This window comes from Lissotriton helveticus, chromosome 12, assembly GCF_964261635.1.
Source record: "Lissotriton helveticus chromosome 12, aLisHel1.1, whole genome shotgun sequence".
In the NCBI taxonomy this organism is placed as follows: domain Eukaryota; kingdom Metazoa; phylum Chordata; class Amphibia; order Caudata; family Salamandridae; genus Lissotriton; species Lissotriton helveticus.
Window position 1 is genome coordinate 218,214,126 of NC_136073.1, and position 144,179 is coordinate 218,358,304.

The window sequence follows — 144,179 nt, forward strand, 5'->3', positions numbered from 1 at the left end:
GTGTGCCGTTCAGATTTTATAAAAAAGTAGAGAAAAGTCTCCTCATTATCTGTCTATATAAATTGCAATTTATATGTATCCAAATTCCAAATCTTGGCCAAGTTCAATACAATTCCAAAAGCGTCGCATTAAATGACCTTAATCAAAAGATTAGCAACAAACGACCTTACCAAGCAAAAGTCTCCAGATTCCAACTGCCAAGTTCTGAATCGACCAAATGGTCTCAGCACAGCGGACACCAGAAGAGATCTCAGCCGAGGACTGGCACCACCTGGAGGGTCAGAGCAGGAAGAGAGGAAAAACGCCGTGGGTGCCAAGACGTGGGTCTCCTCTGGCAGTGATCGTCCGTAGCGCGATTCCAATCCTCCGTTTTGACCACTCCTTCGGGCATCCGAGTCACCGATGAGCCCCACATTGGGCCAATCTGTAGTGATGGGCCTCAGCCAGGCCTACTAGTGCTAGGAGTTCGCCCTTCTCTGCACGCAAGTCCTCAGACCAGTAAATAGAAGTTGGCATGGAAACTGAAATGTCAAAAGAGATATTTATTAAACCTCATGAGGTGGAACTACATTCACACAACACCCTTCAGTAGTGTATGAAGTAGCACAAGGAGTAGAAGAACCATGGGCCTTTTATACCCACACAGGGGCTCAAAAGAAGGCAGTACAAGCACACATAGGAGAGTTACATACATAGATGGTCATACAGAAATGCACAGTCAACAGTAAAGGAGGAGCTAGCAGTTGCTGACTTTGGTAAAAACAACCTGAAAGTTACAGACTAAAAACAGATGCATGGGCAGCTAGAAGCTCAACTGAGCATGTGCAGAGTAGCAGAGGCTAAGTATAGCCAGTCCTTTGAGCAGAGTACAAGGGTAAACAACAGAGAAGAAGGAAAGAGCATGTGGTGAGCACATGGCAGACAAAATGGCTGCCAGAAACAAGATGGCTAAATGCTAATATCGAACGCTGCCAATTTCCACACAACATGAAGAAACAGGACGAAGTTACCTGATCTGAGTAGCTTCTCTAGTCCAGGCTTTTGCTTTGCTTGCTGGATCTTGCAGTTCTGTTTATTCCATTATAAAATCACGATTACAAGGCCTAGAATACAAAGTCAAAACCTGAACTGGATAACCTACTTCATGGACCCTTGAAATCTGAGAGCTGTTTAATGCATGTACTACCTAGGACCACCAACACTTTATGTGAGGCGTATATTCAATAGCCAAGCGGACAGAGTGGGCAAGAACTTAGCTGCTAAGCGCTCAGGTCCTTGCATGGACAGCTAGTCTGGGACAGGTTTTCCTTTTCATTCTGAAGCTGGTAGTACTGGTTTTAAAAAGAGTAAATAATGCTACAGATCGCACAATGCATAGAAAAAACCTGGAGTGAGCTGCTAGTCGTGTGTGAACAACTTGGCAGGACTGTAAGTGAGAGTCAAGAGACAATACACACCTTTAGAAGGTCAGAAGCAGGCATTTGGTTTGACCTCATTTGAGGGACTGGAATAATTATCAGCACTCTTACCGATTTACACAACAAATAAAACAATAGAAAAAGGAACCTGGCCTACTGTGATATTTACACAAATGGAAAATAGAATTGGGAACCACTGCAAAAATTTCAATCAAATCAGGGGAATTATAAGCGCTACTCACCCGTGAGGGTCTCAAGGCTCTGGGGGGGTAAGCAGCTCCGTTCAGTCAAAGACCTAGGTCTTCAGCATCTTCTTGAAGATGTTTAGGGAGGGGCGCGTCTGGTGATAAGCGGGAGCTCGTTCCAGGTCTTGGCTGCGACGTTGGAGAAGGTTCTTCCACCTGTTCTGGCTCTGCGGATACGTGGGATTTCGGCGAGGGCGAGGTCGGCGGATCAGAGGTTTCTTTTGGGTACGTGGAGGGAGATTCTTTCGTTGAGGTATTGGGGTCCGGTGTTGTGGGTGCATTTGTAGGCGTGGGTGAGTATCTTGAATGTGACTCTCTTCTCAACGGGGAGCCAGTGGAGGTTTTGTAGGTGTTGGGTGGTGTGCTTGTGTCGAAGCATGTCGAGGATGAGTCTAGCTGCGCTGTTTTGTATGATCTGAAGTTTGCAGATAAGAGGATTGGTCCAGTCTGCCAGTGATGAGAGCATGGGTGACGGCTTTCCTTGATTCGTGGGTGATCCACTTGAAGGCCTTTCGGAGGTTTCGGAGGGTGTTGAAGCAGCTGAAGGCGATGCCGTTGACCTGTTGGGTAATGGAGAGGGAGGAGTCGAGTATGATGCCGAGGTTTTGGGCATGGTTTGTGGGTGTGTGTAGGGCTGCCGAGGGTGGTGAGCCACCTGGTGTTGTCCAAAGCCGAGGGGGAGGGTCCAAGGACGAGGACTTCAGTCTTCTCCTAGTTGAGCTTCAGGCAGTTTCTGCTCATCCAGTATAGGATGCCCTTCAGTCCTTCAGTAGTATACTATGCTGGGTCCATGCTTTCTGGTGATGGGGCCATGTAGATGTTGAGCAGTGTGGGGCTGAGCGATGATCCTTGGGGCCCTGCGCAGTTGATTTCCGTTGGTTCGGAGAGGAAGGGAAGTTGTCTGACTCTTTGGGTTCTGCCGGTGAGGAACGAGCAGATCCAGTCGAGGGTGGTTCCTTGTATGCCGGCATCATGGAATCTGACGGTGAGTGTGCGGTGGTATACGGTGTTGAATGCTGCAGAGAATTCGAGTAGGATCAGGGCTGCGATGTGTCCTTGGTCAAGGAGGGTACGGATGTCGTCTGTGGCTGCGAGTAGGGTGGTTTCAGTGCTGTGGTTGCTGGGGAATCCGGATTGAAAGAGGTCCAGGATGGGAGTTTGCTTCTAGACATTTATGATGTTGGCAGATCATTATATTTCACAAAATTAAGAATTTCAGAAATATAACAAGTTACAAGTGCTATTTAAAGTTTCGCACATAATGGGTTACGTTACACACTGACTCCGTGAAAACATAGAAATAACACAGGTAAGCCAACGGAAAACTTGGCAGTACATCCGTCAGTTGGATCTGGGTTACATATAATGTAGTTACTCCCATTAATGGCACTTTTGTGTAATTTCCTGTTGCGTCAGGATACTAAAGACCCAGTCCTGCCTAGTAGCACGCATCAGGCGTGAGTCTAACGCATTTCAGTGTGGTGATCCGCATCACCGCACTGAAATGCATTGTAATGCATTACATGCATAGCGCCTGGGCTGTCAAAGCCGTTAGCGCTGCCAACTAAATGCCTGCCTGCATACATATTACTATGCTAAACTATAGCTGCTGATGTGGCTGGCTGCGGGCCCTGGCGAGCTCGCGCTGCTCCCGCAGGTTTGCCGGCTACAGTTGCTGATTCATTGTATCAATTGAATAAGATTCCTGCCTTGCTGTCCCCAGTATTTCATAGGCAGCGCAGTTCCTCCTAATTGTCGCAAGACTTTACTTTAAAATTATGTGCGTCACAGCCCTCTTTCTAATTGCATGAGTGTGACGTTTCATTCAGGACTGGATTCTGGGAGGAGAAGGGCCTGGCGTCGCAGTAACCCTCGTGAGCGCAGATAATCATATATTTCTGTACAGTAAAGGTCCACGTACCGGCGTGCACCTCCGAAGTCACCCCCTGCCCGAGTCGCTGACTTCCGTTAGATCGCACCAACCTGATTTGATAAATTCTTGCCCAAAGAGGAAAGCCAGGCGGCCGGCATCACGTGAAATGCAGCTGCTCTCGAGCTGGCGCCACTGAATTTCAAGTAAGTGTGTGCCTAACCCTGCTAGGAGTCAGTGAGGGGCATAAAAAAACAGTTGCTGGCGGTAATCGATTTGCAAATCTGTGTGCCCGACTTGCCTTCTGACTTCCTCCACCACCCACACACGAGTCACACCACACTTGCAGTCACACACAAACTTGCACATAGCGGCCAGTCAGTGACACGCACACACAACATGCAAGGCACTACACCTTTCTCAGACGGCTGATGTAACATGATTTCTCTGGCCTAAACAATCACTTGACACTGTTTACTAATGGCACTACACATGTTCTATCACCTTTCACATAATTGCCCACTGGCTCGACGAGGCTGCCGACAGAGCATGCTGTGACTAAATATGCGCTTCACAGGGCCTGAGGCTGCCTTGACAAAAATGCCAGGGGTGCGTGCTACTGCTCCAGTCTGCCCCCCTTAGTTTTCACTTGACTTCACCCTGGCGTGCCAACAGCTCAACTGAGCTCTACTTGGGTGATGATAGGAAATTAAATTCTGGGCTTTCAGCGCTCCCAAGAGGATGGTAGGTGTCTCTTGAAGATGGTGCCCGTGTTTGTGAGGCAGCTGGTACCCGGATGTATATGTGTGGTACATGAATGCTAGCTAAACTAAAGTGCGTCAAAAATACACCAGTTCTTGGAGCATGTGGATGGAAAATAAAGCAGGTTGTTTATTTTGTATATTTGCTAATTTGTGCTGAGCGGCCTCAAGTTGAACGGGCCATTCCTTGAAGAACTTCGAAACAACTGAGTAAATGTTGAGAGAGACTCGTTTATAAAATTATAAACATTACAGCGCACTAGCTGTTGGCTATGCCTGAGACTTCTCTGTGCCTCAGCCTGAGGCTTAATGTGTTTCAGGTGCTGTACAGTAGTTTAAAGATGTTTTTGTTGCTCAAATTTAATTTAATTTATGCTTGATTTTGCTCGCGAAAAAGTGTCGCTCATTGTCATTGAAATGTCACTCATAATCACACTGAAATTATGAAAATGTCATACATAGCAATATGAAACCTTGGCAGCTATGAAGACCATTTTTAAAACCTGGATAATAAATAAATGTGTCCAGAGTTTCTAGTACATATCTAGAATTTGATTCAGCCTCCAGTGGAAAATCTGTTTGCTCCAATGTAATCTGTCTGAAGTTTAAACATCCCTTTCCTCTTCATACCCAGCGTTAAAGAATAGCAGTATTTTTTGTCTGTGTTAATCTCCGAATTTTCAAAAGTGAAAAGTGTATTTACTTATCCCTAGTTTAGCCAACCCCAACACGCCACACTAAACATGGCGCCAGAGACGAGTCATCCTGCTAGGGGGGGGGCTGCGTAATGACGTCATAGCGTGCGTCTGTGTGTTTTGTTTTTGCTGGCCTGGGCAGGGCAGACAGAACAGCGGAGGCAGGCTGAGGAAGCGAAGGGGCATTTGCAGGAGGAGACTGGGCCTTGTGTATCTGCGTTCCTCAGTCCCTTAGCAATAATCAAAGGAGCGACATAGAGCCTGCTGGTCTGTAGAGGGCCCGCCATGCCCTCCGAGAAGAGTTTCAAGCAGAGGCGCTCCTTGGGTAGGTCGAGCCCCCACCCTCCGTTCTCCTCAAGAGTTTGTTTGTCAATGTCATGGAGCTTGTCCTGAGTCAGCCCTATAAGGGTTGGAGTTAGTAGGTGGTGTTATTATATAATGGTTAACCAGTCTATTTTAATTTGTATACTCCGTTTCCCAGGGTACTCGGTTAGTGTCCTTCATTTCTGTGAGTGTTTTTTTATGGTGGATCCCTTGTCCGCCTGCGAACCTCTGACCAATTCTTATTGGCAGCGGAAAGCCTTGCAGAATATAGTCCCGCCCACGTTACCATCAAAATAATCATGCAGACTCCTTCGATTACTTTCAGTGGACACCCTGTCCAAACTCCCCTGAAGATACAGCTCTTTGTCACACTATTGGACAGACTGCGTTTTCGTTCTAGAACAAAGGGTGATTTAATCGCCATCTGAAATAACGCTCTTATGGACAGCTAGCTGACTGTATGCGAGACGGTGTGTTTGGGAGTATGATATGGTAGGAAAGAAAATGGATGAGGTAATTGCCAAGAAGCAGCCGGGATGACGTCACTGCAGATTCTGGGTGGAGGAGGGCTTCACTCTAATCCCTTTTTTTTCTCGGTGGACGCCTGTTTTTTTTTCTATCCTAATGTCTTTATTGATTTCGCTTAAAACATTCCAGGATCCCTTGAGCTGCACACGCTGCTTTTTCCCGTTTCGTAATGACAGGATGTGACTGCGACCGACCCATATAAACAGACACCAGCAGTCAGTGGCATTGCCCACCAGGTCTTCCGATGTCAGCGCGAACTCAGTTAGGAAATTGGGAGGGCTTTTTTGGTCGCCCTCGGAGAATCTTGCATAGGAGGGCAGATAGTAGCCAGCCATTTAGTTATTTTATTTTAGACTGATAGTGCTTGGTGAGGTCTAAGAGTAGCCTCCAGAAAAGGCAATAAAGGCTTGTATAGGATGCATTACGAACTTCTTTGTTCAGTTATTCTAACCAGTTAACTGTCCCTATTTTATCGATCTTTCAAAACCCGTGCCTTTCCCTGTGGCGATTCGAACTCTTGACTTGAAGGTTGCAGCTAAAGCATCTGCACTAGTGTGCAACCCACTTAGTCGTTCGACTGACTAAATTCTACCAACATGGGCAACACTGGGAGCAAGCACGCAAAGATAACAGTAGGTTGTTCAAGCCCTGCCACTGGCGCAGCTGCTAAGCAATACGTTTTTTGACTGAAAAGCTAACACAGCACGCCGTTTCTTCGCCGCAAGCTTGTTTGGAGCACCACAGAGCTGCATGGCTATTAAAATGTTCGTCAAAACACCATGAGGTGCATTGGCATATTTAATTGTGATTGGTAACGATTCTTTGTTGAAGAAACTTCAAGTTGTGTCACTCAAAACGGTCTTCTCCAAAATCAAAACAATGTACATTTCATAGGTACAAAACAGAGTAACGATGCACTAGAATACAGATAAGCATTGTAGGAGGTATGACCCAACCTCTCTGTGCAGCTTCACCTTGTTTTGTTACTGGAGAATGAAGGTCTAATTACGGATGCTGTAATACTATTGTATTCCATGCAGGCTGTTCTCTGACCCAACACCTGCACACATATGATTGCAGTGCTCTTTGTTCAATGACGTATTCTTTGATTTCGCTTCATAGCTGTTGAAAGTAGTTGGCAGACTCTACTGCTCCCTGCAGTGTAATATGGGCCATTTCTATCATGTTTGCATGCTACGTGAATGCATACTTTTGATATAGTCGTTACTGATTCTTTCCCCTTGTTTAGCACAGCCTCTTCGAGACTTTGCCTAAGATTGGTTTGGGGAAACTGACTAATCAGGGCCATTTCCACAGGGTTTTCTCATCAGCGCTGAGTCAGGCATGTACTTTTTCCTGTCAGAATTTGTTAATTTATGTTATTGGGATTTTGCTGCCGTATGATTTACCTAATCATTTGCGGGACTTCTTCTTTTTGGGTAATTCTATTAATTGGCTAGGTAAACTGCTCCGAGTTATTTTTTACTGGAGTTAATTTAGTAATCATATATACAGTTAATTAAAACCTTTACATGATGAGAGAAAATGCAAGTGACAAATATAAAAAAGCATCAAAGAGCTATCAAAGAGCTTTTTTTAAAACATGTTTTAAAAAGGCTGTATGCTGTGCCACCTTTCCGAGTGTACACACGAGTGCCAATGATCATTTCAACATTTTCCTTAATGGAACACTTAAGTGCAAGTGAAAGTTATATTTTCTTGTGTTTTAAAAAAAATTATTATTGTTTATTTTTGTATTACTCGTTTCAAAAACAATTTACCACCCACCATTGTACTGCAGCTGGTTTCCAGATACTAGACAAAGGGTTGTTCAACAAATGAATTCTCTTCTCATATGGTATCTTTCTTCTTCAGGCGGTCCAGCTGGCCACTGTGGCTTGCCTCACGGCCCGGAAATGGGAGGGCTCGGGTCACTTGCTCAGGTCACTGATGTAGGAGCAGCTGAGCTTGCATTGTTTTGTTGGGGGTGACCTAGTGGTTAATGCTCTGGGTTTTTTTGGGGGGGGAGGGATGAAGTCAGCCTGTTCCGTTCATCGCCAATAGCTCTGTTAATCACCGAGTGCTCCTCCTATCTGTGAGTTGTGAATTGTAAGATCTTAGAAACTACCCAAGTGTGGCTTCATGTCGCACTTCTGGTATTAGTTTCTGCCCAGGCTCCTAATTTTGAACGGGCAAATGCTGGATTCCCTTGTGTAGCTTATACATATCGGCCATCCTAGATGGCTCAAAGCATTTCACGCATCTCTGCTCGAAAAATGGCTGGATATTACCATTTGCTCTCGACAAAGCTTTGCAGTCAACGAGTGAAAATAAAATAATCTCTCTGCCCTTTATTTTTTTTTATGGCAGTTGTGTGAAAATGTAGCGAGACTTTGAGCTTCAGTACCTACCATAAAAACCGAATTTCAGTGAACCATTAAAGAAGGGGGAAGTATATTCTGGGTGATATATAGAGTATACGTTGTACTAGCTTTGAAGCAGTCTAACTCTCCCTGCCCATCGGGAGTCTGAGGAAGATGTTTATTTCGTCTGATCTGATAGCTGATCTTTCAAAATTCCACCCATCTGCATAACGTTGTGTACAATCGATCTGGTGGGTCATCAGTGGCCTTTGAAAGTTGAGTTTCCTAACCCCTTGTGGACTCTAGTTAATATTGTTATAAAGTTAGCCCCACGAGCTACAGGTTTTTTCATTGAGGGTAACTACATAACATCTCAAGTCCATTGTAATATGGTGTAGATCCATTAGATACTTTTTCTGCCATTAACATTGTTTTTTTTAAACATAATAATGACATATCTTTCTTGATTGTTGCAATATCCCCTCAATTGACCAGTTCTCGGGGAGCACATTCCAGATGAATAATTCTAGTTCAAGATGTCATTTTTTTCCCCTCGAATGGTAAGAAGTTATTGTGTAGTTGCCCTTTTGTAAACAGCCGAATGTTTATTTCCAGTAGACATCTGCCATTGAAACTTTCTATTTCGTTTTCTTTCAGTGGTCTGGTGGAAGTGATCTTCTGCCCAGTTAGCCCAGTACATTTGGCATTCTTCAGGCCTCATCGGCTTCATACATGCTATGATATTTTTATTATTTTCTGAATGGAGGCCCCAGGTTGGTTCAGGTGACATGCCTATAAAATTGATCGGTCTACAGCAAGCATCTTAATCAGTGCTCTCCGTGCTTCAGAGAGAGGGATAATGTTAGGAGTTCCTTTACATAAACCTTTTACTTTAAACAAACCTGATAGCCTGTGGCTTACTGCACTTCTGCATTTTTCCTCTTTTACAATATTTCACTTGGTTATGTCTTCACCTTCTCTGATAAGAGAACCCAGAAGACTTCGATATATCATGTTGGTGTGCTTCGGTATATACAGATGGCATTAATGTCTCTGAGTTGTAACTATTAAAAGGCCTGCCAGTTTCAAATTTTACCAATCTCTTCCGCTTAACGAATTTCTTAAATGACGCTGGGGTGTGCCTGTATTAACCCCATGATGCCTAAAGGCAGTGGATCGTTACCTGGACAATGACTGGTTTATGCAATCAACTCTTATGCATGTTTCACCACTTCCATTCAGACAATGTTTTTCCCATAGTTTTAATCATGCAAATTTTATGTTTGATGTGTCCTTAAGTTGTTCATATTTTGCAGCCGATCTGTTATATTTTACTCTTTGGGATTTTTAGCTATGCAGGCTTTTTCAATTACATATTTCTGCTCATTTTGGGTGTTTCACAGTGCAACGTGGCATCTTCTCCTTTTTCCACCGGTCATACCAGGCTGAGCACAGATAGGCACTGAGGTGACAGATGATCACTGGCTATATTGTTTGTTTCTTCCCTAAAATACAGATGTCTTAATATCTCAAACCCATTTATTTAGATTCCTTAATAACTTGAACTTGTTGATTTGTGAATTATTGGGTATCTCACATCTGTAGTTTTTGAGGGACTTGGCTAATTACGTTCATAGCTAACACTCTTTCTGAAATGGCCTTCTTTAATAGTGGCACATCTCTTTGTGCCACTATAGTAAAGTAAATGCTGTAATGTGACCCAGGACATCCTTTGGGTTTTCTTCTCCATTGATTTTTATCAGTGATTTGAAATGTCTGTCCTCTTTACCATACCCATAATGTTGATCAAAGCTGGAAGCTTTGATCTAGCTTATCCCAAGCCAACACAGTACCTCTATCATACATGCTATTTACATTTCTTTCCAAATGCTACAGCTCGGGTGTCTTCTGTAACACTGATTTACGGTTCTCTCAGTTAAGGCTTGGCCTTTGTCTAATGCGACACAATACAGTAAACTTCTTTTTGTAGCAGAAGTTACACACTCAGTTTGGAACATGCTGCATATTCTCATTGGCTGAACACTAATATAAATCTTTGAATATTTTCATTTTATCTACCTTTTTATTATTCGTTGGAGCAATCTAAATAGGCTCATGACACATTTTCATGTGGGCACCATTGATTAACTGGTTCATTCACATTTACTTGAACATCCATTTTTATTATCTTTGACTTTGTAGCTCATTGATTTATTACTCTTTACACTTTTTGTTTTGTCTCGTGGTTTGGTTGTTATTGTGGAAACAGAATGAAAGTATGAGTACATGGAGATAATCCCCCATCACTGTCTTCATTACTAGTGCTGGAAATTATCGTCACAGGTCCTCTTGCTTCCCTTCCTAGTGTGCATGCTCCATTTAAGTAACCAACTGGTCTATGTGTATGTGTGTGTATGTATGTATATGTATATATATATATATATATATATATATATATATATATATATAATTGGAATTCCTGAAGCTAGTTTAAGTTTACATCCAGTGTATTCCTCTTTTAGTGTTTTGTGCTGAAATTTACATTTTGTACCTCGCTATGTTTTTGGATTTACTACCCTATACAAGAAAGACTTATTTCGTCGACACTGACACATCCATCTCCACCTTTTTGAATTAACTAGTGTGCTTCATCCATGAAAATTATTTCATAGCTCAATTGTCAGTACTACACACAGCAACTCAATGCTCTAGGCTAGAAATGACACCTATTTATATTAAAAGGATGTCTCTAATAAGCATTGGAAAAACCAATAAGGCTGCCCGTGGCGAGTGCGCACTAGTTGTAATTTAAAAAAAAATATTTTGCAAAGCTATGTAATTTACAAACAATTGTCAAAAGTGTCGAAATAAAGGATTGGCTCAGCAAGTGAGACACACCAGCCTGTCCACTGAAGTGAACTCCTTGTCAATCTGCTCTGCACATGAGATCAGGAAACATTCTATCACTGTCAATGCAACAGAACCTATGGATGAAATGGGCTGATCCAATGCCTAACGTAGTATGCCATGGTGGGTGGAGGCGAAATGTTAACAGCACCTAAACAAACCAGTGGCTGCAGAAAGCTGTTTGACAAACCATATATGTGAATATAAATGAATTTGTATTAATTTGTTTGGAAAACATGGGGCTGGTGAGACAGTGAAAGCTGTCTGGGACATACTTTAAAATACACGTCTCATGCTTTGAATAAAAAAACAGCATTTTACAATTAAAGGTAATTGGCAAGATATATGCAAATAAGTAAAATAAAATACAAGGACATGGGCAACGATGAGGATTGTCTAACTAATGCTGGTAATATAACATTGTTAATGATGATGTTGGATTTTGCTTTTGAGTTGTGGGGCTAAAAGTGTAAATGAGATGCAGTCATATTTGTTACATATATCCAATTAGAAATAACCTCTGGCCTTTACAGTGTGCAACACCATCAACACTGCTTTTTGAGGGCCTTTAATTGTGCGGCTGTACAAAAGGGGGTGGTGATGGACGGAGCGTCTGAACCAATCAAACACTCACACCCATTCAAAAGATCTGGGTTTAATCCATCACCGTTCTTTAGCCCACTCTGCCACCCCAGTTCAGACATGGCTATATGCAAATCAGTCTGACCCTATGCCTCATGGGAACAGTCCAGCCCGAACTGCCAAGCCATGCCTTCCCTGGATTAAACCCAGATCTTTTGACTGGGTGTGAGTGTTTGATTGGTTCAGATGCTCCGTCCATTACCATCCCCTTTTGTACCGTTTAATTGTGCGGCTAGCATGAATGCTTCAGCCATTGGCTTCTAATTTGATTTTGATATTTTGGTGATTGAGGGCATATTTGTTAAATCTGAATTTGTTTGCAACCCCTAGCAATCACAATTTCATTATGCACAGCGTTTTTAATGCGTGACCGTGACTAATTATTGTCTTGTCTGCTATTACCATATACGTTTGCCACACAGTCTGCATTACCAGCGGAACTACATTCTCTGCAGGCAGACAAGGAGGGCACAGAAAACTACAATTCCAAGGTGCCATGGTAGTTGTGTGGCTACTCGCCCCAAACTGCCTCTTTTCAGCTGAGATGGCCCCATGAAGAGTGCAAGTATGTGCATTGCACCTGCCCTCAACATGTTAGTACTAAGTCGCATATTATGCCCAGTTCACCTTTTTACAGTAACTTCCTGAAATCTTAATATTTCTGATTGCAGTAGAGATCAGAATTATCCGGAATGGCAACCAGTTCTCAAGGATGCAGAAGAAGTTAGCCTCTCCAATTCTATCCTAGTACCATGCTAATTTAAAGTTTTCTTGCAAGTATTGTTTAGCGTGCTGCTTAATCATAACATTCAGATTTAAAAAAATCTGGGAGTTTGTAAGCCCCAGAGAAAGATGTCATACTCTAACTAAATTGGATTCTAGAAGATGATTATTCACATATATTTGGCAACTGGGCTTTGGCCGGCATACTTGTAGCAGGGGAAAGACCCGTTCAGTGACCTGTCACAAATTAACAAAATGTAATATTGCAGTGTCAGCAGCACTACGCGCTCAGCATATTCATGATTATTTTTAGGATGGAAACCACCACGCTATTATTTATAACAATGTTCACAGTCAATGCATACACTATTTTTGCAGTGCACTGTGATGTTGCAAGGATGGGTACACGGGACACAATAAATGGATCCGTTGCTGTCATTTTCAGTAAGTAGCAGTCTGTAGTTGCCCATATTGCTTTCTCACCCTCACTGAAAGTGACATACACTCTTGTAGCATAGAGACCATATGCTTTTAAAGAAAGTTTCATGTGCTTTTATTTGACCGGCCCTTCCACTAGGGTTGGTGGAGGTCTACATATCCCAGTGTTATGTTACTCACATTTTAGACCTGAACTCTCAAGTAGCATGTTTTGTAGGCCATGTATGAATACATTGGCTTTTGAGTTTGCACCCAATTATTAACTGAACCTAAGTCCCCTATTTTATCTAATATTTGCTGAAAGGTTATTCATTATAAATGTGTGCTCATCATTTTGATCAGTTAGTTAAGGAGCCCAACCACGTCTAAAGTAAGTTCAAAAGTGCATAATCTCGTCTCCCTCAAATGAGCATGGTGCCTCTCTCCATATATAGGTATATTATATATTTGTCTTATACTACGCACGGCAGTTAAAAATGCATAGACTACTGTATTTAGCCTAATCTCTAACTACATGCTGTCTGTGTGCATATAGAACATAAACAATATTGTATTTCTTGTTAGCTTTGAAATTGCAGACTCGTTTGGATTTTAAATTCGAATGTATTTGTTTGCAGTCTAGCTGAAGGTTACGGATGAAAGACCGAACCTTTCATAGCTTCTGGCCTGTATAAATCCAATGTTTTACTTATTCAGAATTGGGGTTTCTGTCACACCATACCATGTTAATGCTTCTATTTTTTTTGTCTACTTTCTTGACCAAACACGTTAATGAAGTAAATTCATAAGTGTTAAACTGTGTGGGATTTACAAAATGTGCAACAATTAAAGATGACCAAAAATAAGGACAACCTAATCATCAGTTCTGAGATCACACTGAGACTCACCTGCCAGTCAGACCCTCAAATTCAGGATCCGAATAAAATGATCAATACTATTCCAACGACTACCACTCTAGTTGCATACTTGATCAAAGCTAAACTATCAGTTCAGTGATTCTCAAAACAAATCTGTGAGGAAAGAAAGACATTGAGAGAACCAGAGACCTTCGAAACAAACCCCTGCTGAAAATGTTACCCTAATAAAGAAAGCCACGAAAGGCTACAGGAGAAACTGTTTAAAATACAGTTTTTGTGAAGCAGCCAAAAACCAACCCAAAAAAGATTTTTGATATGTCAGAAAAATCTCCAAAGCTTCAAAAATCACATTACCTGATATGTCAGATAACAACATTGAGAAGTTAACTATTCTCCAATAAAATCATACAGATTAGGCACAGGATTCACATGGATACTGCAGCCCTTGTTCAGTGACTGCCAAAACGTAAATACACAAATGTGAACATTTTGCATTTTTCTCTTCTAATTCTGTGAACAAAACCATAAAACAGACGAAACCTTCAAGTCATTCAAACAACCTGCTTACTTGACTAAAAGATAGCACAGTGCATACTCTCTCACTGCAGTCACATCATAAACCGCTCCCTTCCAACGGGTGTCTTCCCTTACAAACTCAAGACAGGCTAACTCGAGCCACTTTTAAAATAGACCTCTGCAGACATTGAAGGTTTAAACAACCTCAGACCCATGACTGCCCTTTCCTTCTTAGTCACAGCCTCAGAAATCTTGGTGAACGTGCAACTGAATCACCACATTTACATGAATAACCTTGTTAATACATACCAGTCTGGGTTCTGTAAAGGCAATAGCACTTACGGCAATCCTAAAAGTGGTAGATTATATGTTCAGGATCCTAAATGAAAGAAAATGTTGAATACTAGTGTTTCTGAGCAATCTTTGATATGGTTAGGCCGTTGATCCTCATTAACACCATGCAAATGGCAATGGATCTAGAAGGCAACACTCCCAAACAGTTTTCATTGTATTAAAAAAAAAATCACATTTGTTCCGGTTAGGCGAACAGGTGTCACGGCTCTTCCATAGGGATTGATTTTAGGATGGTCCTTTTCAAACTTTACAGTGAAGAAGTAAAACGACCAGGATTAGGCATGCACACATGGGCTGATGACATGCAACTTTGTTTAAAAATACCAGAAAAACAGGACCCCCAAGTCTTGACTAAAGAATCAGGGAACCCAGAAATGGGTGTCCAACCACATCTTCAAATTATTCTCCCTTAGTCCTGCTTTCATCACCCAACTCGGACAAAAAACAGTCTCAGAAGTAGGTTTCAAGCTTCTGTTTTCAAGGGATACCTACCGAATTATTAGAAGAGGCAAAATCCTCTGCTCTTGATTGAAGATAGGAAGTTCAACCTCCAAAATAATTTCAGCAGCCCTACAAATAAGGCATTTGCAGTCCTACAAATCAACTACTTGTACTGAAACAAAAATCTTGAATATTTATAAAATATCTAGGCACACTGTGGATCGAGTATAAAACGGCCAGACACACTGGACCCCCTCCCAACCCAAGCCAAATACTATGAAAGGTAACCCCAAACTCATGACTACCCACACAAATGATCACATCACCACTGTCCTTTGATCTTTAGGCCAGCTGCTAATTGAATGTTATGCCATCCTGAAAAAATACATTGCCTCTACAGCCATACTCCATAACATTCCCAATTATTTTCGCAGCCATAAAGACTCCTGATTCTCGGAGGACAAAAGAAACTGCAAGCAATGACCAGCTCACCCATGACACGCTTACGTAAAAAAAATTAAGCCGGCAAGCATAGTTTGATAGACAGATAGTTCCTAGTATGTTCAATGCTACCCAACAGACATTAAATTAAAACCATTGATAAAAGACGTCAAAAGCTTATGGATCGACTGGCACTCAAACCCTTTTGGCCACTGCCTCATTCGTTCCACAAATAACTGCAAAAACGGAATATCCTTCTGCAAATGCTTACGGAATACCGATTGTTTCAAGTGTCAGTTAATGTCAGATAATGTAAGAAACTTTCATGTTTGTAAAACGTGTCAAGAACAACTAATAGATACATTATTCTAGTTTGCACAAGGTATAACCATCTGTTGCACAAAAAAGGATCCGCATAAAACCGGAAAATCTGTAGAAAAGGTTAACATTTGTTCTCATTTAAAAATCCGGACATTAGTGTAATGTATTCGACTGAATATTAAATGTTTCTGAAAAAGCTATTTACCCCCTGTATCTGGAGGCAAAACTGTTACATTTTTGCATAAACTGCATTATGGTGTAATAGCACACTTGAAACCAGCAATGTAAATTAAGGAGTGCATATTTATGGTGCATGACTTTACCATGCATATTTAAAAGGAAAAAAAGGGGAGGGGGTTTAGGTTTAAAGTTGGGCGAGTTTTTAGGGATGGGTGAAAGATATTTATGGTTTAGGAATGAGTGAGGAGTATTAAGGGTTTTTACTTTGCAGGGATAGTAACGTTTTTCAAAGTTCTGGAAAGGGTTTTCAGGGTTGGGTAAGGGGTAGAAAGGGGATTTTTGGAGTTCAGGTGTGGGTAACTGTAAGGTCATAATGGGTTTTTACGAGTCCGGGAAGGAGTAAAGGGTAGTGGGGGTGTTTAGAGCTGGGTATGGGCAGAAATGGGGGGTTTAGGGTGCAAGGGTGAATGAGGTGAAAGGTAGTGTGCTGTTTTTAGGGTTTAGGAGTGGTGGTAAAGGGTTGTATGGAGTTTAAAAAAAAACGTTGGGGTGGGTTACCAAAAATGTTTTATTTTTGGGTTTTTTATCTCAAAAGGGGCCAGCTCTGAAATAAGCGAAGGGCCAGAAGGGATAACTTGGGAAGTTGCTCCCTTTGACCATGGTGATGCACAAGATATCCTCACAAAAATATAGACCCAGCACAGTGATCCGAACTGAATGTATAGTGTCCTGATTTTAGATGCCTTATTGACCAGTGGTTACTTGCTAGGCAAACATGGACAGCCATTTATTGGTGTAGGTGGACACTTAGTGGGGTAATGGATGCATCATATGTGAACGTAGGCGTCCTTAACATGAGTTCATATGAAGCAGCTAGTTCTCCGTCAGTTAGTTGATCACATGATAGCCACATTGCCAGAGTAACGAGGCATACCTGCTGCTCACATGACCGATGTCTCATGTGTCCTGTTTCATGTGTCTTTGGCTATTTTGTTACATGATATTTGAGACCAGTAATATGCCACGTGAATGAATGCAACCCACTGATAAGTATGTTTGTGTGAGAAATATTTGTTAGTGCTGTCATGTTGATCCTTATGCTTTATATCTGTGATCTTATTGGAAGGATTGTAGACCTATAACCCGAGATGTCAAGCTCAGTTTGAAAAGTTGCAAGCTGGTCGGGTTTCTGCCTGCGGCTGTATAATGTTTTAGTTGAATATATGCCTATACAATATGTCACTTTCAATTTTCGTGTGTGTGTATATATATATATATATATATATTTATTACCTACTGGCGGTCGCCAGTAGGTAGTTATAGTTAGGATCGTTTTCCATAGGAAATCCGCAACATTCTATTGGGAATAACTTTGGCGCCGAATGAGGGATCTGCCTGTAATTTTCCTTAACTTTGCCTCGCAGCGCTCCGCTCCTTCCCTGAAAGTTTCGGGGGGATCCGTCAAGCGGGGGCCGAGATAAAAGGGGGGTCCCAAAACGTGTTTTCCCCATGTTAATTTCCATAGGGCGGTTGGACTCACTTTTAGCCCGAACGGCTGAATGGATTTCCACCCAACTTGGCAACATTGTAGGGACTGGTACCCCGATGTGCCTTTGCTATGTCTCAAAATATATGCTCCAGTGGTTTTTACGAAAATTAACTTTGAAAAAATATATATTGGGCTATATATATATGTTAGAGCCCAAATGTAGCCCAATGTAGCCCAAAGATGGCCACCAGAGACAAAAAAAAACAAATGTAGCCTAAATATCAGCCAGATGTAGCCCAACTATAGCCCAATGACAGAATGTCCCAGAGTGTTCTAAAGAACAACTAGAGCGCTAACAGTCTTACTTATGACAAAAGTATGGCACACCTGAAGTCATCTTCATTGGAATAAAGTGTTAACACTTAAAACATTTAATTTGCAAAGGAACAAAATGAGGGGGTTCATTTTGCCATAGAAATTATGATTAGTGCTGAAGAAAGAAAAATTAGGGCACATTTTGAGTGACTTCTCAATTCCTCTTATATTTCATTAAAAAAATTCTGATATGCAGTTTCCCAAGATGGCCACCAGAGACAAAAGAACCCAAATGTAGCTCAAATATCAGCCAGATGTAGCCCAACTATAGCCCAATGACAGAATGTCCCAGAGTGTTCTAAAGAACAACTAGAACGCTAACAGTCTTACTTATGACAAAAGTATGGCACACCTGAAGTCATCTTGATTGGAATAAAGTGGTAACACTTAATACATTTAATTTGAAAAGGAACAAAATGAGGGGTTTCATTTTGCCATAGAAATTTTATATATATATATGTATATTCACTGAAAAAACCATAGGTTACACACCAGTTATAGTTAGGAATTAGCATTTAAAAAACCTTTGAAAGTCACTGAAAAAAACCATAGGTTTCACACCAGTTATAGTTAGCTGGAAATTTTACTCGCATAAAACCATTGAAATTCCCACGTTATAGTTAGTTGGACTCACTATAACTTGCACGTCTGCAATGCACTGCTGATGGCGTCACATATTACATCACTCATGCATATATTTAAACATTACTCGCTAATATATGTATTCACTAAGATACACTTAATAAGCCAGTTAACCAATCAATTTTTTTTTTTTTTAAAACACTGTCATGAGTGATGTAATATGTGACGTCATCAGCAGTGCATTGCAGACGTGCAAGTTATAGTGAGTCCAACTAACTATAACGTGGGAATTTCAATGGTTTTATGCGAGTAAAATTTCCAGCTAACTATAACTGGTGTGAAACCTATGTTTTTTTCAGTGAATATATATATATATATATATATATATATATATATATATATATATATATATATATATATATATATATATATATATATACATATGTGTGTGTGTGTATTTTTTATATATACACACACACAAATGTGCAGTGTTATGTTATTTATTACTATTGTTGGCTCACAAGTGGTGATGCCTTCTGTGGGTCATGAATGCATCTCCCCTCCCTCAACAATAGTAGTAAATAGCATTTGCATATGCTGGATTGTGTTATGCGCTCCTGCACGTAGGGGGTGTATGGCATGGATTTTTTTTACTTATTCGTTTGAAATATATATTTACGCAAAACCATGATGCAAGAAGTTAAAATTGTGCGGTGATGTGAAAAATACATTTAAGAGGTTTTGTGACCATTAGTATCGTTTCCCTCTTAATTATAGCATGCAAACTGTGAGAGGCAGTAAACCGTGTTTTTTCTGTCAAGTTCCCTCTACTGTGATAATAAACTGCAGTTTGCTCTTTGCACTGTAGTACTAAATGAGACAATGCACCTTTATTAGGTCTGTTATAGTAAATGTGTTACTGGTGCAATTTGTTTTCATTCCCATGGAGAGCGTTATCTCGCCCGTGTCTTTGAGATTTACACGAAACTCATAAGGAAAAATCAAAGTTCATAACTCACTCCAACCCACCTCACCACTATCTTGTACCAAACTTAAAAAAAACAAAGTACAACACTACAGGGGGCTATATTTTGTACTTCCAGATTTGGTGTAAATTGGGCAAAGTCTCACACTCCTCTTCATTCAAACCTAGCTTCTTGTTTATGTAAGTAGTATTTATAAAGCACAAACTGCACTCCTTGTGGGTTAACCCGACGCTCAAACCAACAAGACTACATCAGTACCCCAACTCCAAATGATGCCAAAGTAGAGCTGTTGATCCTTAATGTTGGCGTTTGAGGGGAAAGGCATGTCATCCTACCTTTGTAAATCTCCGGAGGCTTTCTCCTTCCTAAGACGGCATAGGTAATATATTCCTTTGTGCTGCAGTGATAGGCAATACTTGATGTCCAAGCAAAGAGCATTGGAACTGTAGGAGCACTAATGGAGATTGATCACTATATCTTAGGGACCACGAAGTATACCACTTAAAACGTTTTTTAGGGCCAATGCAGATAGATAAATAAACCACTTTGTGAGCAAGGAAGTGTGATTTAAAACACTTTGCTTCATAACCTGAAGCCAAAGCGTGTGAAATGTGGTCGCAAGCTTTTAGGCCCTGTACCAGTTATGTGGCATCATTTTGATCTAGTTCTAGCTTATGAGTAGAGTAATCAGGTACCAAAAGATAGACCGCATTTCGAACATCCGGCCCGGCAGATGTGAATGCTACCGTATGTGAAAAAGAGAACCTGTTTAGAAGTCACTTTGGGACTGAAAGCTGAAAGAAGCAAGACGTAAACAATTTAAACCTGCTCATCTAAGGATAAAGTCAAATCAAGTTCACCGCAAAGTTTTTCACATAAGGTAATGACGTTGGTTTGGAGTCCAAAGTATTGGGCAGATCGGAAGATTTCAGCAGGGGTAGATCTCAAGTTCCGGCACGTTTCACCTCCCACTCTGACAATAGTGGAAAAGGCAATTTGTTTCATGACTGTGAGCCTGACCTTGTTATGTGGAGACCATTGAGGTCCGTCCACATTTATGCAGTTAGGGTGAGCAATGTTGTGGTCTTTGATAGTCTCTCGAGTATTTAGTGAAATAAAAAATAAAATGTGGATTTATTATAATTAAAAGGTTTATTAACATGGTAAACTAAATGATCGCAATTGAAGACCATCACGAAACCATTTTTTCACAGAAAAGAAAAATTAAATAATATATGGTAAAAGAAAATGACTAAAACATGAGAATAAATGTGCCAGCTGTCTGAGGGAACATAAAGGCATAACAGTCTCTCAAATGATTATCAAGCGAAACTGACAAATGGCAGAAAGAAATACGTTGTACCATAATATTTATAATTGAAGCACGAAAGCCAGTCTAGGACTCGGTTTATGATTATCAAGTACACAAATATATTATGCATTAGACTTTTTAACCATTCCCATTTCATTTATTTTTCTAGGTAAAGCATAAATTTGTCAGTATCCCAAAATCTGCGTAAGTTACTCGATTGTAAATACATACATTCCTCTAAATTAATGGGCTAACCTTCAGTGGTTATTCTCGCTGTAGAATGGAAGGTTGGAAAGATGTATTTTCTCAGTATGCATGACCGCCCATTTAGCACCTCTTTCACTCTCTTCAAAAGATCAACTAGGTTTGCCCGCAAAAACCGGAAGGGAGGCTTTCTGGGTATGTCTGCTTCACTTTATAACAAACTATCTTTGTCTGTCTGCTTCAGTCCGTTCTAAGACCCAATATAATTGCCTTTGGAAGAGAAATGGAAAGTTGATAAGAATGTGCACATTCATGACCAGACACAGACTGACTACGTGTCTCTTTATTACCAACTCCTTCCCTAATCTGCTCCCTGTCCCTTTATTATTGGTTGTGTTGGAAGCCTGTCTTAGATGCACTAGAGACTAGACTAATATTCCATAGGAAAGTTGGGTTGGCCAATTCCTACCTTCTGTCTGAATCTTACAATTGAGCATTGTCCATGGATAGTGTAATGGGTTCCACTAGACTGAGAGATCTGTGTGTGTTGTTTAAAAAACATTTTTTTTTAAATTAGAGTAGTTTAATTCTGGTGTCTGGAAGCCTCTAAAGCAGGCCCATCTTCAGCCATATGTCCAATGTCAAAACCTGCCTGACGTATTGCAGGTTAAGAGTTCTCAGTGGCATTTGGTTTACTAACCATATCACATTGGGTAACGCAACCCATTGCAGGCTAATGTCATAAAGTGTTCGCAGTGCACCCATACGATCTATATTTAGATCGTGGGTACAAGTGTCCAAAGAAGTACCCCATCTGTGGTGCCAACATTGGAGAGAATGGCAGAGGAGTGTGGTGACACCGCCCCAGTCCAGGGATTAATTGTAAACTCTAGAAGAACATTCCTTCTAGCATACCTTTAGTCAGCCTTTTGCCCCACCATTTATGAGGTAAGAAACTGCTTAAGAGAAATGCTGTGTAGTATTCCCAATAGTATCCAGTAATGGGTACTCCTAAAGACTTTGTACTGATTTTTTTTTTTTTAGGGCTCGGGCCTAAGCCCCCACGAAGTGGAGGCGGAGCTTCCAAGCTCTTATGCGTTCAAAAAAAGAAAGAATTCAGAAAGGGCTCCGGCTGGCACATTCCTTAGTTTTTTATGGCATCTGCCTAGTGATTCGTCTTCGCTGTGCTGTCTATTTAGTAGCGTTGACGTGATAGGCTGTATGTAATGTACGCGTGCCCGATTTGGCATATTCTGTGCGCGAACGAGCACGGCAGAGTGATTCATCTTAATTAGGAGCTGTCAGAGTGCCCGTGTAATGCAATCCAGATGGTGCGAGCGCGTTCACCATTGCATTTATCATGCGCGCGTTTATTTCGCGCACGGCAGTCCATTCATTTGGCGGTGTGTGTGTGTTGTATTTGCACGTGAGTCTGTGTCTACCTGTGAGTGTATTAAGACGCGCGTGTGTGTGTTTGCCGGTTTATGGAATCCGCCCCCGGCCCTTCCGGCATTGATTGCAGCGGAGAGCGCAGAGGCCCGGTGCCCGGGCGGGCGTGCCCCGGTCTCAACCTCCTTCCAGAGAGATTCTTGCGGGGAGGGAGGGAAGTGCTTGCCTTCAGTGTAGAGCCGCACATGGGAGGAGAGAACCTGTGCATACTCAAGCCGTGCTCCCGCCTTCCAGCTCACCCCCAGCCTGGAGCCGGTGAACTGCCTACCCTATGCGTGTTACAGTTTTGAAGCGCTTCGAGGCCGTCTGTGGAACCCACGTGCTTGTGGGATTGTGCGGTGTTTGGGTGGATTGCCTGCTGCGTTCAGGACCGGACAGCGAGGGGGCTCCTGGTACTGTCTGTAGCCCAGAGAGAGAGAAGCTGGTAGTGAGCACGCCGCCACAGTAAAGGTAAACTGCGTAGTATGGGGGGAAGCTGGGAACTTTCACGGTGGTGACGAGTTCAGCCAAGCTTTAATTTATTTAATCCCAGAAGGCATTCGAATCTCATTGTCGTGTGCGTCAACTTTTTACTGGGATTTCAAGTGCAGTGTATGCACTTCCGAGACTGTGTGTAATTGTTTAACTAAGGCATATGCGTGGACTTTGGATGTTCTGAGACGGTTTGACGCTGCAGTGGTGTATTTCAGCTGAGGCGTTTGTGTTGTAGTCTTCTGCAGGGGGGTAGCATTGTTTCAGGGTCTATGTGACAAAGTTATCAGCGTTCTGTATTCGAGTACTAGCCAGACAGATCAGCGGGTAGTTCCATTACCCCAGCAGAGATATTACCTTCTTGGGAGAGGTGGGTCCTGTTCGTAGAGCCCCGTGCCGCTTGCCAGTCCCCCCCCCCCCCTCTCCCATAGAGTGTCTCCTGCCTTGCCACGTCTCCATTTGCAGAAGAAAGCAGTGTTGCGCACTTTAGCCACTAAGCATTCTTAATTCGGGTACACTCTGTCACTCCTTCTCCCAGCCCTCCATGATTTGGTCTTTCAGATGCCAGCAGTCACTCAACGCAAATAACGATGGGGTGGGGGGGGGATCTCCTTGGTACTCAAAGCCCCTCTTCCAGCTCCCCTCTCACGGGTGGCAACTTAACCAAGCCGTGCTTTGAACCAACGACTCGCTGCATTCTGGAGTTATTTCGCATTCGAAGACTTCTTTGACTCCCAACATTGTAAGCAGTGCATTAAAAATCACTGGATGTAGAGTGCAGCTAGCCAAAACTTAAGACTGGTTTAAGTAAGGTGTCTCACGTGACAGGAGACTTCTGTTCAGACATGGGCACTGACAACTCACCCTTGTTTATGAGGGAATGTCTCCGGTTGCTGGCCCCTTGTACCACCCATGCTCTTATTTTAAAATTATTATTTTTGGGATATGTGCTGGATGACTAAACTCTTATAAGGGCCCAAATGCGAGACCTACTGGCTATGTCAATGCTTGTTGGAGTTTCTCTTCACGTCGCTGGTAGTCGGTATCAGGACTTTTTCTAGGACAGAGGCGAGTTCATAAACCAGTGCTGTTTTGGCAGTGGGATAGGGTGAGAGGTCGCACACTATATATTTGGACAGTTATTAGAAATTACAGTCATATACCATATTAAGTATCTATGCAATGCCATGTCGTTACCTATGCATTTTGTCATGATGGTCTTGTTGTATTTGTTGTTTTGCCGTGCTTAATTAGCTGTTGTCTACGGTAGTGAGTATTGCACCCCATGATTTGTGCATACGTTTTATGCAGTATGGGGTGAGTATTTCATTTTGTCTGTGTAGTTTCCCAAAGCGTGGAAGTCTGTCATGTTTGGGTCTGATGTGTGACCAAGTATGCAGTAGGGGGACTGTGTTAGTTCCTTTGTCCTGCAATATGTACAGTAGTGGGAGAGACTAACTACCCATATGTGCAGTAGTGGGAGAGCGTAACTGTAAGTTATGCAGTAGTGATGTCCTGCAAGGTATGCAGTAGTGGGAGTGCGTTAGTTACTTTGTCCTGCAAGGTGTGATCCGTATGAATAATTTATGTGATGTGTTCCTTCTTTACAGTTTAAGGAGTGGACATATTTATATAATGTATCCTGCGACATATCTCAGGTGTTAGAGTAGTGAGTAGAGTAGTGAGTGCAGAGTAGTGAGTAGTGAGTGCAGAGTAGTGAGTAGTGAGTAGAGTAGTCAGTAGTGAGTAGAGTAGTGAGTAGAGTAGCGAGGTGAGTAGAGTAGTGAGTGCAGAGAAGTGAGTAGAGAAGTGAGTAGAGAAGTGAGTAGAGAAGTGAGTAGAGAAGTGAGTAGAGAAGTGAGTAGAGAAGTGAGTAGAGAAGTGAGTAGAGAAGTGAGTAGAGAAGTGAGTAGAGAAGTGAGTAGAGAAGTGAGTAGAGAAGTGAGTAGAGAAGTGAGTAGAGAAGTGAGTAGAGAGTAGTGAGGTGAGTAGAGTAGTGAGTAGAGTAGTGAGTAGAGTAGTGAGTAGAGTAGTGAGTAGAGTAGTGAGTAGTGAGTAGAGTAGTGAGTGCAGAGTAGTGAGTAGTGAGTGCAGAGTAGTGAGTAGTGAGTGCAGAGTAGTGAGTAGTGAGTGCAGAGTAGTGAGTAGTGAGTGCAGAGTAGTGAGTAGTGAGTGCAGAGTAGTGAGTAGTGAGTGCAGAGTAGTGAGTGCAGAGTAGTGAGTGCAGAGTAGTGAGTGCAGAGTAGTGAGTGCAGAGTAGTGAGTAGGACATCACAGGCAGCAGCTGTGCAAGCTTCTTACACTCACAAGAAGGACATCACAGGCAGTAACGGTGCAATATTCTCACACTCACAAGAAGGACATCACAGGCAGTAACGGTGCAATATTCTCACACTCACAAGGAGATCACTGGCAGTACACACCACATGAACACACTCCATAACACATAGCAACAATACATTGGCATTTACAATGCCATTAGCTCAAACTCAAATAAATCCGAGCCCGATTGCATTTCTAATGCTTGTTTTAAAGGGGCGTTGTTAACAAACTGTTTAAGGATGAGGGCCTTCACTTCAGTTATAGAATAATTTCAGGTTTCTCGACTTCCTTCTTTTTATCTATTTTCCCTATATCTGCCTTATACGATACAATCACGTTTCATGGGATGTATCACAGCGCGCTACAATGGCTTGGCCTGTAATGAGTATACCAGTTAACAAAATCCAGTTTTTTTAAATTGAAATATTTGTCATTATGCAGTAAGTGATTGCTCATAAAAGCCAAATCGGAGGATGCACACCGGGTAGACATCCACTGCAGCATTTGCAGAATCTCCTTGTCAGTGTGTACATTATTTCCAATGTATTTTCTCACACTGCTTTGATATTCAAGTCCCTGCTTCCTCTGTGTGCAGATTAAACCTCTTGATATTTCTCGACATATGCTTCAAGCCATTATTTTTCACTTTTAACCCTTGGTTTGATCAACAGACCTGGCTGGATTGGTGGCCTATCAGCGGAGTAATGGTTTACCATTATTATAGTACCCATCAAAAAACTCAATATAGCACTGTCCACCACAAGTAAATAATGTTGTTTCCATCTACATCCTTGCATCCTCAAACTACATGTTGTCTCAATTGTATTCTCTACATCCCTTCAATCCGGCATGAAAAACAGACCTTCATTCAAAACTTCAGTTTGTCGCCTCTGCTTTGTTTTTGTCTTTCAAATGTCCCTCTCCTTAACTTCTGTCCTCTGCATACTTCCTCTCTCTGAGCATAACGTGCTATGACAAATGCATGTTTGCCTTATTCTCTAATATTGTAATTTTGTAAATTGCCCACAACTCATTTACAAGATCACAATCTCTGCCCCTCCCTTAGAAAGTCACACCTATGCAACCTAACAACACTGAGTCTCCCCCTGAATCATCTATTAATCTCACCAACCATGTGCATGACCTCACATACCCCCACTAATAACCAATAACACCTGGTTTCCGGAGCAGCGTGGAGCCCAGCATAAAGTGTTTTGACTCCTCATCGGCCATTATTAGCCATTATTAGCCATTGTTTTGAGACTACTACGTTTTATAAATGGGTGACTCGTCCCACCTCACATCAGGAGTGCTGTTTTTAATTCGCGTCAAGTAGAATCATCTAGAGAGATTTTCAATACAGTTAAGTCTTTTTCAGACCCAGTAGCCCTTGAACGTGTTCAGCAGGCATCTCAGGCCCTCTGTCATCGCCTCTCTGACTATTTTGAGGAAAAAATTGCTACAATCTATGACTCTTTCCCGAGTAGCTCTAACTCTGTCACTGTTGAAAAATTAGATATCCCTTCAGACCTTACACCGGTCTTTTCAGCCTTTGAGGAAATTCACTTAGATCGCTCTTTAACAGAGTTGTCTAAATGCAGATCAGGCTCTCCTCTCGATCCGTGGCCTGTTAAACAATACAAACAATTGGCTCCCCTTTTAAACCCTCTACTTAATGATATTTGGAACGAGTCCCTGAGATCCGGACTCTTTCCGGATGCCTGGAAACATGCCCTCCTCGTCCCCATCCTCAAAAAAGTCAATGCAGACCCTGATGAACCTGCTAACTACAGGCCTATATCATTACTACCTGCCCCAGCCAAGGTGCTAGAAAAACTCGCACACCAACAACTTGTTGGTTTTCTTGAGACCCATGGCCTTCTCCACACTTCCCAGCATCGATTCAGGACGGGCCATAGTACCAAGTCGGCACTGATTGAAATGGCCGATTCCGTACGGTGGAAACTGGACGGGGGTTCAAGAGCGGTGTTGGTGCTGCTCGATTTATCGGCAGCTTTTGACACCGTCTCTCACCCCGTCCTGATTGACCGCCTTAGGTCTAAGGGCATTCAAGGAAAGGCTCTGGATTGGTTGTCCTCCTTTCTTTCCAATCGACCACAGGCAGTGTCTACACCCCCTTTCATGTCCAATCATCGCCCATTAAAATGGGGAGTCCCCCAGGGCTCGGCACTGAGTCCTTTATTATTTAACGTGTGCTTTTCCCCACTTGCAGAACTTATCTCGGAGCTGGGAATTAAGGTCATCTCATATGCAGACGATATTCAACTCCTGTTTGCCTATGATAATATCCCTATTGCAACCACCTTTGACCCATTAAAAAACTGTCTTCGTAAGATTGCTCAGTGGATGGATGATAATTTCCTCCGACTTAATGCGGGAAAAACGGAGGTCTTATTCTTTCATCAGCCATCACCATTGGATTCTAACCTCTGGTGGCCACTCGACCTAAGCTCTGCCCCCCTCCCGAAGGAATCAGTTAGAAACTTGGGGGTTAGATGGGACACCACCCTTTCTTTTAAAAATCAAGTTCAATCAGTGTCCTTCTCCTGCTTTTTGAAGATTAGGATGATTAAGAAATGTATTAATTTTCTCCCTTCCAACACCAGGAAAACGATTGTTCAGGCCCTTATCACCTCGCATTTGGATTATGCGAATGGTCTTTACTTGGGGCTGGCTTCTGGCCTCTTAGATAGGCTTCAGATAGTCCAAAACGCAGCAGTTCGGTTAGTTTGTGGTATCTCTCTGCGAGAGCACATTTCTCCCCACCGACGGGCACTGCATTGGCTACCGATCCAAAGAAGAGCCGAATTTAAGGCTCTTACCCTAGCCCATCGTTCACTCAGGGGTAAAGGATGCGTCTATCTGTCCTCCTGTCTCCAGCCCTATAGCAATGCTAGGAGTCTCCGTTCTAGCTCTCAACACTTGCTGTCTACTCCTAGATACAAAAGAGCTCGTTCAGGGGGCAAAACTTTTCAGGTCAACGCTTCTGCCCTATGGAACAAACTGCCTGTTTCTGTTCGTATAATAAAAGATGAAATACCCTTCCATAGAGCTCTAAAAACTCTCCTCTTCTGTTAACGTTCCCCTCAATCGAGTAAGATCCTGCACAGCTGCTGAAACGCCGGGACACCCCGTTGGGGTAGCTGCGCGCTATATAAAACACACTAAATAAATACCAATTTAATTTTTTTTAAACTCCTGTGCCGATCTACATTAAACAAATTGTTCTGACTATATCTGCCTATTTCACTAATGCTCTCTCGTGGGAGGAGTCTCCGGCAAACCTCACCAAAGCCAAGGCACGTCTATCTTGGGTAAGAATACCTCTCCTAGAGTTCTGAACAATAGTAAATATGATGCCCTTGGAAACTAAAGAAATCCTTGTAATTAGATCTGAGCAGATGGAAGTATCACACGGTTTTATAAGTATTCAAAACAAACCTGAATGTCTTAATATGCAAGGAAGCCACAGAAGGGTAGAATACGCGTATGTGTCTGAAAGGTGTCCCTAAAGTATTGTTGTGTTCGTATTTCTGGGGGTGGCTTTTATTGTGCACCTTCTCCAGTGTGTTCACTGCTCCTATCCAACAGTCTTTGCTAGATTGCGGGTGGCATATCAATAGAGGACAAGATAAACTTCAATGGGGCCTCTATTCCTTTATTTAGAGAATGGTAGCAATGACAAGCAGCAGGCTCTTGATTATTTCCAGTGCCCTCATCCTTTAAAGGGGAAGCTATCACCCCTCAACTTTATTTCACCTGTAACGTGACAGTTAGATATGCCATTACGTAGCAAGGTATTATACTTTTAATGAATCAACTGTCACTGTGTTGAGCAGTCTCTCAGATACAGTGCAAGAGGACTGCTCAATCTGGACTACACAGGCCCTGCCCACAATTAGGGGCAACAAGGTCGTTTGTTAGAAGCTTAGGGTGGGTTTCTGTGAAAGGCCCGACCCCCGACAATTTAAGCACTAGAGAGCTCAGAAAGAAATTTTCACATCATATGGTATGTGGCCATTTTAAATGTACATAAGCCTACCAGTATCCAATGACACCTAGCGGAGGTTCTGAAAAGGTAGCCCGTCACCTTTAGCCAATTGGCAGCTGAAGAGTTTATGAACACATAACGCTGGTTATTTTTACCAGTCTTTCCCATCACCCCTGAGTGGAAGTTTGATTTCCTGGCAGTAGTGGTGCTTCTGCTTGGATAGTGAGTGAGAAGCACCAAATCTGCTGTTCTAAGCCTCGGAGAGGGAGCCTGGCTGCCCAGCCGGACCCGCAGCATGCTGGGGCCTGTCCCTGTAAAGCTGTGCCAGCTACTGAAGCTGGCTCTGCTGGTAGATGTGCTACTCGTCATTTTACTCAACATGCACTTGCTACTAGCCTCTTTTTAGCAGACCATCGCTTCCTTGCACACAACAAGTACCCTGCATGCTTTGACTCCAGTTGGTGCCACAAGTTCCTAAACTGACAGCTTTCATTCGCGACCTGGGGCCGGCTATGCGCGCTTGACCTATTTCATTTATACTTTATTCTAAACTGTAGCACTCTTTACTACTGAGTAGCCCTTCACCCCCAGCAACCACAGAACTCAGTCATTCCAAAAACATTCTGCACCTGTCATCAATGGCCCTCTTATCTCGTATCCATCACAGTACACCATGTTATTTCTGTCTATTAATGCCCAGTCAGCTCTCTTCAGCCGTTGTGTAGTGAGTGGTACTTTCTCACCCCCTCCCCCCGAACACATCCTTGTTAAAGTTGACCCAGCTGCATTTATGGTCATGCATGCCAGTGTGTTCGATCATACCTTTTTAGATCTCTGCTCTAGACCGCTCGCATGTGCTGTCTCGAACCAAGACATGTTGTATCTACTTTGTGGGCTTACAGCCTGCCCCACGACTTCCCATTTGCTGGCTCTCCTTTTGTGAAGGGCATGCATACCTCTTTTGAACCTTAATGGGTCGGTAACTGTGTGTAGAAATGTACAACTAAAAACATTCACATTGACGGCGCCAAAAGCTCGGAGCCTGGCCTTTGCTGAGACCTATTGGCTTCGCTAATGCTTGTTTCTATATATTTTGTGTTTTTGAAGGGAACCTAGGCTTGGCATTTATATATGCCTATTTGAAAGGAGGGACTGGGCAGGAAGGATTAACAGGTACGTAAACTTGTCTGAACAGTAAAATAAAAGGCAAAGTTTCACTTTATGCCATTGCTGCGTTGGATCAGCTTGGTAGTCCTCCCTCTTGTGAGATTGTGTGTTTTAGTGGCTGTAGCTCAGATGTGTATGTAATTTCATTTGCGGCCCCCATCACTCTGCGAATAGGAAGAAAAAAAAGTCAGTCTGCTATTGTCCACACCAAAGTTTGTACAACAAGTAGATCACCTTTTGTTGCCGGAAGTGGACCATGTGTTACCCTAATACATCAGTGCACCAGAGTGAAGTCTGGGGAGTATGGTAAGCGTAAGCAAGCTTGACTGCCGTACACAGTGACTTTGCTCAGCCAACCTAATAGATTAATTGCCTCACTCTGTACACTTAGCTACTTTTCATTTAAAACTGATAGGATTTAGAACATCGCGGCTACCTAGTTTTTCACTACACCATTGCCCATTACGACCAGTGTACAGGTGATACTTCTGCCCAGATTTCAAGATCTTTTTGTACTGTTTTCTACCAAGGGTGGTATGAGATCAAACTATGCCATCTCGTTGCACTCTTCTCTGGTACTCTTCAGCTCATCTCCCTAAACACTGGAAGGGAAGGAAAGAGTCCTCCACAACAACCTCTACTCTTCTCCATCCTGTCTTCCCCCAACCCCCTAGTCTCTTGCTCTGTGTCACTCTCTTATGCTGTCTCTAGTTCTCTTTGTCGGTTGAGGGTGTAGTTGGAACTTTCTCTGCAGTTTAGACCAGTGCTACGCTATTATGGTACTAACCTGTTTATTCATTGTTCTCGTGTGAAGGATGCCCCTTAAATCTGGCTACCCGCCGTCCACCCACCTCCCAGGTTGAATTTCAAGTAGACGGCTAGCCTTCCTTCAGTTTTGTGCATGCTGATGCACACTCCTGGAGGCATTCTGCCTCTTTCAGAGAAAGGTGGCCTGGGTGCAGCGACAGGAGCATGCCGACACCGCCCAGAATTCAGGTGGGAGACCTAACCAACAAATCCAGTGGGAGATTCAAGTGGCGTATGCCAAGCATTTTCCATTCTCTTGTGTTTTACCAACACTGATTTTTTTTCCCACTTTCTCCCTTTCATAGTTTAATTTGTTTTTCATATTTTCATGCGTTTGTTTTCTTAGTAAAGAGGGGAACCTTTCATAAGTATTGGAAGGTTTGTAGGTTTATGCTAGTATTCGTAACTCCTTTTACTTGTGTTTAGTGGATGAATAGTATTCTGGACTGCTGCACTTGTCTCTGAAACGTTTGCACCTGGCTTTTATTTTTAATCAAGCAAAACTGTTTAGTTCACAATTTGACCGTCTCTATTTCCTGTCCCCCACAGAGCAGCGAGTGGAAGATGTACGACTTATTCGAGAGCAACACCCAAATAAAATACCTGTAAGTTATGCTTCATCGTCAGCTATTTTCCCACTTGGTGACGTTTCAGTATAGTGCACCTTTCAAACGTTTTGTGTGGATCACTGTACAGAAGTTACTTTGTTGAAAATCTGTGAGCTTTTCAGTTCGAGCTGTATTCGGTGTTTCCACAGGGAATTTGGAACGGATGGTCCCGAAGTAGTTGCATTGATAATATGGGAGAATGGCTGACTGTGAAGCGTTTGACAGCTTTGTCTGTCTGGGTAGAGTGAAGTGGAAGGGTAGTATGGAAGCATGAAAGACGCATTCTCAATCATTCTGGAAGTGAAGTGTTTTTACTACTTGCTTTTTAGTTAGCAGAGTTCTCGGAGCCTGGGCGCCCTCCTCCTAGGTTCAGTTAGGTATGTGCAGGGAGAATAGTGTGAACTAAGATGATAAACTCTCTAAATAGATCAACCTATCAGAGGAAAGGCCCAGTCCATTGTTACACAGCTTCCCGCTGTACAATTAGGGTTTTTTTATACATATTTTTTGTTATGGTTGGGAACGGGAGGGGGGGTTGTTTTAATAATTAAAATTTGATTCTGTGCTTACCAACTGCTTCCACCAGTTAATTGCAGTCGGTATCCAGTATCACTCCCAGCAGTATGCCAGATGGCCCTCCGCCCTGTGTACACTTGGGGTCGCTCCAGTAATTGAAGCCTCTGGGAGTGTGGGGTGGGGAGTTGGGGGAGGTGGTATCCTCAAGCTCGAATCTCGTAGGGTCTTCACATTCAGATTTTTAAAATATATTGCATATTTCTTAAAAACGTGTCCTGTTCCATTCAAGAATATGAACTGTGTAATATGTTATTAGAATGTTTATTCATAATCATTGCCCACAGTAACCAGAATCGGACAGTCTAACCTATATTCGGATAGTCTGTTTTGAGCATCTCGTACTACTGTAATTCAATTGAAGCAAGAACGGATTTTCCAAAATCCACTAAACTGCGTCGGAAAGTAAAAGATTCTCACCCTGCTTATTTCAGCAAATTTTCTTTATTAGAGGTCTAAACACAAAGTGAAGGATGAGTTTGGGCATAAAGCAGGGGCGAATTGTTAACCGTCATTTTGGAAGGTAAAGCAGAACTGTATGGTTGGCTGGACCCAGGGATGTGGAATTCCTATAGCCCGACGCCCAGGACATATTGTTTGGGGTCAAGGGCAACAAGTTTTAATGTGTATTTTGTCCTTGGGACAAGTAGGCCCAACCCCCTGCAGCACAAACCCTTTGGCTGCCAGGTTGCAGTAGCACATTAATGGGAAGGGCACTGCCTGAAGTTAAGTGCTTATTTGCGTGCTCATGTTAATGCTGTTCAAACTTGTATTTATGGTTCATTAATTGAAAGCCTTTATTATTAGGGTGAGCGCTCGAAGTAAATGTAAGTTCTGACTGCACTACTGACAGTGGTTACAGTATAAAAATGTGAACTCACGGTTTCAAAGTTTAGCAATATGAGGCTATGCATAATGCTCCCAGAATGCTCTCTGATTAGATGCAAATATTTGCAGAAGCTTGAGAGCAAGATTAATGACTCTTTGCTTTCAATATAAAATGTTCCTAAAAAAATGAAAGTAGGAAAAAAATACATTTTGCTAAACTACTGTGAAATTTCAGGTACCGTTTGTTTGCAGCATCATTTAGTCAAATGTGTTGATGCATGCTAGTATTTCGCAAAAATATTCATATTGGAAAATCAGTGTAACCAGTTTCAATAAGATTATGAGTAACAAAAATAAACAAGCATTTGCAAAGCCAGTAGGTCTGAAATTAGTGGTCAGCTTTTTAGTTTTGCCAATACGTGACTTGTTTTGGCATGGTTTTTGTAAAGCCTTCTTGATGTGAGAACTGCCGGGCCCTCACCCTTATAACAAACATTGGCAAAAGCAAAAAAAACAAAAACCAAATTGGTCTAAAAAAAGCACACACTGCCACATTAGTTACTGCCACTGAACAAAACTACTTTGTGTGCCAATATACTCCTTGTGAAAGAGCTTGATGCCGTCACTCACAGTGAAGCCAGCCGATACAGAGAGAGGGAGAGAGAATTTTAACAAACACAAAAGGTTGTGGTTAATGCCCGACCAAATTAGGGGCCCTATTATTAAAGAAAGTCTCAAAAGTGCACCCTTGGTATATTTCCTTGCATTAAGTTCAGCTATACAGCTTTCGTGAATTTACAAGAATTTATAGAAGTAGGGCAAGAAATGTACTCCTGGAAAATATTTGTGAACTGCAGTTTATCATGAGCAAATATGCATGTATAGATATGCTCATGCGAAAACCAGACTGTTTGCAAGGCCATTTTCCCATCAACCACTTTTTTCCCAACTCTGGAAGAAGGTTTACGTCTGCCATTGTCAGGAGTAAATTTCCAACATTTCTCAGTCTGGGAAAAAATTAGAGAAGAGTTGTTGAAAACCCTTGAAACATGCAAGCTAGTAGATTTGCACAGACTTAAAGGGCATTCCAACCCTGGAACTATTGCTTACCACTACCTTCAGTCCCAGTATGTAGATCTGCAGAAACGTGGCAACATAAAGGGATTGTTAATATTCAAAAACTACTATGGTATGAGCCCTGGCATAATCAGAGAGGCTATATAAGAGCTCTTATATAATGAGATTGCTGCCATAATTTGTCGCCGAACCACATGACACCAAAGGGACAAGTGGATTTTGTTAGAGGACAAGTAGATTTTGGAAGCAACTTGCCCCATGGACAAGTAGATATTTTAATAAATTCCACACCCCTGTAGTCTCCAATAACCGAAAATGAGTGGCTTCCATTCGAGTGGCTGACTATCGATTTGCATATAGGAGGATCCCTTCAACACAGACACTTAGCCATGCATGCATACCAGTGGAAATATTTTCTGGTCTGTGGCCCGTTTCCTTGTTAATACCCACAAAAGAGTTTTTCCTAGGGGGTGCTTCAGTATCACGCGGCGGTAGATGTAATAAGAAACTGGGAGCTGAGACCAGGGTCATCCCTTTTTTTTAGAACAAACTGCAAGAGCTCAGGATCTGAAGCATAGCATTTGAAAGTTGTGAATTGTGTGTCGGACTAAAAAATGTTAATGACTCTGAGTGCTAAACCTAGGAGACCCTAGAAGATTGTGGATTAAAATTATTCTCCAGTTGCGATTACGTGCGCTGGGCTAGGGAGGAATAAGGGGTGGGTAGAGGGATAGTTGGGTGGTCGTGGGTGGTGCTGTTTCTGATTGGGTTTGTGACATGCTCATACATGTTTTGTTGTTCTGACAGGTCTCTCCTGACTGTGGAGGACTGCATACATGCTATACCTGATCAATAAAATAAAAAATATTGTTGTGAAAAAAAAATTTATTCTCCAGACTGCAAGCAGGACCATATCAACCCCTGAGACGTTCACTCTAGATACACAAATGGATGCTAAACTAAAGCTTAAATATGATATTTGGAACTACATGCAGACCAAGCATGTACACATTTGATAAACTTCGTGTGCTTGAAATTTGTTAGGAGCTTGCCATTAAATGGTGAAGAGAGGAGCTATTTCACAAAAACCTCCAATTCAATACGCAGTTCAATCCAGTAACTCGAACCTCCCCAAAATGACGCCAAAAGAAAAGTGTGGCCTACGTACCATTTGCAGATATTTAAATAAAAAAAAGTGAAATTCTATAGACACATGAAATGCTTTGACAGTGCATCAAGATGCAGTGGATAACGAGTTGTCTTGTATACCCCTTTGTGTTATTGAAATGTGAATATAACAATCTAGTTGATAACGAAGGTGCTTGTTAACCTTGGCATTACTTTTTATGTTTTTATGATTTTAAATGAACATGTGCTGCGCAAAACATTTATTCCACGTTTAGTTACCGAGAAGAGGTTGCACAAGGTTGCCGTAATCTGCAGTTTTAGAAACCAAGATCCTAATTCGTATTTATTTTCCCTATGATTTCCAGGTGATTATTGAAAGGTACAAGGGGGAAAAGCAGCTTCCTGTGCTTGACAAAACCAAGTTCTTGGTTCCGGATCATGTCAACATGAGTGAGCTGATTAAAATTATAAGGTAATTATTTTTGGTAACTTATACCATATTGATTTGTATAGGGCAGTAAGGGTATCCAGGCACTTAAACCGAAGCCAAAATGTCCTCTTAATATAGGCTCCACTGCATTCACAAAACCAAGTTGGGAAAAGCTTGTTGTGCATTAAGTGTTTGTTGTCTCTTACACGATTCATAAATTCCTCGACAGGATCCCACAGATGCCTGTAGGTTGTTACTTCATATGACCCTTCTCAAGGATATACATATTGAAAGGTAGCGTTTTAAGCCACCAAGACAAAGGTGAAACCTCCAGTCAAAACCAATGCAGAGCACAGCCAACAAATGCTTAAGAAGAAAAGCAACCAGCAGCTGCCATGTTTGATATTTACGCTTTACTTGATATTTTGAAAACCCTAAAGAGATTTGTGAGGGGAGGTGGTGGACTGAATTAATTCTTTTTCCAAATTATTAATCATCTTTTTGCCATTAGCCTTCTTGTATGAGGATATTGTGTCACATAGGCTTAATGCTTGAACTTATAGTAGGTCAGTCAGAATCTAGAGAAAGGGCGTTTGATTTAGTTCTAGATGGACTGGATCCATCCCAGATTTTTCAGGCTAACCACTGACTATGTAAGTGAGATCCATTTAGATTCATTATAACTATACTTGTGTAATTTGGCTAAGTGGCATGCATCCAGCCCTAGTCGGCAGTCATTAAACACCTGTGGTCTAGAACAGCATTTCTTAACCTGGAGTCTGCGGACCCTTGGGGGGGGGGGAGGGTCTACAATGCTTACTTGGGGGATGGGCGGGGGGATGGGGGGGTCTGCAACTACTTATTTAGAAAAAAAACAATAAAGGCAAACTACCAAAGCATATATACATAAATAAAAAAAGCACTGTGTAAAATTGAACATTTTAAAATGCTGGGTAAATGTGAAGAAATTTTAGATTTGGATCTACATAATTGACGTGATTCGAGGGAGTAACATAAGTACAGCAAATGGAATCTAGAATGGGGGAATTGGTGCCCACAATTGTAGCATCCTATGTGTTGGTACCGAGCATTCATTTGGAGCATAAAAGACAGAGACACATGTTAGAGTATAAACTATCACTTTGCCTTTTAGGAATAAAAACAAATTTCGAAAGCTTCAACCCATCCATTAAAATTAAATTTTTATATATTGATTATGAATTAAATATTACAATCCTAATTTGCTTGTGCCCCTTTTTTTTATTTATTATTTTGTCGTTCAGAACATATACAAATTGCGCAACCCGGGTGTCTGGCTTTTAGTAGTGATTAAATAGGGTCCACAGAAGTAAAAGGTTAAGAGGTGCTGGTCTATAATACATTGAAACAAGCTTCACACTCTCAGTCCAGCCTGTGTCCTAGGTTTGCCATTATCATTTTACCTGCCCAGCTCTACCATTAATGATGTGTTTTATATACTGCTTCATACAGCACTTGTACAGTTCCGAAGTGTAGAAAAAATAGTTGCCATTACTCAATAAGCTGTAATAAGTGTACCCCCCTTAAAAAGGTGGAAGGCTGAGTTGCCCTCTTCAAGCTAAGACCTGCAGATCACTAGATGTCGGATACAGGTGTTTTCAGCCGAGCCATCTTGCCTGTAGATGTTTTTTTCAATTTGTCTTGAAATGATTGCTCAGTAGAATGTCCCACGTTTTGAAAAGTACTTCAACTTGTATAACATGGAGTTTCTTCCTGTATTCGGCTTTGTGCAAGAGCTGGGTTCTAAATTGTAATATGAAAATATGTTGATTCAAGTATTGTAATATGCTTTGCCACCTTGAATATAGAGTCCAAGGGTTAACCACATACTAATTAGAGGAGTGTGAAATTATAGAACGTGAGAATTATCTTGGGCTTTTGTGTTTGTAGATGGACACTTGCATGTCTGTAATCCTTAGAGATGTTGGAGTTGAAATGTCGGACAGTAACATACATTTGTCTGAAAAGCTTATTTTGATTGCAGTGTTAAAGGAGCCTTGGCCAAGCCAATAGTTTCGGTGCTGGTTGGCTTTAGACTTTGCCAGGGCGTGCTTTATTTTGTCAAGTTTTTTTTCTAAAACGTTATTTTTGAGGGGCTTCCCAGGCCTTGCTAATATAAAAAATAAAAATTGGCTAAAAGCTATAAAAAAACATTTGGGGCTCACAAAGTACATTTTGCAATAGCAGTTCTTGGCACTAAAGGAAATTACTCTGTGTGGATGTGCTCTTTGTGAAAGGGCATAATGCTTTGTTTCACAGAAATTAGCCAGTGGCTGTAGTGGGCTGATGATCAGCTTCCCCATGCTGTGTACTGTAACGGGCAGGCGTAAAATGTGAATGATGCAATAACAGGACCGTGCTTGAACAGGCCTGTCTGAAAGCCCCAACTAGTAAATACATTTTTTTAATGCGTGGGTAAGCAAAAGGTCTTGGTTAATGCTACAACTAAAATAACAGCAGGAAGTGGTCCATGTAGGTTTCTCGACTTGCACAATAGTACTTTGATACTGCTCCTTTCAGAAATCCAGGAGTTGCTCTGTCCCCGCATGTTCACTAGTGTAAACTGATTTTGCTGCCCTGTGTAGTGAAGTTCTTTCATACTAGCTTCTGGCATGTTTCATTTCGTTTTTGTTTAAAATATAGTCTTGATGGAGGGGGGGGCATTTATTTTAGTTGTAATCATTTTAAACCTTTGTTAGAAATGGGGTCTCAAGGTGGCAGTGGATTGCACCCTGTTCAAATAGGGACTTTCTCTCTAGTCAGGGTAAGTAATTTACGTACTCAGAATAACCCATGCTCACCCCCATGGCAGCTTGACAAGAGCAGTCAGGCTTATCCCTGCTTGACCATTCCAGTTATATGTTCCGCTACTTGGCCACCATTCCCTGGTGTAGCTGTACGGGCACGGACCACAGCATATGTGCAGATATGTTTTTTATTTTCTCTCAGCCAACCATTACGCTTTTCGGTACAGACAGACCGAGACCGAAAATCGTAATGACTGACTGACAGAAAAACACATATCTGCACATATGCTGTGGTCTGTGCCCCGTACAGCTACACCAGGAAATGGTGGGCAAGTAGCAGAATATATATATATATATATATATATATATATATATATATATATATATTCTCGCTCCGTATACACCTGCCTCCCGCACTCGTAGGCTGGTGCCTGCCTTGTCGGGGGTGCACCCGACATAAATATCCGCTCCAAAAGAGGATTCATTACTGAGGAAGGCCGAGTGCCGAAAGCGCGTTCTTGAAATAAATTTTGTGCATCTACCCTGTGAGTGCTGCCATCTCTTTTCCGCGCGACAGCGGTTGAGACTCTTTTGGAGCTGATATATATATATATATATATATATATATATATATATATATATATATATATATATATATATATATATATATATATATATTCACTGAAAAAACCATAGGTTTCAGGAGTTATATAGTTAGGAATTAGCTTTTAAAAAACCTTTGAAATTCACTCAAGAAACTATAAGTTTTAGTGGTATTATAGTTAGCTGGACATTTTACTCCTACAAAACCATTGAAATTGCTCCTATATAGTTAGTTGTACTAACTATGTTTCGCGCACCCGCAATCCACTGCTGATGGTCACATATTAGATCATTCATGACATGGTCAGTGACATCACTGATGACATCATCCACTATTACAATTTTTCATCACTCTTTGTAAAATACAGAGTATCATATTTAAATCCATTGTCACAGCAATACAAGTATCTAAAAATCCACTCAGTGATTCATAGATGTATACACACATCTAATCACTTACCTATGGATTAACTCATACATGCTGTCAATGAACAATAGAACACTATCAAAAATACTTATACATCTATATCGACAATAAACAACAGCACGCATCCTATTCACATATGAAGTCATCCTACTCACTTATGCAAACAATGGATCATACTTACATATTTACTTAGCAAAACACTTATACAAACACCACTTCAGGTGTGCCATACTTTTGTCATAAGTAAGACTGTTAGCGCTCTAGTTGTTCTTTAGAACACTCTGGGACATTCTGTCATTGGGCTATAGTTGGGCTACATCGGGCTGATATTTGGGCTACATTTGTTTTTTTTTTGTCTCTGGTGGCCATCTTTGGGCTACATTTGGGCTCTAACATATATATATATAGCCCAATGTAGCCCAATATATATATATTTTCAAAGTTAATTTTCGTAAAAACCACTGGAGCACATATCTTGAGACATAGCAAAGGCACATCGGGCTACCAGTCCCTACAATTTTGCCAAGTTTGGTGGAAAACCATTCAGCCGTTCGGGCTAAAAGTGAGTCCAACCGCCCTCTGGAAATTAACATGGAGAAAACACGTTTTGGGACCCCCCTTTTATCTCGGCCCCCGCTTGACGAATCCCCCCCCCCAAACTTTCAGGGAAGGACCGGAGCGCCGCGAGGCAAAGTTAAGGAAAATTTCAGGAAGATTCCTCAACCGGCGCCAAAGTTATTCCCAATAGAATGTTGCAATTTCCCTATGGAAAACAATCCTAACTACATATACCTACTGGCTATCGCCAGTAGGTTTTATATATATATATATATATGTGTATATATATGTGTATATATATATATGTGTATATATATATATTCAAAGGTTAAATAAAGTATAGCTTTTAGAAAACAATGGCTCCAATTGAGTGATCTGTTGCGCTTGTTGTGGACTCCACAAAGTCAGTCTGACATCGATGGAGCGAGGGCTGGCATCGCGAGTCACACAGACCCTGTTACAGTACCTTATAGGCACCGGAAATCCTAGACGATGCAAGCCGTAGGGAAGTTGAGGCGGGTGCGGCGTCTGTTCCTTACTGCCATGCAGGGTGTTGGTGAGGCTTCACTGAAGTAAATGAGGCATCGGTTCCTGGCAGTGGTGCAGAGTCGCTGATGCCCAGGGACGTTGCTGCACTCACTGGAGGGGAGGGGGGGGTGTAATACAGGGCAGCTGACTGCGGAGCACAGGGCTCACGGTTCGGTCCCCAGCTACGGCGGCAGCTCAGCACCATGTGACTGGACAATAGCTCACATAATTTCCACAACAGCCCCCAGCGCTTTGAGACCCTTAAGGGTGAGTAGTTTGCGCTTTATGAATACAGATTTACATTTAACTTGTAGGACTTTATGCTGAAGTAAAAGTGGCGTAATGCAATGGATGGCACGCTCCCTACATATTGTTTTAACAGTACTGTCCATCCACCGGTTGTAAGTGTAAAAAATCTAAAGGTTAAGAAAAATGAATTTGGATATGGAGATAGAGGGATCTTGTAGCTGAAATGGACCTCTCTTATGTATACTATTGGCATAGTCAAAGCAGAAAAGCACTAAGGAGATGGTAACTTAAGAAATTTGGATGAAACAACCTGATGTAAAAGCATCCTATGGTTACTTGATGGGCGGGTGCTCTCAGGGAGAGCTGACAGTCCATAACCACCCACAGGTTCTTTGCTTGGTTAGGTAGGACTGGTGGTAAATTAATCTTTTGGATAGATCATAGTTTGATGATAGTTGGTCTATTTTCTCCATGCTAGAGTCTCCCATTTTATATATAGTTGTTGTAAATTGGATAGTTTGCATTCAATGGCAAAATACTTGAAGGCATTTAACAAAGGCACAGGGGGCAAAGTGCAATGGAATGTTAAGTTTTAGTATGATTTATGTCTCACCTGCATTATTGGAGGCAGCAAACATGAAAGTGGAAATGAGGTCAGAAAGAGGGCTAAATCACACTTAAAGAGAAGTAGAGCCTTTGGAGAACTCTGGGGAAAGTTTTAGGAAAGCACATCAATCAACATCTGGCTGTGCTCTTTGACGAGAACTCCCTCTTTGATCCAACCCAGGCTGGTTTCTGTCCTAAACAAAGCATTGAATCCTCATTACTCACAGTAACCGAGAAGGTCAAACAGCTTCTGGATAGGGGAGGGGCTGCAGCTATCATCCTCCTCGACCGGACTGCATTGTTCTACACGGTTGATCAGGAGATCCTAGTACTCTGGTTGAGAGAAATAGGTATCAGGGATGCGGCCTTAGTGCCTCTCCTCATTTTTAGGTCTCGCTAGAGTCCGCGCGCATGCGCTGCTCTTGCGAGAAATTTAGTAGCTGCTTTGAAAAGTGCTACCCAGGCCGGCCACCAGCTTGCTAGAACAGGCGCGGCAGCACTTTTTCATGTCGCGCACCACTCACGTCACCACTCGCGTTCGACTCCAGATATCCAAGGTCGGAGGTGAGGCATGTGTAGACAATAAAGGAATCCATGTTGCCTCTAGCCTCTCTCGCTCCGTCTCTTCTCTCGCTCTCTTTCTGCTTTATAATTGCTTCCCCCTTTACTCTACTATTGCCTCTAGCCCGCGTTTCCTCGTTCTCTTCTCACCTTTCATGTCCTCATATCTTAGGGGCAGCAGTCCACTTCTATCTCCCTAGCTCGACCTGCATGTTTCCTATTGTGGTTTTTATCTGGCTCCTCTTTTCCACCTTTTTGCCTTTCAACCCCCTCTTCTATTTCTCTCGCCCCCTCACCTTTTGTCTCTCATCCTCTCTCTCTGTTTCTTGCCGTATGTTATCTTTCTTTCGTCCCCTCTATTGCTTCTCTTCCTTCTGTAGCATAGCTCTTCTTTCTATTTCTCTATATCCTCGTTCCATGTCTCTTATGTTTATACATTTCTCCTTGTCTTTCTTCTTTTTCAATTGCTTCATACCTCTGGAGATGGTGGTTATGTTTCAGAATTAACACCACTCCTACAAACTATAATAAGCTTTGACAAAGCCAGTAGGTTTAGCTTTTGCATAATGGAAGCTCACAGAACACATAGAATATGCAATTTGAGATATCCTTTTAATGTTTTAAAAGGCGAATGTAATGTTGAACTTCACTTTCACCTTTGACACGCATGTTACATCCTGCCCCTTCGAGCTAGATTTTTACTCGTAACATCTATTTATATATTATTATATATATATAACCACAAGCTCCTCATCAAAACTCTGCAAACAAGAGCTGGCCTCGGCGAGGTAGTTCTTGACTGGTTTTCTTCCTTTCTCCATAACCGCTCGCAAATAATAAAACTGAAGAACTACACTTCTGAAACACAGCAAGTCAACAAGGGTGTCCCCCAAGGATCAGTACTTTCTCCTCAGCTCTTCAATATCTATATGGAACCGCTCGCCAAACTACTCAGGAATGCCAACATCCTCTTCCACCTCTACGCGGATGACACGCAGATCTACCTGGAAACCTCTTCACCTAACGACATCCATAGACTAAATGCTGTCTTAAAAGATGTTCAAGATTGGCTGACAAAAAACCACCTGAAACTCAATCCCGACAAGACCGAAACCCTTCTCATCTCTAACAAAGAAGACAACCCTCAAGTCACCGAGTGGCTGAAGTCGATCGATGCTCTTAAAGGCTCACTCACGCCAACTGACTCCGTCAAATCTCTGGGTTTCACCCTAGACCCTAAACTAACCTTGACAAACCACATAAAGAACTCGGCAAAAAGTGCTTTCTTCAACCTCAGACTGCTGAACAAAATCAAACCTTTCATTCCAAACAAGGATCTTAAACTTGCCACACAATCTCTAGTTCTATCCAGACTGGACTATGGGAATTCAATCCTTACAGGTATCCCCAAATCACACTTGGCGCCACTAAAAACAACACTACATGCGGCAGCAAGAATGATCACAGGATGCAAAAAATTCGACCACATCTCGCCAGCACTTAAAGAACTCGAATGGCTCCCGGTGGAAATGCGTAGCACCTTCAGAACGGCCTGCCTAACCCACAAGGCCCTCCACACCGGTAAAAAAGAATACCTGGCAACCAAGCTCAAAAAAGCAGGCCAAAGCAGATATCTGAGAAGCTCCAACTCCCTGCTGCTCATCCTTCCAAAAACCAGAAAGAAGAAAACTGCGGACTGCTCCTTCACTGGAAATGCCCCCAAAATATGGAACTCTATCCCTCCGCATATCAGAACTCTACCGTCCTATGCGGAATTCAAGAACCAACTCAAATCCTTGTTCCTCATCCGCTCCCTAGGTCCCAGATAACTAAGATCTCCTACTGAACTATGTGTTATCTATGTATCCTTTTACCAAAAGTCCCACTTTACGAACTTTCCCTCCCCCAATATTGCCTTTCGAGGACTGCCTCTACCTGTTACATGTATTTTTGTTCACCCTGTCACGCCTGTTACTGTAAAGCGCTCTGCTACCTTCGGGTCTTGTTAGCGCTATAGAAAACTTCTAAATAAATAAAAAAAATATTTAGACGTTCACAAAGTGAAAAAGAAAAGTTACACAGATCTCACTTTCTTTCCGGAGCCATCTTCCTCTGGGATCCCCGAATACCTGAGAAACCTTTCAGTCTTTTTCGTTCCCCCAAAAAATCGTAACCCAAGCACTGCATCCCCAGCTGAGGCAAAATAGGAGTATTTCTTCTGGATTTAAAGTTTAGATGCATTATTTCTAAGGTGGGTCTCTTGCAGAAAATAACTTCTAGGCTAGATGGAGACAACCATCGCATCAGACCCCTGTATTTATGTCTATTTACAACCTTTAAACCTGTATTATCATTGTACGATAAAAATATAATCTTATACATCATTCAGTAATACTGCAGTATTTGCAGTTACACTCCACTGCCTGATCAGACTTCCACTCTTGAACCTTCGGTGGGGAGCTGGCTCTTTATATAGTGCTCCAAAATGAGGTACACTGGGTAGAGTCCAGGCAAACCCTGAATGGTTTACAGAAGCACAAATGATATCCCAAATGCTCTCTTTTGTGGTAGTATGAGCGAGCAGTTAGATGTATCAAAGGGTAGAACTAAGCATTTGTTGATCTAGTCCGAGGCTATAAATGAGACACACTCAAGAATAAATCCGAGACCAATTTAGAAACAAGCATTGGCATAGCCAATAGGTCTCGCTTTTGGGGCCTTATAAGTATTTAGGTATGCAGCACAATATCCTTAGTGCAGCAACACCAACTGTTGCATGGCTAAACACTTATAAGGTCCCAAAAGCGAGACCTATTGGCTATGCCAATGCTTGTTAAAAGATGGGTCGTTCGCATCTGTGAACCCCATTGCTATTTAAAGCTGTTCCCTTGAAGTGTGGGGTCCCACTCTTAGCCACACACTCTTTAACAATTATGTGCGACCACTGGCAAGCATTGTTAGAGAATTCGGAGTGGCAGTCATCTCTTATGCCGATGACACAATTGCTTGTCTTCTTACTTGCCCCAGGGGTGGGTTCCCAGCATCATCTAGCGTCTTGCCTCAAGAAAGTGGCCTACTGGATGGCGAACTGTTCACTAAAACTAAACGGTGACGAAAGCGAATTAATGTTAGTGGGGAATAATCTAACCCCCACAGACAATGCTAGATTGACCCAACTGTTTGCCCCCTCCGTCTCCGTCCCCCCCCCCACACACCCCTTCCTGTCCAATAAAAAGTCTGGGTATGTGGCTGGACATTTCACTATCCACAGAAGCCCAAGCAAAAAAAGTGACTACATCATGTTTCACTGTGCTAAGAACTTTATGCAAAATCCTAGACTTACTACCTGTACACTCCACGAGAACTGTAGTTCAGTTGCTCCTTCTTTCCCATCTAGACTACGGTATTTCTTTGTATTTGGACTCCCCATAAGTGGTTGTCAAGCGACTTCCAAGTGGTCCAAAATACGATGGCAAGGACCATTGTTAAGCTGCCCAAGCACTCATCCGCTAAAAATGTTCTGGCCTCTTTGCACTGGCTCCAGTTGGAGCAAAGAATAACGGTGAAGGCATTATGCATGACACACGGGGCAATTAACCACAGAGGCCCCACCATGTTTCGGGATCTCTTGGTACCCTCTACTCCCAAAAGGACTTTAAGATCCTCTAGTACAGGTCTTTTGAAGGTCCCACGTATTGAAAGGACCAGATGAGGTGGAAGATCTTTCCCCCTTTTTTTTAAATTTTTTATCCACCAAACAATGGAATTCAATGTCAATTGATCTGGGACTGAATAGAAGGAGAATACATTCAGAAAGATGCTAAAAACTTGCTTATTTCCCTGCCAATTCAGTCTGCTATAGTTGAGACATCCAAGATGCACGTCACTACTCATGCAGCGCTGGGAAGCCTTAGGGTAGCTATGCGCTTTATAAATCAATGTAACTCTGGCGGGGGATTATTCTGAGATTGGGGAAGTGGTGTGATGAAGGATCTTTTAGAGGAAGGCACAATCCAATGCCCTATATTCCTTTGTTTCAAGTCCCTGCAATAATGTTGAGTGATATCAAAGGAGGAATAGGACCACTATCAGAACAGCTGCCACTCCATTGAGCCAACGGTACTCCTAATGTCATGAAAAAAAAGTTGATTGGAAGCTAATGTGGCATATTGGTTCAGCTGACTTTTAAAATGGCCTTCCTCAGAAAGGTGTTGTGCTCCTTGATATGTGAGCCTGGCACAACCGTGCATAGTGACACAGGCTCCACACACTTTTCTGTAGCCTGGCTATGTTCTCCGTGTCACCAAGAAACAATTTTGCGGCTATTTCGGACAACCCCATACTTTCCTCAACCTTTTCTGTGGGATCATGCGTTCTTGTTCAGATGAAACCTGATTCTCTTTTCTCCAGGGCCTCTGTTATCAAGTGATCACCAATATCATGGCTGTCAAAGCCAAAGATCAAAGATCAGGCAACCAATAAACCTATCCAAGGAAATCCCCAAAATGTACGCCTGTCATCTGCAACCTTATAATTATACCTTTACTTGTGCAGTGGGCAATAAACATGTCCCACATTACTTCTGTTCATCCATCTGATTACTAGCAAATTTGTAAAAGTTGAAACAGAAGGATCTGAATTGTTGACCACAACTATCCTCGCTCTAGCAAGGCACCTACGCACTGTCAACCTGAGCTTAGTTAAATTCTTGTTCTGCAGATGTTCATCCATCGGTAGGAGGAGGTCCAGTCAGAGGAGCGGTCATTTTAGATCTATGTCCCAAAACCTCAGATTTAATATCCTGTAAATGCAGTATGAAGTCTAATTCATCAAAAAGCATGTACCTGATCTGTTTCCTGTTAGTTAGTACTTTGTCAGCAGAATCCTGGCACTTTGTGGCATTGGCACGCTTTGCCCCTTGTTTCCTAAAAATAAATAACTTTACTGTGAATTTAATTTCCTGTTGATGAATGTGCTTGGTCTTTGGTAATTTTTGTTATCTTTTTTTGCTGAGGACTATGCTATTTGACATTAAGAGAAGGTATTCTGGTGGGGTATCCTCTACCACCCTGGCTAGTGATCACTTTTAGTTCTCACCCACAGCTAAAAGTTGTATGTTTACAAAAGACCTCTTATGACACAGATCAAAACACGTACATTAGGCTTAAAGCCAGTCCATTGCTTACCATAGGCTGGCTTTCTTTCTTCTCGTTTGCTTACTTCTTATTCAATTGCTTTCCTGCCTCTTCTTTCCTTTGGCTGAAACATACCCAATCACAATATTTTAGATTGGATGACTTGCATCCTTCCACTGCTGACGTACTTCTTTTCTTTAAGCATTCTATGAGAGATCATGTTATCTTGTTCTCACTCATATGTTCCTCCCCCTCAAATACCAACCCCATCTGTCTGCGCTGTTCCTCCTTCCTCCCCACACTCTCAGCTCATGTCTCATTTCCACCCCCACCTTTGTCCTCTTACCCCAGCTCCCACCTCATACAACTCCATAGCTCCACTAATTTCCATCCCACGTTCCTTTGTGCCCACACTTGCACCTTGTCTTCTCCCCCACCCACTGTTCCTTTGCACCAGATCACTCCTGGCACAAAGAGCTGTGGACCTGGCAGCAGCTATTTTCTTAAAAAAAAAAAAAAAACGTTTCAATGAAAGTAAAAGTTTTTTAAATGTATTGCTCTGAGTGGCATCCTCTATCTAGGATCAGTAAATTAAAAAACTGAATAAGAGGGTGTCCAAATATGGAGAGACACATTATTGCGCTTGTCATGCGCCTGCCAGCAGCATCATTACATGTATGCACATTTTCGGGTTGTCTAGCTTTTTTTTTTACTTCTATTTATATCCCTGAGGCTGCCCAGCATCTGGAAAAAGCATGGCCAAAGACAGTAGGTCAGAAAAGAGAGACCTATTGACTTTGCAAAGCTTGTTGGCACATGGTTCCCATCACTCATTGATATGAACTATTCTTGTGGCTGTTTAGCATGCATTTAAGATAAGTGTGCCACTATGCTCACTGTTCCAAGATCTTCCATTGCAAAATGTAGAGTAGGTGGTTGCAAAACCATAGTAGATCTTTGATTATTCCAGCTTCTAATATTGTGATGCTCCAGCACGTCAACTCACTGACTGTGTTTCCAATTACAGGAGACGCCTACAGCTGAATTCTAATCAAGCCTTCTTCTTGCTTGTGAATGGACATAGCATGGTCAGCGTCTCTACGCCTATATCGGAGGTCTACGAGCGTGAAAAAGATGAAGATGGGTTTCTCTACATGGTCTATGCCTCTCAGGAAACATTTGGAATGCAATCTCCTGCCTAAAGCTATTTTCCTGTGTCCTGGTCGGCTTTATTTTTGTTGCAATTCCCTTCACTAGAAGGTAAAACACAGATTTCAAAGGGACGTCACCATCAGTTGTGCTAAGATTTTAACATCTACTGAAGAGAAACCGATAAACGCTTTAGTATTGATGAGCCTGTTCATTTTGGGTAAAAAACAAGACCAATGAGTAAAGTGGTTTTGATGGATGAAAGTACAGATTGTACTTTTAGCTTGCCAAAAAAAGAATGCGCCTCCTGAACCACGTGTTGGTTTGAATAAATGGTATTTAAAGTAAAATGGAGTGAATGGTCTAGTTCCTCAGTGTAAACTTCTAGTTGACTCTGAGTAGACCCTTCTTTCCCCTCCTCCACATGTCAAGGGATTTATTTAGGCAAGAACTGCACAGTTGCTAATGCATGACCTTTACATCTTACTCAAACAACGTAACTTATCGAAGTGCTTTTCCCTTACATCAGGTGAGAGCTGAAAGACTAAATAGGATGGGTATTATTTTAGAAGCGATCAGTTTCCTCTGTGATTCGTTGCATACCAAATGGTATTGCTTTACCTATAGCACAGAGACCTGTGAACCTTTTAATATAACTGTAGCACAGGAGTTTATTTTATTTAATATAGAAAACAAATAAGTATCTTCCTGAGTGCATTCTCACTGCTGCCGTCTCACTGTGCACATCAGCTGGCTTCCAGAATAGTACCATGCTTAAATGTAATCAAGTACATTTGTTCTTATTTCTTTCTTGCACGTAGAGATAGGTCAGTTAAAATCAAAGCAAATTATGAAGAAGTTATTGTGTCAGTGCATAGGTTAGAAAACTTTGTGAAAGCGATGAAGAGTGCAAACAGTTGTCCGCTTAAATCGTCGCAGCTGTAAAGGTACATTTCTTTATCTGTGATCTATGCTTTAAGATATAGGAAGACACTTTTGTGCCCACCTATACAAAAAGATTCATTTCTATAATACCTTTCAGAACCCCAAAAGTGGGTTGTATCCCAACAAGATAACTCTTGCTGACGTATCTTATTTCCAGAATAATTGTGTGTGTTTATCTAGCAAACTGAGACTTGTAAAAAGTATTGCTAAACATTTCAGGTTCCTTTTTAGCTTTAAACTAGATTGAAAAGTAAAATTGGTTTGTTGATGCTTTCACCGGCTTGCATGGGATGTGAAATCTTTAATTTCTGAAGCAGACATTACTACTTCACGTGCAGAGATACATTAAGCTAGGAGTCCTCGGCAAAGACTCCATATATATTTACAGGTATGATAACTGTATAAGTGAAAGCTCCAACCTATTTGAAAGGTAGGAAAGTGAAGAAAGCACTGTTTCTTCACCCTGGTATTGTATAGAACATTAATATTTTATTCGCCCTATAACATTTTGCATGTATTGCACTCACTGTTTACCCATATCTGCTTGTTTCCTCTGCTGTATACTTTTATTTAACTGTATTGTAAACTTCTGTTATGTTCTTGTTAGCTGCGTGAAAAAAATATTTTCTGAATTCATGACTGACAAGTATACTTGTAATTGTGTGATCTGTATGACTGCTTGTGTACAAACGAGTGTTGCTTTTTTTTAAAGATTAATACAGTACTTATACACGGATGCATTACATCCACAATTAAGCGTTTTTTGTGTTTATTTCTAGAGAAACAGCAAAGGCACTTACAAAACGATCTTGCATTTATTTATTTTTCCATAGACAAGGACTTTTTCAGAGGATTATACGATGTAGCCTCTGTTGCAGGGATTCTGCACAAACACAGACGTGTGCGTAGGATTATGGGACCTCAGTGCATAGGGACTGGATCATCCTACCATCTTGGTATCCATGAGCTCAGGGCCAACTAGCTATAATGCTTCACTTGCCTTCCTACTCACTCCCAGAGAGACAAATGATTAGACACCCCAGAACACAACACTCCTGACTCTCTCAGGAATCGCGGTTGCAAGACACACCCTTTTGCTCGCACTCTCGTACTTGTCCACAATAAGATCTGACAGAGGCACCAACAAGTTTAAAATATTTATTTTAACTAATGTGCTCTATATGCAGTATACGTGCCATAATAAGCAGGAAAATGTATGACACAAATATGGTAAGCATAGCAATTAGTCCGTAAATCATGAAAGGAGCTCTCATTATAAAAAGACGGTGTAGCCTAATCTCCTTCCCCTTGTGTAGAAGCAGAATGATTATATATTAGAAGATCTCTGGGCGTTATCTGCAGACCCCATACCTCAGTCTATAGATAGTAGATCTACGTCATAGGTGCTGTCCTGCTCTTCTCCTTGGAAAGGTCCCTCTCAAAGTGTGTACCACCTATTCGTCTATTCTAATAAGACCAAAGTACGTATTCCCAAACAACAGCTGCATAGATATGTTTTGTCTACATGCTAGGGCCTGACCAGATCAGAATAACAAGGGGCATTGTTGACCGACCTTGCTCACAATGTTCAGACTAAATCCCAAGAACCTGCAGAGATCTCATGTGAAAACCGCAAAATAACCAATTTCAAAATCAACCCGTAGTAATGTGCGCAAAGCAATGGACAATCTGCAGCGTGCTCATGCTAACTTGGAGAAGGTGACAATGTCCCCATGGGCCATGTGACACCTCATTTAAAGTAGTGGTAGCGTGAAGAAATGACAAACCTGCAGTCCTTCTGTTGCCAACACTGGTTCCTTTTCTGATGTAAGTTAATGAAACACCTTGTGTAGAAGGGCGGCCTAACATAGGTTCAGGTTGTCTATACCCATGTCTGAGTAAATCTTCATACGATAAATTCACATACAATGGATCTAAATTTAATTTGCGTAGTCTGTGTTTCTGCTGAAAATATTGCATGGATGTGGACCTATGTGGACAGCACTGCTTTACCGTCTTTGACTCACAATTTACTCTTTCTACACCCCCAGCATAGAGTATTCATCTTTATCCTCATCTATTTGGGCTTACTCTTCGGTTCTGCTTCCTGGAGCTCAGAAGTTGTGTAAGTGGGGACTGATATCACCGATGATAAATAAAAGTGGTTGGAACCACATAATGTACAATCCTCTTATAGGGCTGCATTCTTGCATATTTAACAAGGGAAGAAAGGAGAAAACAATACTAAGCAAATTCCTTTGTTTGAAAAACATTTTTTATTTACATATGGGAAGTTTGAAGTTCAAAACAACATAAATGCAGAGGAATGTAATATAGCATGGCATGGCTACAAAAACCTAACTATATCTTACTATGATTAAGAAAAATTGAGACAAAAACACTTGTAACGCTCAAAAGATAAACAGGTATCCAATCAAATAAAAAACACTAGCTGAAGCAGATAACTGGACAATATGAGAAAAAAGTTATTTATTTTGTAATTAATGTATAACATCCCAAGTCATCTACAGCAGGTTTATGGTTTGCTAATATCAAAGGAGTGATTAGCCACATCTTTAATACAATATGAATCTGCATGTTTTCAATCCATATGACAGAATATAGCCAAATCTATCTGGTGTCTCTGCACCTCTTTAAAGACCGCCAATGAAAAGGTTGTTACTCTGATGCATATATTTTCAAAGCACTACAGAGTACCAGGCAGAAGGTTTGGTATGCTACACAGCCATCCTCATCAATGTATAATACATTTGAAACAGCATTGCATTTGTTTTAGTTTTTGTCAAACCATATGGCGTGGAACAGTTTAATGCTTTCATTTGCCTCAGTTCTAGTGTATCCGAAAGGTGTAATTTCTGCTCAGTGGCAGACAGGAAAGGGACATGTTCCCACATGCACTGATATTAATGTAAGCTAACAAAAAGCCAAAAATAATAGGGTACGGTTAAGGTTGTAGTGATGCCTTAAGTATGGGACAAATGATGTAAGTCACTGGAGAGGCTTCCTCAGGTCTGCACACAACATTTTGGCTGTAATTGTCGATTAAAAAAAAATAGCATGTGTAAAAGAACCTTTACCCAAAAAAACATAAAAGAAGCTGAAATGCTAGGCAGCCCAAATGTTGCAAACACAATTGCAGTCTAACCTTTGATGTTGCATCTTTATGCAAACCCATTAAATCAAGCAAACATATTGGTGTGCTTCGCTCCGTGAATTAGACACGCACTGGTGCCAAAAAAGGCAGAATGGGCCAATATTTAAAGCACCTCTTTAGGTCTAAGCCTAACGTAAGACTGTGCACATGCGCAGTCTCGCTGGCGAGATCTTATGATCTTGAGGAAGATTCACTAGCGGGCTTTAAGCCCCGCCCCTCTTTCCCATTGGCCGGCGTCACTGTTTCTGCTAAACGGTGGCCGGCCATTGGGAAAGAGCTCTGTGTGACATACTCTTTTCTCTCTTTCTGCCGTCCCACTTGGACGGACTGCCCTGACCTACTGCTGGCGTAAAAGGTATGTTATCTTTATGGGGTGAAACAGATGGCCCCATAAAGAAGATAAACCTTTTACGCCAGCAGGAAGTCAGGGCAGTCATCCAAGTAGGACGGCAGAAACAAAAAAGTCGTGGCGAGCGCTTGTTAAGAATCGGTATGATTATACACACCAAAAGTAGCTTTTGAAAAATACTGACAAACACACATCATTGATCTTGGGAGACTGGAGCGCTGCATCACTGCTATGAAAGGTGTCCTGGGTGATATCTCTCCCTCTCCCGTCTGATCCTATGAGGACGGGGTAGCCCGGGGACTAGGGCTGGCACTCCTCTCTCCAGAGCTGGGGGAGCCTTTACTGGGGCGGAGTAGAAACTGTTCGAGTCTCTGCCTCCTTTGAGTTCATGATTGTGGGTACGTGGACGGGGAGTCCCAGCGCACCGGCAGGCTCCTGCACGCACCCACCATGCCTTTCCGCTCCAGGCTGCGGACGCTGCTGGACCCCATGTGCCCCCTGCTCCTGGCCGGCGAGAGCGGCGCTCAGTACGAGCGCTACAGCTTCAGGAGCTTCCCGCGGGATGAACTGATGCTGCTGGACTCTGCCTACAAGTACGGGCTAGACCAGTACACCAACGAGAACTGGCAGGGGAGCGTGCACTACCTGGAGGTGAGCCTGCTGTGGGACAGCGAGGCTGTCTGCAACCTCAACTGCAGCACCGCCCGCCTGCCCGACCCTTAGGGGCCGCCACCGGAGGTGCCCAAAGAGCCAGAGGGGCCGCGGGAGGACAAGGTGCAGTCCGCAAAGAGGCCGCGGGACGACAGGGGGCAGCCCAGCCAGGGGCCGCGGGAGCACACTGGGCAGACCCCCAAGGGGCCGGGGGAACCTGCAGACCGCTTTGCAGGATTCCCCGAGCTGAGGGTCTTCGGAGACCTGCTGCAAAGGACTCAGTGCCTGAAGCACTGCAAGCAGGGGCTGCCCGTCTTCAGGCAGTCCCAGCCCTCCCGACAGACCCTAGACGAGTTTCTGGACTGGGAACCCTATCAGTTTCTGCAGTATGCATACTTCAAGGTGAGGAACCCCCCCCCCCCCACCCCCCACCCCCAAGCAAACAAACCTTAAATCTCTGTCCCTTGCTGCCTGTCCAGCCCTACTCTGTCTGCCCCCAAACTTTAATCTCACATTGTCTGATTGCTAAAGTGGGCTGTGGCTGGAAGGAGCTGGCGTGGAATGTGACCCGCCCAGTTACATTGTTTACGTTCGTAGAAGGTGGTTGTAGAAGTGACCCTTTGATGGACGTTTTGCATGGAAAAGTATCAATAAAACCGTGTTTGAGAATGCCACCAACATAGAGATGCAACATGTTCCATATCGGAAATGGATGCCTGTAGTCCACTGAAAATATAGAAAAGTGAGGTGTCTTAAGGTCAATAGAGCGTCTTTGAAGTGGTGGCCTGCTTTCCGTTCAGTCCGTTTACTGTGTCGCGTGCTAAGTAATTATCAAAATACAGAGTAACACTATTAAGTACCAACTTTACCATACCTAAAGGGTTAGTGTCTGTCTGATGTTATGTATAATTAACACTTTTGGACGTATATCTATAAAAAAAAAAACTAAAGGAAAATATATTTGAATGAAGTCCATTAAAGGCAAAAGTCTTTATAAAGTACGTAAATGTCAATATGTGTAGGCAATTGTACATCGATATTGCAGGAAGTGACGTAGTAGCTAATGTAAGTTGCCACTACCAGGTGAAACTGAGGGGAGACCGTTAGTTGGTGAGTCCTTTGGCAATTGACATAAAGTTGGTAACGATCACCGTTTCTCCTCCCTCATGCTTGCTGGAGGGTATCAAAGATGCTGACATAATGATGTGGATTTCTCTCCGTTAAAAGTCTGCTCCAACAATTCAGAAGACGCGTTTCCACAAAACCTGTCTATTTGCATGGGGATTCTGCATCTTATTAGATCTTGGAGAGCATCTGCTTCCCAGATGTGTCACTTTGCCTCAGGGAGAATAACCGAAGATTATAAATGGCTCAAGCATTCATCCACTGGAAAGGCGAGATCTTCCTCATAGTACTGGGAGTGGAGGGGGTGGAGGAGTTACATGGATTATGTGGTATGTCATCGTAGATCTGTCTGTACATGCCGCATCACGAGAGACCCCCCCCATCAGCGATAATCTACATTTTCTTTGTGTTGGACACTGCAAGAGGAGCAGTGCAACACGAGTTTATCATCCTTGCACACAACCTTATCACCCAATATGCTGCACTGTGATATAAAGGCAAAAAAACATCACTTGTGGTTCTAAAGTACAGCTTGCACGAACCCGATCTGAGAGCAGGCGCCTATCTATTGCAGAGTGCATTTGTCATTCTTACCTTTTCAGAGAGATTTGTGTTGTAATATTTTTCAGGGAAATTTGCTATAATGCTGTAGATTCTATTTACGTTACAGTCGGGTATTCCTGACCACGCACAGGGTTGTGGGAGTGGGCCACGTGGAGGCTGACGAGTGCTTCGGAGCTCACCCCCCACCCATTGTGGCTCACGCATCTCATCAGTGCAGCGACCAGCTCTGCCACGTCCTAGGCACAGCCCATGCGGTGTCCTTTCTCAGTGCGAGTACTATTTATAAGGGAGGTCAGCATTTTATGAATGAAACAGAGGATAACAACACTGTTACTTTACCCACGAGAACATTGTTGCTCGTAGCCGGTTTTATACGCCCAATCACAGGAGCGTAATGAAGGTCCCTGCGGGGGGGGTGGCAACACCCCCACCTTTCCAGCCAAAGCCAATTAATATCTAGGATATAGGGGATTCAGGTGCCCTCATCCCATTTATCAGGGGAGGGAAGTCATTTTGCATAACTCCACTGCCCAATTGGACCGTATCTCACACTGGTCTTGCAGCTAAGAGAGATTGGATGCTTAAGGTAGCCAGACTCTCAAATAAAGTTATATTTACAGGGTTCAGTCCTGCATGCATTTGAATCTGAAGGGACTAACTTCAACTGTGAAAATTGGCATAGCACAAGGAGCAGGGGTGAAACTAGATTTGTCTTGAGTGGGGGGAGCTAACACTTTGAACAGTGGGGGCAGGGGCCTATGCAGAAACTGTGTCAAATGTCTTTTAGGGGCTCCCTTTACAGTTGTATGCTGAATAATATGGCAAACATTTTTCTGGACAATATGTGGCAATTGGTGCACTTTAAAGCATACTTGGCCAATAACATTGGTCTCAATTTAATATCCTTTAGTGAGATTTAACGATTCTCCATCAATGAATTTTAGCAGAATGAACTATGAATGCTACATTTAAATGCACATTTTGTCCTTGAACCAAGTAGAATGTAGAATTTCAGGAACAATAAATAACAAATAGTGCCAGATCATTTGGTCTTAACATATTGAGACTTAAAAAAATACAGGATATTTACGCATACTTCCATAAATGAGATTTGTAGCAAATGGTGGTTTAAAAGCGTTTGTTTTTTCATTGTTCCGTTCATAGCAAAGTTCTCAGCAAACAATAGGTTTATGTTACAATACAAGCTTATTAGAAGCTCCCACTCTCTTGCTTTCCCTTGGAAGGATACCTTGTGCCCTGGTACTGTAACTCACAAAATGGTGAACATATATTCAGCTGAACTACATGGTAATCCCAAGTTCCATTTCCCTTTGGGCATTCATTGCTTTGGTACACTTGGCTAGTACCATTACCTGAAATGCATCTATCATTTGGAAAGATTTTGATGTTTACAGCACATGGAGTGTAAAAACCGAGCTTAATGTAAGATTATCAATGGTGCCTCTTACCACGCAAATTAGACTTGACTAGGATATCAACAGGTAAACCTTGTTAGGACTTTTCCTAACGTGGCACTGCCCTGCCAACTGCTAGTTTTGGGGCCCATCAATACAGTGGCAGGATCAGAAATTAACCCTAGTTCAAAATTTCTTTGATTCACTCTCCTTTTCATCCAGCTAGACTCTGAGGAGTCAGTGGGAGTCTGTTGAGGAACTCAAGGTGGATGAAGGCGTTGTTGGTCTTGGCCCTTTTTGCAAGGTCATCCCAGAACTTTTTGCCTTCCTCCTGTATTTTTTCTAACCTGTTGTTGGTGGTTTTATGACTCTGGGCACTTTATCACTGCTATACCTGTTTGGCATATTTAATTTACTGATCAGTCCCTTGTATAGTGGTATCCCAGATACCCAGGGCCAGTAAATTAAATGCTACTGGCAGGCTTGCGCCCTGCTTGCGCCACCCACCGAAGTGACCTTTGAACCTGTCTACACATATATACATATATCCATACATATGCATGTTATGTACATGAAAGTTTGAAAGACAGTAATAAAAGCAAAGCTAAAAAGCCACCTAATTACAAACAGAATTGCTTTACCTTAAACGAGGGCGAGACCTAATGTATTTTCAATGCTTGTTTGTACCATGAGAGCTTGATTCTTTTTTATTTAAACTTCTGTTTTCACCTCTGTAAGCAGCACATATAACAAAGCTATATTGAAGTACAAGAAGGGAACTGTCCGACATTTGGGAAAAGATGGCATACCCTGCTGAAACTCCTCCCGGTCATTTCCAATAGTATCACTTAATAAATGTATACAATTCTAATATACTTCATTTTGAACAAAATCGGATTGTTACAGTTAAATAGGCCTTATGTTTTAAAGGACTGGTGAAAGAATAGGAAAAGCATAGTTGTTCCAAAATCTGATGGGTTTGGAAAAGATGATATAAAAGAAAAATTCATCCTATCGAATACATATTTATTCCTTTAAAATCACTCACTATGTTTTTATAATCTTCCCATCCCCATTTGCATTTGAATTGCTAATGAAAGTTGAGCTGTTGTTTAGTGAGAACAGCGGAGACCAGTCTGGGACATGTTCTTAGGTGGAGCTTATAGATTTAAGTATGTTATTGGGAAATTCATCAATAAGTCTTTTTGTTGACTGCCATTAATGGGGAAAGAAGAAGAAAACACTTTCAAATAATTTAAAGGACAGCAATAAAGTAGAAAGGAAACTAACGTTTTGGAATGGGGCAAACCCAAATATTGGTCATGTCCTGCAAAGACCACAGTTTTACAGGGTTGACATGCCTTGACTAATTATGAAGTTAGAACTGTAGTGGTGTTATTTGTACCATCCGGAAACAGGGTTGAAGAAAATAAAATTTTGCCCAAGTGATCATCCCCCACTTTTAATCAAATATGGCACACAACTCAAATGTTTGAGATTTCCGACTGCCACGTGTTATTGGTACTTTGCTTTCTCATGTTGTGTTAGATATATTTGTAGAGTGTATGTACACCATTAGGTTTCATGGCTCTAAATAGCCGAAGAGAACATAACAGAAGGACCTGCTGTACCGAGAGAATGGACTAGTTGTACACTTGTTGAAATAGCCAGGTCATGAGTGCCTGTCTGAAGTTGAAATAATTTGGAGGCATCCGTACACAGATAGCAAGTGAATTCCAGGTCTGAGGTGCCAATACTTTGTTACATGTTGATCCCACCAATCTAGAAAACGAGGGTGAATCTTCCTCTTCACCATTAGTAAAGTATATCAGGCAGTGCTAATAGCATATAATATACATTCACATTTAGAGACCAAAGCAATGTTTTCTACTACCTATGTCAGCAGTTAAGAAGCACAGGTAGCTATCTAAGACCATTCGAATAATTAAAGATAAACTCCCCAAAACCTTCTTCCAAAATATCTGTTGACTGGTCATGGGAAGACCTGGCTTGGCAATTCAGTCTGGACTGTTCACATGAGGAACAGGTTCAAGACTGATTTGCATATGGCTGGGTCTGAGCTGGGATGGCGAAGTGAGCTAAAGAACGATGATGAATTCAACCCAGATCTGTGACTGGGGGTGAGTGTCTGAAAAGATTCAGTGCTCTATACATCATCTCCTTTTGTTTGCTTTGACTGGAATACATAGTACATATGTATGAGTTCCTTGAACCATACATCTGAAATGTTATCTTGTTGATGGTGGAAGATATTTGTGGGTACAAACTGGTGTATAGTGTATACTAAATTATAAAGAATTTAAGTAGAATATCTAAAGTGATCCTAATGTAGTATTACTGCCAGCCTTCCCAGAATTTTGCTTAAAGGTGTTTGTGGCCTCATTAACCCATTGTTCTAGTCTTCCTCCTTTAATCCCACAGCTACCTGCTAGTTAGTGCGCATATTGATCTTGAGATTCTTTGGTGAAATGATGGGTTGTTCCTAAATAAGTCCTTGGGGGCCAACTACCCCTTCTGTTACCTCTAGTAAGTCCCACATAGCAGGATTGCTGAAAGGTTGTCGGAGGCCATGCCCCCTTTCTCCACCACTCTGCAAACCTGCCTCCTGGTGCACTACTAGGACCCTCAGCAGTGAAGGGAACTTAATCCCCCCAACCAGCAGCACGCCAGGAGGCGCGTTTGCAGAGTGGTGGAGAAAGGGGAGGGGCCTCCAGCGAACTGCCAAGCTTTTTTTGTTTGTACATTTTTTTTTCATTTCTAAGGGAAGGCTGTGTAGCACCCCCCCCTTCCCTGAGCCAGTTTTGGCACCAGGATCCCATCTCTCAGGCCCTGCCTGATTTTTGGCCCCTCTGACTGGCCACAGTACTGGGTGCCCTGGTCCCACCCAGAACACCCAGTTTTTTCACGTTGGGGACCGCAGGGAGGAGCCTGAAGGCCCACAATAGGCAAACTCCCTCACTGCAACAGATGTAGACTACAGATTTGGCGCTACATTACAGATGAGCATTTTTCCAGTATGGGCAGAATACCCACTGCCAAATGAAATGATGCCTTTAGAATGCTATGACTGTATCATTTACACTGATGGTTCTGCTCAGCCTGCTGTGGGGGACCAAACACCAATATTCAGCTGCATGTGCAGTTGTAAAGGCTGTATGCACAATGGAACCTTCCATCCTGAAAAACCATACCCGCAGTCACTAGGTGATTGCACAGCTGGCAGAACTTAAGGCTCTAGTACTGGCACAACAGAATACATATGCTGTATTCCCCACACTGATAGTGTGTGATTCGTATCATTGTGTGCCGTCTTCTGAATATCCGCATTATTAGAGCCAGAATGGATTCAAGGACTCGAAAGACTGTACAGTGAAGCACAAGTTGCTATGGGAACAGGTGGGAAGCTGAAAGAATGCTTGCCACAGGCTTGTCATTCATACATTAGGTCAATGTGTTGGCATTCATGTAGGCAATTCACTGGCTGATAAAGTTGCAAAAGCGACTGCACCGCTGCAATAACTAGCTAAACTATGAGAATAGACAAAGACATCATGGTGGCCGTCAGTGGTTCACACAATGACGCACACCGGCCAAAAGGCATTCCACTCAAGTACTCCTTTAAGGTAGATGCACAAAACATACCTTTTGCTCAGATTCCAGGAGCAGGGGACAGAGTAAAACCAAACCGTTATTGCAGACTGGGATTAATTCTGGCTGCACATGAGGGTGTGGCTTCTGCACATGTAAGGGTGGCAGCTACAGTTTTACTATTGCAGCAGCACTATTGGTGGCCAGGTCTTTACAAACAGACCAAGGACTTTGTCCTGAGTTGTGACATCTGTCAGCAGATAAAGGTTTCACCATGGCACGTCCTCCCCAGACACCTCTTTTGATTTCAAACAAGCCTCTGGCTTGTGTTTATTTTGACCACTGTGGCACCCTATCATCTTACCAGTACATCTTGGTGGCTGTGGATTCCTGTCCTCGATTCCTGTGGGTATGGGCACAGCGATCGGCTGACACCTGAACTGTTATAAAGGATCTGCAAGTCTTTATCGGGACATACACAATTGGGAAACTACATTCTGATCAGGGTCCGGCGGGTAGCTCTCGGGCTTATAAAGAGGCCATGGGAAGTTTGGGTGTGATCCTGCGTTTCTGCTTCCCTTACCATCCTGAGGGAAACGTGGTTGTGGAGAGGAAAACCAGGACTTAAAGCAGTATTTACCAGCAAGGGCATTCGGGTCTGGTCGCAGTTGGGTCCATCACCAATATGGGACCCAGGGCTTTGAACAATATGTCAAGAAAATCCCTGTGTGGTCGGATCTTTAGGAGATCCTGTGTTTGGTTAAGATGTGGGTCCCAGACCTCGATAATGCCAGCATAGTGGCAGCAGAAACACAGTTTGACATCAATGAACATTTGGCTGTTTTACAGGAATTTAATGTTTTCTGGGGACGAACAAAGCAACATCCTAATAATACGCACTGCCACAGGAGAAGTGAAGGTTGTTCTGGCAAGAACCGGCTGGATCCCAAAGATCAGGGATCTGGTCTGAGAAAAGATTGTGGACAAGAAAGAGTTTGGGCTGTCTTACAGAGCACCTGTGCCTGTCCTAGCTATTAAAGGTTCACAAAATGTATTTCTTGTGCCCCTTCCTTGTAAGGAGCTGAGGCAAAACGTTTGTCTCTATTGATCTGATCAAACCAAACTTTGTGGCCGATTCTCAACAGTAAGTCGTGTGGACCGCTGGGTAGCTACCAGTCGCCTTTCGCTGCCATACAGGAGGTTGTTATGGAACCTTTAATTACAAATTAAGCCTCCTTTCTTCAACAAGAGACACTGATTAACAATGAGGTATGCCTTCTACCTGTTTAAAAAATACCAACTGTGTGCAGGAGAGTGGACTGGTGTGCCATCCAAGAAATAACTGTTTATGAGACACGAAGCTGTCCAGTCAAACACGGGCGAATATGGGCAAGTGGTTAGACCTGTCGGGCTTATCAATCATGGACGGGGTGGGAGGAGGGACTGGGGAACAAGCTAGATTTTATCCGGGCCTGTCCTGATGGGGGAAAGTTACGGGATTGTGCTGAAGTGATCAATATGTCACAGTGACGCTATGTTCAGTTCGTCGATGGTAAAAGTTCAATAAAATTGTTTATAAAAATAAAAAACACCAAGTGTGCAGTCCTACAAGTACAGAAAAGCTAATTTCAATTCGGAATCCTGAGAAGAACATGATCTATGTAAATGTATCACAGATAGTCTTTGTCTAATTCAAACCAGCCTCCTGAGCTGCCCAAGATAGACCGGATGACGTCTGGATACTTCATCAACTTTGATGACTTCACCTCTGATGCATCGGAGGTACCACCGCTCCTACCACCCCTGCCTTTCGAACTAAAGATGAATGTCTTCTATCGTTGGCTAAAAGGAACATAATTTGTTTCTCCATGGTTACACCTTTGGATTACAATTGCATTACTTTCCCTAGTCCTTTGGATTGGTTTTGTGACTGTGTTCTTCCCTCTCCTAAATGGACACTTTGTCCCAGAACACTCTGCAGTACACACTGTGAAGTTGGTTCTGAACCCACACACATCACACTGTGAGCAAAGACTTGTCTCGGATGAACATTTCATCTGTTCTAGTTCCGGATAGGATTGTATGGGACAGGGTGTCATTTAATTTGGGTGGTCCCACTGAACTCTTGCAAATTCTACATTTGTTTAAAATGTATTTCTTTGAATGATATCACCCCCAGTATTATTCCTGATGATTGGGACATTGATACAGTATATGAAACATTAGAAGATTTAAAACGTGCAACTGCATTTTCTTTGAAGACCTTTATGATGATACAGCGAATTTTGATGAGATGTTCTGTTTTCAGCATTATGTCATCATTTTCTACACAAGGCTACTAAGCTGATTTGCTCTGCTTCTTTTCTTTCTCAGCTCTTTCTACAAGGTTTGACTTTTGGCGGGATATAGTAGATGTAAAACCTATCTGGGGATTAAAGATTTGAGAGGTTTAGGGAGCCAAGGCTTTATTCAGAGCCTGTTTAATGCTGCAACAGATGATTTACCTGAACAAAACTGGGCAACAGACAACTTTCCTTGGTTTAGCCAAGATAAAAAATGTGAACACACTGAGGGTTACCACTCTTACAAGATTTGACAACTGGCAGTGGTTAACACCATAAGAGAAAACCACTATCGATACTAGGCTGTGTTAGAGTAGGCATAACTCATCAGACCCCTATTTGAGGGGATGGTTAGTGTGGCTACTAGACACTAGAATGTCAGGATGGGTTCCTAGGTAACATCAAGGGATTTACAGCGAACAAGCCTGATATGCGATATGTACCAAGTGGCCATTCGGTGGTGGTAACTACTCACAGTGTTGGGAAATTGTGCCTTAATCGGCTAAAAACCTCAACACTGTCTCAGGTAAAACAACACTTGTCCCTTTTATCGGATGACTTGGAAACCACCTAAAAGCGCTTCTTTTACGCCGAGATATGGAAAATAGCTTGGCAAGAAGCTGCTGAAAGGCTGCAGGAGATTGACAGGGACAACTTAGAACATGCTCTTGCACTAGTGGACAACGGTATGACTACTTTATCATCTAGAATGTATTCTTTGGGTGACATTGCCTCATCTACAATAGAGGCGTTTCAGCAAGACTTGTCAGCATTACAACATGGGCAGTCCCAATTTAGGTACATTCTATTGTTAAGCTGAACACTACAGACATGCTCTGGCCATGTGCTGTGGTGACACATTAACATCACAGATTTGTTTTCACCATCCTACCCTTTGGAAGAACTGTAGATTACTATGGCATGGAAAGGTGCGGAATACACAATTTTACACATTGAAAGGCTTTAGAAATTACCTTTCACCGTTGCTGAGATAGCATCCTTGGATTGGATAATCCATGGGTAAGTTACACTACCAATCTTGACTGTCCACTTTCAGTACTGTCTACAACTCCATCAAGTGGGCAAATATGAAGCGTTAGGTGAAAGATTCATACATAAACAATGGGAGCTTCCTTTCACATTCCATTGCCGGAATAAGGATACTGAAGTTTTCTCAGTGGCTCAGACTGCGAGAATACTTTGAGTGGGTCCTTAGTATGCCAGGACGTCTTGTTGCATGGGGCATGTAATGCGTCCGTGGTGAACCTTTCTTGCTACTTGAAAGGGTCTCTGGCAGCCATAATTAGTACAACTTTCAGTTTACTCTCAAATGGGAGTTACCTGATGTTGAACAGTCAAGGTTGTTGTGGAATGAAGCCAGGGGTTGCCTATGTGGTGACTACCTCTTCCACTGTAACATGTTGCATACAAGTCCTGTGTCCGCCTGCCTATGTAGTTGGGGAGAATATGCTGTGGCCTTCAAATAATCTTAATAATGTGTGCTTTGACGCTCTGAGCAAACTGAAAGCCTTATTGTTTCAAAAAGATGAGCCTTAACTTTGGCCAAGGAGACGTTTGACCTTCAGGTCGTGCGTTCATCTTTGGAGATACAGACGATTCTCCATACTAATTTCCCATGCCATTTTGGGGGACTGGTCCGTAATATTTTTTAACATGTCTACTACAACTCGAATTTCAGGGTTTTTCAGAAGCATTGGCTCTGAGTTGGTCAGCGCTTTCCAGATGGCGTTTGCAGTTCTTCCATCATTCATCCACTTTGTCCTCAGAAGAATCTTTGGAGGTCTTGCGCTGGTCAAGAGCCTTATTGTGGGAATTTTGCTTTTAGTATTTTGGCCTCATAATGGATGTCTCAGTTTGAGATCAAATGGAGCTGCCACTACGTTCTGTCCTGTTGTTCCATGAATGCATGGTGTATTTCTGTGGTGCACTGTTGCTCCTAGAAATGGATGAGCACTGGTTCCTGTATTTACAGCCTGTATGACTAAATTGCATCCAGCCTCTGTTCCGCTGTCTCTTGTGTACTTATGAGGGGGCCTTCGACTTGTGCTTGGGGTTGCAATTGGTTGACTCTGCAGACATACACATACTGGTGGACCTGTTGAAGGCCCGTCTGTGCAGCTGTCCTCTGCGGATACCTCTGGTCCTGGCCTCGTTCTATGAGCTTCCCTGGTTTGCCTCTGCAACTAGTGGTTTGGATCTAGGCTCTTTTTCGCCATAACATTGATTGGCTGTATTTGCTCCCTCAGAGGCTACTGTATGGGGTGGATGGGAACATATTTACTGTATCAGTTTGCTCCAAAGTGTGCCTCTGGGAACATCAGCTGCGGACACTGGAAACAGCAATGTTTTGTCTACCACTAGGAACATGTAAACATCTGGCTCTCTGTGTGCTGGGAACTTTTTATTCGGCTTGTTTTTAACTGATACATTTCTTTTAAATCTACTTACCTTTTGTTGCTTTTATATTTTTTGCAGCTATTGACTTTTTAATGCTTTGGACATCTTGTCCTGGTAGGTAATTTGAGAGGAATGTCCTGGAATAGAATATGCAGAAGTATGACCATTTTGATAAGGCTAACTCCATCTCTGTAGGCTTGTCATGATCCGTGTCCAAAGTAATCTGAAGCAGATTCTCCAAGTTTGCTGAATCCTTTTGAGATATTGTTACTAAGGAAAAGTCAGCTGTCTTAGTTGCAAAATAGATGTGAATTGACCACATTGCACTAGGTCAGACTACTGAGGAGTACAGATTCTTCTCCCTCCGCTCAACAGTGAGTGTCTCCTCCATTGGCCAGAGTGAAGATCCGGCACCAGGTGGATTGGCATTTAATTCTCCCAACTGGACTCTTCGGAGCAATTGACCATGAGGCTTTGCTGTCTTGTCAATTCTTTCTCACCAGAGCTGTAACAGTACTTTCCAGGCCATCTAACTGTTGGTTCTGCACTTATGTCAACAAGCCAATGTTTATCTTAAAAGTAATGATTTAATTGAAAAACGTTACCATTAATAAAAAGCTCCAGTAGACTGTGTGCTTGAATGCAAGCTCTGACAAATTGTGCATCATTTGATATATAAAGGCTTCAGGACATAATGTATGTGTGCATGTTGTTTTCCTTTAAATGTAATAGTACCTCATGTCAGGTTTGCAAAATGAAGAATGTCAGCCAGACCACACTCCATCGTAGGGAATCGACATAATTAGAAATACCTTTTCCACAAAAATCAAATGAATTCCAATGAAAGTTTACCGGTTCCTTGTTGAAATCTCTTCTTTGGTTTAAACTAAAAGCTTACAGATTTTGTACAATTCCTACAATGTTAGGAATTTCAGAAATAATTTTTTTAAACGGGGGGAGAAGGGTAATATGAAAAAGAATGATTGTCTACTGCAACCCCGAAAAGCAAATCAAGAAGAAGACTGGAAAGGAGGAAAGACAACTGCAGCAGAAGGGCAACATGAATATAATGTAAGTGCAAAAAAATAAGGGAGAGGGAAATGGTGGTAGTCACACAAAAACAGAGGAAGAGAGCATGTATGTATTTAGTTACAGCATTTATAAAGCACACTGTGACCATACTGGTATCCTGCAGCTGGTAGAGACTGACTGGGGAACATGGAAGGGAAAAGGAGGGGAAGAGGGAAAAAAAGTTGCAACGGAGAAAATAAAGTGATACATGCAACAGTATGGGTTGCTGTTATATGAACAGAAATTACTTTGGGAAGAGTTTTCAGGGCTTTCCTAAATTGCAGTTTCATGTGCCCGAGTTAGGCCTGTTAGGAAATAGTGCCAATTCACATGTACACAGCTCTTTCCTAAAGTTTCCTTTCCTTTTGTCACATCAACTTGTGACACACATTTGCATTTGTGAAACTTAGGTCGGTTTCAAAGGAACACTGACCTTGCTAACACACACAACTTTGTGAGAACACTATTACATTGCCTTGGCATTATGTGCAAGGCCCTCATACGTGATACAAACGTGTCTGTTATTACGTCCATATGGCGACGCAGCTATCTGTGAAATACAAACATTGGCAGCCAGATCACAATCTTTGCCCCAGGCAAAGATGCCCGTTTCGAAATATATCCCTTTGTTTCCAAATTCAATCAGAGGAGATGCTTCTGCTGATTTCGAGGGGTCCCTGCATGCTGAAGCTTTTACCTAGCAACTGAGTGACATCTCTGTGAGGGGTGTCCAGTTTATGACCAAGACTGGGTCCTACATTCTTACCCACCAGTTAAAGGGGTTAGATCATCCAGAAGGCGGTTTCTTGGCAGACCATACATTCACACCGTAGACACGTAGCTTGGGGTTTGCATTCCAGGAATACTCTCAATTGTAATAACACTGCAGATATGCATATATAAGCGGTTTCAAGAAGATGATGGAACACTTCGTTTTATTCACTGTTTGACACTCTTAACGTTTGTCTGCTTCTGTCTATTAATCATTGCAACAAATATTTTCTGTAGAAGAATCGCTCCTGTTCAATAGATATTGAAAAACATCCCGTTGTGTATTCTTTGTATATTTCTCCGAGCGAAAGAGAGCATGAGCGAAAAGTTCTAGGTCTGTCACCATGGTTCCTGAGGGAATCGAGTTGTCATGTTCAGTAGTTGTCAATACTGTTAAATCCCAGTCTAGGTTTAGGGGGCTAACAGTGGCACTGTGAGCTAGGTATGCCAAGGGACAACATAGCCTGCAGAGGTGCATGGAATCAGTCTGGCTCCATCTTAAGTTTGTCGTCCCCAAATATGCAGTTCCTACTAATTTGTGGGAACTACACAACTGCAGAAGATCCGTTAAGGATCTTGTGGGAGCATGCAGCTGATTCCGAATTTGGGTAGCTCGAACCATAAAAGCATGTCTGCCTTTTCTGGTCTTCCTGAATATTGGAATGCACACTAGGTTGGCAGTGGCAGAGCAAAGGCACCACCAGGCGAGTATCTTTTTAATCTATTTTGTAGGTGCCCTGGACCACTACCCTGGAGGGCTTTCAAAACGATACAGAGTGGTTTGAAAGCTATACACTGTTTTAGTGAAAGCCAGTGGAGATCTTTCAAGGCCATGGAGGCAGATGACCCCCTAGATCTATTTAAGGCCATTTTGGCAGCTGAGACCTTGACTCTGTGCAGTCTATTCAGAAGAAACTCCGACGCTCCTAACAGAAGGCCATTACAATAATCCAACCTGCTCAAAATAACACTCTGAACAAGTGTTTTAGCGGTAGGAAGCAGCAGCGGGAGAATCGTCTGAAGCCCTTGAAGTTGTGAAAAACAGGTACCAGCAACTTTATTCGCATGTGTTTCCATGGACAGTTTATAAACAAATGCAACCCCTACATTACGGTCAGATTCGCAAGATAACATGAAAGCAGAGAGGGTGGGCTAAAAGGTAATGGAAGACAAACTATTTAGAAAATGTCACCAGAAAGGGCATTCACCAGGGTCATGTCGTCCACCTGTTTGAAGAAAAAGGGTCGTCTGAATAGGTTTCTTGAAGTTTGTTTTTCGTCAGCTTCACATGGCACTTTAAATATAATATGGATTTGACAGGTGCTAACATCTCCATTTGGAAGTGCACCATGTTAAAAAAAAAAAATACACAACGAATACATTCAAAGTGAAGCAACCTGTAATTGTCAGGATACCATTTAGAGGACATGCTTGTTGAAAATAATTTTTTAAAAAACAACAAGGAACTGGTATCTAAGATCTGGTTGCATCAAAAGTAGGTATTTTTTAAACCTTTACATTTTCTACAATTCCTAAATAAAATGGCTCAAAACTAAAATGGATAGAAAAAGTAAAAAAATGAAAACATCAGGTCTGTGATGCTTCTATCCCTTTATTCTATAGCTTCCTTGAGTGACAACAGTAGCTTCTGACTTCTTACAGTACCTCTATCATGCATTTTGAACCCTTATGGAACATTGGTTTTTCTGCTAGCTCCCAACATACTCTGGGTTCCCCCTATCATGTGGGCTTGGCCGAGCCCAACTCTTGAGGCATACACCGTAATTAGATAATACTTAAAACCGCTAAGTTATAAAGTGTGAAAAATTTGGTGTCACTGACCATAAAGCAGAACACTCAAGTCATAGGATGGATGGTAATCTGTTTATGGGTATGGACTGTGATAAGAGAAGTGATTAAGATTACTGGTAAGTATTCTGGGCAGTGCCCACCAGCTTTCCAAGGTGAAAAGGCTTGGTAGAGGCCATATCAAGCCACGTTTCCTTAAGCTTCAACCATGTATGTAAGTTGTCTCTGTAGAAATGGTAATAAAGCTTGTATTACCTGTTGTAATCTGAATCTATTATGCACTCAGATGTTCCATATACACCCACGGTTGCATTCCTTACAACCAGTATGAATTATTATTTGTACAAGTCTTGGACGCATGTGCAGCTCTCAAAGTCCTTAAAGCAGAGCTGAGCTGCTTCAATTTCAGACATTTAAGAAGTGATAAGAAAACATTTGGCTTCCACTCTTAAATGTGTTGATTGCCCAACCTAAGAGTATCTTACAGGCTGATCTGACCTATAGTAATGGTCCCCCACCTTGTTGATGTATTTCCTTAAAACAGTCATTGAAATTATATGAATGGAAGCAAGATGGCTTTCCTCACACATGCAAAATTAGATTCTTAAAAGTTTCTGCAAATCTCAGTAGATACTCACCCCTGTCGTCTTGTGTGATTTACCGTACAAATGTAACACCTCATTCTTAGGTCTTTGACCTCCAGAGCATTTGATTTAATTTTCAGGATTGCTACTGAGGAGTTCTGAAATTGATAATAATAATAATACGGTATTTGTAAAGCGCCAACAATTACCCCTAAGGGTGTCAAGGCACTGGGGGCCATTGGGAAGATTGAGCGAGCCATTGCCCAGAGTCACATGGTGCTGGGCTAACCTGCCGCCGGCGATTGTACCGCGAGCCCCGTGTTCCGGAGTCACCCGCCGTGGCCACTGTGCAAGAGGTGGCACTTCGCCATTCACCAGTACTTTGTTCAAGCTAGTTGCATCTCACATCATCTAAGCACCAACTTTTCCATTAGGTTTCTTTTTTGTGATATAGTAAATACTGAAACAATAATATTTTATTAATCCAGCTGATTCCCTGAAAATATCTTACCCCTTTTTCCCTAGTTTCATGCCCTGTGTTCCTCTTTGACACAGCAATAAAGGGGCAGCAGTCTTTCATGACAGAACCACCTTTGACAATGTTCTCAAGCCACAAAGATGGCATTGAATTGCGATGCTTGAATTAACCATTTTTAATTCTCTATAATAAAACATATAAACAAAATTAGCTGCGTAAAGAAACATCAAAAAGCTTGTATCAAAAATTCCAAACCCAACCAATACTCAATAAACTTATCAGAAACTACACTATAAACTTATCTGAAACGTATTAGAATAATGCCACACCCAAGGGAAGGGTGGGTGAGATAAGGCTGGCCCCCTTGTCTTTAATAAAATCACGATTCTATAATCAGTAAACATATTATAATCGCAATTTTATGTCAAGACAGGAGGCTAGCATTATGCATGTTCGAAGCTGTCTAAAACACATATTGAAGCATGTTCAACTGTTAAAAAAAATAAACCTCTGAAACTTGAAACAGAAGACCAGTCGGTTGCTTTCATGATATCCTCTAGTCTTCCACCTAACATACTCACCTTACTTGCCATAGCTTCACGCCCAGAATGCACTGTTAATTTAGACACATCGACAACAGCCTCCTTCGTGGAACATTTAACCCATCTAGCAATAGTTGCATTAGAAAGAGCCTTGTAAGGTTTCACATAAGAGATTGAACCCGGATTCATTCCAGCTCCCCTTTTTTCCAACATTCTGCTTTTATACTCCTTTAAACAACGAGCCACACATAAACCAGGACATTCATCAAAAACTGGATATAAACTGAACTAGACAGTCTTAGTCCTTCTACATAACTCAAAAGAACACCATTACGTATGAGAAATCTGCAACGCCTTGATATCCGAAACTCTCCTGAAAGAAATAAGGCACAATAATGTTGTAGCTTCCATGATAACTCTCTAGACTCCAAGAACGTATTACTTGGCCAACCCACAAACAACTTCAGAACCAAGTCAACATCCCATAAAGAGATACTTATATTCTGGAGGCCTCTTAATCTGAATACCTTTCATAACTCTACAAACCAAAGGACTCCTTCCAATGGGCAGACCATAACTTAATGACTGGCCCGAGGAAATTGCCGACCTATAACAGTTCACAGTCCTATACGACATTCCCTTCTCAAACAAACCAGCCGTAAAATGATCCACTTGAACGTCAATTGCTTCCAAGGGATCCAACCTCTTTCCAAGCACCAACGAAACCAAACCTTCCAAGATCCTCTATATCTTTCTCGTCCTGGTGCCCAGGCCAGGACTCAAACAGAAATTCTGCAGCCGCTCCAGAAAGATCCGTGAGAAGGTTGAGAGAACCCGACTCCACCAAGGGGTGTTCTTCTCCTTCCACATTCCTCAAAAAACCTCTGAAAGCCCAAATCAAAAGTGGCTCTGTCACAGCTAACTCCATCACAGAAGGGAACCAAGCTTGACTCTTCCAAAAAGGAGTTACTAAAACTATTTTGCATCCCTGCTTCCTCACCTGAACCAGAACTCTCTGAATCTTGGAGAACGGTGAAAGGCTTAACCCTTCACACCTCTCCAATCCTGCAGGAATGAATCCACCGCCATGGCCCCTGGATCTGTTCTCCAACTCACATACCTCCAACTGGAAGGTTAACCTTGACGCAAAGAGATCCACTTCCAGAGGACCCATTCTCTCCATCACTTGCGTGAAAACCTCCTCTCATCTTCCAATCGCTGTAATCTATCATATTCCTTGATTTCCAATCTGCCAACACATTCTTGACACCCAGTAAATACTCTGCCTTCAGACCAATTTCTTTCGCTAACTCCGCCGGTCCCTTTGACCAAGTACCCCCAGTTTGTTTATGTAAGCCACAGTAGACCCATTGTCCATCCTGAGCAGCACCGACCTGCCTACCAAATCTCTCTTGAAACTCTTCAAGGCAAACAAGCCTGCTCTCATCTCCAGACAATTTATAGGACTCTCTTTCTCTCACGGGGACCACCCCCCCCCCAGTTCCTTTCCCCAGACCAGATGCGCCCCATCCAAAATTGCTTGCATCCGTCTCTAAGACATATTCTTGGGAAACACCAAAAAATCTACCGTTCCACGCACCCATGTTCTCTCTCCATCAAATCAATTCCTCCTTTGCTTCCATAGAAACATCCACCATGTCTCCATACCACACACCATTGTACAGCCTGTTTTTTCCAAGCGCTGTAATGCTCTGTAATGGAGTGGTCACAGAAAAATCGCCTGAATTGACGAAGACAATAAACCAATCACTCTTGCCAAATCTCTCAAAGTAACTCTCTCCCTGTTTATAACTTTATGAATTTCTTGCTTTATCTTCCTCACCTTCTCCTCCGGAAGACACAATTGGCACGCAAATTTGTCCTCCCCAAAACCAAGAAACTCCACCTTCCTTACAGGTTCCAATACTGACTTCTCTACATTTATTAGAAAACCTAAGCTTTCAAAAGTGGTCATAACGAAAAATGAATGTTCCTTTAGAATCACAAAATCTCAATTCATAATTTAAATATCGTCCAGATAAATTATCATCCTGATACCTCTTTCCCTGAAGAAACCTACCACAGACCTCATAACCTTGGTGAAACATCAAGGGGCAGAGGAAAAACCAAATGGAAGGCTCTGAAATTGAAATAATTGTCCCTTCCACGTGAACTGTTGGACTTTCTGACTTTCTTCTGCTATAGGAATAGTGAAATATGCATCCTTCAGATCCATTTTCACCGTCCAATCTCCTTCTTGTAGAACATCTCTCAAAAAGTGAATACCCTCCATTTGGAAATGACGAGAAGTCACAAACTGATTTGAATTCCTTAGATTTATTACCGGTCTCCATCCTTTCTCTTTCTTTTCTACAAGGAACAAAGTACTTACAAAACCTTTCTCTTCCTCCTTCACTCGCCTAATTGCATCCTTCTCTAACATCATACTTACCTCTTTTTCTACTATTAATAACAGCGCTTCTTGAAATACCAGCTGGTGTGGTTCCTTCACCTGAAATGGGACTGAATTGAAATCTATTCGAAACCCCTCTATAGTTTCTAAAACCCATGCATCCTGGGTTAACTCCCTCCATTTTTCTATGAAATAATGTAATCTTCCTCCTACACTTTTCGGGATAGAAGAACAACCTGTCTACATACTCACCCTAGCTCCGATTTTGTCCCTGACTTTGTTCTTTTCCTCTGACGCTTCGTATACGACTTCTTCCTCTCTGAGAGGAGAAATGGTAACTTCCTTGACCTCTAACATAACCACTTGTCTGGTTCTGATAATGATCTCTGAAGTTTGCTCGGCCGGTAGCTTGCACTATTCTTGCAGCCTGACCATAAAAACTACCACTGTTAAAAACCCTGCGCATAGAATAATGCGCCTTATTCAAACCTGTGAAAGTATGGACATACTTGGTTAATGATTTAACTATTCCTTCACCAAATAATATCTCGTGTGCCTCATCACTGGACTCTTTATTGGCCAAATCACTCAACTTTGGGTTAATTCTCATCAGTATTGTCTTCCTTCTCTCTGAGAGGATGCCGGCATTAGCATTTCCTAAAAAGCAGATTGCCTTCTGGCACCAACCATGCAATAAGGAAAGATCCAGTTCCATATTCTTGAGGTATGCCTCCTCAATGGCATCAAAAATCTTTCCAAGGTCCCAAAATATCAAGAACCTTGTTGTGACATTGTTTCAATGACCTATCCAATCCTTTTCTAGGATCCTTACCCATTTTAAAAAGGTAAGTAATGAGCTCCTGGTTAATATTAAGAGTCATAGTAATTTTATCCTCAATGTTAGGGCTTGAACATTCTGCCCGCCCTACATTTCTTTCCTCCTTTTCTAATGGCTTCCTAATTCTAGCCTTGATGTAGAGTGCCACATATTCAAGTGGCCACCAGTCCTTACCCCCTAGGGTGTCTAATGTCCTTAGGGCAAAACAAAAACTCCCCAAAAGGATCCACAACTGTATCCTTATTTTTCTCTTTTCCTCTGTCCTAAATCTCTTCTCCTAAGCCATCTTTATACTCAAGATCTAATATGTACTCATCCAACTCCTCCTCACTGATGTTACATGCATCACCAGATGCTCTTCCTTACTTACCAGTGTCAAACTGGCTTCCTTGTGTACCTCGTCGGATACCTTTCCCATTTGAGCCGCTTGGGACTCCACTCTGACCCTGTTTCTCATTTAAATGCTTCTTTTTAGATAAACATTTACCTCCTGGTCCTCTTACACTCTCTTCTTCTGAAAACTGAAAGATGTTCTTCTTCCTCATTTATTTTCCTTTTCCCTAAATCCTGCTTAACAGACTCCTGAATAGCCTCTTTTAGCTCCTTATTTACTATTTTCTCGTGCCCTTCGTTTGAACCTTCCATTTTATTCAAAATTAATATTTATTTTATTTCTATGTACTCCAAATACCTTGTTTTAGTTTAATTTATACTTATTTTCACTCGTTTTATTTTTATGCCAATATCTCCTCTTAATTAGCCCTCAAACGCTCCTTACAGCTGTTCAACTGCTGCTGCTCTTGATACGAAGCATCCACAAAGCTGTGTTTCTAAGGGAACAGCCTCGTAGAGCACAAGCTCTAGAAACAATTCAGCTTGTATAAAAACAAGCTCTATTCTATTACAGGACCGGAGGCTTCAGATTATGCTTCTCTGATCTTTACACAGCAGCCAATGAAAAAAGCATATTTTCTGTATAAACATTATAAACAACTACATTGCCCATGATGCACACATATTAGCCACGCCTCCATAGTCCATAAGAACCCTCTGCGTGGTCCCATCATCCTCTTTCTTAGCTGCTCACAGCAATAGTTAAGTGCACCTTTCATGTTCCCTCACTCTGCTTCTGGCATGGGGGGTTAAATGTCTGGTTATGGGTTGCATGCTGTAAATTTATTGTATATTTACTGACACAAGTCTGTGTGCTTTGATCCTTGCTTGGATCCGCATTCTTTTCAATTTGGGAGCGAGCGCTCCGGTGTTTCTTTGGTTTGCAGCTTTCTGAGCTAATTTATTTGTGGCCCGATACGAGCAGTGCTCTCGACCGCCTACGAAGCTCGCGACGCTGCTTCATCTCTTATGGACGGTCTTTGACCGGGCGGAGCGGCAGACTTTGTTAGTTTACGGACTGAGCCTTCCTCTTACCCGACATCGCGTCTGGGCTTCCTCATCGCCCTCAGTACGCCGCACACGCCGGGTGGCGCTCCGCTGACATGCGCTCCCAAACGCGCTCAATTGGGCTACATTTGGGCTGCTTTTTGAGCGCATTTGGGCGGCGCGCCTCAGCGCGATTCCCCTATAGTTTTAAAAAGCGTTCTTTAGGTCAGTTTGCCGCTCTGCTCACGATCGCCTGCATCAGGTTGGAAAATACTGGCCAAACGAGTGGCACACGCTCTTCATACTTTTACTGATTGGCCTGGTCTCTGACCATTGTGATTACAGCTTTGCTGAGGGGGTTATATTAGCGAGATACTGTTAGTGATTACTAGTGTGCTTGTGGGCTGACCCCCCCATTACCCCTCCTGGTGGCTTTACATATTGCTATTACAGCATCATTGTAGTGTAATTCTGGGATATTAATCCTTAGCCCACCTTGGTCATAGAAGAATGGTTTAAATACCCCGATGAAGATGAGGAGGAGGTGTATGTCGGGCAGCAGGAGGCTGTCTTAGAGGACAATCTAGTGGAAGCATTGGACGCCTCGGTCCAGTCCTCCGTCAGTAGGGCAATGGAAAACACGGTTTCATAGACCTTTCAGCAGGCCCTGGCAGTAGCCTTGTGACCAATCAGGAAACAACTTGAAGGTTTCGCTAAACGTCATGGCTATGGCAAACGACCTCAGAAGAGGAAGTCAGAGGCTTCATCTTCGAGCCAGAGCACAGCTATGCCCAGGCAATGTCAACCTTGCCCGGCAGTGGGGCAGGCGACCATTCCCATCAGGGAGCTAAACCCAAGACTACCCTAACAGCTTACACCGACACGGACACTACTACGACGGGCACAGACACCGATACCGACACCTCGGAGGAGCCTCCTCCCCCAAAGAAGGCGAAACCAGCAATTCCATCGGCGGCAGAGGCCCCGAACACCCCTTTTACCTTCGACCCGACGGACATCATGCATCCCCGATCCTCTGATTGGTCACCACCGTCCGCGGTCTCCGACTATTTACACGAGAATTTGTGCAAAGGGTTTTCTCGGGAGGTGCGCAATCGGCTACGGTCCGAATGCCCACGCCCGGGCCTGCCTGATAAGGTGGCGGAGACGCCAGTAATAGACGCGAGTCTCCTAACATTTCTCAAGAAATTCTCTAAGGATCCTAAATGTGGCATCGGCCGCGCCTGGCGTGGCTGCCAAGATAAGATGTTGGACGTTGTGGGCCTTTTGGCCAAAGTCTTGGAGATGGGTTTGGCGGCCAAGGAAGGCGCTGCTCCGATTGACCCAGATATTCTGGCGGGCTGAACCCAACGGGCCATATGCCTCGTTGGAAATGCTAATTGTGCGATTTCTGCGGAAAGAAGAAAATCGTTGCTCATTAGGATGGACAGTAATCTCACCGAGCTGGCGGATGCCGAACCTGGCCCCTTGGCGAACGGGCAGCTCTTCGGGGAGCGCTTTGTTAAGGGCGTCTCAAAGTACGTAGGCACGTTTACATCCCTGGACAAGGCGCAGACTGGAATAAAGAGGGTCTTCCAGCAGCGTGTGTTTAATCGGGCCGGACGAGGCAGGGGCCACTCGTCAGGCCGCGGTTTCCAACAAGGCTCCCAGAGAGGCGACTTTGGCCGCGGCCGTGGGGCCAAGGACTCCACTCGTGGAGGTACCTTTTATCCCTCAAGGCCTAGATTCAACAGGGGACGATTCCAGAACGGCAACAACAGGGCCAACTTTAAGGCCCAGCAGTCCTCAGGTAAGTGTCACAGATCATTCTCATCTTCCTTTGTGGGGCCGGACTCAGCACTGCCTGCCACAGTGGCGGCAGCTAACTCAAGACACGTGGGTGTTGCAAACAGTCATGGGTTTTCACTTAGAATTTTATTCTCCTTCTTTTCAGGAAGCTTTCCCGCGAGTTTCCATTTTTCCCTACAAGATCGCAGGTTTATAGAAGAAGAGATTGCAGGGTTGCTGCAGAAACTCGCGATAGCACAATGCGACGAGAAGCCTCACGGTTTCTGCAGCAACATTTTTCTAGTGCAGAAGAAGGGAGGTGGAAACAGGCTTGTTCTGAACCTCAGGGATTTCAATCAGTTTTTCAATTACAATCATTTCAAGATGGAGGGGATCCATCTTTTAGCAGACCTATTGCAGCGAGAGGACTGGATGGTCAGGTTGGACCTCAAGGACGCCTACCTATCCATTCCGGTTTTACGACCGCATCGTCGATTCCTCCAATTCCTTATGGAACGGCCGATGGTACGAATATTTGGCCCTGCCTTTCGGGCTCTCATCAGCTCCTTGGTGCTTCACCAAGGTGATGAAACCGGTCGTTGCCCACCTCCGGGAGCGAGGGGTAAGGCTGATAATATACGATATTCTGATCATGGCACAGAACCAAGGCACCCTCTTACAGCACCTGTCCCTCACGACGACGCTACTCCAAAGCTTAGGGTTTGTGATCAACTTGACAAAGTCGGTGGTTCAACCGACACAGGTGATAGACTTCCTCGGGTTCACTATAGACTCCAAGTCAGCTCAGCTGTATCTTCCCAAGGCGAAACTGAGAGATCTAAAGAAAGAAATTCTGGCCCTGCTGGGCAAGCAGACAGTCTCACTCCGGGCCATTGCCAGGGTAGTAGGGATCTTGGCCTCATCGATTCAAGCCATATTCCCGGGCCCTCTTCATTACAGGGCCCTTCAACGTCTGAAGATCAGACACATTCAGAAAGGGTTGTCCTACACGGATGCCATTCCACTGTCGCAAGAGGTCAGAACCGAACTACAGTGGTGGCTGAGTCACGTAGATGCCTGGAACGGCAGAGCAATCTTCGGTTCTCAACCAGAGGTGGTTATAGAGTCCGACGCCAGCCGTTGGGGCTGGGACGCGCGCTGCGGCGACATCTCCACAGGCGGAAGATGGTCTCCGCAGGAATTGTCTCTCCACATAAATTGCTTGGAGTTGCTCGCAGGGTCGTTCGCAATTCGAACACTATCCCCGAGACAGACCTCATGTTGCATCCGCCTGCGCATGGACAATGTGTTCGCAGTGAGGTATATCAACAAGTTGGGCGGAACGAGATTGTCTCTTCTTGTGGAGATAGCCAAAGTTTTTTGGCATTACTGCCTCAGTCATCAGATCTCAGTGATTGCGGAGTATATTCCGGGACAATCAGGTGGCGGATTGGAATTCCAGACACCTCAGAGACTTCAGCGACTGGATGTTGTTTCCGAAGGTCTTCCAATGGTTTCATCGGATATGGGGTCCGATTCAGATGGATCTTTTCGCCTCCAGACTCACTTGTCAGCTACCCCGGTTCTTCAGCTGGAGGCCGGACCCAATGGCGCAGGCGACCGATGCCTTCCTACAGGAATAGTCGGGCGCAGTTCAGTATGCGTTTCCCCCGTTTCTACTGATCCCCAGAGTGATGTCACAGGTGGTCAGGCAACAGGCAGAAATTGTCCTGGTGACACCATGGTGGACATCCTAACCGTGGTTTCCGATGTTACTTCAGTGGAGCTGCGATCTCCCCAGGCTACTACCCGAGTCGACCTCAATATTGCTGGGCCCTCATCAGGAGCGGCATCCAGTGGTAATGGAGGGACGACTCACTCTGATGACATGGCGGCTTTCAGGGAACAGTGGCACATGCCAGGAGTTTTGGACAAGGCTTCTGACTTTATCAAGCAACCTTGGGCACCTTCCACCAGGAAACGTTATTCCTCGGCCTGGAAGAACTGGGTGGATTCGTGCGTGGAACGACACTTGGATCCCGTGCGGTCGGAGCTTTCCCAGGTGTTAAACTTCCTGTCAGATAAAGCGGCGGAGGAACTGGCTTATCATTCAGTCCACAATTTTCGATCGGCCATTTTGGCGGGGCATGCGCTGGTAGATGGTAAACCAGTGGGTATGCATCCAGTTGTGTGCAAACTGCTAAAATGAATTAGGGTGGCTAATCCTCCTAAACCCAAGTATTCGGGTCTTTGGGACGTGTCCTTAGTTCTTTCCTTGTTCAATCACTGGCCTATCAATAGCGTACTTTCCAGGAAACAGCTCTCTGCAAACTTGGCTATGTTGTTTTGTCTGTCAGCGTGCAGACGTTCCTCGGACGTGAGAGCGCTCGACGTTACAGGTAGAGTGTTTACCCCGGAAGGGGTTTCTTTCACTATTACAAGACGTACCAAGACAATGTCTCGTCATATTGACTATAATGCTTTTCCAGAAAATGAAAAATTATGTGTAGTGAATTGCTTAAAGGCATACGAGGAGAGTACAAGGGCATTGAGACCGCAAAATTGCACCCAATTACTGATTGCTCTGCAAAAACCGTACAGACCTGTGGCAGCTGCCACCATGGCCAGATGGCTCAGATTCATAATGCAGGAAGCTGGTGTTGATCTACAGATATTTGGTGCACATTCTGTTAGAGGTGCTATGGCCTCGAAATCATACATGTTGTGTTCAACCATTTAGGACATTATGCGTTGTGCAGATTGGTCCTCAGAGTCAACTTTTAAAACGTTTTATTATAAGCCGGTGGGAGACATTACTTCTGTGGTATTTGGACAGCGTTAAACTAGCATAATCTGAAGCCTCCGGTCCTGTAATGGAATCAAACATTTCCTAGCATTCGCGCCAAGAATTTTCAATTCTATTAAGGACACGGAGGCGAGGATTATCCCACCCGGCTTTGTTAACTGTAAAAAAGCTTACCCGCCCATGTTCACTATTATGACGGATTGGTTTATACAGTGGTTACGGTTGTTTCATTTCCTTTATTTCAGGATCAGACAAGAAGTCTGAATAGAAGAAGATGGATGGCACGAGTTTATGCTTGAAGAATGGCTGTTCTTCCACATTGGAGGAGATTGTGGATTTATTCATGTTACTGTTGGGACTTGCGTTCTCTACAAAGAAAGAGGATGATGGGACCACGCAGAGGGTTCTTATGGACTATGGAGGCGTGGCTAATATGTGTGCATCATGGGCAATGTAGTTGTTTATAATGTTTATACAGAAAATATGCATTTTCATTGGCTGCTGTGTTTTGCAGTAAAGATAAGAGAAGCATAATCCTCGCCTCCGTGTCCTTAATAGAATTGAAAATTCTTAGCGCGAATGCTAGCAAATTTTTGATTCTCCACGAATAACTTCCCCAGTGAAAGCCAATGGGAGAGTTGCTTACGCTTGTGCGCCCGCGTCACAAAGCTCACTCTCCCAATGCATCCAGACGCTGTGGAGCCTCAAGACTGCTTGCGTGCGCCTCCTCTAAGAAAAAACAAGGACACGGTGAGTGCTAGTGTTTTTCAAATGAAAACTCGCTCATTAACTTCCTATTACCCGCTCACGCTTGGCAAATACCTTTTCTTATTTAAGACTTCTAAATAAACCTACCACTTAGCACACAATTAAAATCCCAAAGTTAAAATGCTATTTTAGAAACAACTTCCTGCCTATACAAAATTATATAACTAAACCATATTAGTTCAGCTTAATTATAGTACTTATACTCTAGATACAACACAAACAGCGCTCAAACATACACCCATAAATTGGGTATCTCTGAATAATTTAATTTGTACAACAAACACTTATAACAATACAAACTAAATAGTCAATACTTATCTGCTCAGAAGCAGCAAACAAAAGAGGAAGAAGATGGTGGTCTCATGATATTTATGGACATGAAGATTCTTTTTTGATTGTGATGTTTAAGGATTCCATGAGATTTTAATGGTGCTGCTCAGAAGTGGGAAATAAAAGTTTAATGCATAATGCTAGCCTCCTGCATTGATATAAAATGAAGTATTTTTAGCGCCGCATCGGACTTTGATGGAGGATTAGAAAGGCTTTACAAAACCAGATGAAAGACATAGCTACAGGCATCACGTAGGTCTCTGGCACCATCAATGCCAAGTCTCAAGAATTACTTTTCAAGGTGAGCAAGCACTTTGGAGTTTAAAGAGGCACTTTAAATCTCAATTGCAGTATCACACGCTTCCTATTCAATTTAAATCAATCATATGCCTTATCTGAAGTCCAAGAGTATGTTGCTGCTATTACTTTCCCTCTTGTCGATTTGTTTTAATATTTGTAAAGCGCATTGTTGCCCAGAGACCAGGTGCCCTGGAGCTAAAGTGATATAGGGCAAAAGCTCACAGTTTGTAGAAAAAAATAGTTTTCAACAATTGAAGAAAAGGTATCCATGATTAGCCTGAGCTGAAGATAAATACTATTCTACCTTTTGGCTGTGATAACTGAAAAAGCCTGACTATCAAGTATAGCACGTCGAAAACGTGGCGAAAAGCACAGTAGTCTCTCTCAGACATTTCCAAATGGGAACCCATGCAATGCCTTCAGATGAGTGGTGGTATGGGTGTGGCTCTTTAAGCCAGAGTTAACTGGGAGCTTCATTTTGAATGCCTTGGACTCTGCAAATTAATAAGAGAACTTCAGCAGTCGGGCATTTCTTGCAGGAAACTGAGAAAAGGCAGGACTATTTTTTTGGGTTCTGAGAAACTAAAAACAAACTGATAATAGCCTATTAATGTGGGCATTGAAGGGCAAACTGATATGATTCCCAATGCTGATACAGCCATTTGATATTCATGACTTTGACAGTGGCATTTTACCATTCTCAAGATGCCTTGGGTCGAGGGGGAAGAAGGGTTGGAAGAAGGTTACATCTGGTAGGAATTGAGGTTACTTTCCTTCCAACATGAGTGGTGTCACTTAGACCCTGATTCACTACATGACTAAGAGAATGCTTTATATTTATTAAACCTGAGGTAAGTTACAGACGTGATCTAGAGATTGATTGCTTTGGCACACCTCCGTCATGCTTTTCTTAAGACATAAAATTCTCGATTAAAACTCTCAACTGGCTTTCTCAGTAGTAATGCAGAAGGATGTATAACTTTAATGCTGACTGTGAATTCCTAATATATATGCTTGTGCATTGTGTGGGTCCCATACTACGTTGGTCCGGACCAGTTACTCCTTCTATAGCTTGTTTAACAAAGAATTTGTATGACTGCTACCACACGCCTTCACCAATCAGCAAAGCACTTACACCCATTCTCAATTCCTCTATTGACTCTGTCTCATTCCCAGACACCTGGAAACATGCCACCAGCATACCCCTGCTCAAGAAACCATCTGCTAACTTAGCCACACTTTTCAGCTAAAGACCCCTCTCCCTCCTACGATTCCCAGCAATGGTCTTAGAGAAACTGATCAACCGACAACCCGCTGAACACCTCAGCAAATGTCAGCTCTGGATTCAGGCCCAACCACAGTATAGACACCGCACTCATTGCAGCCACAGACGACATCTGCGTGATCCTTGACAAAGGAGACACAGCAGCCCTTACTCTCCTGGAACTCTCTTCAGCATTTCACATGGTCACGCACCCATCTGGTGCCTGCACGAGATTGGCATCCAAGCACCCGATCTCCACTGGATCTCCTTCTTAATGGGTAAGACGCAAGCGGTAAGACTGGCACCTTTGTCCTTGGAAGCCCCCACACTCCTTGATGGAGTGACTCAAGGGTCGTCACCCAGACCAATTCTCTTCAATGAATATATGATCCCTCTGGCCAACGTCATCCTTGCACGACATCACCATCCTCTCCTACGCAGATGACCTGCACCTTAGACTCTCCCTCTCGGACAAAACCCCAGCACAAGAAAGAAGTTCACCACCTGCATGATGGAAGTAGTTAACTATGTGAAAACCAACTGGCTCAACATCATCAAGACAGAAATTGCGAGCTTTGACAAGAACACATCACCATGGGACTCTAACTGGTGGTTAGCCGGCCGAAATCGGACCCACATCCAGCACCTAGGCCAAGAACTCTGGAATAATAATCAACAGCAAACTGGACATTACACCAAGAGTCAGTGATGTCAAAGCATCCTGCTCCCACAGCTTGAAGATGCTGAGGAAGATCTTCAAATGGCTCCCGAGAAACACTAGGAAAACTATCACCCACCCCATAGTCACCAGCTAGTTGGACTATGGGAACAGCCTCTATGCCAGGATCACCAAACAGCTTTAGAAGACTACAAACCATTCAGCCAGACTTATCTTCAACCTCTCAAACAGAACCAAAATCCCACCGCACTTCATGGAGCTTCACCAGGGCTGGACTAGCCGTACCAGGCATCAGGCATTTCCCCGGGAGGCTGGAAAGGTGAGGGCCGGTTTTGTTAATGGGGCCAGTTTTGCAGTGACGCTGCAATATCCGTCCCCAGTAACAAAAGCAGCAGTGCTTCACTCTTGTGTGCGCTCCCCTACCCCTCTGGTGCTGGTCTCACAAAATTGTCAGGGCTGATTGGTGTCCCCATCTGGCCCTGAGATCCACTGACTCCCGATACATAATGTGCTCCTTTCAAACTTGCGCACAAGCATTCAAGGCCCCACCTACCTAAGCAATCACATCTCCTTCCATCAACCACACAGACCCCTCCACTCTTCTACAGGACTCTTACTTGTAAACATCCCACACGTGCACAAAACCAGATCAGGTGGATGGGTGTTCTCTTACCTCACTCCTAAAGCGTAGAATAGCATCACACTCCACATAAGAGTTACCTCCTCTCTTGAACTCCACAAGAGGCTGTAGACCAGGCTTTTCAAGTAAGCAGCCTACCAAAAGGCAAGGCTAGGCAGACGCACACCTGCTCAGTCCCAGGAGACACTTGTTGGTGATAGCGTGCTTTAAATGTATACATAATATAACAGCAAAGACAAAACACAGGGAGCACAAGACAGCCTAGCACAACCTAAGCAAATGGTTACATCAGAGGCTCCTAAACTAAACTCTACAGTGGTTCCTGATGAAGTCTCAAGAGTGTATTGCATGCTGAATATATATTAAGTAATCCATATAGCAAATACTACTGACGGGGCCTTGACTCCAAATCTCCATTAAATCTCCAGTACATCCTGTGCAACTGGACAATAGAAACATGAAAGTGGACAGTCTGGAGAGCCAGAGAAACCAACCAATCCTGCACTGCCAAAATAACTTTTCTCTGGTCGGCAATATAAATAAACTGATATAAGGAGAATAGTTCTAAGATCGGATGAAACCCCACCACCCCCTTCTTTGGAATAAAATAAATAAAGGGTATATAAGACCATCCCCGCGCTGACAAATAGATACCATCTGCATAGTACCCTTCTACAATGTTACACCTCTGTCATCAAGATATTTGTATAGACGAAATGGAAAGGGGGTCACGGGTGGATGATTCTTTAAAAAAAGGCAGATTGAAATATATGATACTACATCACGGTGTTTACATCGCGATACCTTTTTAACGCAGGCATTACAACGCAAGTCGTTACAACGACTTGCGATGGAGGGCAAAGGACTTAGGAATAGTATGATTTACTATTCTAACTCCAGTGTACGTACAGCAGGGAAGGTGTTGGAATAGTAAATCATACTGTTCCTTAGGTTAGAACGCCGTCTACTGCAAGTCATTGTAATGACTATGGTTGTAATACCCGCGTTGTAAAGGTATTGCGATGTAAACACCGCGATGTAACTGATGTTTCCTGGCAGATTGCACCCATGCTGTACTAATTGCAAGCCCCACAGATCCGATTTATTCAGCTTGCCAGTGTAAACCTCTTTATATGATGGTCGGTGGTTTGAAAAGGACTCTCAAATGAATGGAGAGCCTCTTCTTGAAATGCCAGGCACCACTTGCGCTTTTGCATTTTGAACTAACTTTAGGAGGCAGAGAAGTATTTCTAGGGATGCCATATAGATGGAGGTGTACCAGTGCAGCCTTGATAGGACAAGTGTTTGCAACCATCACGTTGTAAAGTCGGGGTGATAACTAGGATGCCATTTTTAAGAATGCACAAATTACTAAAGCAAGAGTGAGACATTCTCATGGTTCAAACCTCTAAGGATAGTGTGTGATCTAGTAACACACCTAAGTTGGAAACTATCCTAGAAGGTATGGGCAGAGGACCCATAGTTTCAGTCAACAAGGACAGGTCATTTTGAAGGTCCCTGTTTTCAAGGGATTAAGCCTTCTGGCTTTGCGCAACATTATCATGATGCCTCGAACACCGAGTACAAGGCCTTTACACATGCTGTACAAAGGTAATTCTATCTTCATCCATGGGACGACAGAACTATCTGCATAATCATAACAACACTAATCTGGATGTACATCGCAAGGATGCTCTTTATTATACAAAAAGAAGCATTCCCGGGGGCTAGCAGGGGAGACACTTCTGCTAACGTCGAGGGGTCCCTACATGCTGTGACTTCACCAAGCAGCTGCCTAACATCTCCATCAGAGGTGTCCAGTTTGTGACCAAGACGGGGTCCTACATTCTGTCCCACCAGTTAATGAGGTTGGATCATCCTGTAGGGGGTTGCATATCAGGGGTATGCTTGATTATCCCCTAGTTGTATATGCCTGCATATATACACTGTTTTAACACCATGGTGGAACTATATCTGATATTTACTATTTTAGTGGTTGTAATCACTTTAATATGCTTCGCTCTACTTATTATTGCTGCACATGTATTCTACATGGGAATAACGTTGGATCAATAAATATACTGAAAACGCCCCGCTTTGGATTCTCTGTATATTTCTCTAAGGACAAGAGTGCACGAGTGACTGAGCAAAACAGTTCTAGATCTGTTACCACGATCCTCGTGGAGATAGGGTTGTCATGTTCAGTGGTTGCTAGAAACCATTCACTCCCTGTTTAGGTTAGGGGAGCTTATGGTGGCACTGTGAGCTAGCTGGTCTCTAGGCCAACATATACTACAGGGGTGCAATGAGCTGTAGGGTGGGTTTATGCCATTGTCCGCAGCTCATGAATTCTGTCATTGCAGTATTGAGCTTCAGATGGTTATTCAAAATCTATGCACCTGTAGGAAGGAGGCAGCCCTCGAGGCTTTGTATGGGTCTGTTGCTCTATCCATAGTAATGATGATTTGTGTATTGTATGCACAGTTGTTGCAAGTGAAGTTAAATGATCTGATCAGGCCTTGTAAGTCAGTGCATGTGCAAAAACCGGGGATTTGATGGATCACCGAGGAGTCCCGCTGTGCTTGGTGTGAGGGCAGATGAGAAAAGTGGTAGGAATATCAGGCTTTTCCTTTCTTTGTGCCAGGAGGGAATTAATCTTGGTGCATATTCCTGTATGCTGAGATTGAAGTTTGTGTAGTAGTGCTGGACTTTGTCAAAAGTTGCTGTTATGTCCAGAACTAAAAGGGTAGCTACTCCATTCTTGTCTGTTTTGAGCTTTAAGTAATACCATATAGATAAGAGGGCATATTCTGGTTGAATAAGGACTGCTCTTTTGAAAACATCCATTTTAGGATCGACTATTAGATTTTGACCGATAGTTTGTTGGGTTGGTAGTTTCAAGGATCTTCTTGAGGAGTGGTTTTATGCATGAGATTTTCAACTTGAGTTGGAAAGATCCTACCTTCTGTGACTTTTTATTTGCGTTTGAAACTACTTCCACTGCTCAGTTTGTCTGAAAGATATCTTTAAACATTTTTGAAGTGGGAGTCTGAATCTGAACAGGATCCTGATGGCTTGCTGCCATTGATAATGTATTAGAAATGTTTTTCAAGAGCGTTGAAGGTGACAAGGGATGTCAGATTGGTGTCCGTCTTTGCAGGTATTTTGGCACGTGAGAGGCGTGTATTAGGTGTTCAGTCTTTAGGGAAGTGTTCCAATTTTTAAGATGAGTTTCATGGCGATTTTGTCACAGAATGCTTGTCTAGGAAAGTAGGATCTACTTTCATGGTTGCCCCCACTTTTTGATGGTGTCATTCAGTTTTCTTACTAGTCTGACTGGACTAGGATCCTGCAAATCAGGACCCAAGTCACTGTGCTCTCTCCCTAAATTGGACTGTGGTAAGTACTTTGATTCCTTTCTAATTGGCTACTTGTGTACCCTTCTAAGTCCCTAGTATATGGTTTTAAGACTTTGTGTGTGGCAGCCCGGGATGAGACAGCTTCCCCCGAGTACTTCACAGGTCTTTAAAAGACTATTAACTTGTTAATGAGGCTTTGTTGTTTTCACCCCTTCTTAAGCCCCTGCATCTCCACTCTGCTTATTTCTGGAAGAATCAGCCCCCGCAATTTTCTCTTAGCCCCCCTCGCCAAATGTGGCTATAGTTGAGCTAATATCTAATATTATTGTGTAAGATCACGTTTTTCTCCTAAGCATATACTAGTAACTGCAACTGTAACTGATGTAACTATGTAACAATGTTCTGAAACAATGTCCTTTCTCATGTAAAGCGCTCTGATACCCCCGGGTCTAGCCAGAGCTATATAAAAACGTTTCAAATAAATAAATACTCAGGGCATAGGTACACCAGAGGGCTCCTATGGACTGCAGCATATATTATGCCACCCATGAGAGACCACTCAAACTGTGACTACAGGTCTGCTATTTCAGCCTGTGTGAGCTGGTGCTAGCCCTACCTACAACAGAAATAAGTTTAAGTATACGTGAGGTCACTGCACTTAAAAACTATAAGTCACCCCTAAGATAGGCCTTTCAATCCTGAAGACAGGGTAATTAGTTATAAGTGTGAGGGTGCCTTGCATGAGCAGGACACCCGCTACAAACCCAGGAGTCGATTCTCCAGGCTTTGAAGTGCGTAAACCATTTTATACATATACAAGACATCAAGTCAATTACAAGATGCATAACTATATATTGGCTGCACCAAAACCGGTCATGTTTGGTATCAAACATGTTGCAATCCTACCCCAACACCGATCCTGATGGCTTGCTTGCCTTGATATTTTTATAGAAGAGTTTTTCGAGGGTGTTGAAGGTGACAAGGGATGTTGGATTGGTATTCGTCTTTGCAGGTATTTTGGCATGTGAAAGCAGTGTATTATATTAGGTGTTCAGTCTTTAGCGCAGTTTTCCAGTTTTATAGATGAGTTTTATGGTGATTTTGTCACAGAATGCTTGAGATTGTGGGGGGTCTCCGAGTGTTGGCAGTCTGGATTGTTGAATTCTGGTACAAACGTGTGCAGTTCCTTTGATGTGAAGTCAGCATCCACTATGCCTAAGGAGCAGTGATACATTGTTGTAGTTCTGATGGCTGCTTTGTGTGCTGCATTGGGGCTAAACAGTAGATTATTCTTTTTTTTCCGTCCATTGCTTATCTCCACTTGCAGTAGCAGCTGCTATCAAATGGACATGGGAAGGCGGGGAGGGGTTGGGGCAGCGGAGGGAAAACTTACCTGTAAGTCTCCATCGCAGCTGCCGCGTCTTCTCCACCAGGAAGCACCCAGCCTCCCAGAATCCTTTGACCAATCACAATACTGCCGTACACCAGTGATGTCGTGATTCAAGAGACCCATTGTGTAGTATTTGGGAAAGAAAAACTAGAGGTGATTGAAGGTCACAATGCAGGTAGTGCACACAGAAAGATAAACTGTTTAAGGCCAAGAAAAACAAGGCAAGGTAAAGATATATGAGACAAACTTGCACATTAATCCTGTACCCTCCTTTTCTCTCTCACCCTTGCTTGTATTCTGAACTGAAGATGGAGGTATTGGGAACCTGTGTCCTGCTGCTCCTTGTGACTTTTAGGACCCTGAGGACACTGCAGTCCAGGGAGGATGTTTTCCTTTTCACATTTCTCTCTGAATAATGTCCAGAGGGTCTAGATGTACTGTAGTATTTTGACTTTTTTGCGATGTTAGACACCGGACCTACTGGAGACATTCGTTGAGACTATCGATTGCTCATTCTATACTCATGGTGTGAAATGCCGACTCTTTTAAGCAGGACTGATGCTGTATCATCACAGCAGATACTGCATGGTTTTTACTTAATTTTTCGAATTTTAACTTCAAATTGGACTTTTAAGATGATTTCTGCCTTCATTTGACCACTCTGAGAATAAGACACTAAACTGGGCCATTTTCTACTGGAGTTAGGGTAGTTGTATTACTTTGTCCAGTGAGGGTGAATCTCTCCTCACTGGCCCTTAAAGTCAAAATTTTAACTCTCTTTTACAACACTGTTTCTGTGGTGGGAAACAAATCCTGGAAGACCATTACACAATATGTGCAGGTTGTCTTCTTGACTCACTAATTTGAAGGTTCTAGCATCTGAAAGAAGGAGATGCTGTATAGAAGGCTAAAGGACAGAGAGTTTGTTTCCCAGAGATCAAGTGGACCATTCTTGGGAGATGATCGGAGCCCTCTACCATGGGGTTCAAACCCAAATGTCAGGGGAGGACATTCACACACATGTGAATCTCCTGTTTGGTACCCAGAAAGGTTGAAAGAGTCATCATCATCCTCCCGATTCCTCTCCATGCTCAAGGTCAAGGCATGCCATGTTTAGAAGCATTACCATGAGGTAATTGTCATACACCTTCTGGATTTATCCAGAATACTGTCCGAGAGTGGGGTCCCTAGTCCCTTTGGTAACAAGAATTTGGTCAACGCACCAATCCTGAGACAAAGAACCTGGTGGACTATAACATTATAAACCACCTTCACACTAATTGGACATGGTGCATTCTGGGTAACGATCAGTCCTGCGAGGCTCACAGAAGTTCTTCTTATTAGGTTCCAAACCCTCTTTCACCATGGATCAATCCACTCAATAATATGCACTAAATATATATCTTAGGATTTGTTCATTTAAAATAACAAGATCAAAGACCTATTATAAAATATGCATAACAGTAACTACAAGAACAAACAAAATAGTGTTAATAATGATGGCTATCAAGGTAACTAAAATAAACAATTGCAACATCATAATGGTATTCCAGCATGTTACTGCATTTGTCCCCCAACCCTTCCCTTTCTATCGCTACCTAAATTGGTTTAGTATGAAAAGGAGCCAGTAAATTTCATTAGGTGGCCTCAGTGCTTAATTTGAGCCAGTGGTTTCCGGTGCTTGGCACCAGCACTTAATTGCTGGCACTTCATTTACAGAACCTGCACTTATGACAGCTGGGGCTGTTTCTGCAATTTAAAGATGAGCCAAAAAACAGTGGACTGTTAATTCAATGTACATTAAAACAACTAATACCTGCCACCCAAGCCATACTTAAGGCTATGGTGGTCTTGAGCAGTCTGAATAATCACACTTTTAGCAGTGTGATGGTTAGTAGTTGTGTAAGTACAATGGCAATGTGTGGTGCAAACTGTGGTGTCCCCGCCACTTATTTTGTTTCACAAATTAAGCACTGGGTGGCCTTACTGCTCAAATGCATACTTTAATGGAACAGTGAAAATTATTGTTTTTCACAAAGGGAGCTACTGCTTCTCCCCTGCTCTGAAGGGTTATGGTGTTCTAGGAAAGCTGATAGGGCTGTCTGACTTTCTCAAGAAGATGTATGCAGCATGTGCACCAAACCTCAATTTCTCAGTTCCTCCCTATCTTCTGTTTGCATTGAGTGTATGTACTCTTTTGGGTTGTTTTGGCAAACAACCAGGCTTTTATATTCACTGTTATTAAAGACTTCAATCAACAGGTTACCTCTTATTGGGTGTTACCAAGAACACTCAATATGAATTTTCACCTACTTACTGGCTCTGTGGCTCGTTGTTGACTGTTGAACTGCTGACATGAACTGTGACACAAATCAACATTAAAAAGTTTGAAGAACCGGTAAACACTTAGAAAGCACAGTAATTAACTGCTAAACACTCAAAGCAAACTAAAGTAAACATAAAACGACATATTTGTGCAGACCAAACAAAGGTACATGCAGCCTCTATTTATAATTGTGAAACAAGTAATCAAATAATGCAAATATATCAAATGTAATGGAGGATTGCAAAGCAGAAAAAAGCAAAGATTACATCACAATTTGAAGTTGACTGCTTCAGGGCATCAGCCAACAATCAGTGCAGTTAGAGAAATCTATTATATAGAATAATTTAACAGAAAACTCCCTATAAAGAACCCCCCACAACACGTTTAATTATCTCTGCTTTGTCTTCTCTAACATGTTACAAGTTCCTCTGCAATACAAATTAATTGTATTCACCATAAACTGAAATTCATTCTGATCTAAATCTACCTTAAATGTAATGCGCAACACAATTTCAGACACAATGCAACATTGAGCTCAATGTGAATTTCTAGTTAAATGCAATTAGTTACTTTTTGGATTACTTTTCTAACCACAAGACTAGATCCTAGATTCAGTCCTGGGACATCTCCTGTAAACAGTTGAGTAAAAAGGTTTTGGTTACAGTAGTGATTTTTAAGGAATATTATTGTATTTTAAAAGTTGACACTTAGAAACTTTTTCACATAGAACCACCAATGTTATCCTATGGGAGGAAATTAATTATCAGGTAAGTAGTGTTAACATTACTTTTTCTTACTCAGTGGTGGATCCTGGACCAGCACGGGTGCATCTCCTGTAAACAGTCGAAAGAATGCGTTTAAGTCATACAGGCAATTTTTAAGGAATATTTTTAGTTTGTGAAAATAGACACAATGGATTCCTATGGAAGGAAATACAAGTTACTGGCAAGTATGCTTAGAATTACTTTTCAGGGTCAGTGCTGGGCTAAAAGATACAGCACTGGGTTCTCTCCTGATAACAGGTGAGTAAATCGGAATTCGTAGTTCGGCTGATTTTAGAGGAATATTTGTACGTTTCAAAAATTGACAGAAACTTTTCTGGTGAAAACCACACAATGGATTCCTATGGAAGGAAATACAAGTTACTGGTAAGTTTGCTTAGAATTACTTTTCAAGGTCAGTGCTGGGCTAAAAGATGCAGCACTGCGTTTGCTCCTGATAACAGGTGAGTAGATTGGAATTCATAGCTCTACTGATTTTAGAGGAATATTTGTACATTTCAAAAATCGACACTTAGAAATTTTTCTGGTGAAAACCACACAATGGATTCCTATGGAAGGAAATACAAGTTACTGGTAAGTATGCTTAGAATTACTTGTCAGGGTCAGTGCTGGGCTAAAAGATGCAGAACTGGGTTCTCACCTGATAACAGATGAGTAAATCGGAATTCTGAGTTCGGATGATTTTAGAGGAATATTTGTACGTTTCAAAAATTGACAGAAACCTTTCTGGTGAAAACCACCCAATGGATTCCTATGGAAGGAAATACAAGTTACTGGTAAGTTCGCTTAGAATTACTTTTCAGGGTCAGTGCTGGGCTAAAAGATGTAACACTGGGTTCTCTCCTGATAACAGGTGAGTAAATTGGAATTCATAGTTCTACTGTTTAGAGGAATATTTGTACGTTTCAAAAATCGACACTTAGAAACTTTTCTGCTGAAAACCACACAATGGATTCCTATGGAAGGAAATACAAGTTACTGGTAAGTTCGCTTAGAATTACTTTTCAGGGTCAGTGCTGGGCTAAAAGAAGCAGCACTGGGTTCTCTCCTGATAACAGGTGAGTAAAACGGAAATCGTAGTTCGGCTGATTTTGGAGGAATATTTGAACGTTTCAAAAATCGACACTTAGAAACTTTTCTGCTGAAAACCACACAATGGATTCCTATGTAAGGAAATACAAGTTACTGGTAAGTACGCTTAAATCGTAGTTCTGCTCATTTTATAGGAATTTTTGTACGTTTAAAAAATCGACACTTAGAAATTTTTCTGGTGAAAACCACACAATTGATTCCTATGGAAGGAAATACAAGTTACCGGTAAGTTCGCTTAGAATTACTTTTTAGAGTCAGGGCTGGGCTAAAAGATGCAGCACTGGGTTCTCTCTTGATAACAGGTGAGTAAATTGGAATTCGTAATTCGGCTGATTTTAGAGGAATATTTGTACATTTCAAAAATTGACAGAAACTTTTCTGATGAAAACCACACAATGGATTCCTATGGAAGGAAATACAAGTTACTGGTAAGTTCGCTTAGAATTACTTTTCAGGGTCAGTGCTGGGCTAAAAGATGCAGCACTGGGTTCTCTCCTGATAACAGGTGAGTAAATTGGAATTGATAATTCGGCTGGTTTTATAGGAATATTTGTACGCTTCAAAAATCGACACTTAGAAACGTTTCTGCTGAAAACCACACAATGGATTCCTATAGAAGGAAATACAAGTTACTGGTAAATACGCTTAGAATTACTTTTCAGGGTCAGTGCTGGGCTAAAAGATGCAGCACTGGGTTCTCTCCTGATAACAGGTGAGTAAATCGGAATTCGTAGTTCGGCTGATTTTAGAGGAATATTTGTATGTTTCAAAAATCGACACAAAAACTTTTCACCTGAAAATCACACAATGGATTCCTATGGAAGGAAATACAAGTTACTGGTAAGTACGCTTAATTAGCGTAATTCGTAGTTCTGCTGATTTTATAGGAATTTTTGTACATTTAAAAAATCGACACAGAAACTTTTCTGGTGAAAACCACACAATGGATTCCTATGGAAGGAAATACAACTTACTGGTAAGTTCGCTTAGAATTACTTTTCAGGGTCAGTGCTGGGCTAAAAGATGCAGCACTGGGTTTGCTCCTGATAACAGGTGAGTAAATTGGAATTCATAGCTCTACTGATTTTAGAGGAATATTTGTACATTTCAAAAATCGACACTTAGAAGTTTTTCTGGTGAAAACCACACAATGGATTCCTATCGAAGCAAATACAAGTTACTGGTAAGTATGCTTAGAATTACTTGTCAGGGTCAGTGCTGGGCTAAAAGATGCAGAACTGGGTTCTCACCTGATAACAGGTGAGTAAATCGGAATTCGTAGTTCGGCTGATTTTAGAGGAATATTTGTACGTTTCAAAAATTGACAGAAACCTTTCTGGTGAAAACCACCCAATGGATTCCTATGGAAGGAAATACAAGTTACTGGTAAGTTCGCTTAGAATTACTTTTCAGGGTCAGTGCTGAGCTAAAAGATGCAACACTGGGTTCTCTCCTGATAACAGGTGAGTAAATTGGAATTCATAGTTCTACTGATTTTAGAGGAATATTTGTACGTTTCAAAAATCGACACTTAGAAACTTTTCTGCTGAAAACCACACAATGGATTCCTATGGAAGGAAATACAAGTTACTGGTAAGTAAGATTAGAATTACTTTTCAGGGTCAGTGCTGGGCTAAAAGAAGCAGCACTGGGTTCTCTCCTGATAACAGGTGAGTAAATCGGAATTCGTAGTTCGGCTGATTTTAGAGGAATATTTGTATGTTTCAAAAATCGACACAAAAACTTTTCTCCTGAAAATCACACAATGGATTCCTATGGAAGGAAATACAAGTTACTGGTAAGTACCCTTAATTAGCGTAATTCGTAGTTCTGCTGATTTTATAGGAATTTTTGTACGTTTAAAAAATCGACACATAGAAATTATTCTGGGGAAAACCACACAATGGATTCCTATGGAAGGAAATACAAGTTACTGGTAAGTTCGCTTAGAATTACTTTTCAGGGTCAGTGCTGGGCTAAAAGATGCAACACTGGGTTCTCTCCTGATAACAGGTGAGTAAATTGGAATTCATAGTTCTACTGATTTTAGAGGAATATTTGTATGTTTCAAAAATCGACACAAAAACTTTTCTCCTGAAAATCACACAATGGATTCCTATGGAAGGAAATACAAGTTACTGGTAAGTACCCTTAATTAGCGTAATTCGTAGTTCTGCTGATTTTATAGGAATTTTTGTACTTTTAAAAAATCGACACATAGAAATTATTCTGGGGAAAACCACACAATGGATTCCTATGGAAGGAAATACAAGTTACTGGTAAGTTCGCTTAGAATTACTTTTCAGGGTCAGTGCTGGGCTAAAAGATGCAACACTGGGTTCTCTCCTGATAACAGGTGAGTAAATTGGAATTCATAGTTCTACTGATTTTAGAGGAATATTTGTACGTTTCAAAAATCGACACTTAGAAACTTTTCTGCTGAAAACCACACAATGGATTCCTATGGAAGGAAATACAAGTTACTGGTAAGTAAGCTTAGAATTACTTTTCAGGGTCAGTGCTGGGCTAAAAGAAGCAGCACTGGGTTCTCTCCTGATAACAGGTGAGTAAAACGGAAATCGTAGTTCGGCTGATTTTAGAGGAATATTTGTACGTTTCAAAAATCGACACTTAGAAACTTTTCTGCTGAAAACCACACAATGGATTCCTATGGAAGGAAATACAAGTTACTGGTAAGTACGCTTAATTCGTAGTTCTGCTCATTTTATAGGAATTTTTGTACGTTTAAAAAATCGACACTTAGAAATTTTTCTGGTGAAAACCACACAATGGATTCCTATGGAAGGAAATACAAGTTACTGGTAAGTATGCTTAGAATTACTTTTCAGGGTCAAGTGCTGGGCTAAAGGATGCTGCAAACACAACAATGATGGACAGAATGTGGATCAATGTCACACATTCAACCCAGTCCAAAGATCTGGGCCCAAATCCATCGTTTTTCCACTCCACACCACCCTGGGTTAGACAATGGCGATATGCAAATCAGCGCTGACCCTGTGCCCCATGGGAACAGTCCAGTCCGAACTACAAAAGCCATGTCCTTCCCAGAACGGAAACAAGCATCCGAGGACCGGCCCGGTTTCGAGGTAACACCTCTCTTCAGCCCGACTAGCTTGATTCCAGTGGTGTGGAGTGCCTGGGACTCACGTCTGAGCATCCCCAGTACACTGTTGTGTTTGCAATTACCGCTCGAAGTGTACTGGGGATGCTCAGACGTGAGTCCCAGGCACTCCACACCACTGGAGTCAAGCTAGCCGGGCTGATGAGAGGTGTTACCTCGAAACCGGGCCGGTCCTCGGATGCTTGTTTCCGTTCTGGGAAGGACATGGCTTTTGTAGTTCGGACTGGACTGTTCCCATGGGGCACAGGGTCAGTGCTGATTTGCATATCGCCATTGTCTAACCAAGGGTGGTGTGGAGTGGAAAAACGATGGATTTGGGCCCAGATCTTTGGACTGGGGTGAATGTGTGACATTGATCCACATTCTGTCCATCACTGTTGTGTTTGCAATTACCGCTCTAAGTGTACTGGGGATGCTCAGACGTGAGTCCCAGGCACTCCACACCACTGGAGTCAAGCTAGCCGGGCTGATGAGAGGTGTTACCTCGAAACCGGGCCGGTCCTCGGATGCTTGTTTCCGTTCTGGGAAGGACATGGCTTTTGTAGTTCGGACTGGACTGTTCCCATGGGGCACAGGGTCAGTGCTGATTTGCATATCGCCATTGTCTAACCCAGGGTGGTGTGGAGTGGAAAAACGATGGATTTGGGCCCAGATCTTTGGACTGGGGTGAATGTGTGACATTGATCCACATTCTGTCCATCACTGTTGTGTTTGCAATTACCGCTCTAAGTGTACTGGGGATGCTCAGACGTGAGTCCCAGGCACTCCACACCACTGGAGTCAAGCTAGCCGGGCTGATGAGAGGTGTTACCTCGAAACCGGGCCGGTCCTCGGATGCTTGTTTCCGTTCTGGGAAGGACATGGCTTTTGTAGTTCGGACTGGACTGTTCCCATGGGGCACAGGGTCAGTGCTGATTTGCATATCGCCATTGTCTAACCCAGGGTGGTGTGGAGTGGAAAAACAATGGATTTGGGCCCAGATCTTTGGACTGGGGTGAATGTGTGACATTGATCCACATTCTGTCCATCACTGTTGTGTTTGCAATTACCGCTCTAAGTGTACTGGGGATGCTCAGACGTGAGTCCCAGGCACTCCACACCACTGGAGTCAAGCTAGCCGGGCTGATGAGAGGTGTTACCTCGAAACCGGTCCGGTCCTCGGATGCTTGTTTCCGTTCTGGGAAGGACATGGCTTTTGTAGTTCGGACTGGACTGTTCCCATGGGGCACAGGGTCAGTGCTGATTTGCATATCGCCATTGTCTAACCCAGGGTGGTGTGGAGTGGAAAAACGATGGATTTGGGCCCAGATCTTTGGACTGGGGTGAATGTGTGACATTGATCCACATTCTGTCCATCACTGTTGTGTTTGCAATTACCGCTCTAAGTGTACTGGGGATGCTCAGACGTGAGTCCCAGGCACTCCACACCACTGGAGTCAAGCTAGCCGGGCTGATGAGAGGTGTTACCTCGAAACCGGGCCGGTCCTCGGATGCTTGTTTCCGTTCTGGGAAGGACATGGCTTTTGTAGTTCGGACTGGACTGTTCCCATGGGGCACAGGGTCAGTGCTGATTTGCATATCGCCATTGTCTAACCCAGGGTGGTGTGGAGTGGAAAAACGATGGATTTGGGCCCAGATCTTTGGACTGGGGTGAATGTGTGACATTGATCCACATTCTGTCCATCACTGTTGTGTTTGCAATTACCGATCTAAGTGTACTGGGGATGCTCAGACGTGAGTCCCAGGCACTCCACACCACTGGAGTCAAGCTAGCCGGGCTGATGAGAGGTGTTACCTCGAAACCGGGCCAGTCCTCGGATGCTTGTTTCCGTTCTGGGAAGGACATGGCTTTTGTAGTTCGGACTGGACTGTTCCCATGGGGCACAGGGTCAGTGCTGATTTGCATATCGCCATTGTCTAACCCAGGGTGGTGTGGAGTGGAAAAACGATGGATTTGGGCCCAGATCTTTGGACTGGGGTGAATGTGTGACATGGATCCACATTCTGTCCATCACTGTTGTGTTTGCAATTACCGCTCTAAGTGTACTGGGGATGCTCAGACGTGAGTCCCAGGCACTCCACACCACTGGAGTCAAGCTAGCCGGGCTGATGAGAGGTGTTACCTCGAAACCGGGCCGGTCCTCGGATGCTTGTTTCCGTTCTGGGAAGGACATGGCTTTTGTAGTTCGGACTGGACTGTTCCCATGGGGCACAGGGTCAGTGCTGATTTGCATATCGCCATTGTCTAACCCAGGGTGGTGTGGAGTGGAAAAACGATGGATTTGGGCCCAGATCTTTGGACTGGGGTGAATGTGTGACATGGATCCACATTCTGTCCATCACTGTTGTGTTTGCAATTACCGCTCTAAGTGTACTGGGGATGCTCAGACGTGAGTCCCAGGCACTCCACACCACTGGAGTCAAGCTAGCCGGGCTGATGAGAGGTGTTACCTCGAAACCGGGCCGGTCCTCGGATGCTTGTTTCCGTTCTGGGAAGGACATGGCTTTTGTAGTTCGGACTGGACTGTTCCCATGGGGCACAGGGTCAGTGCTGATTTGCATATCGCCATTGTCTAACCCAGGGTGGTGTGGAGTGGAAAAACGATGGATTTGGGCCCAGATCTTTGGACTGGGGTGAATGTGTGACATTGATCCACATTCTGTCCATCACTGTTGTGTTTGCAATTACCGCTCTAAGTGTACTGGGGATGCTCAGACGTGAGTCCCAGGCACTCCACACCACTGGAGTCAAGCTAGCCGGGCTGATGAGAGGTGTTACCTCGAAACCGGGCCGGTCCTCGGATGCTTGTTTCCGTTCTGGGAAGGACATGGCTTTTGTAGTTCGGACTGGACTGTTCCCATGGGGCACAGGGTCAGTGCTGATTTGCATATCGCCATTGTCTAACCCAGGGTGGTGTGGAGTGGAAAAACGATGGATTTGGGCCCAGATCTTTGGACTGGGGTGAATGTGTGACATTGATCCACATTCTGTCCATCACTGTTGTGTTTGCAATTACCGCTCTAAGTGTACTGGGGATGCTCAGACGTGAGTCCCAGGCACTCCACACCACTGGAGTCAAGCTAGCCGGGCTGATGAGAGGTGTTACCTCGAAACCGGGCCGGTCCTCGGATGCTTGTTTCCGTTCTGGGAAGGACATGGCTTTTGTAGTTCGGACTGGACTGTTCCCATGGGGCACAGGGTCAGTGCTGATTTGCTTATCGCCATTGTCTAACCCAGGGTGGTGTGGAGTGGAAAAACGATGGATTTGGGCCCAGATCTTTGGACTGGGGTGAATGTGTGACATTGATCCACATTCTGTCCATCACTGTTGTGTTTGCAATTACCGCTCTAAGTGTACTGGGGATGCTCAGACGTGAGTCCCAGGCACTCCACACCACTGGAGTCAAGCTAGCCGGGCTGATGAGAGGTGTTACCTCGAAACCGGGCCGGTCCTCGGATGCTTGTTTCCGTTCTGGGAAGGACATGGCTTTTGTAGTTCGGACTGGACTGTTCCCATGGGGCACAGGGTCAGTGCTGATTTGCATATCGCCATTGTCTAACCCAGGGTGGTGTGGAGTGGAAAAACGATGGATTTGGGCCCAGATCTTTGGACTGGGGTGAATGTGTGACATTGATCCACATTCTGTCCATCACTGTTGTGTTTGCAATTACCGCTCTAAGTGTACTGGGGATGCTCAGACGTGAGTCCCAGGCACTCCACACCACTGGAGTCAAGCTAGCCGGGCTGATGAGAGGTGTTACCTCGAAACCGGGCCGGTCCTCGGGTGCTTGTTTCCGTTCTGGGAAGGACATGGCTTTTGTAGTTCGGACTGGACTGTTCCCATGGGGCACAGGGTCAGTGCTGATTTGCATATCGCCATTGTCTAACCCAGGGTGGTGTGGAGTGGAAAAACGATGGATTTGGGCCCAGATCTTTGGACTGGGGTGAATGTGTGACATGGATCCACATTCTGTCCATCACTGTTGTGTTTGCAATTACCGCTCTAAGTGTACTGGGGATGCTCAGACGTGAGTCCCAGGCACTCCACACCACTGGAGTCAAGCTAGCCGGGCTGATGAGAGGTGTTACCTCGAAACCGGGCCGGTCCTCGGATGCTTGTTTCCGTTCTGGGAAGGACATGGCTTTTGTAGTTCGGACTGGACTGTTCCCATGGGGCACAGGGTCAGTGCTGATTTGCATATCGCCATTGTCTAACCCAGGGTGGTGTGGAGTGGAAAAACGATGGATTTGGGCCCAGATCTTTGGACTGGGGTGAATGTGTGACATTGATCCACATTCTGTCCATCACTGTTGTGTTTGCAATTACCGCTCTAAGTGTACTGGGGATGCTCAGACGTGAGTCCCAGGCACTCCACGCCACTGGAGTCAAGCTAGCCGGGCTGATGAGAGGTGTTACCTCGAAACCGGGCCGGTCCTCAGATGCTTGTTTCCGTTCTGGGAAGGACATGGATTTTGTAGTTCGGACTGGACTGTTCCCATGGGGCACAGGGTCAGTGCTGATTTGCATATCGCCATTGTCTAACCCAGGGTGGTGTGGAGTGGAAAAACGATGGATTTGGGCCCAGATCTTTGGACTGGGGTGAATGTGTGACATTGATCCACATTCTGTCCATCACTGTTGTGTTTGCAATTACCGCTCTAAGTGTACTGGGGATGCTCAGACGTGAGTCCCAGGCACTCCACACCACTGGAGTCAAGCTAGCCGGGCTGATGAGAGGTGTTACCTCGAAACCGGGCCGGTCCTCGGATGCTTGTTTCCGTTCTGGGAAGGACATGGCTTTTGTAGTTCGGACTGGACTGTTCCCATGGGGCACAGGGTCAGTGCTGATTTGCATATCGCCATTGTCTAACCCAGGGTGGTGTGGAGTGGAAAAACGATGGATTTGGGCCCAGATCTTTGGACTGGGGTGAATGTGTGACATTGATCAACATTCTGTCCATCACTGTTGTGTTTGCAATTACCGCTCTAAGTGTACTGGGGATGCTCAGACGTGAGTCCCAGGCACTCCACACCACTAGAGTCAAGCTAGCCGGGCTGATGAGAGGTGTTACCTCGAAACCGGGCCGGTCCTCGGATGCTTGTTTCCGTTCTGGGAAGGACATGGCTTTTGTAGTTCGGACTGGACTGTTCCCATGGGGCACAGGGTCAGTGCTGATTTGCATATCGCCATTGTCTAACCCAGGGTGGTGTGGAGTGGAAAAACGATGGATTTGGGCCCAGATCTTTGGACTGGGGTGAATGTGTGACATTGATCCACATTCTGTCCATCACTGTTGTGTTTGCAATTACCGCTCTAAGTGTACTGGGGATGCTCAGACGTGAGTCCCAGGCCCTCCACACCACTGGAGTCAAGCTAGCCGGGCTGATGAGAGGTGTTACCTCGAAACCGGGCCGGTCCTCGGATGCTTGTTTCCGTTCTGGGAAGGACATGGCTTTTGTAGTTCGGACTGGACTGTTCCCATGGGGCACAGGGTCAGTGCTGATTTGCATATCGCCATTGTCTAACCCAGGGTGGTGTGGAGTGGAAAAACGATGGATTTGGGCCCAGATCTTTGGACTGGGGTGAATGTGTGACATTGATCCACATTCTGTCCATCACTGTTGTGTTTGCAATTACCGCTCTAAGTGTACTGGGGATGCTCAGACGTGAGTCCCAGGCACTCCACACCACTGGAGTCAAGCTAGCCGGGCTGATGAGAGGTGTTACCTCGAAACCGGTCCGGTCCTCGGATGCTTGTTTCCGTTCTGGGAAGGACATGGCTTTTGTAGTTCGGACTGGACTGTTCCCATGGGGCACAGGGTCAGTGCTGATTTGCATATCGCCATTGTCTAACCCAGGGTGGTGTGGAGTGGAAAAACGATAGATTTGGGCCCAGATCTTTGGACTGGGGTGAATGTGTGACATTGATCCACATTCTGTCCATCACTGTTGTGTTTGCAATTACCGCTCTAAGTGTACTGGGGATGCTCAGACGTGAGTCCCAGGCACTCCACACCACTGGAGCCAAGCTAGCCGGGCTGATGAGAGGTGTTACCTCGAAACCGGGCCGGTCCTCGGATGCTTGTTTCCGTTCTGGGAAGGACATGGCTTTTGTAGTTCGGACTGGACTGTTCCCATGGGGCACAGGGTCAGTGCTGATTTGCATATCGCCATTGTCTAACCCAGGGTGGTGTGGAGTGGAAATACGATGGATTTGGGCCCAGATCTTTGGACTGGGGTGAATGTGTGACATTGATCCACATTCTGTCCATCACTGTTGTGTTTGCAATTACCGATCTTAGTGTACTGGGGATGCTCAGACGTGAGTCCCAGGCACTCCACACCACTGGAGTCAAGCTAGCCGGGCTGATGAGAGGTGTTACCTCGAAACCGGGCCGGTCCTCGGATGCTTGTTTCCGTTCTGGGAAGGACATGGCTTTTGTAGTTCGGACTGGACTGTTCCCATGGGGCACAGGGTCAGTGCTGATTTGCATATCGCCATTGTCTAACCCAGGGTGGTGTGGAGTGGAAAAACGATGGATTTGGGCCCAGATCTTTGGACTGGGGTGAATGTGTGACATGGATCCACATTCTGTCCATCACTGTTGTGTTTGCAATTACCGCTCTAAGTGTACTGGGGATGCTCAGACGTGAGTCCCAGGCACTCCACACCACTGGAGTCAAGCTAGCCGGGCTGATGAGAGGTGTTACCTCGAAACCGGGCCGGTCCTCGGATGCTTGTTTCCGTTCTGGGAAGGACATGGCTTTTGTAGTTCGGACTGGACTGTTCCCATGGGGCACAGGGTCAGTGCTGATTTGCATATCGCCATTGTCTAACCCAGGGTGGTGTGGAGTGGAAAAACGATGGATTTGGGCCCAGATCTTTGGACTGGGGTGAATGTGTGACATGGATCCACATTCTGTCCATCACTGTTGTGTTTGCAATTACCGCTCTAAGTGTACTGGGGATGCTCAGACGTGAGTCCCAGGCACTCCACACCACTGGAGTCAAGCTAGCCGGGCTGATGAGAGGTGTTACCTCGAAACCGGGCCGGTCCTCGGATGCTTGTTTCCGTTCTGGGAAGGACATGGCTTTTGTAGTTCGGACTGGACTGTTCCCATGGGGCACAGGGTCAGTGCTGATTTGCATATCGCCATTGTCTAACCCAGGGTGGTGTGGAGTGGAAAAACAATGGATTTGGGCCCAGATCTTTGGACTGGGGTGAATGTGTGACATTGATCCACATTCTGTCCATCACTGTTGTGTTTGCAATTACCGCTCTAAGTGTACTGGGGATGCTCAGACGTGAGTCCCAGGCACTCCACACCACTGGAGTCAAGCTAGCCGGGCTGATGAGAGGTGTTACCTCGAAACCGGGCCGGTCCTCGGATGCTTGTTTCCGTTCTGGGAAGGACATGGCTTTTGTAGTTCGGACTGGACTGTTCCCATGGGGCACAGGGTCAGTGCTGATTTGCATATCGCCATTGTCTAACCCAGGGTGGTGTGGAGTGGAAAAACGATGGATTTGGGCCCAGATCTTTGGACTGGGGTGAATGTGTGACATTGATCCACATTCTGTCCATCACTGTTGTGTTTGCAATTACCGCTCTAAGTGTACTGGGGATGCTCAGACGTGAGTCCCAGGCACTCCACACCACTGGAGTCAAGCTAGCCGGGCTGATGAGAGGTGTTACCTCGAAACCGGGCCGGTCCTCGGATGCTTGTTTCCGTTCTGGGAAGGACATGGCTTTTGTAGTTCGGACTGGACTGTTCCCATGGGGCACAGGGTCAGTGCTGATTTGCATATCTCCATTGTCTAACCCAGGGTGGTGTGGAGTGGAAAAACGATGGATTTGGGCCCAGATCTTTGGACTGGGGTGAATGTGTGACATTGATCCACATTCTGTCCATCACTGTTGTGTTTGCAATTACCGCTCTAAGTGTACTGGGGATGCTCAGACGTGAGTCCCAGGCACTCCACACCACTGGAGTCAAGCTAGCCGGGCTGATGAGAGGTGTTACCTCGAAACCGGGCCGGTCCTCGGATGCTTGTTTCCGTTCTGGGAAGGACATGGCTTTTGTAGTTCGGACTGGACTGTTCCCATGGGGCACAGGGTCAGTGCTGATTTGCATATCGCCATTGTCTAACCCAGGGTGGTGTGGAGTGGAAAAACGATGGATTTGGGCCCAGATCTTTGGACTGGGGTGAATGTGTGACATTGATCCACATTCTGTCCATCACTGTTGTGTTTGCAATTACCGCTCTAAGTGTACTGGGGATGCTCAGACGTGAGTCCCAGGCACTCCACACCACTGGAGTCAAGCTAGCCGGGCTGATGAGAGGTGTAACCTCGAAACCGGGCCGGTCCTCGGATGCTTGTTTCCGTTCTGGGAAGGACATGGCTTTTGTAGTTCGGACTGGACTGTTCCCATGGGGCACAGGGTCAGTGCTGATTTGCATATCGCCATTGTCTAACCCAGGGTGGTGTGGAGTGGAAAAACGATGGATTTGGGCCCAGATCTTTGGACTGGGGTGAATGTGTGACATTGATCCACATTCTGTCCATCACTGTTGTGTTTGCAATTACCGCTCTAAGTGTACTGGGGATGCTCAGACGTGAGTCCCAGGCACTCCACACCACTGGAGTCAAGCTAGCCGGGCTGATGAGAGGTGTTACCTCGAAACCGGGCCGGTCCTCAGGTGCTTGTTTCCGTTCTGGGAAGGACATGGCTTTTGTAGTTCGGACTGGACTGTTCCCATGGAGCACAGGGTCAGTGCTGATTTGCATATCGCCATTGTCTAACCCAGGGTGGTGTGGAGTGGAAAAACGATGGATTTGGGCCCAGATCTTTGGACTGGGGTGAATGTGTGACATGGATCCACATTCTGTCCATCACTGTTGTGTTTGCAATTACCGCTCTAAGTGTACTGGGGATGCTCAGACGTGAGTCCCAGGCACTCCACACCACTGGAGTCAAGCTAGCCGGGCTGATGAGAGGTGTTACCTCGAAACCGGGCCGGTCCTCCGATGCTTGTTTTTGTTCTGGGAAGGACATGGCTTTTGTAGTTCGGACTGGACTGTTCCCATGGGGCACAGGGTCAGTGCTGATTTGCATATCGCCATTGTCTAACCCAGGGTGGTGTGGAGTGGAAAAACGATGGATTTGGGCCCAGATCTTTGGACTGGGGTGAATGTGTGACATGGATCCACATTCTGTCCATCACTGTTGTGTTTGCAATTACCGCTCTAAGTGTACTGGGGATGCTCAGACGTGAGTCCCAGGCACTCCACACCACTGGAGTCAAGCTAGCCGGGCTGATGAGAGGTGTTACCTCGAAACCGGGCCGGTCCTCGGATGCTTGTTTCCGTTCTGGGAAGGACATGGCTTTTGTAGTTCGGACTGGACTGTTCCCATGGGGCACAGGGTCAGTGCTGATTTGCATATCGCCATTGTCTAACCCAGGGTGGTGTGGAGTGGAAAAACGATGGATTTGGGCCCAGATCTTTGGACTGGGGTGAATGTGTGACATTGATCCACATTCTGTCCATCACTGTTGTGTTTGCAATTACCGCTCTAAGTGTACTGGGGATGCTCAGACGTGAGTCCCAGGCACTCCACACCACTGGAGTCAAGCTAGCCGGGCTGATGAGAGGTATTACCTCGAAACCGGGCCGGTCCTCAGATGCTTGTTTCCGTTCTGGGAAGGACATGGATTTTGTAGTTCGGACTGGACTGTTCCCATGGGGCACAGGGTCAGTGCTGATTTGCATATCGCCATTGTCTAACCCAGGGTGGTGTGGAGTGGAAAAACGATGGATTTGGGCCCAGATCTTTGGACTGGGGTGAATGTGTGACGTTGATCCACATTCTGTCCATCACTGTTGTGTTTGCAATTACCGCTCTAAGTGTACTGGGGATGCTCAGACGTGAGTCCCAGGCACTCCACACCACTGGAGTCAATCTAGCCGGGCTGATGAGAGGTGTTACCTCGAAACCGGGCCGGTCCTCGGATGCTTGTTTCCGTTCTGGGAAGGACATGGCTTTTGTAGTTCGGACTGGACTGTTCCCATGGGGCACAGGGTCAGTGCTGATTTGCATATCGCCATTGTCTAACCCAGGGTGGTGTGGAGTGGAAAAACGATGGATTTGGGCCCAGATCTTTGGACTGGGGTGAATGTGTGACATTGATCAACATTCTGTCCATCACTGTTGTGTTTGCAATTACCGCTCTAAGTGTACTGGGGATGCTCAGACGTGAGTCCCAGGCACTCCACACCACTAGAGTCAAGCTAGCCGGGCTGATGAGAGGTGTTACCTCGAAACCGGGCCGGTCCTCGGATGCTTGTTTCCGTTCTGGGAAGGACATGGCTTTTGTAGTTCGGACTGGACTGTTCCCATGGGGCACAGGGTCAGTGCTGATTTGCATATCGCCATTGTCTAACCCAGGGTGGTGTGGAGTGGAAAAACGATGGATTTGGGCCCAGATCTTTGGACTGGGGTGAATGTGTGACATTGATCCACATTCTGTCCATCACTGTTGTGTTTGCAATTACAGCTCTAAGTGTACTGGGGATGCTCAGACGTGAGTCCCAGGCCCTCCACGCCACTGGAGTCAAGCTAGCCGGGCTGATGAGAGGTGTTACCTCGAAACCGGGCCGGTCCTCGGATGCTTGTTTCCGTTCTGGGAAGGACATGGCTTTTGTAGTTCGGACTGGACTGTTCCCATGGGGCACAGGGTCAGTGCTGATTTGCATATCGCCATTGTCTAACCCAGGGTGGTGTGGAGTGGAAAAACGATGGATTTGGGCCCAGATCTTTGGACTGGGGTGAATGTGTGACGTTGATCCACATTCTGTCCATCACTGTTGTGTTTGCAATTACCGCTCTAAGTGTACTGGGGATGCTCAGACGTGAGTCCCAGGCACTCCACACCACTGGAGTCAAGCTAGCCGGGCTGATGAGAGGTGTTACCTCGAAACCGGGCCGGTCCTCGGATGCTTGTTTCCGTTCTGGGAAGGACATGGCTTTTGTAGTTCGGACTGGACTGTTCCCATGGGGCACAGGGTCAGTGCTGATTTGCATATCGCCATTGTCTAACCCAGGGTGGTGTGGAGTGGAAAAACGATGGATTTGGGCCCAGATCTTTGGACTGGGGTGAATGTGTGACATTGATCCACATTCTGTCCATCACTGTTGTGTTTGCAATTACCGCTCTAAGTGTACTGGGGATGCTCAGACGTGAGTCCCAGGCACTCCACACCACTGGAGTCAAGCTAGCCGGGCTGATGAGAGGTGTTACCTCGAAACCGGTCCGGTCCTCGGATGCTTGTTTCCGTTCTGGGAAGGACATGGCTTTTGTAGTTCGGACTGGACTGTTCCCATGGGGCACAGGGTCAGTGCTGATTTGCATATCGCCATTGTCTAACCCAGGGTGGTGTGGAGTGGAAAAACGATGGATTTGGGCCCAGATCTTTGGACTGGGGTGAATGTGTGACATTGATCCACATTCTGTCCATCACTGTTGTGTTTGCAATTACCGCTCTAAGTGTACTGGGGATGCTCAGACGTGAGTCCCAGGCACTCCACACCACTGGAGTCAAGCTAGCCGGGCTGATGAGAGGTGTTACCTCGAAACCGGGCCGGTCCTCGGATGCTTGTTTCCGTTCTGGGAAGGACATGGCTTTTGTAGTTCGGACTGGACTGTTCCCATGGGGCACAGGGTCAGTGCTGATTTGCATATCGCCATTGTCTAACCCAGGGTGGTGTGGAGTGGAAAAACGATGGATTTGGGCCCAGATCTTTGGACTGGGGTGAATGTGTGACATTGATCCACATTCTGTCCATCACTGTTGTGTTTGCAATTACCGATCTAAGTGTACTGGGGATGCTCAGACGTGAGTCCCAGGCACTCCACACCACTGGAGTCAAGCTAGCCGGGCTGATGAGAGGTGTTACCTCGAAACCGGGCCGGTCCTCGGATGCTTGTTTCCGTTCTGGGAAGGACATGGCTTTTGTAGTTCGGACTGGACTGTTCCCATGGGGCACAGGGTCAGTGCTGATTTGCATATCGCCATTGTCTAACCCAGGGTGGTGTGGAGTGGAAAAACGATGGATTTGGGCCCAGATCTTTGGACTGGGGTGAATGTGTGACATGGATCCACATTCTGTCCATCACTGTTGTGTTTGCAATTACCGCTCTAAGTGTACTGGGGATGCTCAGACGTGAGTCCCAGGCACTCCACACCACTGGAGTCAAGCTAGCCGGGCTGATGAGAGGTGTTACCTCGAAACCGGGCCGGTCCTCGGATGCTTGTTTCCGTTCTGGGAAGGACATGGCTTTTGTAGTTCGGACTGGACTGTTCCCATGGGGCACAGGGTCAGTGCTGATTTGCATATCGCCATTGTCTAACCCAGGGTGGTGTGGAGTGGAAAAACGATGGATTTGGGCCCAGATCTTTGGACTGGGGTGAATGTGTGACATGGATCCACATTCTGTCCATCACTGTTGTGTTTGCAATTACCGCTCTAAGTGTACTGGGGATGCTCAGACGTGAGTCCCAGGCACTCCACACCACTGGAGTCAAGCTAGCCGGGCTGATGAGAGGTGTTACCTCGAAACCGGGCCGGTCCTCGGATGCTTGTTTCCGTTCTGGGAAGGACATGGCTTTTGTAGTTCGGACTGGACTGTTCCCATGGGGCACAGGGTCAGTGCTGATTTGCATATCGCCATTGTCTAACCCAGGGTGGTGTGGAGTGGAAAAACGATGGATTTGGGCCCAGATCTTTGGACTGGGGTGAATGTGTGACATTGATCCACATTCTGTCCATCACTGTTGTGTTTGCAATTACCGCTCTAAGTGTACTGGGGATGCTCAGACGTGAGTCCCAGGCACTCCACACCACTGGAGTCAAGCTAGCCGGGCTGATGAGAGGTGTTACCTCGAAACCGGGCCGGTCCTCGGATGCTTGTTTCCGTTCTGGGAAGGACATGGCTTTTGTAGTTCGGACTGGACTGTTCCCATGGGGCACAGGGTCAGTGCTGATTTGCATATCGCCATTGTCTAACCCAGGGTGGTGTGGAGTGGAAAAACGATGGATTTGGGCCCAGATCTTTGGACTGGGGTGAATGTGTGACATTGATCCACATTCTGTCCATCACTGTTGTGTTTGCAATTACCGCTCTAAGTGTACTGGGGATGCTCAGACGTGAGTCCCAGGCACTCCACACCACTGGAGTCAAGCTAGCCGGGCTGATGAGAGGTGTTACCTCGAAACCGGGCCGGTCCTCGGATGCTTGTTTCCGTTCTGGGAAGGACATGGCTTTTGTAGTTCGGACTGGACTGTTCCCATGGGGCACAGGGTCAGTGCTGATTTGCATATCGCCATTGTCTAACCCAGGGTGGTGTGGAGTGGAAAAACGATGGATTTGGGCCCAGATCTTTGGACTGGGGTGAATGTGTGACATTGATCCACATTCTGTCCATCACTGTTGTGTTTGCAATTACCGCTCTAAGTGTACTGGGGATGCTCAGACGTGAGTCCCAGGCACTCCACACCACTGGAGTCAAGCTAGCCGGGCTGATGAGAGGTGTTACCTCGAAACCGGGCCGGTCCTCGGATGCTTGTTTCCGTTCTGGGAAGGACATGGCTTTTGTAGTTCGGACTGGACTGTTCCCATGGGGCACAGGGTCAGTGCTGATTTGCATATCGCCATTGTCTAACCCAGGGTGGTGTGGAGTGGAAAAACGATGGATTTGGGCCCAGATCTTTGGACTGGGGTGAATGTGTGACATTGATCCACATTCTGTCCATCACTGTTGTGTTTGCAATTACCGCTCTAAGTGTACTGGGGATGCTCAGACGTGAGTCCCAGGCACTCCACACCACTGGAGTCAAGCTAGCCGGGCTGATGAGAGGTGTTACCTCGAAACCGGGCCGGTCCTCGGATGCTTGTTTCCGTTCTGGGAAGGACATGGCTTTTGTAGTTCGGACTGGACTGTTCCCATGGGGCACAGGGTCAGTGCTGATTTGCATATCGCCATTGTCTAACCCAGGGTGGTGTGGAGTGGAAAAACGATGGATTTGGGCCCAGATCTTTGGACTGGGGTGAATGTGTGACATTGATCCACATTCTGTCCATCACTGTTGTGTTTGCAATTACCGCTCTAAGTGTACTGGGGATGCTCAGACGTGAGTCCCAGGCACTCCACACCACTGGAGTCAAGCTAGCCGGGCTGATGAGAGGTGTTACCTCGAAACCGGGCCGGTCCTCGGGTGCTTGTTTCCGTTCTGGGAAGGACATGGCTTTTGTAGTTCGGACTGGACTGTTCCCATGGGGCACAGGGTCAGTGCTGATTTGCATATCGCCATTGTCTAACCCAGGGTGGTGTGGAGTGGAAAAACGATGGATTTGGGCCCAGATCTTTGGACTGGGGTGAATGTGTGACATTGATCCACATTCTGTCCATCACTGTTGTGTTTGCAATTACCGCTCTAAGTGTACTGGGGATGCTCAGACGTGAGTCCCAGGCACTCCACACCACTGGAGTCAAGCTAGCCGGGCTGATGAGAGGTGTTACCTCGAAACCGGGCCGGTCCTCGGATGCTTGTTTCCGTTCTGGGAAGGACATGGCTTTTGTAGTTCGGACTGGACTGTTCCCATGGGGCACAGGGTCAGTGCTGATTTGCATATCGCCATTGTCTAACCCAGGGTGGTGTGGAGTGGAAAAACGATGGATTTGGGCCCAGATCTTTGGACTGGGGTGAATGTGTGACATTGATCAACATTCTGTCCATCACTGTTGTGTTTGCAATTACCGCTCTAAGTGTACTGGGGATGCTCAGACGTGAGTCCCAGGCACTCCACACCACTAGAGTCAAGCTAGCCGGGCTGATGAGAGGTGTTACCTCGAAACCGGGCCGGTCCTCGGATGCTTGTTTCCGTTCTGGGAAGGACATGGCTTTTGTAGTTCGGACTGGACTGTTCCCATGGGGCACAGGGTCAGTGCTGATTTGCATATCGCCATTGTCTAACCCAGGGTGGTGTGGAGTGGAAAAACGATGGATTTGGGCCCAGATCTTTGGACTGGGGTGAATGTGTGACATTGATCCACATTCTGTCCATCACTGTTGTGTTTGCAATTACCGCTCTAAGTGTACTGGGGATGCTCAGACGTGAGTCCCAGGCCCTCCACACCACTGGAGTCAAGCTAGCCGGGCTGATGAGAGGTGTTACCTCGAAACCGGGCCGGTCCTCGGATGCTTGTTTCCGTTCTGGGAAGGACATGGCTTTTGTAGTTCGGACTGGACTGTTCCCATGGGGCACAGGGTCAGTGCTGATTTGCATATCGCCATTGTCTAACCCAGGGTGGTGTGGAGTGGAAAAACGATGGATTTGGGCCCAGATCTTTGGACTGGGGTGAATGTGTGACATTGATCCACATTCTGTCCATCACTGTTGTGTTTGCAATTACCGCTCTAAGTGTACTGGGGATGCTCAGACGTGAGTCCCAGGCACTCCACACCACTGGAGTCAAGCTAGCCGGGCTGATGAGAGGTGTTACCTCGAAACCGGTCCGGTCCTCGGATGCTTGTTTCCGTTCTGGGAAGGACATGGCTTTTGTAGTTCGGACTGGACTGTTCCCATGGGGCACAGGGTCAGTGCTGATTTGCATATCGCCATTGTCTAACCCAGGGTGGTGTGGAGTGGAAAAACGATGGATTTGGGCCCAGATCTTTGGACTGGGGTGAATGTGTGACATTGATCCACATTCTGTCCATCACTGTTGTGTTTGCAATTACCGCTCTAAGTGTACTGGGGATGCTCAGACGTGAGTCCCAGGCACTCCACACCACTGGAGCCAAGCTAGCCGGGCTGATGAGAGGTGTTACCTCGAAACCGGGCCGGTCCTCGGATGCTTGTTTCCGTTCTGGGAAGGACATGGCTTTTGTAGTTCGGACTGGACTGTTCCCATGGGGCACAGGGTCAGTGCTGATTTGCATATCGCCATTGTCTAACCCAGGGTGGTGTGGAGTGGAAATACGATGGATTTGGGCCCAGATCTTTGGACTGGGGTGAATGTGTGACATTGATCCACATTCTGTCCATCACTGTTGTGTTTGCAATTACCGATCTTAGTGTACTGGGGATGCTCAGACGTGAGTCCCAGGCACTCCACACCACTGGAGTCAAGCTAGCCGGGCTGATGAGAGGTGTTACCTCGAAACCGGGCCGGTCCTCGGATGCTTGTTTCCGTTCTGGGAAGGACATGGCTTTTGTAGTTCGGACTGGACTGTTCCCATGGGGCACAGGGTCAGTGCTGATTTGCATATCGCCATTGTCTAACCCAGGGTGGTGTGGAGTGGAAAAACGATGGATTTGGGCCCAGATCTTTGGACTGGGGTGAATGTGTGACATGGATCCACATTCTGTCCATCACTGTTGTGTTTGCAATTACCGCTCTAAGTGTACTGGGGATGCTCAGACGTGAGTCCCAGGCACTCCACACCACTGGAGTCAAGCTAGCCGGGCTGATGAGAGGTGTTACCTCGAAACCGGGCCGGTCCTCGGATGCTTGTTTCCGTTCTGGGAAGGACATGGCTTTTGTAGTTCGGACTGGACTGTTCCCATGGGGCACAGGGTCAGTGCTGATTTGCATATCGCCATTGTCTAACCCAGGGTGGTGTGGAGTGGAAAAACGATGGATTTGGGCCCAGATCTTTGGACTGGGGTGAATGTGTGACATGGATCCACATTCTGTCCATCACTGTTGTGTTTGCAATTACCGCTCTAAGTGTACTGGGGATGCTCAGACGTGAGTCCCAGGCACTCCACACCACTGGAGTCAAGCTAGCCGGGCTGATGAGAGGTGTTACCTCGAAACCGGGCCGGTCCTCGGATGCTTGTTTCCGTTCTGGGAAGGACATGGCTTTTGTAGTTCGGACTGGACTGTTCCCATGGGGCACAGGGTCAGTGCTGATTTGCATATCGCCATTGTCTAACCCAGGGTGGTGTGGAGTGGAAAAACAATGGATTTGGGCCCAGATCTTTGGACTGGGGTGAATGTGTGACATTGATCCACATTCTGTCCATCACTGTTGTGTTTGCAATTACCGCTCTAAGTGTACTGGGGATGCTCAGACGTGAGTCCCAGGCACTCCACACCACTGGAGTCAAGCTAGCCGGGCTGATGAGAGGTGTTACCTCGAAACCGGGCCGGTCCTCGGATGCTTGTTTCCGTTCTGGGAAGGACATGGCTTTTGTAGTTCGGACTGGACTGTTCCCATGGGGCACAGGGTCAGTGCTGATTTGCATATCGCCATTGTCTAACCCAGGGTGGTGTGGAGTGGAAAAACGATGGATTTGGGCCCAGATCTTTGGACTGGGGTGAATGTGTGACATTGATCCACATTCTGTCCATCACTGTTGTGTTTGCAATTACCGCTCTAAGTGTACTGGGGATGCTCAGACGTGAGTCCCAGGCACTCCACACCACTGGAGTCAAGCTAGCCGGGCTGATGAGAGGTGTTACCTCGAAACCGGGCCGGTCCTCGGATGCTTGTTTCCGTTCTGGGAAGGACATGGCTTTTGTAGTTCGGACTGGACTGTTCCCATGGGGCACAGGGTCAGTGCTGATTTGCATATCGCCATTGTCTAACCCAGGGTGGTGTGGAGTGGAAAAACGATGGATTTGGGCCCAGATCTTTGGACTGGGGTGAATGTGTGACATTGATCCACATTCTGTCCATCACTGTTGTGTTTGCAATTACCGCTCTAAGTGTACTGGGGATGCTCAGACGTGAGTCCCAGGCACTCCACACCACTGGAGTCAAGCTAGCCGGGCTGATGAGAGGTGTTACCTCGAAACCGGGCCGGTCCTCGGATGCTTGTTTCCGTTCTGGGAAGGACATGGCTTTTGTAGTTCGGACTGGACTGTTCCCATGGGGCACAGGGTCAGTGCTGATTTGCATATCGCCATTGTCTAACCCAGGGTGGTGTGGAGTGGAAAAACGATGGATTTGGGCCCAGATCTTTGGACTGGGGTGAATGTGTGACATTGATCCACATTCTGTCCATCACTGTTGTGTTTGCAATTACCGCTCTAAGTGTACTGGGGATGCTCAGACGTGAGTCCCAGGCACTCCACACCACTGGAGTCAAGCTAGCCGGGCTGATGAGAGATGTTACCTCGAAACCGGGCCGGTCCTCGGATGCTTGTTTCCGTTCTGGGAAGGACATGGCTTTTGTAGTTCGGACTGGACTGTTCCCATGGGGCACAGGGTCAGTGCTGATTTGCATATCGCCATTGTCTAACCCAGGGTGGTGTGGAGTGGAAAAACGATGGATTTGGGCCCAGATCTTTGGACTGGGGTGAATGTGTGACATTGATCCACATTCTGTCCATCACTGTTGTGTTTGCAATTACCGCTCTAAGTGTACTGGGGATGCTCAGACGTGAGTCCCAGGCACTCCACACCACTGGAGTCAAGCTAGCCGGGCTGATGAGAGGTGTTACCTCGAAACCGGGCCGGTCCTCAGGTGCTTGTTTCCGTTCTGGGAAGGACATGGCTTTTGTAGTTCGGACTGGACTGTTCCCATGGGGCACAGGGTCAGTGCTGATTTGCATATCGCCATTGTCTAACCCAGGGTGGTGTGGAGTGGAAAAACGATGGATTTGGGCCCAGATCTTTGGACTGGGGTGAATGTGTGACATGGATCCACATTCTGTCCATCACTGTTGTGTTTGCAATTACCGCTCTAAGTGTACTGGGGATGCTCAGACGTGAGTCCCAGGCACTCCACACCACTGGAGTCAAGCTAGCCGGGCTGATGAGAGGTGTTACCTCGAAACCGGGCCGGTCCTCGGATGCTTGTTTCCGTTCTGGGAAGGACATGGCTTTTGTAGTTCGGACTGGACTGTTCCCATGGGGCACAGGGTCAGTGCTGATTTGCATATCGCCATTGTCTAACCCAGGGTGGTGTGGAGTGGAAAAACGATGGATTTGGGCCCAGATCTTTGGACTGGGGTGAATGTGTGACATGGATCCACATTCTGTCCATCACTGTTGTGTTTGCAATTACCGCTCTAAGTGTACTGGGGATGCTCAGACGTGAGTCCCAGGCACTCCACACCACTGGAGTCAAGCTAGCCGGGCTGATGAGAGGTGTTACCTCGAAACCGGGCCGGTCCTCGGATGCTTGTTTCCGTTCTGGGAAGGACATGGCTTTTGTAGTTCGGACTGGACTGTTCCCATGGGGCACAGGGTCAGTGCTGATTTGCATATCGCCATTGTCTAACCCAGGGTGGTGTGGAGTGGAAAAACGATGGATTTGGGCCCAGATCTTTGGACTGGGGTGAATGTGTGACATTGATCCACATTCTGTCCATCACTGTTGTGTTTGCAATTACCGCTCTAAGTGTACTGGGGATGCTCAGACGTGAGTCCCAGGCACTCCACACCACTGGAGTCAAGCTAGCCGGGCTGATGAGAGGTATTACCTCGAAACCGGGCCGGTCCTCAGATGCTTGTTTCCGTTCTGGGAAGGACATGGATTTTGTAGTTCGGACTGGACTGTTCCCATGGGGCACAGGGTCAGTGCTGATTTGCATATCGCCATTGTCTAACCCAGGGTGGTGTGGAGTGGAAAAACGATGGATTTGGGCCCAGATCTTTGGACTGGGGTGAATGTGTGACGTTGATCCACATTCTGTCCATCACTGTTGTGTTTGCAATTACCGCTCTAAGTGTACTGGGGATGCTCAGACGTGAGTCCCAGGCACTCCACACCACTGGAGTCAAGCTAGCCGGGCTGATGAGAGGTGTTACCTCGAAACCGAGCCGGTCCTCGGATGCTTGTTTCCGTTCTGGGAAGGACATGGCTTTTGTAGTTCGGACTGGACTGTTCCCATGGGGCACAGGGTCAGTGCTGATTTGCATATCGCCATTGTCTAACCCAGGGTGATGTGGAGTGGAAAAACGATGGATTTGGGCCCAGATCTTTGGACTGGGGTGAATGTGTGACATTGATCAACATTCTGTCCATCACTGTTGTGTTTGCAATTACCGCTCTAAGAGTACTGGGGATGCTCAGACGTGAGTCCCAGGCACTCCACACCACTAGAGTCAAGCTAGCCGGGCTGGTGAGAGGTGTTACCTCGAAACCGGGCCGGTCCTCGGATGCTTGTTTCCGTTCTGGGAAGGACATGGCTTTTGTAGTTCGGACTGGACTGTTCCCATGGGGCACAGGGTCAGTGCTGATTTGCATATCGCCATTGTCTAACCCAGGGTGGTGTGGAGTGGAAAAACGATGGATTTGGGCCCAGATCTTTGGACTGGGGTGAATGTGTGACATTGATCCACATTCTGTCCATCACTGTTGTGTTTGCAATTACAGCTCTAAGTGTACTGGGGATGCTCAGACGTGAGTCCCAGGCCCTCCACACCACTGGAGTCAAGCTAGCCGGGCTGATGAGAGGTGTTACCTCGAAACCGGGCCGGTCCTCGGATGCTTGTTTCCGTTCTGGGAAGGACATGGCTTTTGTAGTTCGGACTGGACTGTTCCCATGGGGCACAGGGTCAGTGCTGATTTGCATATCGCCATTGTCTAACCCAGGGTGGTGTGGAGTGGAAAAACGATGGATTTGGGCCCAGATCTTTGGACTGGGGTGAATGTGTGACATTGATACACATTCTGTCCATCACTGTTGTGTTTGCAATTACCGCTCTAAGTGTACTGGGGATGCTCAGACGTGAGTCCCAGGCACTCCACACCACTGGAGTCAAGCTAGCCGGGCTGATGAGAGGTGTTACCTCGAAACCGGGCCGGTCCTCGGATGCTTGTTTCCGTTCTGGGAAGGACATGGCTTTTGTAGTTCGGACTGGACTGTTCCCATGGGGCACAGGGTCAGTGCTGATTTGCATATCGCCATTGTCTAACCCAGGGTGGTGTGGAGTGGAAAAACGATGGATTTGGGCCCAGATCTTTGGACTGGGGTGAATGTGTGACGTTGATCCACATTCTGTCCATCACTGTTGTGTTTGCAATTACCGCTCTAAGTGTACTGGGGATGCTCAGACGTGAGTCCCAGGCACTCCACACCACTGGAGTCAAGCTAGCCGGGCTGATGAGAGGTGTTACCTCGAAACCGGGCCGGTCCTCGGATGCTTGTTTCCGTTCTGGGAAGGACATGGCTTTTGTAGTTCGGACTGGACTGTTCCCATGGGGCACAGGGTCAGTGCTGATTTGCATATCGCCATTGTCTAACCCAGGGTGGTGTGGAGTGGAAAAACGATGGATTTGGGCCCAGATCTTTGGACTGGGGTGAATGTGTGACATTGATCAACATTCTGCCCATCACTGTTGTGTTTGCAATTACCGCTCTAAGTGTACTGGGGATGCTCAGACGTGAGTCCCAGGCACTCCACACCACTAGAGTCAAGCTAGCCGGGCTGATGAGAGGTGTTACCTCGAAACCGGGCCGGTCCTCGGATGCTTGTTTCCGTTCTGGGAAGGACATGGCTTTTGTAGTTCGGACTGGACTGTTCCCATGGGGCACAGGGTCAGTGCTGATTTGCATATCGCCATTGTCTAACCCAGGGTGGTGTGGAGTGGAAAAACGATGGATTTGGGCCCAGATCTTTGGACTGGGGTGAATGTGTGACATTGATCCACATTCTGTCCATCACTGTTGTGTTTGCAATTACAGCTCTAAGTGTACTGGGGATGCTCAGACGTGAGTCCCAGGCACTCCACACCACTGGAGTCAAGCTAGCCGGGCTGATGAGAGGTGTTACCTCGAAACCGGGCCGGTCCTCGGATGCTTGTTTCCGTTCTGGGAAGGACATGGCTTTTGTAGTTCGGACTGGACTGTTCCCATGGGGCACAGGGTCAGTGCTGATTTGCATATCGCCATTGTCTAACCCAGGGTGGTGTGGAGTGGAAAAACGATGGATTTGGGCCCAGATCTTTGGACTGGGGTGAATGTGTGACATTGATCCACATTCTGTCCATCACTGTTGTGTTTGCAATTACCGCTCTAAGTGTACTGGGGATGCTCAGACGTGAGTCCCAGGCACTCCACACCACTGGAGTCAAGCTAGCCGGGCTGATGAGAGGTGTTACCTCGAAACCGGTCCGGTCCTCGGATGCTTGTTTCCGTTCTGGGAAGGACATGGCTTTTGTAGTTCGGACTGGACTGTTCCCATGGGGCACAGGGTCAGTGCTGATTTGCATATCGCCATTGTCTAACCCAGGGTGGTGTGGAGTGGAAAAACGATGGATTTGGGCCCAGATCTTTGGACTGGGGTGAATGTGTGACATTGATCCACATTCTGTCCATCACTGTTGTGTTTGCAATTACCGCTCTAAGTGTACTGGGGATGCTCAGACGTGAGTCCCAGGCACTCCACACCACTGGAGCCAAGCTAGCCGGGCTGATGAGAGGTGTTACCTCGAAACCGGGCCGGTCCTCGGATGCTTGTTTCCGTTCTGGGAAGGACATGGCTTTTGTAGTTCGGACTGGACTGTTCCCATGGGGCACAGGGTCAGTGCTGATTTGCATATCGCCATTGTCTAACCCAGGGTGGTGTGGAGTGGAAATACGATGGATTTGGGCCCAGATCTTTGGACTGGGGTGAATGTGTGACATTGATCCACATTCTGTCCATCACTGTTGTGTTTGCAATTACCGCTCTAAGTGTACTGGGGATGCTCAGACGTGAGTCCCAGGCACTCCACACCACTGGAGTCAAGCTAGCCGGGCTGATGAGAGGTGTTACCTCGAAACCGGGCCGGTCCTCGGAAGCTTGTTTCCGTTCTGGGAAGGACATGGCTTTTGTAGTTCGGACTGGACTGTTCCCATGGGGCACAGGGTCAGTGCTGATTTGCATATCGCCATTGTCTAACCCAGGGTGGTGTGGAGTGGAAAAACGATGGATTTGGGCCCAGATCTTTGGACTGGGGTGAATGTGTGACATGGATCCACATTCTGTCCATCACTGTTGTGTTTGCAATTACCGCTCTAAGTGTACTGGGGATGCTCAGACGTGAGTCCCAGGCACTCCACACCACTGGAGTCAAGCTAGCCGGGCTGATGAGAGGTGTTACCTCGAAACCGGGCCGGTCCTCGGATGCTTGTTTCCGTTCTGGGAAGGACATGGCTTTTGTAGTTCGGACTGGACTGTTCCCATGGGGCACAGGGTCAGTGCTGATTTGCATATCGCCATTGTCTAACCCAGGGTGGTGTGGAGTGGAAAAACGATGGATTTGGGCCCAGATCTTTGGACTGGGGTGAATGTGTGACATGGATCCACATTCTGTCCATCACTGTTGTGTTTGCAATTACCGCTCTAAGTGTACTGGGGATGCTCAGACGTGAGTCCCAGGCACTCCACACCACTGGAGTCAAGCTAGCCGGGCTGATGAGAGGTGTTACCTCGAAACCGGGCCGGTCCTCGGATGCTTGTTTCCGTTCTGGGAAGGACATGGCTTTTGTAGTTCGGACTGGACTGTTCCCATGGGGCACAGGGTCAGTGCTGATTTGCATATCGCCATTGTCTAACCCAGGGTGGTGTGGAGTGGAAAAACGATGGATTTGGGCCCAGATCTTTGGACTGGGGTGAATGTGTGACATTGATCCACATTCTGTCCATCACTGTTGTGTTTGCAATTACCGCTCTAAGTGTACTGGGGATGCTCAGACGTGAGTCCCAGGCACTCCACACCACTGGAGTCAAGCTAGCCGGGCTGATGAGAGGTGTTACCTCGAAACCGGGCCGGTCCTCGGATGCTTGTTTCCGTTCTGGGAAGGACATGGCTTTTGTAGTTCGGACTGGACTGTTCCCATGGGGCACAGGGTCAGTGCTGATTTGCATATCGCCATTGTCTAACCCAGGGTGGTGTGGAGTGGAAAAACGATGGATTTGGGCCCAGATCTTTGGACTGGGGTGAATGTGTGACATTGATCCACATTCTGTCCATCACTGTTGTGTTTGCAATTACCGCTCTAAGTGTACTGGGGATGCTCAGACGTGAGTCCCAGGCACTCCACACCACTGGAGTCAAGCTAGCCGGGCTGATGAGAGGTGTTACCTCGAAACCGGGCCGGTCCTCGGATGCTTGTTTCCGTTCTGGGAAGGACATGGCTTTTGTAGTTCGGACTGGACTGTTCCCATGGGGCACAGGGTCAGTGCTGATTTGCATATCGCCATTGTCTAACCCAAGGTGGTGTGGAGTGGAAAAACGATGGATTTGGGCCCAGATCTTTGGACTGGGGTGAATGTGTGACATTGATCCACATTCTGTCCATCACTGTTGTGTTTGCAATTACCGCTCTAAGTGTACTGGGGATGCTCAGACGTGAGTCCCAGGCACTCCACACCACTGGAGTCAAGCTAGCCGGGCTGATGAGAGGTGTTACCTCGAAAACGGGCCGGTCCTCAGATGCTTGTTTCCGTTCTGGGAAGGACATGGCTTTTGTAGTTCGGACTGGACTGTTCCCATGGGGCACAGGGTCAGTGCTGATTTGCATATCGCCATTGTCTAACCCAGGGTGGTGTGGAGTGGAAAAACGATGGATTTGGGCCCAGATCTTTGGACTGGGGTGAATGTGTGACATTGATCCACATTCTGTCCATCACTGTTGTGTTTGCAATTACCGCTCTAAGTGTACTGGGGATGCTCAGACGTGAGTCCCAGGCACTCCACACCACTGGAGTCAAGCTAGCCGGGCTGATGAGAGGTGTTACCTCGAAACCGGGCCGGTCCTCGGATGCTTGTTTCCGTTCTGGGAAGGACATGGCTTTTGTAGTTCGGACTGGACTGTTCCCATTGGGCACAGGGTCAGTGCTGATTTGCATATCGCCATTGTCTAACCCAGGGTGGTGTGGAGTGGAAAAACGATGGATTTGGGCCCAGATCTTTGGACTGGGGTGAATGTGTGACATTGATCCACATTCTGTCCATCACTGTTGTGTTTGCAATTACCGCTCTAAGTGTACTGGGGATGCTCAGACGTGAGTCCCAGGCACTCCACACCACTTGAGTCAAGCTAGCCGGGCTGATGAGAGGTGTTACCTCGAAACCGGGCCGGTCCTCGGATGCTTGTTTCCGTTCTGGGAAGGACATGGCTTTTGTAGTTCGGACTGGACTGTTCCCATGGGGCACAGGGTCAGTGCTGATTTGCATATCGCCATTGTCTAACCCAGGGTGGTGTGGAGTGGAAAAACGATGGATTTGGGCCCAGATCTTTGGACTGGGGTGAATGTGTGACATTGATCCACATTCTGTCCATCACTGTTGTGTTTGCAATTACCGCTCTAAGTGTACTGGGGATGCTCAGACGTGAGTCCCAGGCACTCCACACCACTGGAGTCAAGCTAGCCGGGCTGATGAGAGGTGTTACCTCGAAACCGGGCCGGTCCTCGGATGCTTGTTTCCGTTCTGGGAAGGACATGGCTTTTGTAGTTCGGACTGGACTGTTCCCATGGGGCACAGGGTCAGTGCTGATTTGCATATCGCCATTGTCTAACCCAGGGTGGTGTGGAGTGGAAAAACGATGGATTTGGGCCCAGATCTTTGGACTGGGGTGAATGTGTGACATTGATCCACCTTTTGTCCATCACTGTTGTGTTTGCAATTACCGCTCTAAGTGTACTGGGGATGCTCAGACGTGAGTCCCAGGCACTCCACACCACTGGAGTCAAGCTAGCCGGGCTGATGAGAGGTGTTACCTCGAAACCGGGCCGGTCCTCGGATGCTTGTTTCCGTTCTGGGAAGGACATGGCTTTTGTAGTTCGGACTGGACTGTTCCCATGGGGCACAGGGTCAGTGCTGATTTGCATATCGCCATTGTCTAACCCAGGGTGGTGTGGAGTGGAAAAACGATGGATTTGGGCCCAGATCTTTGGACTGGGGTGAATGTGTGACATTGATCCACATTCTGTCCATCACTGTTGTGTTTGCAATTACCGCTCTAAGTGTACTGGGGATGCTCAGACGTGAGTCCCAGGCACTCCACACCACTGGAGTCAAGCTAGCCGGGCTGATGAGAGGTGTTACCTCGAAACCGGTCCGGTCCTCGGATGCTTGTTTCCGTTCTGGGAAGGACATGGCTTTTGTAGTTCGGACTGGACTGTTCCCATGGGGCACAGGGTCAGTGCTGATTTGCATATCGCCATTGTCTAACCCAGGGTGGTGTGGAGTGGAAAAACGATGGATTTGGGCCCAGATCTTTGGACTGGGGTGAATGTGTGACATTGATCCACATTCTGTCCATCACTGTTGTGTTTTCAATTACCGCTCTAAGTGTACTGGGGATGCTCAGACGTGAGTCCCAGGCACTACACACCACTGGAGTCAAGCTAGCCGGGCTGATGAGAGGTGTTACCTTGAAACCGGGCCGGTCCTCGGATGCTTGTTTCCGTTCTGGGAAGGACATGGCTTTTGTAGTTCGGACTGGACTGTTCCCATGGGGCACAGGGTCAGTGCTGATTTGCATATCTCCATTGTCTAACCCAGGGTGGTGTGGAGTGGAAAAACGATGGATTTGGGCCCAGATCTTTGGACTGGGGTGAATGTGTGACATTGATCCACATTCTGTCCATCACTGTTGTGTTTGCAATTACCGCTCTAAGTGTACTGGGGATGCTCAGACGTGAGTCCCAGGCACTCCACACCACTGGAGTCAAGCTAGCCGGGCTGATGAGAGGTGTTACCTCGAAACCGGTCCGGTCCTCGGATGCTTGTTTCCGTTCTGGGAAGGACATGGCTTTTGTAGTTCGGACTGGACTGTTCCCATGGGGCACAAGGTCAGTGCTGATTTGCATATCGCCATTGTCTAACCCAGGGTGGTGTGGAGTGGAAAAACAATGGATTTGGGCCCAGATCTTTGGACTGGGGTGAATGTGTGACATGGATCCACATTCTGTCCATCACTGTTGTGTTTGCAATTACCGCTCTAAGTGTACTGGGGATGCTCAGACGTGAGTCCCAGGCACTCCACACCACTGGAGTCAAGCTAGCCGGGCTGATGAGAGGTGTTACCTCGAAACCGGGCCGGTCCTCGGATGCTTGTTTCCGTTCTGGGAAGGACATGGCTTTTGTAGTTCGGACTGGACTGTTCCCATGGGGCACAGGGTCAGTGCTGATTTGCATATCGCCATTGTCTAACCCAGGGTGGTGTGGAGTGGAAAAACAATGGATTTGGGCCCAGATCTTTGGACTGGGGTGAATGTGTGACATGGATCCACATTCTGTCCATCACTGTTGTGTTTGCAATTACCGCTCTAAGTGTACTAGGGATGCTCAGACGTGAGTCCCAGGCACTCCACACCACTGGAGTCAAGCTAGCCGGGCTGATGAGAGGTGTTACCTCGAAACCGGGCCGGTCCTCGGATGCTTGTTTCCGTTCTGGGAAGGACATGGCTTTTGTAGTTCGGACTGGACTGTTCCCATGGGGCACAGGGTCAGTGCTGATTTGCATATCGCCATTGTCTAACCCAGGGTGGTGTGGAGTGGAAAAACGATGGATTTGGGCCCAGATCTTTGGACTGGGGTGAATGTGTGACATTGATCCACATTCTGTCCATCACTGTTGTGTTTGCAATTACCGCTCTAAGTGTACTGGGGATGCTCAGACGTGAGTCCCAGGCACTCCACACCACTGGAGTCAAGCTAGCCGGGCTGATGAGAGGTGTTACCTCGAAACCGGGCCGGTCCTCGGATGCTTGTTTCCGTTCTGGGAAGGACATGGCTTTTGTAGTTCGGACTGGACTGTTCCCATGGGGCACAGGGTCAGTGCTGATTTGCATATCGCCATTGTCTAACCCAGGGTGGTGTGGAGTGGAAAAACGATGGATTTGGGCCCAGATCTTTGGACTGGGGTGAATGTGTGACATTGATCCACATTCTGTCCATCACTGTTGTGTTTGCAATTACAGCTCTAAGTGTACTGGGGATGCTCAGACGTGAGTCCCAGGCACTCCACACCACTGGAGTCAAGCTAGCCGGGCTGATGAGGTGTTACCTTGAAACCGGGCCGGTCCTCAGATGCTTGTTTCCGTTCTGGGAAGGACATGGCTTTTGTAGTTCGGACTGGACTGTTCCCATGGGGCACAGGGTCAGTGCTGATTTGCATATCGCCATTGTCTAACCCAGGGTGGTGTGGAGTGGAAAAACGATGGATTTGGGCCCAGATCTTTGGACTGGGGTGAATGTGTGACATTGATCCACATTCTGTCCATCACTGTTGTGTTTGCAATTACCGCTCTAAGTGTACTGGGGATGCTCAGACGTGAGTCCCAGGCACTCCACACCACTGGAGTCAAGCTAGCCGGGCTGATGAGAGGTGTTACCTCGAAACCGGGCCGGTCCTCGGATGCTTGTTTCCGTTCTGGGAAGGACATGGCTTTTGTAGTTCGGACTGGACTGTTCCCATGGGGCACAGGGTCAGTGCTGATTTGCATATCGCCATTGTCTAACCCAGGGTGGTGTGGAGTGGAAAAATGATGGATTTGGGCCCAGATCTTTGGACTGGGGTGAATGTGTGACATTGATCCACATTCTGTCCATCACTGTTGTGTTTGCAATTACCGCTCTAAGTGTACTGGGGATGCTCAGACGTGAGTCCCAGGCACTCCACACCACTGGAGTCAAGCTAGCCGGGCTGATGAGAGGTGTTGCCTCGAAACCGGGCCGGTCCTCGGATGCTTGTTTCCGTTCTGGGAAGGACATGGCTTTTGTAGTTCGGACTGGACTGTTCCCATGGGGCACAGGGTCAGTGCTGATTTGCATATCGCCATTGTCTAACCCAGGGTGGTGTGTAGTGGAAAAACGATGGATTTGGGCCCAGATCTTTGGACTGGGGTGAATGTGTGACATTGATCCACATTCTGTCCATCACTGTTGTGTTTGCAATTACCGCTCTAAGTGTACTGGGGATGCTCAGACGTGAGTCCCAGGCACTCCACACCACTGGAGTCAAGCTAGCCGGGCTGATGAGAGGTGTTACCTCGAAACCGGGCCGGTCCTCGGATGCTTGTTTCCGTTCTGGGAAGGACATGGCTTTTGTAGTTCGGACTGGACCCATGGGGCACAGGGTCAGTGCTGATTTGCATATCGCCATTGTCTAACCCAGGGTGGTGTGGAGTGGAAAAACGATGGATTTGGGCCCAGATCTTTGGACTGGGGTGAATGTGTGACATTGATCGACATTCTGTCCATCACTGTTGTGTTTGCAATTACCGCTCTAAGTGTACTGGGGATGCTCAGACGTGAGTCCCAGGCACTCCACACCACTGGAGTCAAGCTAGCCGGGCTGATGAGAGGTGTTACCTCGAAACCGGGCCGGTCCTCGGATGCTTGTTTCCGTTCTGGGAAGGACATGGCTTTTGTAGTTCGGACTGGACTGTTCCCATGGGGCACAGGGTCAGTGCTGATTTGCATATCGCCATTGTCTAACCCAGGGTGGTGTGGAGTGGAAAAACGATGGATTTGGGCCCAGATCTTTGGACTGGGGTGAATGTGTGACATTGATCCACATTCTGTCCATCACTGTTGTGTTTGCAATTACCGCTCTAAGTGTACTGGGGATGCTCAGACGTGAGTCCCAGGCACTCCACACCACTGGAGTCAAGCTAGCCGGGCTGATGAGAGGTGTTACCTCGAAACCGGTCCGGTCCTCGGATGCTTGTTTCCGTTCTGGGAAGGACATGGCTTTTGTAGTTCGGACTGGACTGTTCCCATGGGGCACAGGGTCAGTGCTGATTTGCATATCGCCATTGTCTAACCCAGGGTGGTGTGGAGTGGAAAAACGATGGATTTGGGCCCAGATCTTTGGACTGGGGTGAATGTGTGACATTGATCCACATTCTGTCCATCACTGTTGTGTTTGCAATTACCGCTCTAAGTGTACTGGGGATGCTCAGACGTGAGTCCCAGGCACTCCACACCACTGGAGCCAAGCTAGCCGGGCTGATGAGAGGTGTTACCTCGAAACCGGGCCGGTCCTCGGATGCTTGTTTCCGTTCTGGGAAGGACATGGCTTTTGTAGTTCGGACTGGACTGTTCCCATGGGGCACAGGGTCAGTGCTGATTTGCATATCGCCATTGTCTAACCCAGGGTGGTGTGGAGTGGAAATACGATGGATTTGGGCCCAGATCTTTGGACTGGGGTGAATGTGTGACATTGATCCACATTCTGTCCATCACTGTTGTGTTTGCAATTACCGATCTAAGTGTACTGGGGATGCTCAGACGTGAGTCCCAGGCACTCCACACCACTGGAGTCAAGCTAGCCGGGCTGATGAGAGGTGTTACCTCGAAACCGGGCCGGTCCTCGGATGCTTGTTTCCGTTCTGGGAAGGACATGGCTTTTGTAGTTCGGACTGGACTGTTCCCATGGGGCACAGGGTCAGTGCTGATTTGCATATCGCCATTGTCTAACCCAGGGTGGTGTGGAGTGGAAAAACGATGGATTTGGGCCCAGATCTTTGGACTGGGGTGAATGTGTGACATGGATCCACATTCTGTCCATCACTGTTGTGTTTGCAATTACCGCTCTAAGTGTACTGGGGATGCTCAGACGTGAGTCCCAGGCACTCCACACCACTGGAGTCAAGCTAGCCGGGCTGATGAGAGGTGTTACCTCGAAACCGGGCCGGTCCTCGGATGCTTGTTTCCGTTCTGGGAAGGACATGGCTTTTGTAGTTCGGACTGGACTGTTCCCATGGGGCACAGGGTCAGTGCTGATTTGCATATCGCCATTGTCTAACCCAGGGTGGTGTGGAGTGGAAAAACGATGGATTTGGGCCCAGATCTTTGGACTGGGGTGAATGTGTGACATGGATCCACATTCTGTCCATCACTGTTGTGTTTGCAATTACCGCTCTAAGTGTACTGGGGATGCTCAGACGTGAGTCCCAGGCACTCCACACCACTGGAGTCAAGCTAGCCGGGCTGATGAGAGGTGTTACCTCGAAACCGGGCCGGTCCTCGGATGCTTGTTTCCGTTCTGGGAAGGACATGGCTTTTGTAGTTCGGACTGGACTGTTCCCATGGGGCACAGGGTCAGTGCTGATTTGCATATCGCCATTGTCTAACCCAGGGTGGTGTGGAGTGGAAAAACAATGGATTTGGGCCCAGATCTTTGGACTGGGGTGAATGTGTGACATTGATCCACATTCTGTCCATCACTGTTGTGTTTGCAATTACCGCTCTAAGTGTACTGGGGATGCTCAGACGTGAGTCCCAGGCACTCCACACCACTGGAGTCAAGCTAGCCGGGCTGATGAGAGGTGTTACCTCGAAACCGGGCCGGTCCTCGGATGCTTGTTTCCGTTCTGGGAAGGACATGGCTTTTGTAGTTCGGACTGGACTGTTCCCATGGGGCACAGGGTCAGTGCTGATTTGCATATCGCCATTGTCTAACCCAGGGTGGTGTGGAGTGGAAAAACGATGGATTTGGGCCCAGATCTTTGGACTGGGGTGAATGTGTGACATTGATCCACATTCTGTCCATCACTGTTGTGTTTGCAATTACCGCTCTAAGTGTACTGGGGATGCTCAGACGTGAGTCCCAGGCACTCCACACCACTGGAGTCAAGCTAGCCGGGCTGATGAGAGGTGTTACCTCGAAACCGGGCCGGTCCTCGGATGCTTGTTTCCGTTCTGGGAAGGACATGGCTTTTGTAGTTCGGACTGGACTGTTCCCATGGGGCACAGGGTCAGTGCTGATTTGCATATCGCCATTGTCTAACCCAGGGTGGTGTGGAGTGGAAAAACGATGGATTTGGGCCCAGATCTTTGGACTGGGGTGAATGTGTGACATTGATCCACATTCTGTCCATCACTGTTGTGTTTGCAATTACCGCTCTAAGTGTACTGGGGATGCTCAGACGTGAGTCCCAGGCACTCCACTCCACTGGAGTCAAGCTAGCCGGGCTGATGAGAGGTGTTACCTCGAAACCGGGCCGGTCCTCGGATGCTTGTTTCCGTTCTGGGAAGGACATGGCTTTTGTAGTTCGGACTGGACTGTTCCCATGGGGCACAGGGTCAGTGCTGATTTGCATATCGCCATTGTCTAACCCAGGGTGGTGTGGAGTGGAAAAACGATGGATTTGGGCCCAGATCTTTGGACTGGGGTGAATGTGTGACATTGATCCACATTCTGTCCATCACTGTTGTGTTTGCAATTACCGCTCTAAGTGTACTGGGGATGCTCAGACGTGAGTCCCAGGCACTCCACACCACTGGAGTCAAGCTAGCCGGGCTGATGAGAGGTGTTACCTCGAAACCGGGCCGGTCCTCGGATGCTTGTTTCCGTTCTGGGAAGGACATGGCTTTTGTAGTTCGGACTGGACTGTTCCCATGGGGCACAGGGTCAGTGCTGATTTGCATATCGCCATTGTCTAACCCAGGGTGGTGTGGAGTGGAAAAACGATGGATTTGGGCCCAGATCTTTGGACTGGGGTGAATGTGTGACATTGATCCACATTCTGTCCATCACTGTTGTGTTTGCAATTACCGCTCTAAGTGTACTGGGGATGCTCAGACGTGAGTCCCAGGCACTCCACACCACTGGAGTCAAGCTAGCCGGGCTGATGAGAGGTGTTACCTCGAAACCGGGCCGGTCCTCAGGTGCTTGTTTCCGTTCTGGGAAGGACATGGCTTTTGTAGTTCGGACTGGACTGTTCCCATGGGGCACAGGGTCAGTGCTGATTTGCATATCGCCATTGTCTAACCCAGGGTGGTGTGGAGTGGAAAAACGATGGATTTGGGCCCAGATCTTTGGACTGGGGTGAATGTGTGACATGGATCCACATTCTGTCCATCACTGTTGTGTTTGCAATTACCGCTCTAAGTGTACTGGGGATGCTCAGACGTGAGTCCCAGGCACTCCACACCACTGGAGTCAAGCTAGCCGGGCTGATGAGAGGTGTTACCTCGAAACCGGGCCGGTCCTCGGATGCTTGTTTCCGTTCTGGGAAGGACATGGCTTTTGTAGTTCGGACTGGACTGTTCCCATGGGGCACAGGGTCAGTGCTGATTTGCATATCGCCATTGTCTAACCCAGGGTGGTGTGGAGTGGAAAAACGATGGATTTGGGCCCAGATCTTTGGACTGGGGTGAATGTGTGACATGGATCCACATTCTGTCCATCACTGTTGTGTTTGCAATTACCGCTCTAAGTGTACTGGGGATGCTCAGACGTGAGTCCCAGGCACTCCACACCACTGGAGTCAAGCTAGCCGGGCTGATGAGAGGTGTTACCTCGAAACCGGGCCGGTCCTCGGATGCTTGTTTCCGTTCTGGGAAGTGTGGAAAAGTAAATTTTGTCATGTTCTGTGTCCCTACGTGTCATCCATCATATGTTATGTGTGCATGACCAATATGCATATGTTATTCCCCATGTCCGATTAATGACGCAATTATAGTTGTGTCCTCCTCTAGTATGCCAGTTTCCAGTCCTCGTGAATACTACGAATATCAGGCCTATGTAAAACTACGTTGCCACGTTTCTCAGTGTGCACGTTATTTCATTATAAAGTCCCCGTTTCTAGGCCTCAAAAGGGCCCGGACATCAGATTCAGCTCCTGTCTCCTGAAGCCTCGCTGAGGAGCGATACAGCCCCCACCTGTATCCTCGACCTTTCACTTACTTCCTGCCTCGCAGTGCCCGGTGCAGCTTGGCTCTGCCTCTGAGTCTGCCAAGACTATGTTATGATTCCAGCTATCAGTTTAGTCCTCCTTCTCTGCATTCCTAAACTACTGAACTGCATCAATAGTTTCCGTCATTGTCTAGCCTATGCGGCTCCATGTTAAGAGAAATACTGTATTTAATGGTCATTTAATATTCTTCATCACGCACTACATGTAGAATAAATGCATGCTCTAGTCTTAGAGTCAGTTAGCTTTTCCCCTCATGACTTCTAGTTTATATCAACATGTTCCCTAAACATCAGATACTAGATAGGGTTTAGGTACATGTCGCTCCGACCCTCCAGACTTTAGTCTCTGCTCCTAGCACAGAGTTCATAGCCCCCAGCTTCTCCTCGTAACACGTCATTACCAGTTTGCGCGCACCACCAGGTTAGAGGTCCCGGCTCCTTAGGTAGCCCCCTCCTATGTTTCCGCCCATTCATGACATATCCTGTTACGTCTGCACCACATGTCTATGTATACGCCCAGTTACACCTCTCTTTACTCTTATCTTTCGCGACTGCTACGCGTCACACCCACTGCTACGCCTACCGCAATGTAATGCTATGTGTTTGCGCTATGTATATATGCTCGTGTATTATTATTAAAAGTCAGCGCGCTCATCCCAGACCCAGCCCCAGCAGCTGCTGGGCCCTGTCATCCTATTCCTATGCAGGTTGTCCTGTTCCTGTCCTTATGCTTATTTATTGAGCTATCTGTTATGATATATGTCTAGTCAAAAATAGGGTATTATTTATTTATTTACCACATAATGGCGCCCGAACAGGGACCTGCCCTTTCCCCACGCGTCGGTGAAGCCACGCCGACCCCCTGACCCTCTGCAGTCGTGACGGAACTCTTCTGCGCAGTGGCAGATATTTCTGCTCAAGTATCCCTCAGGCCCACGGAGGAGACGGAGGAGGCGGTCCAGCATCCAGACGAGACGGTGGAGGAACGCGGCGAGTCCCGACCAGAGCCCAAGCCAAGAGTCCAAGGTCCGAGGTATCCGGAGGTCCACCCGTAACTGAAGTCCGAAGTTCGTCGTCGTAGCAGTCCAGTCCAGTCCGAGGCCTTCCGTTCTTGCTGCCCGGTGAGTACCGTTACTGGGGTGGTATCTAGACAGGGTCAATTTAATTGACTCTGGTCTGTGGGTTGGTGGTACACAGTCCCACAAACGAAGTGTCCACTTCGGTGGATGCGGGTCCTGACGTGTCTCTTTATGAGACCGGTAAGTTTCGTACTGTTTCAGCAGTGCATCTCGTTTCTGTTCTAGTCAAGTTCTGTTCTCGAGAAAATTCATGTGTTCTGTTCTCAGTATTTCCAGGTAGTATTCTGTTCGAACTGTTATTTTAAATGTCCGTCATGTATTTTAATGTTGTGGTATGAGTGCGACGTGATTTTCGTGTTTTCATTGTGTATTGTATTATGTCCAGATTATAGTCCAGTCATGCCGCTCTTCTCAAAATTACGTCAGTTAAAAACTAGAAAGGGTCTGCTGGAAGCAGCAGTTCCCGTCCCGCCCAGGGACAGTCCAGGTCACTTTATGTATCAGAAGCATGGCATAAGCGCCATATTGTATCTAGATTTATGGGTAGAGTATACCAAACAGTTAGAAGAAAAGTATAGATGGCCCGTATCGGGTACATGGGATGCCGAATGCATCATGCGAGTAGAAGAGGCATTATGGAAAAAGAAAGCCAGACAGTCACAGAAAGATGCCATCGAGTTATGGCGCAAAGAAGCTCATAAGAGAACCGAAAAAGAAATCAGAAAGTCAGAACTAAGTAGAGAATCCCAAGAACGAGCCCAAGAAAGAGAATTAATCGAGATAGGTGAACGAGTTAGAACTGAGCAATCAGACAGACAGAGGAATGCCCTCATTAAGGGTATGTATCCTCTTCTTGCCGAGGGCTTGCCAAAAGCGACCCCGGAGGCATCCAGTAATTTCCCGCCACCATTAGTTCCGACCAAGCTACGTCACAAACCGACCGCAGCTGATATTTTTATTTCGTCCTATCTGGACGACACAGTCCCCGAATATGCAAATCCTGTTCGCGCTCCGCCAGTCCCTGTAAATCAGGTAATTCCTGCTCCCCCAGACACCGGGGTGCCCTTAACAGCCCCCCCGGGTCAGCCCGCCATACAAGTCCAGCCCACGTTACATTTACCGACCCTGCCAGGACGAAAAGCATCAGTTGATGATTCTAGTCTAGGGGCCGCAGGAGGAGGTCCTCCCCAAACCCCGCCGCCATACAAGCGTTTATCAGCACTCGAATTACATGCTCAAGCATCACAGCGTACTCCCAAGAGTAATAAGTCTGTCGCAGAAATCAGGCAAGCCCTTGGCGAATGTGTCTATGACCCAGTTCCAGGCGAGTTTAATATGGTTTTATATTCCGTACGCGTAAGGAGAGTGACCGAGTATCTAGTCACCCTGCCGAATATGAAAGAAGATCTAGACAGGATATATCGTTTCATCCGTACAGGGGATGACCCACAAAGTATTAGTGATGCCATGTCTCAAAGGAAAGCCGAGATTCAGCGCATGATATTAAAGTTCTTAATTAACTGTCTAATAAGAGAACAGGATCATCCGTCTAAAGACCCGGAAGAAATGAAAACCCTGACAAAGTGGAGTGATAATATAGCCGAAGGAAAGCACAATACCATTGGTGCCATGGAAAGTATGTACAAGAAAATCCGTAGAGAGATAATAAAGATACACGAACAGCGTAAAGCAGCACAAGTAAGCGAGAAAGAAAGTACCTCTGATCCTGAAGAGGAAGACGACGAGAATACTGCCAGAATAGCGTATGTAGGAAAACCTAGATTTCCAGATCGCCATTTACGTCTAGAACACAAGCCAACTTTCCATCATTCAGCACCAGAACAAGGTTCCCTAGAACAAGTATTCCAAGTTACCGATCACATTTTGAAATCACGAATCGGTTATAGTGAGTTAAGTACCATGCATGAACAAGAAATAGTTCGGTCAGCAGTCCGATGGATTACTGATTCTACCACTTTTCCAGACGAAATAGTGGCACAAATGTTTCTGAAAATGCCCCCAGCCGAGCAGCGACTGGTGGGTATGTATATGATTCAGCACCTCATTACTCTGTATGAGGGTCAACATTCTGATCCAGGCCCGTTACATGATATCTTGAACGAGTTACTCCAGTACAGATGGAGAGGTCTAGGTACCGATTTAATTAGTGTCATTCTAGAACAGCGTCACAAATATAGAACATTCTTGAACCCGCATTTTGTTCATGTCCCACCCCCAGAAAGTAAATCATTCTACATAGACAGACAGAATCCGTTACGAGAAGTCCACCCAGTCAGAGGAACGGGTGGCGAAATGCAGCGAGTGTTTGTATACACTCCGATCACAAAGATGGAACTCCTCGAAATGAAGAAATTAATTCCCTGTCATGATAAAGATCCAGCAGGGTTCCATAGAGAATTAAAAGACATGCTCCGTATGGGAGAATACACTTACCCAGATATCATTAAAATGTTAAAGGTTCTGCTACCCGCAGGGGTGTATGAAAAGCTAAAGGAAAAAGAATGGGAGGTGGGAGAGAAAAAGATAGATTGGGCAGTCCTAGAAGCAGAAGATAAGATACGTGTACCAGGTACTGGTCTAGGAGAGAAATGTAAAGAATTACCAGAATTATTAATTCAAGTTTTACCCAGATTATTAACAACGAGAAAAGAAGACTGGGATGCAATCTCAGCCTGTAAACAGAAACAAGATGAAGATATTAGTGATTTTTATTCGAGGTTTGAAAAGTGCTTTAGTATCAACAGTGGTCTCAAGACAAGTAGTGAGTCATACCCTCACCTTTTCGTTACCAAATTAGTCGAGAATTCAAGCCCACAAGTTAAAAACCGAGTTTTGAAAGTCGAAAGCACCTGGCAAGCAAATACTCCGTCCCAGATGCTCCAGATGCTCCAGTACCACCAGAATAGAATCAGGGAAGAGCAAGAACACGAGAGAAAACGTATGAAAGACACGAAAATGAAAGTGCTAGTTGCACAATCTGTTCCTCAAGACAGTCAGAAGAGGGGTCCGAATCAAGCCAGTCATCCTGCAGCTCCCGTTAAAGGGAACTGCAATTATTGCAAACAGCCAGGTCATTTCATAAATGAGTGTGCAGTTCTGAAGCATAACATAGCTACTGGTAAGACTAAAGAAAGACCACGTCCGCCTAGACAAGAACAAGTTCCACAGATTCCTCAGCCACAGAATGCACAACAGACAGTTACAGTACCGCAGCCTATTGCTGCAACACAGCATGTTACATCGCAGATGTACCAGTATGCACAGTCCGAGTATCCAGAGTATCAGCAGTATTCATGAAACAGCCTAGAGAGGGAGGTAGGCTTGCCTCTCATCGAGATACCTGTAGATCAAGAAGGTCCCTATGTTCACAGTCAAGTATTAGGGAAAGACAGAAAGTTTTTGATTGATACAGGGGCAAGTAGGACCACAATTAGTCATGCCGAAGTTCCAGGGGCTCCGCTCTCAGGCTCAAGAAATGTTTCCCTTGGATTTTCAGGAAAGCCTATCGTTAATGAGATTTCAAAGCCAGTCACTCTAGAAGTAGGTCCATTGTCCCGCACTACTGATCTGTTACTTACTAAGTCATGTCCAGAAAATCTATTAGGCATTAAAACACTGAAAGAGTTAGGTGCAGTTATATGTTGTTCCCCAGAGGGAATACGTCTGTTCCTACGTGACTTTAAGGGTCACTATGTATTACGAGATTTTGATCCCAGACTGTCTAAAGTTCCGCAGCATTTATGGGCGCAAGGTCCAACTGATGTAGGTTATATGCAAATCACACCCCATCGTGTGACCCTGAAACCAGGTGTAGTGTTACCACGAATCAGACAGTACAGATTGCCACCTGAGGCTGTAGCAGCCTTATCCAAAATTATAGACGAGCTCATGGCTCAAGGAGTAGTTGTAGAAACTGACTCCAATGTATGTAACTCTCCGATCATTCCAGTTATGAAACGTACTGATCCAAATGCACCCCCAGTATATCGATTAGTGATTGATTTACGAGAACTTAACAAATGTATTATTCCTCAGTACCCAGTTGTCCCAGATATCTCTTCCCTGTTAACTGCTATTGATTCCGAAGCCACGTTCTTCACAGTAATCGACCTTAAGAACGCATTTTTTAGTGTTCCTATTCATCCAGACAGCCAGTTTCTTTTCGGATTTTGTTTAAATGGAAGGAGCTATATGTTTACACGCGCTCCTCAAGGTTTCACAGAAAGCCCTAGTATTTACAGCCAAGCACTTAAGAGACAACTAGACAATATTCACATGCCAACTGACACTGCCCTGCTCCAGTATGTCGATGATCTATTGATCACAGCCCGTTCTGAACGTGCTTGCGAGCGAGCATCCCTTACAGTCTTGTATTTCCTAGCCGAGATGGGGCACAAGGTGTCCCCTTCGAAGCTTCAATTCTGTGTCCAGCAAGTGGTCTACTTAGGACACTTACTGTCCAAGAGGGGTAGGCAGTTGACACCAGACCGTATCCAGTTAATAGCGAGTCTTCCCCAGCCCAGAACCCAGAAGGAGGTACGTGCCTTTATCGGCCTTACTTCTTATTGCAGACAATGGATTCCTCAGTATGCATTTCTAGCCAAGCCACTGATACAGTTAACGACACAGGAGGCAGCCGCAATGACTGTCCTCCCTTGGACATCTGAACATACACTTAGTTTCAACGAGTTAAAGAAAGCCCTATGCCAAGCTCCAGTTCTAGCTACACCGAACTACAGTAAGCCTTTTACACTTTTCGTCACTGAACGCGAAGGTACAGCATTATCTGTTCTCACACAAGATCAAGCAGGACAATACAAGCCCTGTGCTTATTTTTCTAGCACACTAGATCCAGTAGCCCAGGCTCTGCCTGCGTGCCTCAAGTCAGTTGCAGCCACAGCACTAGCTATCAGACAAAGTGATTCCATAGTTTTAGGACACTCCTTGACAGTACAAGTCCCACACTCCGTGGAAGTTCTTTTAAACCGAACACAAACACAGCACTTGACAATTGCACGTTTAACAGGTTATGAATTGACACTGTTTCAGCCACACATAGAAATTAGACGCTGCAACATCCTGAATCCTGCTACACTGTTACCATCAGCTAATTCAAATCCAGCCACACATGATTGCGTGGAAGTAGTTAACATTACGACAAAGCCAAGACAAGATCTGACAGATATCCCGTTACCAGACCCTGACCTGACACTTTATGTGGATGGTTCATGTATGAGAACTAGTACAGGAGAACTAGTCGCCGCGTATGCAGTGACTACTGACACCGAAGTTATTGAAACACACCGTATTGATACCCTGTCCGCTCAAGCAGCAGAGCTAGTTGCTCTGACACAAGCCTGTATACACGCCAAGAACCTGAAAGTTAATGTTTACACAGATTCACGTTACGCATTTGGAGTTGTACACGACTTTGGAGTGCTCTGGCAGGAGAGAGGTTTCATGACTTCTCATGGAACCAAGATTCAGCATGGTCTCCTTATTCAAGCTCTGTTAGATGCCATACACTTACCGACATCTATTGCTATCATGAAATGCAAAGCACATACGAAAGTTACTGACATTATTTCTCAAGGTAATGATCTAGCAGATCGCACAGCCAAGCTTACAGCACAGACTCCAGACATTCAAGTTAATCTAACACAGACACATACTCCAGATCCGACTACATGTATGACAGTTAAGGACCCTACTCAAGATGTCATAGATATCCAGTTACATGCTACTCCCGATGAAATCAAGAAGTGGTCCGAACAAGGAGGGGTCCAGACAGATCAAGGATGGTTAACAAAGGGTAGGACCGCATGGTTTCTCCCCGACTCTATGGTTCAAGTCATCATTAATACCGCACATAGTCCAGCACACTTAGGAGAAAAAGCAATGTTAGACAGTATCCAGAACATTTGGTTCAACAAGCATTTACGAGCTGCAGCCAAGCAGAAAGTCCGTACCTGTATGATATGTTGTCAGTTTAATCCAGGTAAAAGTGTCCCGGTGGAACAAGGTGGTTTCCAGCCTCCTGACCACCCTTTTGAGGTCCTCCAGATGGATTATATTCAGATGGAGCGATGTCGAGGTTTCAAGTATGTTCTTGTAGTTGTATGCGCTTTGTCCAGGTGGACAGAAGCATATCCAGTCCCAGATTACACAGCCGCGACCACTGCCAAGCAGTTGGTTCGTGAGTTTTTCCCTCGATATGGACTCCCTAGAGTCGTATATTCTGATAACGGTCAGCCATTCTCATCTGAACTGATGAAGCACGTTTCCCTGCTGTTAGGGTACCAGTGGAAGTTCCATTGTGTACGCCATCCTGAAGCAGCCGGTCTAGTCGAGAGACATAATCAGACTCTGAAAATTCGAATTGCCAAAATATGTAAAGATAAGGGTGTGGACTGGCTAGTAGCTCTGCCAGTCGCTTTGTTTTATATGCGCATGGTCGCACATTCCAGATCAGGTCTGTCCCCGTATGAGGTCGTTTTCGGCCGCCCCCCTAACATGTGGGGTACTCCTAGACCCCGAAGTATTACTGATGTTTCATGTAATATGCTGACAGATTACCTAGCTTCCTTGATGTCTGCCCTCAACTCATGTCGTTCACAGGTTGCCGCCGCATTTCCAGACAATACCGAGGTGGCACCGCATGAAATCGTTCCAGGTTCGATGGTGCTCGTCCGGAACTTTGACAGATCAAGTCCGCTGGAGCCACGTTGGAAGGAGCCCCGTCAGGTCCTCCTCACCACCCGTACAGCTGTGAAATTGGAAGGACGCCGCGGCTGGGTGCACCTTTCGCACGTCAAGAAATTCTACGGATTAAAACCGGTCTCTAAAAACATTTCCCAGGATATCAAGACTTGTCAAAACATTGTTCCTAAGGACTGTCCCGCAAATGACATTGACACAACCCCTCCCCTGTTAGAGAAAACTCCGCAGCAGGAGTATAAGCAAAAACTCCGGTCTAGTAAAATAAGTCAGTCAGTTTGATTGTATAAGTCCTCCCCTAGGTGAAACGGTTAGACTGTTTCTGACATGTATAAAATAGACCCCCATAGTGAGAGAGTTAGTCAAAACTCAAACCGATGTATCATTTTTCTAAGTTTCATATTATTTCTCAGCCTTTTGATTTCCTGCACTAGTTACGCATTTTTCCTGTGTTTTCCAGTTCCTCATGTAAATAAGCCTTCTAATGTTACAGCAGAGCACACGTTTAGTGATCTGCCCCCTCATGAACTGTCCTACCGCCTCGCTATGCGCAATAACTCATTTATCCGCATGTTACATTATTCACACCAGACCAGCAATGCCACTAATTGTTGGGTGTGTGGTCGACTCCCCCCTTTCCAGACACCGAAGGGAGTTCTGCCACTTTTTCCTTATCCTTTTTCCCATAATGGTTCGTGTGGAGCATGGTCCACGTTAACGTCATCCTTAACAGATATGTCTTTTCTTAACAGCACATGTTTCCCAGACAAGCAAGGTTTCCCCCACAGAACAGGTTTAGATCTAGAAAATGAAGTGTATAATTTAGGTAACTATTCTTCGAATTTCATGGTCCTGAATGTTCAGTCTGATACTACTCCAGACTCACCTGCTATTTCAGTACTACCAGTCAAAGGCGAATTATGTGTCCGAAATAATGGTTCCGTACATGTAGGACATAGTGATTGTACTACTATTATCAAGTATAGTGACAGTGGGAAATCTATTTTTAAAGCTTCACGTCATTCTTATTTTGTTTGTGGTCAAACTGCATATGTTCGTCTGCCCCTCGATTGGGAGGGAACCTGTTACATTGCCTTCCTACTGCCACCTGTTTTCCTAGCCCCACCTGACTACCATAGGAATTCCTACCTAGTACACACTAGACACAAGAGAAACCTCCGGATTGTCGATTATACTGAAACTGCTGCAGAGCAATTCATTGATATTGATAAAGGTGTGTTCCCTTATTTAGGTACAGTTGTAAACAATAAGCTAATTCGTAGGTTAACAAGAACCCTTGAAGCAGTAGTAGAGGAGACTGCCTCCGCTCTAGGTAACTTAACCGAAGAGCAATCCTTTATGAGAATTATTGTGCTCCAGAATCGTCTCGTCCTTGACGTCATACTGGCCGATAGGGGCGGGGCCTGTAGAGTCATCGGATCCAGTTGTTGCATTTTTATTCCAAATAACGCGCCGTCTGTTTATTCAGCTATAACCAGACTCCATAAAATTGCCCATCTATTACACCAAGATCCAGGCACCTGGACATGGTCCGGTTGGTTCTGGAATATAATTTCCGCCTGGGGATGGAAAGTCCTGTCCTTTCTAGGTATCGCAGTAGCGATCATATTCAGCTGCTGCCTCTGTATACAATGTGGCCCTGCGATTTGCGGCATGTGTGCTACCTCTTGTATTCCTAGTCCCAAGCCCCGTTCTAAATCTCGTTCCAAGACAATTCGAGATGAACAAATGGTACTGTATGAAATGATAGATGGTATCATGAGTATTGATGTTTCCTGATGGAAACGTAGTGACAAGGAGGGAATGTGGAAAAGTAAATTTTGTCATGTTCTGTGTCCCTACGTGTCATCCATCATATGTTATGTGTGCATGACCAATATGCATATGTTATTCCCCATGTCCGATTAATGACGCAATTATAGTTGTGTCCTCCTCTAGTATGCCAGTTTCCAGTCCTCGTGAATACTACGAATATCAGGCCTATGTAAAACTACGTTGCCACGTTTCTCAGTGTGCACGTTATTTCATTATAAAGTCCCCGTTTCTAGGCCTCAAAAGGGCCCGGACATCAGATTCAGCTCCTGTCTCCTGAAGCCTCGCTGAGGAGCGATACAGCCCCCACCTGTATCCTCGACCTTTCACTTACTTCCTGCCTCGCAGTGCCCGGTGCAGCTTGGCTCTGCCTCTGAGTCTGCCAAGACTATGTTATGATTCCAGCTATCAGTTTAGTCCTCCTTCTCTGCATTCCTAAACTACTGAACTGCATCAATAGTTTCCGTCATTGTCTAGCCTATGCGGCTCCATGTTAAGAGAAATACTGTATTTAATGGTCATTTAATATTCTTCATCACGCACTACATGTAGAATAAATGCATGCTCTAGTCTTAGAGTCAGTTAGCTTTTCCCCTCATGACTTCTAGTTTATATCAACATGTTCCCTAAACATCAGATACTAGATAGGGTTTAGGTACATGTCGCTCCGACCCTCCAGACTTTAGTCTCTGCTCCTAGCACAGAGTTCATAGCCCCCAGCTTCTCCTCGTAACACGTCATTACCAGTTTGCGCGCACCACCAGGTTAGAGGTCCCGGCTCCTTAGGTAGCCCCCTCCTATGTTTCCGCCCATTCATGACATATCCTGTTACGTCTGCACCACATGTCTATGTATACGCCCAGTTACACCTCTCTTTACTCTTATCTTTCGCGACTGCTACGCGTCACACCCACTGCTACGCCTACCGCAATGTAATGCTATGTGTTTGCGCTATGTATATATGCTCGTGTATTATTATTACAAGTCAGCGCGCTCATCCCAGACCCAGCCCCAGCAGCTGCTGGGCCCTGTCATCCTATTCCTATGCAGGTTGTCCTGTTCCTGTCCTTATGCTGTATTAAACCTGCAAAACTCCTACTACCTCGAATCTTGACTCTTATTTATTGAGCTATCTGTTATGATATATGTCTAGTCAAAAATAGGGTATTATTTATTTATTTACCACAGAAGGACATGGCTTTTGTAGTTCGGACTGGACTGTTCCCATGGGGCACAGGGTCAGTGCTGATTTGCATATCGCCATTGTCTAACCCAGGGTGGTGTGGAGTGGAAAAACGATGGATTTGGGCCCAGATCTTTGGACTGGGGTGAATGTGTGACATTGATCCACATTCTGTCCATCACTGTTGTGTTTGCAATTACCGCTCTAAGTGTACTGGGGATGCTCAGACGTGAGTCCCAGGCACTCCACACCACTGGAGTCAACCTAGCCGGGCTGATGAGAGGTGTTACCTCGAAACCGGGCCGGTCCTCAGATGCTTGTTTCCGTTCTGGGAAGGACATGGATTTTGTAGTTCGGACTGGACTGTTCCCATGGGGCACAGGGTCAGTGCTGATTTGCATATCGCCATTGTCTAACCCAGGGTGGTGTGGAGTGGAAAAACGATGGATTTGGGCCCAGATCTTTGGACTGGGGTGAATGTGTGACGTTGATCCACATTCTGTCCATCACTGTTGTGTTTGCAATTACCGCTCTAAGTGTACTGGGGATGCTCAGACGTGAGTCCCAGGCACTCCACACCACTGGAGTCAAGCTAGCCGGGCTGATGAGAGGTGTTACCTCGAAACCGGGCCGGTCCTCGGATGCTTGTTTCCGTTCTGGGAAGGACATGGCTTTTGTAGTTCGGACTGGACTGTTCCCATGGGGCACAGGGTCAGTGCTGATTTGCATATCGCCATTGTCTAACCCAGGGTGGTGTGGAGTGGAAAAACGATGGATTTGGGCCCAGATCTTTGGACTGGGGTGAATGTGTGACATTGATCAACATTCTGTCCATCACTGTTGTGTTTGCAATTACCGCTCTAAGTGTACTGGGGATGCTCAGACGTGAGTCCCAGGCACTCCACACCACTAGAGTCAAGCTAGCCGGGCTGATGAGAGGTGTTACCTCGAAACCGGGCCGGTCCTCGGATGCTTGTTTCCGTTCTGGGAAGGACATGGCTTTTGTAGTTCGGACTGGACTGTTCCCATGGGGCACAGGGTCAGTGCTGATTTGCATATCGCCATTGTCTAACCCAGGGTGGTGTGGAGTGGAAAAACGATGGATTTGGGCCCAGATCTTTGGACTGGGGTGAATGTGTGACATTGATCCACATTCTGTCCATCACTGTTGTGTTTGCAATTACAGCTCTAAGTGTACTGGGGATGCTCAGACGTGAGTCCCAGGCCCTCCACACCACTGGAGTCAAGCTAGCCGGGCTGATGAGAGGTGTTACCTCGAAACCGGGCCGGTCCTCGGATGCTTGTTTCCGTTCTGGGAAGGACATGGCTTTTGTAGTTCGGACTGGACTGTTCCCATGGGGCACAGGGTCAGTGCTGATTTGCATATCGCCATTGTCTAACCCAGGGTGGTGTGGAGTGGAAAAACGATGGATTTGGGCCCAGATCTTTGGACTGGGGTGAATGTGTGACATTGATCCACATTCTGTCCATCACTGTTGTGTTTGCAATTACCGCTCTAAGTGTACTGGGGATGCTCAGACGTGAGTCCCAGGCACTCCACACCACTGGAGTCAAGCTAGCCGGGCTGATGAGAGGTGTTACCTCGAAACCGGGCCGGTCCTCGGATGCTTGTTTCCGTTCTGGGAAGGACATGGCTTTTGTAGTTCGGACTGGACTGTTCCCATGGGGCACAGGGTCAGTGCTGATTTGCATATCGCCATTGTCTAACCCAGGGTGGTGTGGAGTGGAAAAACGATGGATTTGGGCCCAGATCTTTGGACTGGGGTGAATGTGTGACGTTGATCCACATTCTGTCCATCACTGTTGTGTTTGCAATTACCGCTCTAAGTGTACTGGGGATGCTCAGACGTGAGTCCCAGGCACTCCACACCACTGGAGTCAAGCTAGCCGGGCTGATGAGAGGTGTTACCTCGAAACCGGGCCGGTCCTCGGATGCTTGTTTCCGTTCTGGGAAGGACATGGCTTTTGTAGTTCGGACTGGACTGTTCCCATGGGGCACAGGGTCAGTGCTGATTTGCATATCACCATTGTCTAACCCAGGGTGGTGTGGAGTGGAAAAACGATGGATTTGGGCCCAGATCTTTGGACTGGGGTGAATGTGTGACATTGATCAACATTCTGTCCATCACTGTTGTGTTTGCAATTACCGCTCTAAGTGTACTGGGGATGCTCAGACGTGAGTCCCAGGCACTCCACACCACTAGAGTCAAGCTAGCCGGGCTGATGAGAGGTGTTACCTCGAAACCGGGCCGGTCCTCGGATGCTTGTTTCCGTTCTGGGAAGGACATGGCTTTTGTAGTTCGGACTGGACTGTTCCCATGGGGCACAGGGTCAGTGCTGATTTGCATATCGCCATTGTCTAACCCAGGGTGGTGTGGAGTGGAAAAACGATGGATTTGGGCCCAGATCTTTGGACTGGGGTGAATGTGTGACATGGATCCACATTCTGTCCATCACTGTTGTGTTTGCAATTACCGCTCTAAGTGTACTGGGGATGCTCAGACGTGAGTCCCAGGCACTCCACACCACTGGAGTCAAGCTAGCCGGGCTGATGAGAGGTGTTACCTCGAAACCGGGCCGGTCCTCGGATGCTTGTTTCCGTTCTGGGAAGGACATGGCTTTTGTAGTTCGGACTGGACTGTTCCCATGGGGCACAGGGTCAGTGCTGATTTGCATATCGCCATTGTCTAACCCAGGGTGGTGTGGAGTGGAAAAACAATGGATTTGGGCCCAGATCTTTGGACTGGGGTGAATGTGTGACATTGATCCACATTCTGTCCATCACTGTTGTGTATGCAATTACCGCTCTAAGTGTACTGGGGATGCTCAGACGTGAGTCCCAGGCACTCCACACCACTGGAGTCAAGGTAGCCGGGCTGATGAGAGGTGTTACCTCGAAACCGGGCCGGTCCTCGGATGCTTGTTTCCGTTCTGGGAAGGACATGGCTTTTGTAGTTCGGACTGGACTGTTCCCATGGGGCACAGGGTCAGTGCTGATTTGCATATCGCCATTGTCTAACCCAGGGTGGTGTGGAGTGGAAAAACGATGGATTTGGGCCCAGATCTTTGGACTGGGGTGAATGTGTGACATTGATCCACATTCTGTCCATCACTGTTGTGTTTGCAATTACCGCTCTAAGTGTACTGGGGATGCTCAGACGTGAGTCCCAGGCACTCCACACCACTGGAGTCAAGCTAGCCGGGCTGATGAGAGGTGTTACCTCGAAACCGGGCCGGTCCTCGGATGCTTGTTTCCGTTCTGGGAAGGACATGGCTTTTGTAGTTCGGACTGGACTGTTCCCATGGGGCACAGGGTCAGTGCTGATTTGCATATCGCCATTGTCTAACCCAGGGTGGTGTGGAGTGGAAAAACGATGGATTTGGGCCCAGATCTTTGGACTGGGGTGAATGTGTGACATTGATCCACATTCTGTCCATCACTGTTGTGTTTGCAATTACCGCTCTAAGTGTACTGGGGATGCTCAGACGTGAGTCCCAGGCACTCCACACCACTGGAGTCAAGCTAGCCGGGCTGATGAGAGGTGTTACCTCGAAACCGGGCCGGTCCTCGGATGCTTGTTTCCGTTCTGGGAAGGACATGGCTTTTGTAGTTCGGACTGGACTGTTCCCATGGGGCACAGGGTCAGTGCTGATTTGCATATCGCCATTGTCTAACCCAGGGTGGTGTGGAGTGGAAAAACGATGGATTTGGGCCCAGATCTTTGGACTGGGGTGAATGTGTGACATTGATCCACATTCTGTCCATCACTGTTGTGTTTGCAATTACCGCTCTAAGTGTACTGGGGATGCTCAGACGTGAGTCCCAGGCACTCCACACCACTGGAGTCAAGCTAGCCGGGCTGATGAGAGGTGTTACCTCGAAACCGGGCCGGTCCTCGGATGCTTGTTTCCGTTCTGGGAAGGACATGGCTTTTGTAGTTCGGACTGGACTGTTCCCATGGGGCACAGGGTCAGTGCTGATTTGCATATCGCCATTGTCTAACCCAGGGTGGTGTGGAGTGGAAAAACGATGGATTTGGGCCCAGATCTTTGGACTGGGG

At 45.4% G+C, this 144,179-nt stretch overlaps 1 protein-coding gene across 1 annotated transcript; it reads left to right on the plus strand.

Annotated features, from left to right (window-relative positions):
* Positions 1-5,102: 5,102 nt before the first annotated feature.
* On the plus strand, positions 5,103-50,143 carry MAP1LC3B (microtubule associated protein 1 light chain 3 beta). The gene is made up of 4 exons (XM_078670772.1): positions 5,103-5,314; positions 31,750-31,805; positions 35,780-35,886; positions 48,325-50,143. Exons 1-4 carry the CDS (start codon positions 5,275-5,277, stop codon positions 48,497-48,499), a joined length of 378 nt encoding a protein of 125 aa, XP_078526898.1. The 5' UTR covers positions 5,103-5,274; the 3' UTR covers positions 48,500-50,143.
* Positions 50,144-144,179: the final 94,036 nt, after the last annotated feature.

Excerpts from the sequence above, each read along its gene's own strand:
- MAP1LC3B (XM_078670772.1), top strand. The coding sequence starts at position 5,275 with ATGCCCTCCGAGAAGAGTTTCAAGCAGAGGCGCTCCTTGG. Across the intron at positions 5,315-31,749 it reads CAAGCAGAGGCGCTCCTTGG|AGCAGCGAGTGGAAGATGTA; the intron begins GTAGGTCGAGCC and ends TGTCCCCCACAG. Across the intron at positions 35,887-48,324 it reads GAGCTGATTAAAATTATAAG|GAGACGCCTACAGCTGAATT; the intron begins GTAATTATTTTT and ends TTCCAATTACAG.